Below are 140,619 nucleotides of genomic sequence, written 5' to 3' on the forward strand. Positions count from 1 at the left end.
GGCAGGAGGATTGCCACAAGTTCAAGGCCAACCTGAGTTCCAAAACTGAGTGTACAAACCTCAGCTACAGATTGAGATTCTAAGAATAAATAAAAACAATCAATCTGAGAATACAAGAATCCCCAGAAACCTTGCAGTCCCTTGCCCTTCCTAGGAGGACCAGAGTGAAGACCCTTCTACTTTTGTGAGACAGGGATGGAACAATTGTTTACACAGCCTGGAGAGCCAGCGGGGATGTAGTTTCCAGAGCCTGTGGGTACCGTTCCTCTATCCTGCAAGCTAAAAGAAAAAGGGAAGCAAATCTGAGTGTGGATCCTTAACTCCAGATCTCTCTTTGTTGGGGCGGGGACAATTGGAGTCTCTCTTTAGCTCTGTGTGAATAAAGTGAGGGGCTCTAAGGGGTAACAGGGACGAAAGACAAAGGACTTGAGAAGATTAGCAGCAAGACCAGAGAGCTAGGGCTTGTGGGACTAGCAGCCTACCAAGATGGCTCTCAGGGGATGCTTGACGCTCAGACCTGGAGTAGTGGCAAGAAGGAGGGAATCAGAACGTCTTGGGACAAGCGGTCTTAAGGGATCTAGTTGCAGGAGACGCAGAGGCCCAGAGGCTGCCTGTGTGCAAGCTGCTTAGGGCGCTGGGTCACAAGAGAGATAAGATAAATAAGGAGCATCCCTGATGCCGGCTTTTCTCTCCTCTTCCTGACTCTTCCTTCCACTCTCCTTAAACCCACTGAATCCCTCAGGCAGCTGGGATCAACAGAAGTTGGATACTGATGCGTGTACAAGGGAAATAGGGGAGCCTTGAAACGGTAGAACCTGAGAGAAGTACCCGTGTACAGGGCAAATAAGGGCAGCCTGGAAACAGCTGGATCTGGGGAGATGAAAGTGCCTAGTGAGAGAGCAAGGGGGGTTCTGGAAACTGCCAGATCCAAAGAGGCCAATTTGTGTACCAGGGAAATATAGGGGGACCTGGAAACAGCAGGATCTGGGGAGACAGCTTGTGTACAGGGGGGAGCAGAGAGAGTGTGTTAGAAGCCTGAAAACGGTTGAATCTGGGGAGATTAAATTCATGTGCAGCGGGACCTAGAGCAGACTCGAAACAGCACAATCTGGGGAGAGGCATCAGTGTACAGCAGAAACTGGGGTGGCCTGGAAACGGGTTCTCTGGGGACGGCAGAGAGTGGGGGTGTAGTAGGGAGGTATGAGGGCCTGGGGTCCAGGGAGATAGGCAGGGATTGGAGCGGAGTCGTGGGATGGAGAGTTGGGGGCCTTTATGGAATCCCCCCGGCCTGTTCGGCTTGAGCTAGACCCCTTCACATCTTCTTCCTGCAGACAGACCAGGGTAAGAGAGCAGCTTTCCAGTGAGGAACCATGGTTTTGTATGGCAGGAAGACAAGAGCTTTTGTGGGCCACTGCTGCCCTGGTTCTGAAATAAGTAAAGCCTATAATTCCCTAGGGGAGCCATCTAAGGAGCTGAGGGGGTGCAGTGAAGAGGAGGAGGAGTCTTCTTCTCAAGGCTTCTCTGATGGGGACAGGCCTCTTTCTGCTTGTCCAGTGACCGGCCTGACCTCTCTCTTCAGCAGTTCCCTTCTGACTGACAGACAGACAAAGACAGAGCTGCAGACAATGGACTGAAGGAGGCCCCACAAAAAAGCTCCCTCCCAACTCACCAACCCCTGGGGAGAGGCCCCAGGCCAGATAGGGCCAGAGCTGTCACTCTGGTGGCTGCTGTCTTCAGGTGACAGGCCTTCAGGGGACAGGGGTGACTAGGAGCCTGGAAAGGCCTGAGATTTTTGGGATTCTGCCTGTGCCTCTTGGAAACCAGAACTGCCCAGCCAGCTGCCTCCAAGGAAGAAAGGCGGCTGCCCCAGGAGCAACAGCCCTGCAGATCCTACTGTTTGCTAGCCGTGGGGTCTAAGGCCGGCTAGAATACCTTCCTAGGTCTGTTTCTCGTCCATAACATGAAGAATCATTCTAAATTTGGGAGGAGCCTTACAGCTCTAACATGAAGATTTTTTTTTTAATTTGTTAGATTTAAAAAAAAAATACCAATTCAGGGGCTGGAGAGATGGCTCAGTGGTTAAGAGCATTGCCTGCTCTTCCAAAGGTCATGAGTTCAATTCCCGGCAACCACATGGTGGCTCACAACCATCTGTAAGGAGGTCTGCTGCCCTCTTCTGATCTGCAGACATACACACAGATAGAATATTGTATACATAATAAATAAATAAATATATTAAAAAAATACCAATTCAATACCAATACCCTCACTCCCATTCCCTCCACACACCCTCCCACACCACCCCCATCTAATCCTCAGAGAGGATAAGGCACATTGCCTTGTGGAAGGTCCAAGGCCCTTTCTACTTTATCTTGGCTGAGCAAGGTATCCATCCAAAGAGAATAGGATCCCAAAAAGCCAGTACATGCAGTAGGGATAAATCCTGGTGCCACTACCAGTGGCCCCTCAGTCTGCCCCAGCCATGCAACTGTCAACCACATTCAGAGGGACTAGTTTGGTCCTATACTTGTTCCTTCCCAGTCCGGCTGGGGTTGGTGAACTCCCATTAACGCAGGCAAACTGTTTCAGTGGGTGAACCCATCATGGTCTTGACCTCCTTGCTCATATTCTCATTCCTTCCCCTCTTCAAGTGGACTTTGGGAGCTCAGCCCAGTGCTCCGATGTGGGTCTCTGTCTCTGCCTCCGTCAACTGCTGGATGAAGGCTCTATAACATGAAGATTCTTAACAGACTCCGAGAGACCTGAGAGGTGCATTTCTCCTGCGTAAGGCCACAGGCAAACATTGGGAGGAGGTTGGCTTTCAGGGACACTGTGGGAGTGTTTAAAGGCAAAGGTGTTTCCTGCATCCATAATGCCTCTAGAACGTGTGTTTCTGCTTTAAGTCACTCCCATGAGCCCTTCCCTTTAAGCAAAACTATTTTTTATCTTCAACCACCTTGGGCTTCCTGATTCATGATTTAGGATGGGATGGGGGGTTCTGCTCTGGGAATTTCACCTCCCTGCCTGTTTCACGCTGCTCCCACACCCCCAGCTCCTCGGGACTGTCTTAGCATGACCTCTGTTTTGTACCCCATGTCTCCTGAAGGCTGGGATGTTTGGGAAGGAGATCTTGCAGCTAAACTCCAGAGTCTCAAGGAGGGGACCAGTCTTCCTGATGGAAAGAGCTCTAGGGACCTCAAATCCTTGAGCATTGCTGTCCCTACCTCTACCAAGCCTGGAGCAGCTTTACAGGTTACTGCTTGCAAAGCTACAAGCTGGGAGTCTATCAAAGACATCTGTAAAGAAACCAAGCTCAGCCTGGGGTAGTGACACCATAGTGTGTGGGATTATGGACACATGGTCCCGAGAACCACTGGGCTAGCCCAGTCTGCATGGTTTGAATGTGCTTTTCCCTTCTTCCTCTTAAACTGTTGTTGTTTTATTTGGGGGAGGAGGGGGAAGAACTATCTTACTTTGTAATTCAGGCTGGCCTGGCATTCACAGTGTAGCCCAGGCTGGCCGTGGACTTGCCTTAGTCCCCAATGTTTTCATTTTACATTTAGGCTTGAGCTTCCATGCGTGACCTTCTCCTTAGCCTGAAATACCACAAGGACACAGCTAGGGCTCATTATCTGGCGGACCCAGAAACCTGTATTTTGCCCCCACCTCTCGCCCCCATTTCCAGCATGGGTTCATTATCAAAATGACAGAGGCCTGCCTGTCTCAATCTGGTGGTCAAATGACCCCTTTACAGGCGTCGCCTAAGACCATTGGAAAACACAAATATTTACATTATGATTCATAACAGGACCAAAATTACAGTTATGGAGTAGCGACAAAAATAATTTTATGGTTGGGGTCACAACAAGAGGAACTGTATTAAAGGGTCACAGCATTAGGAAGGTTGAAAACCACTGACCTAGAGGGAAGGGTAACGATGGCTGCCTGTCTTCCTTCTCTAGGGAACTCAGGGAACCTACCTCTACATAACCCAGATAATGGATGTCCTGGGACAGTGTTGGAAGCTTGGCCCTGGAGACCCCATGCTATCAAAAATGGCCAGGGGAGTGGGGGTGCAGAACCATTGACACAGGAGGGTCAGTCATTCCTAAACAGAGGTGAGCGCAGGACACCTCTAGCTCTGTTTGCTTGGACACTTGCTGGGATGCAGCCGCTACTCTTAATGAGTCCCCGCGACGATGATGCGGGGTGGGGGTGGGGGCGAGGACTGAAGGGGTAGTGGGTTGGGCAGAGGAGGGGAGGGGGAGGGGAACTGATTAGAATCCTGGCCGTCTGTCGAATGCTGCAGAGATGGAGGTAATCACTGAGCGGGCGAGACAGCATGCTCAGCGACAGCAGGCGGCCCGGCCGTTGCCATAGCAACCGCGGCCTCCGGGGCGCGCGGCTCAGCGCTGCTCGGCGTCCGCGGCGGAACATCTGCTTTGCGCCCGGCTGCTGGGAGTTGGGGGGGCGCCGGCTCGGTGGCTCCCCCCACCCTGCGAAAAAGAAACAAATTAGGCCAACTGTCCAATGAGGGGCCGCAAATGTATTTATTAATGCGAGGGAAAGGTTGTTCCGGAGCGCAGTTTGATTAATGTTTGAGTCTTCAGCTTGTCAGTCTGGTTTTGTCTCCTGCAAAGGGGGGAGGCGGGGGGAGGGGATGGGCAACCGGGGAGTAGAGGGTAGGCTGGTAGGGGAGTGGGGAGGAGAGAGACAACAAAGCGGGAGGGGATGTTAATAGCCAAATAGGCTCTTTTTCATGTTTCCCTCCGCCTGCCACCCTTGATGGATGGCTCAGACGGACACTGGAGAGCATTAGGAAGACGCGAGCCCCTTCAGAGTGCTGGGAGAATGGAGGAGACAGGGCAGTAGGAGCCTGGCTGGAGTCTTTGGGGAGGGTTGCAAGGGAATGACCCCAGGAAACGGACAACTCCTGGGGAAACCGCAGGAAACCGACGCTGACAGTGTACAAGTGTCCCCTTGGCCCCCTATCGTCCTCCGGTCCTTAGAGACTGGCACCAGAGGGTACGGATGCGTGTCCCTCTCAATCACAGGCGGCTCAAGAAGCATTCGGCCGGCTTAGGGTTGCGTAGGAACGATGGTCAACTGTTCCCTGAAATTCACACCTCTTGCCTCTTCCTCTTTCCACTCAACCCCTCTGTGGAGTTCCCGTCTTGACGCCTCCTGCCCCCTGTCCTCCTGGTCTTTGCTATCGTTTCTTTCCTCCACCTCCTCCACCCCAGCTGGGTGACATCAGCCGCCTGGGCTGCTCGGGCCTGCCTTGCTGAGATGCTGTCTGTGGAGCCTGAACACGCACAATGCTTATTATTTTCTGAAGCCATGGAGACAGAGGTTCCCCGCTGGAACCCCTAACTTGACCCGATTCTTGAGAGAATGCAACTCTATCCCTTTCCTCGCTCTTCCATCAAATGTTTCTCAGCCCTAGCCCGCTAGGTACCTAGAAGCTGAAAATTACAGGTTTCTGGCCAGGCCTGAGACTCAGAAACACAGGAGTCTCTGAAACTCAAGCCGCTCTGAGCCCCTCTGAGCAGAAGCTTCCTCTTAACAATCCCATGTCCCCAAATAAATAGAGTGAAGAGGAAAAACGTAGGGCTCTTTAAAACCCACACCAGTTCTAAGATGGACTTAGTGTCTCGTCTTTCCTGCTCATTTAAGAAAGGAGTGCATCCATGAACGAGAAGAGCTTTGCAAGAGGAAAGCTATTAAATGCTAAACAGCTGCTGAAGCAGGTCAAACGTCACTTCCTGCGGAAGTTTTTACACCAAATATCATCAGCAACATTGTTGTTGCTAAAGTCTTGGGATGAAGGGATGACCCAGTTCAAATGTGGCCACAGTAGTGTGGGTGAGAGCCTAGGGCTTACCTCAAACCAAGTTCAACACTGGTTTCCCTCGTCACCAACTGGATGTCTTCGGGTGAAGTGTGTAGCCTAAGCCTTTGTCTTCTTGTCAGTAAAATGGGCTTTGTGGTTGTTTTTCGTTCCTGGGGTGGCGGAAGGGATGTGTGAGCCATTCCACATGAAACTACCAAACACCCTGAGGTCCTCCTGCTTCAGCTTTAGGAGTCCCTGGATGCCAGAGACGCATGGTCTCACCCAACCATGACCTCTGAAGGGTTTTTAGTCCTTTCTTTTCTCCCTCGCCTCATTCATTTTCATAGGGTTTCACGTGCCGTAGGCTGACCTGAAATTATCTATGTAGTTGAGGGTCACCTGGAGCTCCTGGTTCTATTTGTCTCATTTTCGAGGTCCTAGGGTCACAAATGTTCGCTACCATGGCAACCTTCAAGTCCCACTTAAAAAAGGAAAAGAAAAAAAAAGAGTTAAAAAAAACTACAAATTGGGCCGGTGAGATGGCTCAGTGGGTAAAGGTGCTCGCCACCAAGTCTTAAGACCTGAATTTCAAAGCCAGGCAATGGTGGCATCTGCACCATTTAATCCCAGCACTTGGGAGGCAGACGCAGAGGATCTCTGAGTTTGAAGCCAGCTTGGTCTATAGAGAGAGTTCCAGGACAGCCAGGGCTACACAGAAAAACCTTGTCTCAAAAAGAAAAAAAAAAGAAAAGAAAGAAAAAATTGAGTTTGATCTCTAGATCCCACATGGTGGACAGAGAAAACTATCTTAGATTGTGTTCTGACCTACACACACAGTCCACGGCATGTGTGCCCTCCCCATAAATAAATATTTACAAATATTTTGTTTTTTTTCTTCTTCTTTTTTTCTTTTTTAGTGTTATGAGGCAGGGTTTCTCTGTATAACCACCCTCGCTGTCCTGGAACTCAATTTGTAGACCATACTGGCCTTGAACTCATAGAGATCCACCTGCCTCGGCTTCTCAAGTGCTGGGATTAAAGGTGTGCACTACCACCGCCCGGCATATTACAAATCATTTAAGAAGTCATATATTCATTGCCAGATGGACAGTGTGGGCATCAGATGCCCCCCTAGCACCCAGCTTCAAGGAAGGAGCCTTATGACCGTGAACTGGGTCAACCCCAAAGGAGCGCAGAGCCCAGGTCATCAGAAGTGAGAGATTGGGTGGAGTGGGATGCAGGCTGGCAGAATGTGGGTGCGGATGCCCCTCAGAGACAGGGAGTCCTAGTAGAGAGTGTTTGGCTGCAGGCCTCTGCCTCCCCAGTGCTGGGGTGAAAGGTATTCACCACTATGCCCAACTCATTTTCCTTTTTCCTTTCCTTTCCTTTTCTTATTTTTTAGGGGAAGATTAATTTAGCAGTAGTATGTGGTGGTATATAGAATACACATTATACATTCTACATTTATGAAGGAGAGACTAGAGATCAGGGATGAGCACAGAAAGACATGGGCCTAAGGAGAAAATAAAGACTGACTACGGAAACAGGGAAGGTACGATGGACGGAATGGAAATTAGGGAGGGAGGGAAGCGGCACCGAGCTCGAAAACTTTGAACTTGAGCGATGGGGAGGACAGCTGAAGAAACGGTGTTTAGGCAACCTTCCTCAGCTCCGACTGGAGTCCCAGCAGCCTTAGCTCAGCGATCGCGGCAAAGCCACTGATTATTATGACTTTCTACCTCCTGCTTGTCCATTCAGATAGGAAGTCAACCAACTTCCATCAGCCCGACGCGTGTTTTGAGATGTTGGGAATCGATCACCTTGTGTATCTTCCTTTGTCCACCTGCCTCCCCATGACTGATCTTAGAGGTGAAGGGTTCACCTCGTGGTGAATATAAATAGCCCTTTTGGGGGGCTTAAGGCTGAGCTCCACTGGCCTAACACTTTAACAAATGAGCCAAGAAGAATGTGCCCATCATATAGGTCCTGTCCGCCGGGACTGAAACTCTAAGGTGGTGTGCGGTTTGACTACCAAGTAATGAGGCAAATTTATAAGCAAATACCCTAGGAGCCATTTCTCTCTTTGAGGACATTCCCTTCAAAGCCACTCCCCAGGAGGCTGCCCTTGTTCCAAATGCTTCTCTGGCTGAAGAGGTGTGGTAAGGTTCTGTGGGGACCACTTTGGCTGTGGCATATTTGGTTGGCTCCCCTCAGAGCCTCTAGATCTGCATCTCTGGAAAGTGGGATGGTTTGGTTGCCAACATCCTCCAAAGAAGAAGTTTCCAGATCGCTTTTAACAATGGCGAAATGTTGAAAGGAAATCGTAGCTGGGCACAGCTGGGCCTGGAGGAGGCTGAGGTTAGGTAGGAGAAGTGACTGAGGAATTCAAGGCCAGCCTGAGAAATGAGGCAAGACCTTGTCAAACAAACAAACAAAAAACAGACACACAGTGTTTCTTTTCTCTTTTGTGCCTTTCCCTCCCTTCCTTCCCCTTTTCCCTGCAATCCTGACTTCCTCCTCTCTCCCTCCTCCTCCTTTTTGAGACAGGGTCTCACTGTGTAGTTTTGGCTGTCCTGGAGCTCTCCCTGTAGACTAGGCTGGCCTTGAATTTACAGAAATCCACCTGCCTCTGCCTCCCAAACACTGGAATTAAGGCGTTCACCACTACACCCGACTTGTCTTTTTTTCTTGCGATCAAGTCTCACGCTGTAGCCTAGGCTAGTCCCAAACTTGTGATGGTCCTCCTCGGTCTCCCACCAGCTGGGACTACAGGCTTGTTGAGATTACAGGCATGCGTCATTACCGCAGCTGGCTATAGACTCTATTCAAAAAGATTCTTTCCATAGAGTCCTCTCAGGAGTCACAATGCTCTTGAACCCTTCAGCAGGGTTCGATGAAGACATGGAAAACATGCTCATCACATGTGTGGTTGACACAAAACTGGGAGAGTGAACACATCGAATGACCGGCTCAGGACTAAGGAGACACTCAGAGGATGGGGACGTTGACAGAAGTCAAACAGTTGTTGGCCTCAATGTTCACCTGACTTGAGATACACGAAATGTAAAGGAACTGATGTCGAGGTGTATACTCATGGCGGAGCAGAGGCAGGAGACTCTCTGTGAGCCTGAGGCCAGCCTGGTCTACATGGCAAGTTCTAGGCCAACCAGGAGGTTACAGCGTGAGACCCTTAAAGCCGTGTACTCATCAGCTAAAGGGTTGACCCTGTTTAGATGGGGAAGGAGTTTACTTAGTTCTTCAGCCTCTCTATGTTTCTATGGTATAGCAACTGCATTAATAAACATACAGCCTCCAGGGCTAGCAAAAGGACTCAAGGTGAAGGCACTTGCTGGCAAGCCTGTTGATGACCTGAGTCCAGTCTCCAGAACATGTGGTGGAAGGAAGGAACCAACTTCTGCAAGTTGTCCTCGGGCCTTCACAAGAGTGCTATGGCAGGTGCATGGCACCACCACAATATAAATACATACACACACGCGCATACATACAAACATACATGTATACATATAAACAAACACACATATAAAATACATACAAATATACATACATACAAACAAGCATACATATGTACATATAATGTAAATTTAAAAGAAAAACACTTGGAGCTAGATAAAGTAGTTTGAGGTCACCCCTGGGCTACATATGAATTGGAGGCTAGCCTGGGCTATAGTCTAAATAATGGAAAAGGATTACCTCGTCAGGTGATAAGTTCCCTGTCACTCAGAATATCTGAGAAAGGGCATCGTTAGGGTTACTATAATAAGAACCCTTACAGCAAGAAGCCGCTTGGTTAGCTGGGTCTGCTGAACTCTGAAATTCTAGCTCATTGTGTCTCTGTTTAGAAAAGAGAGCCAGTCACTGCCTCATTACTTCGTGACCTGTATTGTAGCAAGTTTACAGAAACTGCCCACAACCCACTGATTGTGCCCATCTTGGGAGCCCCAGACAGAAGCCTCCTCATTTTGTCTTTCTGGCTTTCTTACCAGTCTCTTCACCAGCCTCTCATCTGTCCATGGCTGATCTTCCAGGGTATAAATTTGGGGGCAGGCCTTGAATTTCATGTGTACTGGAGGATGACCTTTGAACTTCTGATCCACCTGCTTCTGCCACACCCGGGTGCTGAGAGCACAAGCACCCGCTACCGTACCTGGTTCATGTGATACTAGGGATCAAGCCAGATCTTCAAACATGTCAGGTGAGCACTCTATACCACCTGAGATAATCCCCCAGCCCCTTCTAAAACAAAACAAAACAAAACAAAACAAAAACCAAGGTCTTACTATGTAGCTTAGGTTGGCCTGGAACTCACCGCAGAGCCCAAGCTGGCTTCAAACTCATGACAATCCTCCTGCTTCAGCCCTGCAAATGCTGGGATCACAGTCACACGTCCCGGTATCTGGCTAGTCAGCCTAGAACTTTCCATGCCTGTTTCAGGACAGGATTCCCTGTTGGACATGGGAATGCAGTCAATTCTACCGGTCCATCTCCCTCCCTCTCAGCTGAGGCTAAATGTATTTGTCATTTACTATCAGAGCATAGGTGGTGCTGCCTTAAGAAAAGTCAACTGGGGCTTGGGGCTGGAGAGATGATTCAGAACACTGCTTGCTCTTGCAGAGGACTTGGGGTTCAGTTCTCAGCACACACACGGCAGCTAACAACCATCTAGAACTCCAGTTCCAGGGGACTATGCCCTCTTCTGATCCCCTAGAGCACCAGGCACACACGTGGTACATGTACATACACGAAGGCAAAACACTCATAGACACATGAGATTTAAAAATAAATATATCTAAAACAAAGGAGAAGAAGAAAATGTAAACTAGGGTCCCAGACTCTTGCTTAAATGGTAGGAAATGGGGTAGTGGGATGGGGTGGAACCAGGGAGTTCCAGGTCCCCAGGATGGGCTGCACATCTCAAAAACAAGGATGGCAGAGAAAACATGGAAGACCGCAGGCCTCCCTTTCCTCTGCAGCTGTCCCCAGTTCTTTCCTGTTTTAACCACCAGAAGAAAGATGAGGCGGCTGAGGAAGGACGGCGGAGAGAGAGCGGGAGAGAGCAGATGCGTTTTTATCTGGCAGGGGTCTCCCTGAGCTGTAGCCATGTGACTACCTGACTGACCTGGGGTCTCCATCATGTCCCTACCTGTCCACAAGACAGATCAGGCTGCCCTTCTTGCTGGCCCTCCCCCTCCGTGCCAGGGGAAGGTTGCTAGGATAATTATAGCCTGCTTGTTTCTCTCTCTCCCTTCCCGATTCCTTTGGGTACTAGAATTTTTTTCTTCTTTTCCTTTTTAGGGGGACTGAGTCACCTCATCCACAGCAGAGGAGCTGGAATCTGGAAGGCTCCCTTCAGCAGAAATCATAAGTTGAAACTCTCAGATCTCATTCTTCATGTTTGTCCTTCTCTGCTTGTCTTCTTCCCAGGGTTAAGTAGGAACCTATTGCTTTGCCCTTCAATTTAGCAAGCCGGAGCATTTCTCCTAAATGCCTGAGCTCTTTTAGTATGGACACAGCTGCTGTCCACAGAAGAATGACCTCTCTGTCCAGTCTTGGAGCAGCCTGTTGTGTTGTTTTGCTTTGGGTATAAGATACTGAACCTAAGCCGGGCGGTGGTGGCGCACGCCTTTAATCCCAGCACTTGGGAGGCAGAGGCAGGCGGATCTCTGTGAGTTCGAGACCAGCCTGGTCTACAGAGCTAGTTCCAGGACAGGCTCCAAAACCACAGAGAAACCCTGTCTCGAAAAACCAAAAAAAAAAAAAAAAGATACTGAACCTAGGGTTTCACACATTCTAGGCAAGTGCTCCATCCCAGAACTACACCCAGCCTTCTTTTTTACCTTATTTATTTATTATTTATTGTTGTTGTTTATTTTGAGACAAGATCTTACTGAGTAACCCTGGTTGGCCTGGGATTCACTATGTAAACCAGGCTGGCCTCAAACTCACAAAGATCCGCCTGCCTCTGTCTCCCTAGTGCTAGGACTAAAGGCAGGTTCTGCCATACCCACCAGTACCTTTTGTTTTGAGACAGAGTTTTGTTAAGTTGCCCAGGCAGGCAGTGAACTTTCAATCCTCCTGCCTCAGCCTCCAGAGCAGTGGGGATGACAAACTTATACCACCAGGCATGGCCAGCAGACCTGAGTTTCACTCATACCTGGTTCCATTAGCTATAAACTCTATGACCTTTGGCAAGCTGCAAAATATCTCGAGCCTCAGTCATTGTACCTGTGAAGTAGGAACAATTATGCCTCTGGTTCAGATTTAGTTTGTTTATTTATTTATTCATTTATTTATTTATTTTCTGACAGGGTCTCACAGTGTAGACCAGTCTTGCCTCAAACTCAGGGTCTTCTGGCCTCCTCAGTCTCTGAGGCGCTTGTCAGGATGTCAGGCATGACTTCACGGAATTAAAAAAATAAAATGTCCATAAAGTTGTTAGGCGGTGACCAGTAAAGTGAGTGCTCAAAATATGACAGCTGTGACCCCGGAGGTCACCTTTGTCTGTGTGGAACAGGGAGTGAGAGAGAGTGAGGGGGGACAGGCAAGTCAGGAAGGAGAGTGCTGGAAGGGAAGGCCTGGCTGAGCACAAGATGGAGGCAGAGAGGGAGAAAGACTGGCAGGAGACAAGGGAAAGAGACAGACCTAGACCGGGAGAAAGAGAAAATGGGAAAAGACAGGATGAGCCAGAACAAGAAAGAGACGGACAGACAGCAGATGGGGAAGGAAGACGCAACAACAAAGAGTGGGGAGAAGACGCAGCTGGTGCCAAACAGACATGAGGTGTAGGGGGCAGAAGGGAAAAGGAACCCTAAGGGGAGGTGCTGGTGTCAGAATGAGATGAGGAAGCGGGCCCAGGACAGACAGACCGAGAGCGATCTGGGAAAGTGGAAGACAGACAGACAGATGGCAGGGACAAGAGGGTGCCCTGGGTTGCTTGCATTCTGCTGTGTTTACTAGCTAATTGAGTTAAATTGTTGTCAGAGATGTAATTAAAGGGTAGAGAGAGCTCTCTGGCAGGCCCGAAACAGATGGAGGGGGCTTTAATTGGTGATTAAATTCTTCCCTGGCAGCTGAGGAAGGAGCTAGCGCTTCAGCCTCACAAGGCCACGGGTGGCCTTCCCCCACTCCCGACCATTCTCAGGGGCCCTTTGGGGAGGGGGCTGTGCTCTGCTCACCAGCAGCCTGGCAGGCAGGGCAGCTTGGTAACTGCAGGGGGATGGATGCCAAAGCAAGCCTCTTCCCTGACTGTGACTGGCTCGGTTCCCAGGGGTCAAGCCAAGCACACCTGCCTTGTGCCCACCCTTTCTAACCTTTCTGCTGCCACACATCAAGCTAGTCTTGACCAGTGAGTTCCTACGTGATCATTATTGCTTCTGGCACGTGTGTATGTGTATGTGGTGGGGGGGGGGTCTCAGGGAGAATCGTGGGGTACCAACCCTGCTTCCGGGAGAGTTAGTTGGTTCAATTGGGGACCTCCACAGACCCAGCATCCCTTCCAGGAATCATCCGGAAAGATTCCATTCTGCTTGGCTTGTCGTGTCCAGCTGACCCCGATTTCATCCTTTACTTCCACTACACAGGTAGGACAGGAACAGGGTCAGCAGCCTGGATGGACACAGAGTTTGGCGGCCTAGGGTGTGGGTATTTAGACAGGTCCACTCCTGCATAGGAGAGCAGATGACTCAGAAACCCACATCTTCTCAAACATGTCTACTTCAAAGAAAGAAAGAAGCAAAAAGATGGGCTGGCAAGATGGCTCAGGGGGTAAAGATGCTGAGTTTTACCCCCAGGACCCATACAATGGAAGGAGACAATCAGCTCCTGTTGTCCTTCGACCTCAGCAGGTATAGCATTGCATGTGCAGGTACACACACACACACACACACACAACTCTAGAATGGAATAAAGAAAGGAAGGGGGAAAGAGAGAGAGATAACAGAACAAAGAGAAGAGGTTTTCTTCCTTTCTTTCTGTCTCTTTCTTTCTTTCTTTCCCTCTTTCTTTCTTTCAAAACCTAAAGAAAAGTTAGGCATGAAAAAAAAATCCAGGGCCAGCACTGCAGCCTTGCAGAGCTGTGTCTTCGAGGCAGTGCAGAACCACACTTACACAGCCAAGCTCCGTGTACGCAAGGAGCCAAGGGTGTCAGCAAGCTCCGAGCCTCTCAGACCGTTCTTTGTTTCTTCTTGGTGAGGCCTGGAGTCATGAAGGGGTTCCAAGCGGTTTCTGGAGAGCGTCATAGAAATACATGATGGGAAAGTTTATGAGACACAGCACTGGCCTCCAAGGGTTTTACTCGCTTTTGGAACTTGTCCTGTCTTTTACCTTCCTCCCACACAAGCCGGTCTCTTTGCCTGGAATTCTGCTCCTCATCCTGACAGTCTATTTTCTTGAACTAATCTTTGACCTATCCCGAAGCTAAGCCTTTGCTTCATTATTTCTTTTCATAGTTACTATTTATTTGTTTATTACGTGTACGAGTGTTTTACCTGCACGTATGTATGTGCACCGTGTACGTGGAGGCTAGAGAGGACACCAGATACCCTGGACTGGAGTCAGACGCTTGTGAGCCACCATGTGGGTGCTGAGAATGGAACCTGGCTCTTCTGCAAGACCAGCAAGTGCTCTAACCACTGAGCTATCTCTCCAACCCAAGTCTTCATTTTTTTTTAATGCTACCTTTGTCCCATTTGTCTACCAATATCTACCAACCCAACATCCCTTGTTCCACTATCCCTACCTCAGCATCCTCTATCCCAATGTCCTTCCTATCCTCAAGTCCACCCTCATCCCAACCAATACCCCAATTTCAGCACCCCATCCCATTATTTACCCCATGCCAATATCCCCCATCACAACATCTCCCCAGTCTAGCATCCTCTATCCTCAAATGCCCACTATGGGAACACCCCAAATGCCAACACCGTTCTGTCGTCTCCCCATCCAAATCCTACTGTCACCGACTGGGTATTCAAACCCCTCATAGCCTCTGCCAAGGATCCCATTCATCTCACACCCACATGGTGCCTCTCAATCATCTGACTGTAACGCCAGTCCCAGGGACCCAGCACCCTCTTCTCACCTCCCTGAGTACCATGCGCACAAATGGTGTGCAGACAGATTTGTATGTAGGCAAAACACTCACACATAAAATAAATTATAATGCCGGGCGGTGGTGGCGCACGCCTTTAATCCCAGCACTTGGGAGGCAGAGGCAGGTGGATCTCTGTGAGTTCGAGACCAGCCTGGTCTACAAGAGCTAGTTCCAGGACAGGCTCCAAAACCACAGAGAAACCCTGTCTCGAAAAACCAAAAAAAAAAAAAATAAATAAATAAATAAATTATATATATATATGTATATATGTATAATACACACACGTATATATATGTTTTTGAGGCACTTATATATGTTTTTTAGGACATGGCTTCTCTTTGTAATAGCCCTGGTCCTGGAACTTGCTTTGTAGACCAGGTTGACCTCGAACTTACAGAAATCCTCCTACCTCTGCCCCTCTAGTACTGGGATTAAAGATATACAACCACGCCCAGCTTGGACTTAATTTTTTTTTAATATTTATTTATTATGTATACAATATTCTGTCTGTGTGTATGCCTGCAGGCCAGAGAAGGCACCAGACCCCATTACAGATGGTTGTGAGCCACCATGTGGTTGCTGGGAATTGAACTCAGGACCTTTGGAAGAGCAGGCAATGCTCTTAACCTCTGGGCCATCTCTCCAGCCCCCTTAATTTTTTTTTTTTTAAGAGGAGTTTCAACTCTTACATTTTGGCAAAATTTGGTGAATTTGACTATGGGAGAAGCATCCTGTTTCAGTCAAAGCAGGTCTGCTTCTCTGATTTTGAGCAATATATTAGAGTTCTGGTCAGGGTATGCTGGCAAGGGTTTAACGGCTGCTGTTTCCTCGGTTGCCACAGATAAGCCGTGGCGTGGTGTCTGCCCATGTCTGCCGTGTTAAACACGCCCAGCAAAGGCCATTTCCAGCTGGGGGGTCAAATCCTACCCTTTAAAAATAAGGCAGACCTGGTACATAGTTCAATTATAGAGTGAGTGCTTGCTTAGCCAATGCATGCTTGGGTTCCCATCCCCAGTGACACACACACATACACATACACACACACACACACACACACACACACACACAGAGTCTTGCTTATGCTTGGCCATCTGAGGTACATCTCTAGCCCCTTTTTCTTCTTTCTTTCTTTCTTTCTTTCTTTCTTTCTTTCTTTCTCTTTTTTTTTTTTTTCCCAAGACAGGATTTCTTTGTAGCTTTTTGGAGCCTGTCCTGGAACTAGCTCTTGTAGACCAGGCTGGCCTTGAATTCACAGAGATCCACCTGCCTCTGCCTCCCAGTGCTGGGATTAAAGGCGTGCGCCACCACTGCCCAGCACAAATGTCATAATTCTTAGGAATGAATAGAACTCTATTATGTATTCACACCATATTTTCTTTAGCCTGGGTGTCTCGGCCACAACTGGGCTATTGTAGAGGTACAGTCACCACAGATGTGCTGGGGAATCCCTTCTGCTGACTAGATTCCCGCAGGCACCTACGTGGAAATGATCCGTGGTCCAGTGATCATCCTGCAGGCACCTACGTGGAAGTGGTCTACGGTCTACTGATCACTGGGTTCCATGTTGGTTCTATTTAGCGCTTTGGTGGAGCCTCCGTACTGATTTCCACAGTGGCTGTATTAATTTACATCCCACCGGCCGTGAACAAGGCTTTCCATCTAGTCTCACCTGTGTTCCATCTAAGGCTAGGAGGAGCAAGGAAGCATGCTCTTCTCCTCCTAAGTCTGTCTCCCACAGCCAGCTACAGCCTTGGGTGATTTCCCTTTGTGTGTTGAGGGGGCACAGGAGGGACTAGGGCAGATCCAACCCCTTTAGGCTATCCAGGACTAGTGACTTCAGCAGCTGTCATTTCTCTCCCAGAGTAAGAAGCAAGTGGGAGGGTAGAAAGGAGGGAGGGTGGTGAGGAGGGAGGGTGGTGAGGGGGGAGGGTGGTGAGGGGGGAGGGTGGTGAGGAGGGAGGGTGGTGAGGAGGGAGGGTGGTGAGGAGGGTAGTGAGGAGGGAGGGTGGTGAGGAGGGAGGGTGGTGAGGAGGGAGGGTGGTGAGGAGGGAGGGTGGTGAGGAGGGTGGTGAGGAGGGAGGGTGGTGAGGAGGGAGGGTGGTGAAGAGGGAGGGTGGTGAGGAGGGAGGGTGGTGAGGAGGGAGGGTGGTGAGGAGGGAGGGTGGTGAGGAGGGTGGTGAGGAGGGTGGTGAGGAGGGAGGGTGGTGAGGAGGGTGGTGAGGAGGGAGGGTGGTGAGGAGGGTGGTGAGGAGGGAGGGTGGTGAGGAGGGAGGGTGGTGAAGAGGGAGGGTGGTGAGGAGGGAGGGTGGTGAGGAGGGAGGGTGGTGAAGAGGGAGGGTGGTGAGGAGGGAGGGTGGTGAGGAGGGAGGGTGGTGAAGAGGGAGGGTGGTGAGGAGGGAGGGTGGTGAAGAGGGAGGGTGGTAAGGAGGGAGGGTGGTGAGGAGGGAGGGTGGTGCAGTGTTAAGGGGAGGACTGGGTCTGTCAGAGTCCTGGATTTTGGTTCTGATCCAGCTTCTCATTAGGGCATGTCTACCCCTCTCTTCAGCCTCAGTTTCCCCAGATGCACAGTGAAAGTCTAGGACTGGATTGTCTAGCATCCAGTACCCCCACCGCACTTCCTGTCTTTGTGTGTGTGATATATACCTGCATGTATATGCGTGTTGAAGCTGGAGGTTGATGTTTTCCTTAATCACTCTCGCTCATGGAACTCACTCTGTGGACCAGGCTGACCCCAAACTCACAGAGATCCACCTGCCTCTGTCTCCCAAGTGCAGGGCTTAAAAGCGTACACCACCACGCCTGGCCTCGTCTCCCTCTTTTAAGTAAATCTTTTTAGATTTAATTTTATCATTTTTTGCTTATGCATATACAGTATATTTGTATGTAGGTATGTGTTTGTGTCCACAGGGTGCAGAGGAGGGGGTCAGAACCCTCAGAACTAGAGTTAAAAGATAATTGTGAACCACACAACATAGGTGCTGGGCACTAAACTCAGCTCCTCTGCAAGAACAGCATGTGCTTTTATTTATTTATTTTATGTTTTTGTGCACTGGTGTTTTGCCTGTATGTATGTTTGTGTGAGGGCGTCAGATCTTGTAGTTACTGACAGTAACTTGTGAGCTGCCAGTACTGGGAATTGAATCTGGATCTTCTGGAAGAACAGCCAGTGCTCTTAACCACTGAGCCATCTCTCCAGCCTCCAGCAAGCGCTCTTAACCACTGAGCTGTCTCTCCAGCCCCTGCATGTGATTTTATTAAGATTTATTTATTTATTTAATTAATTTTTTTGGTTTTTTTTCGAGACAGGGTTTCTCTGTGGTTTTGGAGCCTGTCCTGGAACTAGCTCTTGTAGACCAGGCTGGTCTCGAACTCACAGAGATCCGTCTAAGATTTATTTTTATTATTTAAATTATGTGTACGTATGTGTCTGTGTGGATACATGCACACGGCACATGGCAGATGTGCAAGTGCCCACAGGGGTCTGAGGTGTCAGATGCCCTGGGGTTGGGATCACAGGCAATTATAAACTGCCTGATGTAGATGCTGAGAATTGAACTCAGATCCTCAGGAGTAGCAGTACGTGCTCTTAACCACTGAGCCATCACTCCAGCCCCTACAGCAGCATGAGATTTAACCAATGAGCCCTTTCTCCAACCCCTGCCTCTCTTTTTTGTTACTCTTTTATGGGCCTGTATGTGTGTGCATGCGTGCATGCGTGCGTGGGTACGTGCGTGTGCGTGTGCGTGTGCGTGTGTGTGTGTGTGTGTGAAGACCAGAGGACAGCCTCCTATGCCATCTTCAGGAACACAGTCCTCCTCTTTTGAGACAGGGTCTCTCATTGGCCTGGAGTTCATCAATTAGGTTAGACTTGGTTGGCCAGCCAGTCTGAGACCCTGTCTCCATCTTCCCAGAGGTGGAGCACAAGTGTACACCACCTCACCCGATGTGAGTTCTGAGGGTCAAATTTAGGTCTTCATGTTTGCAAGGCACGCACTTTAGCAGCTGAGCCATCCCCTCAGGGTCTGTTTGGGTGTCTGTCTGTCTATCTGTCTGTCTCTCTCTCTCTCTCTCTTTCTCTCTCAAGACAGGGTCTTGCTATGTATCTCAAGGGTGGCCTAGAATTCAATACATAGCTAGAGCTGGCATGGATCCTGCTGTCTCAGGCTCCTCGGTGCTAAGATCACAGGCCTGTGTCGCCATGCCTGGCCCCTTCTTCTAAAATCCCAGTTAGGCATAGGGCAGACACTCACAATCCCAGTAGCCGAAAGGCAGAAGTAGAAGGTTTAAGAATCCAGGGACAGTTTTGGCTACATAGTACATTTGAGGACAGCCTGGGCTACATAACACCCCATCTCAAAAAAAAACCAAAAAACAAAAACAAAAAAACACACTAAAAAAGAAAGGAAAAGCCGACATGAGTTGGGCATGGATGGTGATGCACTCCAGAGGCAGAGGCAGGTGGATCTCTGTGAGTTCAAGGCCAGCCTGGTCTACAGAGTGAATTCCAGGCCAGCCAGACCTACTAGGTGAGATCCTATCTCAAGAAAACAAAACAAAACAAAAAGTAGGAAGGACAAAAAGATAGGGAAAGAAATAGAATTCCAGGACCCAGCCTGGGAAATTGTAGGGTACCTGCCAGTGGAGCCAGCCTTTATTTCCTAGCCCTCCTCCTGTGTGCTCCTCCAAGACCCTCTTCCTCGTTCCCCACCTTACAGACAAGGCCTCCCTCACGCTGGCTCCCTCCCTCCAGTGTCTCTGTATGATCAGGAGACATGAAGTCTCCCAGGACACACATGGGGCCGCCTCGGCCAGGCAGCTGCCTCGAGATTCTTCATGCCTGTGAGGCTTCCCCTGGAGCCTGGGTAACCGCACCCAGGAGATGGAATGAGGGGGGTCATCTTTCTCCCAAGCTCCTGCCCATCTCATCCCAGTCTGGTTTTCAGGGACGGAGGAGTGGTGACAAAGGGGTCCTTTGCCTCCCGAGCCTTCGGGGTCTCCTTTGCACATGAGGAAAACGGGTCACACTCAACAAGGGCCCCGTTATTGCCACCCTGGGCCTGCCGCTGCCTGATAGAGCCCAGCCCTCCCCGGCCAGATCTCATTAAGGGGTCGCCGCTTATGCTTCCCAGCCGCCCCCCATCCATCTTTGGCCGCAGATGACAGACTGAGCCCAGGGGCTGATGTCCAGCAGGTGACAGGGTTAATGGCAGAAGAGGGCAGAGGGCAGAGGCCAGCAAACTCACAGTGGTGGGAGGGTAGTCTCGGGAGGCCCCGGGTGTATTCCAGTTGGGCAGCCCCTCAAATTACAGCACCTGGGGGAGGGGTGAGCCCTAGGCGCACCATCCCCAGGGAAGGGAAGGTAGGCAGGACCTACCATCTTGGGAGCAGATGGCAGAAAGACCATGTTAGCCCAGAGGAAGAAGCGTGAAGGAAGGCTGGAAAGAAGGGTTTCTTGGGTTTGTGAGCTCAATGAGACTATTAGGTACACCACATGCTCTTTAGCAAACAACACCTATATTATAGACACGAAGAAAGTTAGTCTTGTGTTTAAAGATATCTACCTATAACAACAGACTATTCTGTCTGCCCCCCTCACTCCCAGCTGGGTACCCAGCATAGTGGCCTAACACTGAGGTTAGACGTTTCTGGAATCCACAATGGGAACTGGAGTCTAGTTCAGCTGTGTGACTCCAGGTAGGTTACTGAACCACTCTGAGCAGATTCTCTCCATCTGTACAGTTTGCTTGGTTCTTCGCTCCTGGGAAGGTAAAATAACAAGGCACATGGACAGCACAGCATCTGGATGTGGGACGAGGCTTTCAGTATCTGCACCCCATCTTGGCTGTATCACCTTTGCTCACTCTGCCCCAGGCCTGAGCCTTTCCTGGGCTTCCTTCCCCTGGCCTCTTCCGTATCCCAGACCTGTCTGGGATCTGCTCTGTTCACTCCCAGGGACTTGCTGAATAGGGAACGTTGGGAATGGCTGCCATGATTCCCAGAAGGGAGGCCCACCATGGCGAGGGTTAGTTCCCTTACAACCTTTGAAGTCAGGGGAGTGGAAGGGAATGAGTTGCCCTGGACTCCTGACCTAGAGGGCTTGGCACACCCAACACTGTGGGAGGAAGGCTTAGAAACAATGGATTTTGGAGGGCTGGCTCCAATGCTGGCCAACTGGCCGACAGGCTGGGAAGCAGGGATGAGAGTCCTCTCTCCTCCCTCCCCCTCTCCCCAGCCCTCACCCCAACCTGAAAGCAGGAGCTGGCCATGGTTAGTTCTTTTTAAAGGTACCCAAGAAGTGTAAAGTTTTCCAGGAGAAGGGATTGTTGCTATGGAGCCTCTGGAGCTGAAGTTGTCTAGAGAGCCCTCCCAGGGTGTGTGTGCGTGTGCGTGTGCGTGTGTGTGTGTGTGTGTGTGTGTGTGTGTACAGGGAACCCCTCCTCGGTTCAGTTTCGGGGATCCCTTCAAGAGTACCCCCACTCCAGGGTGGGCTCAGGAAGCATCTAGCCTTGCTCTGCTTCCTTCTCCGCCTGGATGGAGAGGCTCCCCCAGGGTGCTGATGGCCTCCATTAGGTCCTCAATCTTGCAAGGATAATGCATGGCCTAGTGGGCTGGGGGAGGAGGCCCCGCTGGTAGGGGAGCCAGGAGGCAGGACAGAAAAGCAAGCCTGTGCCTGAGAAGAATACCAAGTAGCCTGCTGGTCACCCTCAAGCTGGACCAAGCAAGACTCGGGGTCGTCGGCCCCTGACCTCGGCTGATCTTGGTCCTTCTGTGTGCTGCTAGCACGCAGCTTCCCGCTCTCTGCTATGGCTGAGCCTTTTCGGTCCCACCTTCCCAAAGCTCTGTGTGGTGGCCAGGGACCCAGGAATCAAGAAATGGCAGCAGTTGTCACCACCACCTCAGAACACACGCTTGACCCAGCAAGATCAGAACCAACCACATCCTTGATAGAGGCGGGAAGATCTAGAATAGCAGGGCACCTTTTAGTGTCTGGTCACAGTTGCCACAGGAAACAGAGGGAACATTTATTTATTTATTTACTTTGGATTTTTTATTTTTGAGACAAGATCTAATCACATAATCCAGACTGGCCTTGAACTCACCAGCCTGCTTCAGCCTCTCCATTTCTGGGATTATAGTTAAAATACACTATGCCTGCTGAATTAATTCTTCAGTTTTTTTTTTTTAAGCTAAAAATTTAGGCTAATATACAAAGCAATGGGCTTCATCCTGGTGTCTCTTTTTTTTTTTAAAGATTTATTTATTTATTATGTATATAATATTCTGCCTCCATGCATGCCCACGTGCCAGAGGAAGGCGCCAGATCTCATTACAGATGGCTGTGAGCTACCATGTGGTTGCTGGGAATTGAACTCGGGACCTCTGGAAGAGCAGTCAGTGCTCTTAACCACTGAGCCATCTCTCCAGCCCCCTCGTGGTGTCTTTATATACATGTAAGTTGCAAGCATTTTTATGCAGTGCTTAAGGGTGGAACCCAGGGCCCAGGGCTTTCTAAGCAGGCATTTTACCACCACCATCCCCTATTCCTGAAGGCATTTTTTCCAAGAGAGGCCCAGGCTGGCCTTGAACTCACTATGTAGCCAGGGCCTTGAACTCCAGATCCTGCTTCTAACTCCGAAATCCTGGGATTAGAGGGGTCTGCCGCCACACTCAGTTTAAGCATGTTTCTTAATTGCTCAGGATCTGATTATCCTAAACAATTAAATAGGCATTCATTAAGTTATTAAATAAATTAACACCCAATTATTAAATTAGTAACGTATCCAACAGGCTGGAGAAAGGGCATAGAAGTTTAGAGCATGCACTGCCCTTGTAGAGGTCCTAGGTTCAGTTCCCAGTGCTCACATCACGTGGCCCACAACTGCCCATAACTCTAGCTCCAAGGTATCCACTGCCCTCTTCTGGCCTCCATGGGCACCCAAACACACATACACACATCCAGATAAAAAGTAAAAATAAATCTTTTTTTAAAATCCTGAAAAGTTGGGGGGAGGGGCTAGAGAGATGGCTCAGAGGGTAAGAGCACTGACCGCTCTTCCAGAGGTTCTGAGTTCAATTTCCAGCAACTACGCGGTGGCTCACAACCATCTGTAATGAGATCTGGTGCCCTCTTCTGGCCTGCAGGCATACATGCAGGCAGAATGCTGTGTGTATATAACAAATAAATAAATCTTTTAAAAAACCCATAAAAGTTGGGCCTGGTGGTTCACATCATAACCTAAGAATTCTGAATCATGAGAACCTCTAGTCCTGTGCTATTTATAGAGTCCTTGTTAAAGAAATCAAACTAACAGAGTCTATGAAATGAGATTAAAGTATTCAGTGCAGACTCTGGCATATTATTATTAAAAATGATCAAAGGAAGGAAGTTTTAAATTTTTTTCTATTTTGTCCAGGCAATGGTGGCGCACACCTTTAATCTCAGCACTTGGAAAGCAGAGGCAGGCAGATCTCTGAATTCGAGACCAGCGTGGTCTACAGAGTGAGTTCCAGGACAGCCAGGGCTACACAGAGAAACCCTGTCTCAAACAAAACAAAACATAATCTATTTAGAGGGCTGGAGAGATGGCTCAGCAGTTAAGATCCCTTCTTGCTCTTCCAGAAGACCCAGGTTTGGTTCCCAATACCAAGCTGAGTGGTGTGTAACTACCTGTGTTGTAAGTCGAGCTCCGGGGATCTGACACTATGTCCTGGCCCGCAAGGGACCCACGTACATCTGATCTGGTATGGCGAGCACACACACACACACACACACACACACACACACTAATAATAGTAATAATAACAATAATAATAACAATAAAATTAAAAAGAGAAACTCAGAGGCTAGATTCTTTTCTAAAAATTCTGTTTTGGGCCAGACTGGTAAGAAGCCAGCATGTAAAGTCATGGTCATTCTAATCCTGACAACCTGGGTTCAACCCTGGGAACCCATGCTGTGGAAGGAAAGAAGCCAATCTCCCTCATTGCCCTCTGACCCACATTCATGTGCTCTCAGGGGCACACACACACAACCAACAAATGAAATGCTCAGAAATGATTGTAGGCATTTTTCTGTTTCAAAGATGGAGTGGACTTTAGGGAAACAAGGAGGCTGGCTGGATTCTAGAACTTAAGATGCTGAGGCTCCCGGATGCACAAGGGTCTCCTTCCCTTTTGCTCCTTGACTCAGCCCTGCCTCCCACATCCCCCGAGCTCCCAGCTGGGGACATGGGTTTCCACCCTGAGCTCTGGACCCTGGCTGCAGAGGAGAGTCCATTCTCCCCGCAGCAGAACAGTGTGGACTTTGTAGTCGTGGGAGCAGCAACTAGAATTCAAGGTCCATAATTCACTGGTGATCAACTGTAAAGGAGGCGCCAGGACGAGGATATTAATAACTATGCACTGGAAACAAGCAAGTGATGTTTGAATAAAACAGGGGTTGGGTACAGTGTTGGTGGTGGTTGTTGTTTTCTCCCTTCAGGAGCAAATGAGGCCACTAGGAGAGCATTAAATTATCTCTTGAAATGATGCCAGTAATAAGTCGGGCATATTAGAAGCACTCTTGGCATCGCCTACCAGACCACCTCTGCTGACCTTTCCAACGTGTCATTTGCCCGGTCCTGTTTTGTACCAGGCCAGTTCCTCCCTCATGGGCTAACCGTGTTCATCGTTTAGAACCTCAGGCTACAAGGACAAACTGGGCATTTCCCCATCAACCAACAAGAGTGATCGTGTATTATTTCTTATCAGAAATCAGAACATGCACACGGTGTGGGAGGGAGAGGGATTCGTAGTGACACAGGTTTGGAATATTTGGAATGAGCTCTGTTCTGGAAAATCAGAGCCACAGAACTTGATGATAAGTAAGTACCACCACTAACACTTCCATGGCACGGCCAGTGGCGGGGTTCTTTTCTGAGAGCTTTTCCAGGTGGAAGCCATCCTGGAGTGCGGTTCGGCCAGGCTAGCTGGCTGCTGGTCTGTTTCCACCCTCTAGATGCTTCTCTAGGGAGGGAACCTTCTCTGTCTGTCATTAAGAGAATGCTCTGGCTTGATTGACAATATGAAGCATCCATGCAATGCACCACGCCGTGCACATCCACATGGACATGGGATATGTAAAAATATAATTTAAAATGCTTTTAATTTATTTTTTAAAATCCTATGTGAATATATGTGTGTCTGTGTAAACACACATGAGTGCTAGCGTTCATGGAGGCCGGAGGTGTGGGATCTCCCTGGAGCTAGAGTGACAGGCAGTTGGCCGTTGCTGGATGTAGGCAATAGGAGTTGAACTCAGGTTTTCTGGGAGAGCACCGAGTGTTCTTTACTATTGACACATCTTTCCAGTCCAAAATGGATTTTTACATGTTATTTATTATTATTATATTTTACAAAGGTCTCCTTTCTAACTGGCAGCTACATCTGAGAAGACACGCGTCTCTCTACAAGGTGATCACCCTGAGGGCCTGGGTTACACGTTAGTATACTAACCATGTGTGGCCGTCAATTCCCACACGCAGAGGAGCATGTCAGGAAGGTGTCTCAAGTCAGGTACTGATAAAGCAAAACTCTAGACCATGGGGAGGCAGGAAGTTAGGGCATCATCTCTGGAAACAAAATTAGCAGTCTAGTTTGTAAGATTCCCAGAGATGGTCTCAACAGGAGACCCTCCCCAAGGTCATGGACAGAAACCTGCTCTATTGCTGTTGTAACCTTTCTTGAGACGGGGTCTGTTGTAGCCCAGGCTGGCCTCAAACTTGTTAAGTAGCCTAGGATGATGCTGAGCTCCCGATCCTCCTGCCACCACCTCCCAAGTGCTGGGATTACAGGCCTGTGCCACTATGCTGAGCTACTTTAATGTTTTTTACCTCAAAATAGTTCTCTGCTTAAAAATATATGCCCTCACATCGGCAGCCTTCACAGAAAATGCTAATCGCGTTGGAATCTGGCTTTCAGCTGGTAGGAGGCTTCACCCAGAGTCTGCACTGAGGGCTCCTTGCCTTCTCCAGGTCCCCAGGTTTTCCTCCATCTTCCTATCATGCCTCAAGAGCAAGCAAAACCAGTTTCAACGGCACGGCTGACAGACCCCACTACCCTTTATAGTTCCTCCACTTCCCTGTCAGGGGTTTATGATTCTCCTAGCTCAGGCTTCAACTTGACCAAACTCCAGGACAGGAATTTAACTATTTCTATGAGGCCTGGACTCCTAGGATTCCAGGCCTTGAGACCCAGCTTGAGACAAGCAGAGACAGGGGAGGCACAAGGAGTCATTTAATTCTACATTAAAAAAGAAGGTCCCCTCCCCCCACATTCCTCCCCCTCCCTCCCTGCCCCAGCTCCCTTCCAATCTCACAGCAGAGACCCCAGAGGGGGCCTGACCTCTGTCCTCCGGGGAGGTCAGCTGGGGTGACCCTGCCTGTGTGTTGGATCCCGTGAGAGAGGCCCAGCTGCAGGCCCTGAAGGCCTAAAGCACACCCGGAAACGGGCTGGGGTCACCGAGGGCGGCCTAGGCAGAGGGAGGGGCTCCCCTGCCCCTTTGTGAGCTGAGGAACAGGGGGAGATTAGTTCCACAGGCAGTGCCTGTGTCCCCAGAGAAAAGGGCTATTATGGACCGGCTAAAAATACAGGGCACAACCCACCCCACCTCCCTTTTTATTGCCATGGAGATGAGGGGTGGGCACTGGGTGGTAGAGAGCCAAAAGAAGGGAAAGAAAAGCAGGTGAAGCAGGGGAGGAGATGAGAGGGAGAAGGGGGAGCGCGACACCCACACTCCTGCCTGCCCTTCCCAAATAGAGTGGCTGGTGGGGGGTCTCCAAGGTTCCCCTCCACATCCTGCCTGCTGGGTCAGACACTGCTCGGAGTGAGGGCAAAGAAGGGTTTGCTCACTCTCCTGGAGCTGGGCCTGTGACCTTTGAGGATGAAGGGTCTGACTCTCTGGGATTGAATTGCGCGGTGGCTACATGGAGGCCAGCCGGGGAACAGCTGCTAGGCTTCACCCAGCTTCTAGAAGCACCGAGTACGCCAAATTATGGACTCTTCAAGGCATTTGACCTATCCACTCATCCTCCAGGTCCCCAGAAAATACAGATCTGATATCAGCCTAAGGTCTGCTTGCTTGCCTGTGCCTTCCTGAGACACCTTGGGTTGTTAGGATGTCCTCCCCCAGGTGGGACTGTGTCTGTCTCTGATGGTCACGTTCCCACGGGGATGAGCTAGGCACCTAACATTACAGAATATGACGAAAGTCTGACGGTTCTTTTGAAATATTTGAAAAGAGTTACCGGGGAAGACAGCTGCTGGGGGTGGGGAATCATAGCTCAGGAAGGATCTAAAGGTCAGTGAAAGTTCTGGAACAGGAAGTGACTGTGGCCACTGAACACTGGGTGGGCCACTGGTTAGCCATCCGAAGATTCCAGGATCCTGGGTGCTGCTTCAGTGTGAACACAGGAGGCCCTGCACAGCGACTGTGTGCATCTAACCAACTAGGTATTAAGGTGAACGTGCAGCCCAACAGACGGAATGAATCCAGTTAGGATTTGCCAGGGGATTGTAGCTGCTCTGCTTCCATGCCTCAGTAGAAGAGAAGCTTCTTCTGTCTCCTCCACTGGGATACAGCCTGGTTAGCATCTGGCTTCTTTCTCTTCTTGAAAGTAGAAGAGGACGGGGTTTATCCTAGGAGACAGTGATGCTCTGGCTGACACTGGGGATGTACTAGCTTGGAGGTGGTCAAGGATTCAGAAGTGACTGGGAAGATGGCAAACTCCTGCCCACTCTCTGGGAAGCCTCAGGGAAGCCTCTGGCTCTCCATAAGACTTTGTGGCAAGATGAGTGAAGATGGAGCACAGAATGCAGAAGAGGAAAAGATGGCCAACTTCAGCTTGGAGGGAAACATTCGCTCCCTTGTTCCCTCTGTCCCTGCCATGAGCCCTACTGTCTGGAGAGGCCTAGGAAGCAGGCTCCTCGGGCAGCACAGGTGTAGGGTGGGTACTGAAGGAGCAAGCGATGAGCCGGCGCCTGTGGTCGCAGGACTGAGGGCTGAGTCTCACGCTCAGGGATAGGGGCTTCAGAGCAGCAGGTGCCAGCAGGTGTCGGGGAGGCGGTTCGTGCATCTAGAAAGTGGTAAGGCCACGGTGCCCAGGCTGTCAAGAAAGACAGGCAGCCTCGCCGTTCGCCTCTTCTCATTGAACACCAAGGCTTCTGCCCAAATGCTAGTGTCCAGGTTGTATTTATGACTGTTTTAAGAAGGACTGATAGAACCTTTTAATATCCCTGACAGCCCAGGATGTTTTAATAGATGGTGGGGCAGGGTTTCGGGAGTTGAAGAGAGAGAGGAGCGGTTGAGGGGGTTGTCAGGCCCGGTGTCTATGACAGAGCCACTGATCAACTCAACGACAAAATAAAATACGGGGCCGTGTCTCTCCTCAGCCCCATCAGGTTGACAGACAGTCTGTCACCACTGTGTGTCATCTTTCACCTCCTAATCATTCAGGCTTAGGGGAAACCTGTGTTTAACAGGGAGTCCCTACAGGAATTCCTCCCCAAACAATCGGCAGGCTTCTCTTTCAAACCACCCCACCCCGCCACACCCCAAGTTCCACTTGGAATTTTTGATTTTTTGGATTTCAAACAGATCACTCTTCTATAGACAGTCTTGACTCGGTGCTGGGGTTAGCTCCAGGGCCTCTGGTCTGCCTGGAAGTACCCTACATAGTCCGGAGCTATAGCCCCAGCCTTCGGTGCAGCCGTCGTGAGAGCGGGTTATGGGCTGGGCAGGACAGCTGGACCACATGAGAAGGCAGAGTGGATCATGGTAACGGCCGTGTGGTAGTGTGGATGCCACTGACCTGAATGTCCACGTAAATGACACGTTACGTTATGTACAACTTACATCAAAACAGAAGTCCACAACAGAATAAACAACAGATATTTGGGGCCTTCAATCTCTCTCAGTGTCTACATTTGACCATGTGTACCCCTGAAGCAAGGCGTTCCCAGGGCCTCTGCTAGAGATAAACTCAAATCCTCTGCCCCACCCCCAGCCCCCTGGTCTCATCCTCAGGTGCCTAATAGGCCTGGACAGTTTCAGAGTTCTGTACTAACTCTGTATGCCTCTTTCCAGAACCAGGTTTGGGGTTGGTCAGGTTAGCAACTAACTGGTTAGCAACTAACTCAGACTTGGTGGCTAAAGCCACTGTCACCCCACTTCCAACATGCTCTTGAAGGTCAGGGTTAGGAATTCTCTTAACTTTTTTTTGGTAATTTTTGGTAGAGGGAAAGGATGCCAGCAAACCCATCGACCAACAGCCATGTTCTTTCTTGAATATCTAAAGCAAACTTCAAAGAACAGCAAACTTCTCCCTTCTGGTGAGTTAAGGTGAGTTGGCAGGGGTCTGTTCTCCTCATGCCTGCCTCTGAGTGCAGGGCCAAGCTCATGCTCCTCACCACAGCCACAAGCAACGAAAGAAGAGACCCAAGCCACTGGCACCGGCGTGGGGGCTCTGCGTTCAAGTCCTCTGCCAGGAGAGAGTTAAGGGCTTGGGTTTAATTTGCCCGTTAATCACAGTTAAAAGAAGTAATGAGCGTCTCCCCAAAGCCTGGGTGTTTCTCTGCAGATTAAGCAGCAATTTGCATAGCCCCTTTATTCATTCCCACCTTCCCCTGCGGGGCGGCTTGTCCTTTCAGACACAGCCAAGCGCAGCCGGCGGCGGGATCAGTTTGACAAATGGCTTTGCTGAGCGCCACGGTTTGGGAGAGAGGAAGGGAGGGGGATGCTGGGAGGAGAGGGCAGCACCAGACAGTAATGGATAGCTGGGGAGTTAAATAGTGCAGAACTTTTTATTAGACACACAGGAGAAGTTTAAATATTCCAACTGGTTTTCTTTGGAGCCTGGGGAAGGAGAGGAGGGTGGCAGGGTGGCTCAGGCAGAGTTTACTCAGGGCTGGCCTATTCAGAGGCTCGACCCTGTCACCAGAGAGGAAGGGCATCTGGAGGACACAGGCAGGATCTGGGTCAGCTGGTACTCCTGGGCGCCACAGGCCTGTTGCAGCCTCGACACTCCCTCCTGCTGCGCTGGGCTCTGCCAGGCAGGATGGCAACGTGAAGACAGCTTGGGGGCCTAGCTCCTGAGAGCGCACTGCAGCCAGTCCAAAGCCCAGTGTGTGGGTGACAGCCTTGCTAGCCCAACTGGGCCTATGTTGCAAAGGTATTGCCAGAATAAAGCAATAGCCCTTTGCTCTCATCAAATAGGGAAAGATATGGAGTCAGGCCCTGAAGGTTCTCATAGGCCATGTTCCCTTCCCTACAGGTGATGAGAGTTGAGTCTAGCTTGTATTTCTTTGCTTTGGTAGTTGTGTATGTGTTGAGGGTTGGGGGGGGGGGATGTTGAGACAGGATTTCACTATATAGTCCAAGCTGGCCGGTGAGGCCATTTTATTTGTTTCTCCTAGTGCTGGGGGTGGAACACGTAAGGCAAGAACTCCATCACTGAGCCCTGACCCACAATCAGCCCTTTTTTCTTTTCGACAAGGTCTCCCTATGTGAGCCTGGCTGGCTTGGGACTCATAGAGATCTGCCTGTCTCTGCCGTTGCAATGTTGGGACTAATGGCAGTACTACTGCACTCCAAACTCTTGGAGACAAGGTCTCCTTATGCAGTCTGGGTTGTCTGCGAACTCACAATCTTTCCGCCCTAGTTAAAATGAACGGACTATAAGTTCAAAGTATGAGGCCATACACCTATAATTCCAGACTGTGGGAAGTTCAAGCAGGAGTATGAATAGGGCAACAGGGACCAAAAAGGCTGTAAGAACAGAAAAGGCACGTTTGAAAGGAAAAGCCAACAGACTGGGAAGAGACAGGGAATACTAGAGATGGGGTATGGGGGGGATAATGGACCTAGGGTGGGACCACGACCAGATACAAGTTGCCGACTTTAGGATCTTCCTACCCTATGCCACTGGCACACACTGACAGCTGACATTGGGTTTTACTGTGCCGGGTCTGTTCTCAGTGGTGTACACATTCACCACGCCCTAAGGTCAGCAGTGCTTTTCTCTTGTTTGACAGGAGGAAATGGGGCACACATGGGCCCAGAAACTGGTCTCAGGTCACACAAGCAGCAAGGGCACAGTCTACAGCCACACTGCATTTTGTTGTTGTTAATTATCACAGCTTTGTTTACTGAGACAGGGTCTTGCATAGTCCAGACTGGTCTCAGACTTCCTCTATAGCAAGGATGCCAACAGTCACCTTGGACTTCTGGTCCTTCTGCCTCTGCCTTCCAAGCGCCACCTAAGTGTTGCTGGCATGTGCCTCCCTGCCCAATTTCATGCTATTTTTGGTGCTTAGCTAGGACCCAGGGTCTTCTGCATACAAGTAACAGCTGAATTGTGCAGCCGTCTCCCAGTCTTTCCATTATTCCAGGATTACATGTGCTTGCACTGGAGTGGGGAGAGAATCACAAACGGTAGTCAGAAGATGAGCCGCTCATTAGTAACAGTGAGGAGTGTATGAAAAGGCAGAGTCACGGCACGCGTGTTTCTGTAAGCACGTCTGGGGATGCTGGCTGAGAGCATGCGAGTGGGCAGGGCCACAGTCCTAGGCTCCTCTCCCCAGGCTGGGTGTGCTTTTCCTTTGTCCTGGGCTCTAGGCCCTGCTGTGGAGCAGGTGATCATCCCTGCCCTGTACTGGCAAAGGGAACAGATGGGTTCTACTTGACCAGGAGTCCACATGGCCCTGATGAGCCCTTGGCGGGAATGGGGGTGGGGGAGCACTGCCCTGGGCTCACAGAGCTGATGGGCAAACCTGAGCATTCCGCTTAGCCCATGCTCACAGCCAGCCAGCAGGCAGAGGCGCAAAGCATTCTGGAAAAGGGAGGCCCTACTTTCTTACGTGAATCAGAGAGGGAGAAGTCAACATCAAATGATGCTACGCCCTTGGCAATAAATCCGCATCGAACTAGGACTGCTGAGGATGTATCTTGACCCGTGGCCTCCCTCTTTCCCCGAATGTCTTCTACAACTCTGACAGCTGACTGCTGGGAACTTGGTCTTTAAGTCTGCAAGGAGCCCTTGCTTCTCTCTTCCAAGAAGACAGGCCAGGCCAAGAAGAGTCCTCTGCAGTGGCCACCATGTAAAGCTAGGAGCTCATGGTGTCAAGCAAGTCCCAAGAGCACTGTACAGCTCAATTCAATAACCCTTAGAACAGCCCTGTGCCATTCATGGGCCTGAACATCACAGAACCAAGTTCAAGAGGTTCAGAAGTTGGTACCCAAACCAATCAGAGCTGCTCCTGTAGCCCGCCAGGTGGGTTTGGTGTCTTTGGCCTGGCTGGGAGGGGTGGCCCAGAAGGTAGTGGAGGCAAAGGCAATCTATGCCAGTACTGCCAGGGTCCTGAGGAAACAGTCCTCCTCAGCCTAGAGCCTACACTTCACCAGGCAGAAAACAGGCCTAATCCCCAAGGGAGGACGGTGTCCAAACCCCTCTGCTCACCACACCGTGTTCCCATCTGCTAAAATGCCGGCCCTCTGACATAAACTGCTTTCCTTCCTGGGGAACTGGAGCCTCAGAAAATACCATTTCCCTGCTGGTGGGAGGTCAGGTGCTCATGTCTGGCAGGAACAGGAGCCTCTAAGGCCAAATCCAGCCTGGCATAGTCACATGCTCCTCTGGGCGCCTTCCCACAGCCCAGGCCTTGTAAACAGTGGAGTCTGTAACAGCTGGTGACTAGGCAGGGACATAAGACTGGGCAGGGGTATCATGCCTCAGTGAGCTGATGGCTGCTGCACAAGGCTAGCCAGACAGCCCTTGGAGCAGAAGACCAGTTGGGCTGGGAGGTGGCAGACATGTGCTCAGATTTCTGGACAGGCCCCAGGACTTGGGCCTCTGTGGTAACTGCAGGCAGAACGCTGTCTACTCACATTTCTCTAGGTCCCTCCATTCTTAGGACAGTTTTCTGACACCAGAATCTTCCCTCTCTCAATTCCTAGGCTTCTTACTTCAGCTTGATTCCTCCAAAAGGAGGTGACCAGGCAAAGATTGGGGGAAGTGGCGGGTTGACAGTAATCGATAGGAGCGTCTCCGAGCAGTTCATGCGGCCTTATCTCTCTCTCCTCTGGATAGCGTGTGTCCGCCCGGAGTCCGCGGGGTCGGTGATTAATAGGGGCCATCACTCACTGTCCTGGACGGCTGAAAGGCAGCAGGGAGGGGCAGCCCTCCCCAGAACTGAGATAACAAGCAGCAGGAATAATGAGCGGTGTCACTCCACTTTTCATTCTGATGGAAAGTCATTACGGGAGTCAACGCCAGCGACAAAGAGCCATGAATCAACTGCTCTGCTATGAAATTAAAATCGAATTGCTGGCCACCCCCAGCCCCTATCCTTCCTGGGAAACAGGGATGGGTAGGTGGCTTGGAAGAAGGGTGCTGTCCTGGGGGAGGGCTCTACCCAATCCCAGAGCAGGCAGTTATAGGCAGGAAGTGGACAGGCAGCTAGGGAAGGTGACAACTCCTGTCTCCACCTTGTTTATCAGACCCTGCCTCCCCAAACCACATCTCCCCTCTGCCTAGAAGGGAAGCTGTGATTAAGAGAAAAATACAACTTTGCTGGTTCCAATAGGGCTGACTGACTGCTCTCCCTGGGCCGCCGGCTGGGGTGGGGGCAGCATGAGCCTGGCTAGAGGATGGGGCAAGGTTGCACTGGCCTCCCCAAAGCCCCTTGCTGAACCATTTGTAAATACTTATGGATTCTGCTACCACAGGAAGCAAAGAAAAGTCTCTAATCTGGGGCTCTACAGTCGCTGAAGACCTTCTGGATCAAGAATCCAGGAAAACCTGTGCCCAGCTTCAACTGAGAGCAGGCCCAGGGAGAAGTGTAAGTGACCGCCAGCACTCAAGTTTCTTCCTTTTTTATTAAGCCTTACTTGAAAACTAAAAGGAGTTGTGGCTTCAGGCTGACAGGCTACAGAGTCACAGGTCACAGAACCACTCAAGACAACTTCTGGCAGAGAGCTTAGTGAACGCCAGTGTCACCTGAATGGTGACACTTTCTGCTTATGGCTGTCCCCGGGTCTGCCTGACTTCTTGCTGACGAGGCCCAGTAACACCAGCCTGGGCTGTCCCACCTCCACCTGGAGGCTGGGAAACAGAAGATACGGAGGGAGCGCATCACAGAGAGGTGCCCATCAGGTTCACAGGACGGCCACCGTACCTCTTGGAGATGTCAGCTTCAATCTGAGAGACAGAGAGCAGAGTGGGCAGGGAGCAGACAGGCAGGTGCAGGGCCTCAGGTTGTGAAAGCTGGGGTGTCCTCCCCCGGAGCGGGGCAGGCTTCTGGCGTGTCTCTCACCAGCTTCTGCAGCTCTCTGCTCTTCTCCAGGAGCAGGTCCAGCTTGGGTTCCAGAGTGGCCTGCTCCTGAAGTGCCTCCTGCTGCTTCTCCACCATCAGCTCTTTCTTCAAAGCCAACAGCTGTGACTGCTTCAGCTTCTGCTGAAGGAGCTCCGTCACTCGGTCCACATACCTGCGCAAGGCACCCTGTGAGGCTGCCTGGCCCGGGTGAGGCTTGGGAAACCAATCCCTGAGCTGGCCTCCTCTCCCCTCACATCCTTCTATCCTTTTTCTGGTAAGGAATACAAACCAGTCCAGAGTCCCACCTACTTGGGAAGCAGATTGTCTGTAGACATTAATCGACCCTATCCTGTCCCAAAGAGACGCCCTATTCCCAGAAGAAAACCAAATACACAGGAAGGGAGAGACAGGAAGAGGACAAGGGCAGAGCTCCGTTCAACATGGAGAAACACAGAATCAGGAAAGCCAACCTTGGCGAGGCCAGAATCATAAACAAATGCTGCATTCGGAGACTAGTGAGCCGGCCAATCAGATCCTGCAGTGTGGAGACCAGGCTGAGCATCTTCTCTTTGGTCTGGCCCTGAAGGATGGCAGGAGCCAGCTGAAACTGGCTCACTGACAGGATGTCGGCCTCCTCACTCATCTCCACTGCTCTCTGGGACAAGAAGATCTCGAGCTGAGGAGGGAAAAGGAATTGGTTCGAAGCAAGAGAAGGATTCAGAAGCTGAGCCCTCCAACAGGAAAAGTCAGACTCTGGAGGAGACAGGCTATCTCCTCTGCACACCAGCATTGCTGGGAACCCACATCAACAGCAGCCCCTACTGTTGCTCCAGCCTCACAGCAACCTGTGTCTGCTTAGCCCTAGCTCTCCATCCTTCTTCCCAGCCTTAGGTCACACAACTGAAACTCCCAGGGGAGGTATCAATTTTCTCTGCATGAGAGGAGAAGAGTGGAGTGGAAATCATGCTTAAGAAACTCTGGATTAGGAAAAGTATAGAAAGAATAAGAGCAGCAGCCGTATCTCTAACATGTAGTCTTTATGAATGAGTTAAGTTAATCTCGGACTGGGCAGATAGCCTGACACCAAGTCTGATAACCTGGGTTTGTCCTCAGGTGAAAGGTGAGATCCCACAAGGATGAAATCCAGTTGTCCACAGACCTCTACCTGCGCTGTGCCTGTGTGCACACAAGTAGATAAATACAAATTTTAAAGATAAAAACCTATCTCACTGTGTTATAAAAACTGGGCATCTTTTGTCCCCTTGTCCCCTTGTGATTAAAAGGAGAAAAAGGGAAAAAAACAGACAGGCACAGAATTTCCAGGAGGCTTGCCATGTAGCTAAGGATGACCCTGGAGTTCCAACCCTCCTGTCTTGACCTCCTAAGTGCTGAACTGCAGCTGGACTGTAGGAGTAACTACGACACATGGTGTGTGTGATGCTGAGAACTGAACCCAGAGCTTCCTAAATGCTAGGCAGACACTGCCAACTGAGCTACATTCCAGCCCCTTGCTTCCTGATGATCTGTGGCACCCAGAACCATCTGATGCAGGACACTCATCTCACTCCTTATCTGCTCTTCCTGCTGGACTATAAGCAACACAGAGGCAAGACCTCTGAATGTCACTGCTCCACTGCTATTGCCCAAGATGTGCAGGTACTTTAGAGATGAATCCTAAATACAAGAATGGTGGTGGTGGTGGTGGTGGTGGTGGGATCCTAACTTGGAAGGATCTGCTCTAGGGTGCTGAAATTAGTCAGTGCCCTCACATAGCAGGAAGAGATTAGAAGTGATGTCACCTGTGTCAGAACCTGGTCACCCCCGCTGCCTTCCCGAAGACAGTACCTCCATCAGCTCATCAATGAACTGATTCCGGGTCTCAGGGTATTCAAGAAGAGTCAGAGCATCTGAGCCCCTAGCAACGCCCTCTGGAGCTGTGAGGGAGAGGCAGAGACGTGAGGATGGATCTGAGGACTAGGGAAAGAAGACTATGTCACTATGGACACAGACTCACTTCACTAAAGCCCCCTCTCGGCCTCATCCAAGGGGAAAAGCTATCCTTTTCCATGGGTCTCTGCAAATCCCATGCAGACCTAGAGGTGGCCAAGAGGAGGTAAAGTGTCGTCCTGCACTGCCCTCTAGTGACACAAGTGGCTGCTACAGCATCTCTGCAGACTCGGGGGGGGGGGGGGGTCATGTCAGACCTGGAGCCCAACAACTCCTAAACAGTTTACCAAAATGACTAGCCTACTACATTTAGTCTCTAAAATAGATCAGAATTGGTGGGAGGGACATGGGGGCGCACGACTTTAATCCTAGCACTGGGAAGGCAGAAGCAGGCAGATCTCTTTGAGTTTGAGGCCAGCCTAGTCTACAGAGAGTTGCAGATAAGCCAGTGCTACATAGTGATACGCTGTCTCAAAAAACCAAACACAAATAGAACAAATCCAAACCAGAGAAAGGAGCTTAGTTTCTAGACTTTCCTTACCACCCCTCTGTACCCACTTCCATTCACATCTTCCTCAAGAATGATTTTATTTTTAGGGACAGGATCTCACATAGCTCAGTGCTCAAGGACGACCCTGAACTCCTGCTTCCGCACTCTTCAGGACAGCAGGGCCAGGGCACTCACCCTCCGTTCCTGTCTCCAGCACAGTGATCTCTGAAGCAGTGGTGTCATCGCCCCAGTCTATCCCGTCAGCCCCAGCATCCTGGATGGACAGCAAACACTCAGCAATGTTGGAACTGGTTCCCTAGCCCAGGGAGCCAGAACAAAGTCCCTGGGAAATGCAGTGACTGGACCCTCGGTGGAGCAAAGGCCACTGCGCTGTGCAGGGGCAAGTGTGGAGATGTGGGCTTTGATGATGCCGCCCTCCTTCCTGTGTGGTGAAGTTATTGTCTGTTTGCAGTCGTACACCCCAAACCCCAGGAGAAAAGAGTTCTAAACTGACACCCCACTTTTGTTAACTGCCCCACTCAGGAAGCACCTGGCCTTAGACCCGTGAACCATCACACACACAGATCTTTTCCATGGCCAAAGCAGGAGCACTCAGAGACAGACCTAACCTTTGACTCCGATCCCAGGGAGATGCCCCAGTCGATTCCAGGGGTCTCGGCAGAGATGCCGGAGTCAGAAACAGCCTCCGCTCCAAAGTCGCCCCAGTCAATCTAAAAAGCAAAAATGACGTCAGTGCAAACAGGAGGTGAAGAAAGGGAGAGCAGTTTCCCTCTCCGTGGGACTCAGAGCCATGCGGAAAGTCACACAGCCAACCGCAAAGCCTCCAAGCTCCCACAAGAAAGGGCTGTTTTGAGCCAGGTGGTGGTGGCGCACGCCTTTAATCCCAGCACTCAGGAGGCAGAGGCAGGCGGATCTCTGTGAGCTAGTTTCAGAATAGGCTCCAAAGCTACAGAGAAATCCTGTCTCGAAAAAACAAAAACAAAACAAAAAAGAAAGGGCTGTTTCACTGAAGAACTCCCCAGGTCAACTTGAGCCAGTGCGCTGAGGCTTTTAGAACTTGTCTGTTCTCTGGTTTCAAGAAAGCCAGGAAAATAAAGGGCCTTTTGGGTCCTCCTACCTAAGTCACACCACACGGCTTCCCTCATGGTTCTCTGTGGGAATTCTGGTCAGGGCTGTGTGTGGATGAGGAGTCCCCACTCAGTGCCTCCCAGGGCCTGTCTTACCTCATCTTCTTGCACCTGCTCAGGAGGTTCCTCCAGTTGTGGCCGCTCCACCACAGAGGGCTCGGTCCCCGTCCTCCATTCATACACCGTTGAGTTCCCATGCTTCTTCACGTAGCGCAGCATAGGCAACACCTGCTCTGCGGGGCTTCAACAGAACATGTTAACTGAGCCCTCCTCCCACGAGCGCTTGGGAAGCAGGCACAGGCTCCATCCTGCACCACATGGTCCAGGGGGCACATTCTGCACCGCTCCAAGGGTGTGGGACACAGCTGACATGTTCTGTGGGAACAATCCGAATGGAGAAGAGAAGAGGGACCAGGGAAAGCAACCCCGGCTCAGGCACTGAGAGTCCTCCTTACCTGTCACACACAAACTCCACACAGGCCTGGTACAGGTCGATGGCCTCCCCCAGGGCCTGAGCTCCTGCTCCTATCTCAGCTAGCTGACTCGGCAGGTCCTTCACCAGGGCCAGGAGCTCTCTCCGGACATTGTCGCCCTAGCGTTGAGAGAGGGAAAGGGTTAGGTCACACACAGTGGGAAGTGGGAATCTTCAGGTCAAAGAAAACATTAAAAGACTACAGGAAGGTGAGCCAGTGACCCGGGACGGGCACAGTCCAGTTGCCCAGGAGCTGCCTGGCCCAGAGACTCTCCCACAGTGATAGCGCACCCGCTCACCGTGATGCCGTACTGCTTGCACGAGTGGTAGAACTGCTCACGCATCTCAGCAGCGCCGGCCTGGCCCTCTTCCTCCTTGCGGCTGTACTCCTGCTGCAGCTGCTGGCACTTGGCAATCTGCTTCTTCAGCGAGGGGATCTCATAGTTTACATTCCGAACCAGGAGGCTAGAAAGTTCCACTGAGGAGGGCCCAGGAAGTTTACTGTAGGACACGCTTGCCCTGAAGTACAGACACCACAGCGTGGTAGAGAAGAGGGGGCTGGCTTCTCTACCTCTCCATGCCTAGCTCTGGGACCTGAGACAAGTTACATACCCTCTCCTCATCCATCCTCAGTTCCCAAACAGGGACCGCAGTGTTTACCATGCGGATCCATATAAAACACCAACCAGAACCCTTTGCACTTGGGTGCTTGGTATAAATCACTTATCACAATTATTTACTACTGGGCTGGAGAGATGCCTGCTCTTCCAAAGGTCCTGAGTTCAATTCCCAGCAACCACATGGTGGCTCACAACCATCTGTAATGAGGTCTAGTGCCCTCTTCTGGCCTGCAGGCATATATGTAGACAGAATATTGTATACATAATAAATAAATTAAAAAAAAATTATTTACTACTCAGAGTCACAGTCCAAACTACTACCAGCCATTAACTGTTCTCTCAGGCTCCCAACATGATCTCCAGGGCGACTTGCAGCTCTTCTGCCTACTGTGGAAGAAGTGCAGAGAGAGCAGGGCAGTACACGCTACCTCCCCAAGGAATACAGACAGGCCAGACACCTGCTCGGCTGAGCGCCCGTGTGTCCCCTTCCTGCCTGATCACACCCAGGCTCTTGAGGAGCTGCTCCTCACACCTACGACAGGCAGCGCCTGTACTGCACTCCATTTCCTTCTAGGTGCCCCGTAAGCTCGGTATTTCAGGATCCCAGGAGTGGGCTTCCCTGCAGATGCTAGGGCCACTTTACCTAAGTAGGTGTTGTCCTTCTCATACAGGCCTATGATCTCCTGCCAATCCTGAGAACAGCAGAGAGGGGATGAGTCAGAGGAGCACTCAGCAGCTCCTCACAGCCAATCCCTGCGGAGGAGGCTGCCCCAGGCTTTGTACCAAGCACAAACTCCTCACCTTCCTCCAGCTTTAATGCTGGCTGGACCACCCACGTGATTCTGGGACTATGAGCCTAACATTGATTCCCAAGCGTCATGTAAGCCCAGGAGACAGGACCACCCACGTGATTCTGGGACTATGATTCCTAACAGTGATTCTGAAAGGCTAAAGGTAAGGACATGTAAGCCCAGGGGACAGTTCTACTTTGGTATACATTTTTTTGTTTGTTTGTTTGTTTGGTTTTTGTTTTTTTGAGACAGGGTTTTCCTGTGTAACAGTCCTAGGTGTCCTGGAACTAGCTCTTGTAGATCAGGCTGGCCTCGAACTCACAGGAATTCGCCTGCCTCTGCCTCCCGAGTGCTAGGAATGAAGGCGTGCGCCACCACCACCTGGCCTACTTTGGTATGAATTATAGGGACAAAGATAGATCAGGAAATATACTATGCAGGCATTTCGACTTGCCTAGCCATTTCGTGAGCCTAGAGGGGCTGTGGACTGGATGTCCGGAGCCGTGCATTACCAGTCCTCAACCACGCTTACCTTCATCCGCTGTGAAGAGTACCGGCCAAAGATATTTTTGGTGGAGGCCTCGGTACCTTTAAGAAGGTCCACTATTCGTAGACAATGGAAGTAATGAATGTCTAGAAAGCAAGAATTGGGACTTTCAGGCTTCTACCATCCTTCCTCTCTTCCGCTGGCTACTACAGGTGGCTGACCCACTTATTTTAGCACGGAAGAAACCAGCATCTACAAGCCAGGAAAAAAACCTCTCTCTCTGGGGTCAGCCCTGGTAGCTCAACAAGGGAATGGCTCGGTAGACACACAGGACTCCTGAAAGGAAGGGGCTCCAGGAACATGGCTGCAGATCACTCACAGGATCCAGAGAGCAGCTGGGCAATCTCTTGGCTCTCTGGCATGTCCTGGATGGCCGTGTTGATCTTCTCCCGGATGGTCAGCACCAGACTTTGCCATTTCAGGTTGCAGTGTCGTCTGTCCACTAGCCAATCTGCGTGAGAATCAGCCAGTCGCCACAGCCCGCCCCACCCCCGACCCCCACCGGGAATCCACTAGTTCAAGCGTCCCACGCTCGATATTGAACAGCAGCTGTCGCCGCATTGGCTAAGGTACCAACCACAGAGAAAAGGGAAGATGAAAAGGCAGACGGACTCACAGAGGTGCTTCGGCTAAACAAGCTCCGGCGCCCTGACTTTATCCCCAGTGTGGGTTTTACAGAGCCACTGCCTCAACACGGGGATAAAGAAAACCTTTAAATTGGTCCTGACATGAAGGTGCCACTTTTGACCATTCTAAATTCTCCATAATATTTTGCTTCTGTGGGTAATTATATCTTTCTTGTTGACAGAGGGCGTAGCTCAACCTCCACTTCCCCGGGGCTGGGATTAACCGTGACAATGGAAAACACAAGGTGGCTATGCTAACTACCGGATGAGCGGAAACTGCAAAGCCCCTCACACCTACAGCGCCCCAAGGACTGGAGGATGCGAGTGGATGAGCTTGTTTTTTTATAGAGCCCCAGCTATCCTAGAACTCACTATGTAGACCACACTGCCCTTGAACTCACAGAAAGCCTGCCTCTGCCTCTCCAGTGCTGTGATTAAGGCTACTGGTCTCTTCTTAATACTGAAGTGCCACTCTGCCACAGGACTGCCAATGTAACTGACCCGGTTTTGAAGCCTAGAAGCCATGCTCGTTTCTTTTTTTTTTTTTTTAATTTTTTTTTTTTTTAAAGATTTATTTACTAAGTATACAGTGGTTTGCCTACCCGAGGGCCAGTTAAGAGAGAACCAGATCTCATTACAGACGGTTGTGAGCCACCATGTGGTTGCTGGGAATTGAACTCAGGACCTTTGAAAGAGCAAGCAGTGCTCTTAACCTCTGAGCCATCTCTCCAGCCCCCGCCATGCTCATTTCTTAAGAAGAGAACTAAGGTGTTACAGTTAGATGGTCCTGGGATCTAATTATCAAGTTTATTTAAAATATAGTTTTTTAAAGACTGTGTATTTGTTATATACACAGTGGTCTGTCTGCATGTATGCTGCAGACTAGGAGAGGGCACCAGACCTCATTACAGAAGGTTGTGAGCCACCATGTGGTTGCTGGGAACTGAACTCAGCACCTCTGGAAGAGCAGTCAATCTGAGCCATCTCTCCAGCCTTTAAAATATTTTTAATTGCCGGGCAGTGGTGACGCACGCCTTTAATCTCAGCACTTGGGAGGCAGAGGCAGGTGGATCTCTGTGAGTCTGAGGCCAGCCTGGGCTACAGAGAAAGTTCCAGGACAGCCAGGGCTATACAAAGAAACCCTGTCTTAAAAATACAAAGAAAATAAGACAAGTATAAATGGCACCTTGTATGGGGCAAGTGCTCAGTGAACGGTGTGCCGCCAGGTTCTTCCATGACTGGAGGACAAGCTCTCACACCAGGGTGGGCACACAGGGTGTTCACACACCATGAATACACGGTGGCTCCTGTCTGTAACCCCAGCACTTAGGAGGTGAAGTAGAAGCCTCACTGGTGCCCATCAAAAGACTGAGTGCCCCCTCTCATAGTGGTAAATTTACAAAGGTGGCCTCGTTGACAAACCTGTCAACTGGTCAAGTATCTCAAGCTTCACAGTGTCACCCTCTTGGGGACATGATTAACATTGGGCTGAGGAATCCGAGGCACACTTAAAGTGTTGGGAGCTGTGCACATGTCCAGAAGTGACAGAACGAGGAAGAAAACAAGGCACAGAGACGGCCTGGCCACTAAAAAGGTCTTTTGTCTTTAGGGTCTCTCCGCGTAGTCCCGGCTGTGCTAGAGTTTGCTATGTAGACAGGCTGGTCTCTGCCCCCTGAGTGGTGAGACTAAAGGCTTTTTTGTCTTTTAGGTGGGGTACTAATATTATTGCTAAGTGTTCCTGACTAGTCTGGTATCTGCTATGTAAACCAGGGTGCCTGAGAACTGCCAGCAATCCTCCTGCCTCAGCCTTCCAAGCATCATGGTTACCAGCATGAGCCACCATGCCTGGCATAAAGGGTCTGTATCCGAATCTTAGGTCCCTTTTCTCCATAAATTCAAAGGGGCATTGAAACGTTGTAAATGAGTTGGGAGGAGCTTTCCCATCCCCAAATAATGCAAAAAGCCATGATGCCAGAAACAAAAAGCCTGCAGTCCAAATGGACAGGTCATCTGGTAACTGGCCATCTTTAACACCAGCCACTTGTGTGCCAGAATAGGACTTGATACTACGTTATCAATGTTAGAAGTAGGAAACAAGGAGCCAGTACAGACTTGCAAATTGAAAGGAAGCAAATGGTTCCCTCAAACAGGCCGGGCCAGAGTAAGGCACCTCGAGCCGGGCTTTCCCAGCTCCTGGTGACAGTGGGCAACTAGCAGGTCTCCCCCGACAAGCGACCGCGCGGGGGCGCCTCTCCTACCGAGCAGCTTGCTGGTCTGGATGTCGATGGGCACGTGTTGATGGTCCTGGTGGGAAATACGACAGGGAGGGGGGCGTGAACGCGGGAAGGCGGTGTGCCTCGCGCGCGCTCGTCTCACGAGCCCAACCGCCACCCTGCAGGGCCAGAGCGCCTGGATGAGGGCAGGAAGGATGGAGGAGGCAGGACAGGGGTCGCAGAGCGGACCCCAGGTTTTCCAGCCCGGGTCCCCACACCTGCATCCTTTCTCCACTTCCGCTTCCGGCCAAGACCCCGGCCCGGCCTAGCACCAATCCTGAGCCGGGGTGCGTGAGCCTCAGTTGAGAAACAAACCGGTCTCCTTCAGCCACGTCGTCGTCTTCCGCCGAGCCAATCCGAGCCCACGCCCCGCCCCCTCTGAAAGCCCCGCCCACAAAGAGGTGCTGAATGGCTGAGTACCGGATGGGCGGGAGAATAGCGGACAGCCAATGGGAGACGAGAGGCGGGCTCGGGCCCCGAGAGCTGCCGGAAGGGCTGTAGCGCTTGCGCGATGGCGGCAGGGGGCGCCCAAGAGCCGGCGTAGGCGGCTTTCTTCCCTGCCGGGCGCAGAGCCCCCTGCTGGAGAACGAACACGTTCGCGGACAGGGTCCTAGCGCCGTCCAGATGGCGTTTTCGAAAGTAATTGAAATTATTTTATTCCCGCTTTTTTTCCCTTTACTGCCTGTAGAAGATCGTTGCGCTTGTCACACTTTGTCCTCCCAGTTCGTTTATCTGATAGACATGTGTTTTAAGCACCCGATTCTTTTTTTTTTTTTTTTTTTTTTTTTTTTTTTTTTGGTTTTTCGAGACAGGGTTTCTCTGTAGCTTTGGTGCCTGTCCTGGAACTAGCTCTTGTAGACCAGGCTGGCCTCGAACTCCCAGAGATCCGCCTGCCTCTGCCTCCCGAGTGCTGGGATTAAAGGCGTGCGCCACCACCGCCCGGCTAAGCACCCGATTCTTGTTGGCAGTTTAGGGTAGGGAGAGGAAGCAACACCTGGGCATTGCGTGTTTGAAGAAAAGCTGCAGAAGGAAGACGTGTGGAAAGGGTGTTCCCCGTGGAAGAGACTAGACAAACTTTACTGGCTGCAAACTGCAAGAGGAGGTCAGAGCAAAGACAGGCAGGGCAGACTGGCAACAGATGCAGGATTCCTTGTTTAAACATTACCACCGACTTCAAGAGACACTCCAGGCCTCCTACCTGTGGCTGACCTTAGGCCCACCTCTGTGCAGTAAAAGGTTTAAGGCATGGAACGATCTGAGAGGAGATTGTAAAATGTAAGGGTCATGTCACGGGGTCCTATCAAATAAAGAACTTGGACTTCACCCCTGAAAGGTTTGGGACAAGAAAGGACATGCACATATTGGCTATAAGGATGTGTTAATATGGGAGATAAGACTGGAGACAGGTTAACTAGAAAGAGGCTGAAACACAGAGCTTAGGGCCTGACCTAGGGCAGGAGGTGTGGGAGGAGATGGGCGAAGCTTGAAAGATGTTTAGGAAGAAAATGGGCAGAACTTGGCAATAGATTGGCAGAATGGGTGAGGAGAGAGACACGGATAATGATACTCAAGCTGGGCGGTGGTGGCACACGCCTTTAATCCCAGCATTTGAGAGGCAGAGACAGGCGAGTCTCCGTGAGTTCAGGACCAGACGGGTCTACAGAGCTAGTCCCAGGACAGCCAGGGCTACACAGAGAAACCCTGTCTCAAAAAACAAAACAAGATGACGGTCAAGTGTTGAGTGGGAGCGCTACCCCCTGGCACCGTGATGCAGGAGGCTGAACGAGTGTTGCAGAGGGGCTTTGAACTCGTGGAGTTGGCACTGATGGGGATCCATCAAGTGGGAAGTGTGCAGAAGGCATTCAGGTCAGCATCAGGCTGGGAAGGCCACAAACTGAGCTTCAGGCAAGGGCATGCTTCAGATTTGGACAGGAAGTGAAGAGAGAGGGCAAGCAGACGGTCCCAGGGACGTCACAGGTCACAGTTCTGGGTATGGCGTTCCTAAGTGCTATCTTCCTTCTTCACCTACCAACACAGCAGCACACCCAGGGCTTAGTAGATTCTGGACTGAACTGCCTGGTCTGGTACAGTAGTGGGTAGACCTAGATTCTGGACTGAACTGCCTGGTCTGTACAGTAGTGGGTAGACCTAGATTCTGGACTGAACTGCCTGGTCTGTACAGTAGTGGGTAGACCTAGATTCTGGACTGAACTGCCTGGTCTGTACAGTAGTGGGTAGACCTAGATTCTGGACTGAACTGCCTGGTCTGGCACAGTAGTGGGTAGACCTAGATTCTGGCCCTGGCAGGTGTTGGGCAGTTTCCACACTTCTCCAATAGCCACAGTTCTCTCAATGGAGAGATAACACTTAGCCTATCTCAGGGTATTTGTGTAGAGGCTTAAATAAATAAACACACTAAAGGCGCAGGACTCAGGGCGAGGGGTGGAGCTTAGCTGGTGGAGTGGTTGCCTGGGACACAGGAACTCCTGGGTTCCATCTCCAGCACAACACAGAACCAGAAATGGTGGCACATATCTGTAATCCCAGCACTTGGAAGGTGGAGGCCGGAGGCTCAGACGTTCAAGGTCATCCTGGACTATATAGCAATTTTGAAGCCACACTGGGATATGCAGATTCAATCTTTAAAAAGGGGAGAAAGGAAAAGAAAAAAGTAAAAAATAGGGGGTTGGGGAGATGATTCAGTAGTTAAGAGCACTGGCTGCTCTTCCGAGGACCTGAGTTCAATACCCAGTACCCACACAGCCACTCACCCCACCTGTAGCCAGTTCCAGGGGTACCTGACACCTCTTCTGCCCTCCGTGAGCATCAGACGCACACATGGTTCCACAGACACACACACAGGCAAACATTCATACACCTAAAATAAAAACAATAAAATATTTTTAGATGTTCATAACTTTTTATGGTTGGCAATATAGTATAGATATGCAATCTCATATCTTGTGAGCTATATATAAATAAAACAATATATATATATATATAATCATTATTATTATGGAATAAATCAGCAGGCATCCCTGGAAGCGGTCCATGGGGGAGAACTAAGGGCCTCTTCAGGCTCTCACCGGAACTTGGCTCCCATCTCAGACTCCTGACTCAGGCATTGCTAGGACTCCCCTATGACTGAATACACACTTACCGAGTTCTAATCATGTGCTGCAAGCTCCCTGGGACATCCCCCAAGAAACCTGGCACTGCCACACCCTCCAAGTATATCTCTCCTCCTTGAACCAACAGGCAGGGCACAGCAGGGCAAGGCCAGTCTGGCAGACCCAGCCCTGGTGAGTTCGTGAAACAGAGCCCACCAGGCCTTCACCCTCACCCACAACTCCCAGGATGACTCATGGGGAGCGCAGGGTGTTGGAGAATAGTTCTGCTTAGTTACTAACCCTGGGGACAACTAGCCCAGAGAACACAGGCAGGCGGTGGGATGTTGGTGCCATTCTGCACTTTTCCAAGATCACAAGGCACTTGTGGCCTTCGAGCAGACTTATTATGACCAGGTTATCCAAGTCAGAGTTAATACTCTGCCAGCTTAGGGGAGGGGGGATTTTGGTTGTTTGGATCCCAGCAAGGAGAGGATATGGGAGGCTTCTGATCATGAATCTCTGAGTCCCTGCTTGGCGGAAGCCGTGCAGTCACCCCTGGGAATGACACATAAATGTTTCGCAATGGGGAAGCACAGAGCCCCACAGTACACCTTGCCACGCATGCAGGCTGCCCTGCCCTCCGTTATTGTCAGCCTGATTATTAAGTGATAACTACCTGCTAGTGGAGAGCTAATGTGTCTTGCAAACTGTGCCTAACTTGACCCTTGTAACAACTCATGGTGTGGATGCTGTTATTAGATCATTACTTATCAACATTGATACAACTGGTGCCGGTGGGGTCGGGATTCAAACCCAGGTCATGTCAGGCTCCTCAGTTTCAATCTTATTCTCTGTGTGACACGCCTGTGCCTACCCTTGCCTGCCCCCCGGCTCTGTCACCACCACCCTCCATCTATCCTTCACTGGTCTGCAGTGATGTCCACTCCCTAGTTGCTGTGTCGGACTCAGTGCTCCTGAAGTCCCTTCTCCTTACAAAGTCCTTTCTTACCACACCAAGTTTTGGACCAGTGCCCATGGCCTATCTTGAAATCCCATAAAATGAGGCCTTGCCTTTGACACCCAAATGACCTTTATATGATCCTATGTATATTACTTTATTGTTTGGACATTGGGGTGTGGATGAGTGGGAGAGAAAGAGGAGAGAGAGAGAGAGAGAGGGAGGGAGGGAGGGAGGGAGGGAGGGAAGGAGGGAGAGAGGGGGGGGGGGGGTTGTAATATGAGCGGCAGGGCTGCGTCCCCAGCACCCAGCCGCCCTGCCGCCCGCATGGCTAGCTTATGCCCCGAAATAATTACACGGAAACTGTATTCTTTTAAACACTGCCTGGCCCATTAGTTCCAGCCTCTTATTGGCTAGCTCTTACATATTGATCTAACCCATTTCTGATATTCTGTGTAGCACCACAAGCTGGCTTACCAGGGAGGATCTTAACCTGCTTCTGTCTGGAGTGAGAGAATCATGGCGACTCACTGAATCTGCTTCTTTCTCCCAGCATTCTGTTCTGTTTACTTCACCCACCTAAGGGTTGGCCTATCAAATGGGCCTAGGCAGTTTCTTTATTAATTAACCAATGAAAGCAACAGATTAGAAAGAAATCACTCCCACATCAGAGAGAGAATGAGAATCTCCTTGGAAGCCCTGACTGGACATCTTACTGGTACCGGTTGGGTGTATCTAGCTCTGTGTTGCTATTGTTTTCAGTTTACCCCTCGAATGATTTGTGAGCACCCTGCAGAAGGTTTACAGACTCGTTCATCTCTATAGCCCAGCACCCGGCAGGATACCTGTCACACAGTGACAGTGAGTTATACAAAAAGGAAGGATGGACAATGTGCTGTTTACAGGGAGGTGTTTAATGGTGCTGGTGGTTGTGATTCATGTTCTAGGGGAAAGGACTTCAAGGTCCCCAGCTCCGTTTCCCCTCCCTTCACAGGTCAGGGTACAGAGCCAACTCCCTGTTGAGGCTATTGGGGATCAGCACAGGGGGAATTGGAAAGAAACTAGGCTGGTCGCTTCCCAGGTTAAGCACAGGTCCAGAAGGTCCATAGGCCACACAGCCCCTGTCATTTGTGTTGTGCTCAGAGCTACTGATTACACCCTTGTCTTGGCTGGCCATGCCCTCCATCCCTTCACTTTTTGTCCCTGGCTGGCCTCATGAACTTGGCCCTGTGTATCATCTCTCAGGTAAAACACTGTGTTTACTTCTGCACCTTTGCTGCGGCAGGGGAATGACTCTAATCTACAAAGAGAAAGAAAACTAAGTCCACGACTGGGGCATCCTCTGTCAGCCTCCGTTCCCATGCAGTCCACATCTGCCGAAGACGGTACTGGGGCCCTTGACTCAAAGACACAGTTCTGGTGTTGGAAAAAATACGGCGTGCGGTGTGACGGATCTGCCACACTCTGCATCCCATGAAACCTGCTTGGAGACCAGGGCCGTGTTCATTCATCAAAAGTGCTTAAATAACCCCATACGAACCAAGTAGGGTGCATTCTCAGAGCACAAGGGGAGTAGACAACTGAACTCTCACCCAGAGGGCACGATTGTTCACATGCAAAGTGGAGAGAAATGAGGTCGGAGAAGTTGGCAAAGATGGATCCTGAGGAGGAACTGCTAGGCCAGTGGTCGGCCTGAAATTGAATCCTGTAGGCAAGCCATCCCACCTAGAGGGCAGTGAGTCCCTGGAAGGCTGTAGATGGTCCAAAAGATCTAAGGGTCTCTAAATGAATTTCCCCTCCACCCCCCAGACACAATGAGGATTTTCCACATCCAAAAGAGATCACTTCCTTGACGGGCGGTGGTGGTGCACGCCTTTAATCCCAGCACTCAGGAGACAGAGGCAGGTGGACCTCTGTGAGTTCGAGGCCAGCCTGGTCTACAGAGTGAGTTCCAGGACAGCTAAGGTTGTTACACAGAGAAAAACCCTGTCTCGAAAACCAAAAAGAAAAAAAAAAAGAAAGAAAGAAAGAAAGGAAAAAAGGAAAAGAGAAAGGAAAAGAAAAAAGAAAAAAGAATCCCTTCCATGAAGATGAAGCCCAAACTAAATGGCCGATAAGTACTCGAGTGAGATATCCAACCTTACTATAACTGAGAGTATAGGTTTTTTTATTTATTTATTTATTTATTTATTTATTTATTTATTTATTTATTTATTGGGGTTTTCGAGACAGGGTTTCTCTGTAGCTTTGGAGCCTGTCCTGGAACTCCCTTTATAGTTTTTTTTAAAGGTGCCATGGCAGATTATCGCAAATCTGAACCCAGGCAGGTTCTTGGGTAACAATCTGTCAGAGCCTCCCCTGTTTCTGGCAGTGGCCAGCGGGCCTTGCTCCTGGCCTTGAAGAACTGTCAATTCAGGCTCTGTCTTCCTTGTTACACGTGGCAGACTTTCTGTGTCCCTCTGGGTCTCATTTCCCCACAAGGAGCCCAGGCCTTGGATTTAGGGCCTATCTAGTATGCTGTGACTACATCTTGACTAAAGACACCTGCAAAACCCCGTTTCCAAACAGACTCGCATTCTGGGGTTAGAGATGAGAGCTCTGGGGACAGTCTTCAATACAGGACCCCAGGGAGATCAAATACGGAAGACACTTCCATCATACTGAGAATCAGGTTGTGGCTGTGACACCAATTGTACTCGTCAGAAACAGGTAGCGCTTTCTCAGGTCATTTTCTGTAAGGGGAGGCAGACAGAAACAGGAGTGGACAGAGGGAGAGGTTTTCTTTCTTCTTTTTCACTAGTTTTTTTTTCTCTTTCAGAATTTCTTTTTTATTTTATTTTATTTTGGTTTTTGAGACAGGGTTTCCCTGAGTAGTTCTGGTTGTCCTGGAACTCACTCTGCAGGCCAAGCTGGCCTCGAACTTAGAGATCTGCTTGCCTCTGCCTCCTGAGTGTTGGGATTAAAGATGTGTGCCACCACTGCCGAGCAATGTTTTGCTATTTTGCTTTTTGAAGCAGGGTCTTGAGACTACCTGGGCTGGTCTCAAACCTTACCTATCTGGAAATGATTTTTTAAAAATTACTTTTAAATTTCATATGTACGATGTATGGGTGTTTTGTCTGCACATGTCTGTGCATCTCATGTATGCCTGTGCCCTCAGAGGCCAGAGAGGGCGTCTGATCCACTGGATGTGGAGTTATAGTTATGCGCTGCTTCTGGGTGCTGGAAACCAAACCTGGGTCCTCCGGGGGAGTTGCCAGTGTTCTTAGCCTCTAAGTCATCTAGCCAGACTCTGAGGGAGACTTTTCTTAAATTATTATTTATTTGTTTATTTATTTTTTTTTTTTTTGAGGCAGGTCTCACTATGTAGCGATCCACCTACCTCTACCTCCTAAATCTGGGGATTAAGGGCGTGTGTCATCACCACTGGCTCTGAGGCTGGTTCTTGGGGTCCTGGTTCTACTCTACCTCCCAAGCACTTGGATTATAGGCATTCACTACCGTGGCTGGCTGGATCTTGCTTTTTGCTTTGTTTTTCCGTTTGTTTATTTGTTTGTTTACTTATTGTTTTTCGAGACAGGGTTTCTCTGTAGCTTTGGAGCCTGTCCTGGAACTCGCTCTGTAAACCAGGATGGCCTCGAACTCACAGAGATCCGCCTGCCTCTGTCTCCTGAGTGCTGGGATTAAAGATGTGTGCCACAACCACCTGGCATGGGTCTTGTTTTGTTTTTTCAGTTGTTATTGTTATTTGTTTGTTTGAGACAGGATCTTGCTATATAGCCCAGGCCAGCCTAACCTAACCATTCAGCAGTTCTTCCTCAGCCTCCTGAATACTAGGATTACAGGTGTGTGCCTCCAGGCCCAGTCATAGGGACTGCCAGTCTGCCAGCGGTGGGCTGCGGGTGGACCTCTGGGGAGAGTATCACCCCTCAAAGTGTCCTTTGTGAGGATGAAGTGAGTGGATTCTTTTTTCTCTAGACAGAAGTGTTTTCAGAAGAGCATGGTCTTTGATTAGGTACTTCCTGTGACTCAGACAGACCCCAAAGAAGTCTTAGCTGGTTGCCAGCTGCTAGCCACCCTCCCAGGCTTATCAGCAAATCCTTCCTCGGTGGAGGGTCTCAAGGCACAGTTTCTGTCAGAGCCTGAAAATGCAGAGTGAGTCTACAGAATGAGAGACAGGGCACACTGAGAAGTGACCCCAGAGATGCCTACCTCAAGGTCCTGAGCATACATACCCATACCGTAGTGATGTTACTTGGAAAGAGGAGTGTTATGCTGTTTTTGCCAACGTGTTACAAAGCAATAACAAAATGAACAACCAAAAGAACAGTACTGGGGTCGCTGCTCAGCCGTAGAGGTCCTAGATTCAATCCCTAACAAGAAAAACAATGTTGCTGAGGGTATAGATACATCTCAGTATATCCAGTAAGAGTATCTACTTAGGAGGTGTTGAAAGGATTCCCATTTGAGGAGTGGAAGTGCAGTCTTCCGGAAGAGTGTACCTGCACCTGGTCCTTACATGTGTTCACTGCTCAGATCCCCACACCTCCTGCAAAAGAGAGAAAGAAACCTCTTGTCCCTACGGCAGCTCCTCTGCCCACCTCAGACCAGAAAGCCTGATGCCACCACTGCCCCGCTTCCCAGCTGCCCCCGGTGTGGCCCATCAGGTATTGATCTTTGTGCTTGTGACAAGGGCTAGCTAAGTGTGGGCCAGGACCTGTGCGCTCTCAGGAGCTCCAGTGTCCCAGAAAGGCAATGCTAGGGATATTCCAGCTCCCCGCGTCTCTCTAGCTTGTAAAATAGCCCTGGAAACAATTTCTGGCCCCTGGGCAGAGCTCAGGACAGTGGGAAAGCCTATGTCTGACTAGGCTAAACTTGCTATCTAATGGGGATCTGTGGCTGTGCCCCAAAAGGATGCTGAGGTCCTCGGTTCTCTCACTGGTGAACCTCAGTCAGCAAGCACACATTTCTAAAAACACACACTGTTGTCTGTGAATGGTACATTGTACTTGAACCTAGTTTTTGAAGATGTGTTTTTAAAGCACCATTTTTTTTTAACAGAGCAATAACAGAGCAGTGATGTTCAGAGCTCCAAGACTGAACCTCCCAGTATAAATTTGCTGAATGCCACAAGTTGGGCCTGACTTTCAGGCCAGACCTTTCCAGAAGGAAGGGCCTGCCCCTGTCCTAATGGCATTCGGTAGCCGGGGGCTAGAGGCAGGCTGACCACTGCGGTTCTCACGAGGGGCTTTGCTGTGGAGCCAAAAGAACAGGGTGCGTACTGTACCTCTGTCATGCCTCAAACACCACAGCAGAGGCAGGGGGTGAAGACCTTCAGGACAAACCCCCTCCTGTGTGGCTCTGGGAACTGTCCACCAGCCAAAGCACACCTCACCATGGCCCCGCTGGCTTCCCGACTGAACTCTTGTCAGGTTTTAGCTTTGGTTGTCTTCCAGCCCACGTGACAGATAGCCTGGGAATTCTGAAAGCGACCCATTTAGGAAGCTGTGGTAAGATAATTGTGTGGGCCTTGCAGTAGAGACAGGGAGACCTTGCAAAATGCCATCCTTAAACTCCCAACACACGCACATGCACACAGAAGGTAAGCCAAGAGCAAGGCAGCTGGAGCAGCAGAGGTTAATACAGGGGCTCTCCTCCGCACATATCCAGATGGTCCAGGGAGAGCAGCGCTGAGTACAGGGCTGCTGGACATAACAGCCATGATGCTTCCTTTCCCCACTACATTACCAGGCCTAGTGGCGCACCTTTAGTCCCAGCACTGGGGAGGCAGAGGCAGGCGGATCTCTGCAAGTTCAAGGCCAGGCTGGTCTGTAGAATGAGTTCCAGGACAGTCAAGGCAACACAAATCCTGTCTTGAAAAACCAATAAATAAATGAATAATAATAATAACAAGAAAGTCCTACTATGTAGCAGCTGTATTGGTGATATTGGTGGTATGTCTTTCTGGGTTTGAGGAGCCAAGATTCTGTAAGAGAGACCAACGCTCGAGCAGCTTGTTATATTCTACTTATTTGTATGTGCATATGCATGTATACAAAAATCAATCACGGCATCTATATCTTACTCAACAAAAATATACGAGCAGCCTCTATGGAGAACAAGAAAACTCGTGCTGTTATGTGGGGTGTGATATTATTAGTTCATGGTTGTTATTTTTTGTTTTTGTTTTTTTTGTTTTTTCGAGACGGGGTTTCTCTGTGGTTTTGGAGCCTGTCCTGGAACTAGCTCTTGTAGACCAGGCTGGTCTCGAACTCACAGAGATCCGCCTGCCTCTGCCTCCCCAGTGCTGGGATTAAAGGTGTGTGCCACCACTGCCTGGCTTAGTTCATGTTTTAAGGGGTGAATAGGAGTTTGGTTTGGAAAACAGAGTGGGTGAAGAAGCTATTCCTAGCTCAGAGCAGAGCCGAAACTCCTGAATCCACCTCCCTAAGCACCCTCTGGACCCACCTAGGCAGGCAAAGAAGTGCCTGGGTTCAGGAGAGTTGGGGGAGGGCAGAAGAGTCTGGAAGGCTCCATAGTCACAACCTCCCTAACACTGCAGCCCTTTAACACAGTTCCTCATGTCGTGGGGACCCCCAACCATAACATTATTTTTGTTGCTACCTCATAACTATAATTTTGCTACTGTTATGAATTGTAATGTAAATATCTGATATGTGACCCCCCCCAAAGGGGTGTGACTCATGGGTTGAGAGTCACTGCTATAGAGGTTCCCTCCTAAGAGAACCAGGGTTGAGGGGCTCCAGTGTGGGCCATGGCATGGGAAGTCTTCGAAGTCCATCTAAGGGCTGTTTAGGAGTGGCATGGGGTGGGGTATTTAGGTTATAAAGGTATAGGATCCAAGGCAGAAGGAAGAAGAGGAGGAGGAGGAGGAGGAGGAGGAGGAGGAGGAGGAGGAGGAGGAAGAAGAAGAAGAAGAAGAAGAAGAAGAAGAAGAAGAAGAAGAAGAAGAAGAAGAAGAAGAAGAAGGGAAGATGAGAGTTGGCTAGTTAGAGTCAAACATACCCCGGGAGAGATTCAGGGAAACGGGAAATTTCATGCCTTTATTTATTTATTTATTTATTTATCCCCAGTACCTTACTCTGTCGAGCACACATACCCAGTCCAGAGAGGAAGAAAGGCAGCTGTGAGTATGTTGGGTAGAGAAGCTTCGAGAACCCTGGACACGCAGCAGGGGTTTCTTACTCTGGAGAGATGCCCATCTGAAGGTCAAGAGCATGCCTCAGGGCAGCTACCCAACAGCATTCCCCAAGGCCAGCAGCCAGGCAGAGGTGGATTTGTGGGAGGTGACTATGTGCCCACACCTTTTGCCTTTCTCCTTGCCTATACCTACCACTTTCTCCTCCTCCTTCCTTCCCTCCCCCCTCCTCCTCCACCTCTACCTTTCTCTTTGGGAGTCTGAGAAAAGTTGAGGCTTGTGCAGAAATCCTCTGCACACAGGGGATTCTTTGTGTAATTTCCCTAAAGGAGTTCTCTATGTAGCCCAGGCTAGCCACTAACTCATGATTTTCCTGCTTGGGCTTCCTGAGTGCTAGGGTTCCACTGCACCTGGCCTTGGCATATTATCTAAAGCCCCTCCCCCATAACCACCTCTGAGCAAGAGGAGGCTATGCGACCAGTCTAAAGAGCCTTGCCCACACACCAGGCTGCCCCTGTTTCCTCTAGTGAGATCTTCGGGAATGGGGGGGTCTTCGGGTCAGGAGGGAATCCCAGTCCCCCTGCCCACAGAGGAGCTCTGGGTAGAGGAGGGCTGACAGCCTGGGAACCGGTCTGCCAACCAGTTTAACCAGAGACTGGTTTCAACTCAGGTAGTTCAAAGGGAGCAGGGATGCCCAGCCCGCTCTGGGAGCAGCGGGCCCTTAACCCTTTCTCTGTGGTGCCCTGGCAACATCCGGGTGGCGGCCCATGCTGGAGAGGGGTTTAAGCTTCTTGGAAGATAAAATGGGTGTGGGTGGCTTTGGCGATGGTTTCAGAGTGCAACCAGACACGGGGGAGTGGGGGCGGGTGGAAAATGAGGAGGGAGGCTCCCGTGCTCCCCATCCCAGATGTCCCTCGAGATTCGGTCCTCTAGCGTGGTGATCCCAAGAGGATCCTGGCTTCTGGGTGGCTGCAGGGGCCCTGGGATTGGATTTCTGGGCTAATGAATATTCATCAGTTTGAGCCAGCCTCTGCTGCTGTTTACTTAGCTGGGAGGGGCTGGGTTTCAGGTTCACCTTGACTCTTGGAGCGGCTGCGAAGCAAGCTGGTACCTGCTTCTGCACCTGTTTCCCTCACACCTGCCCCGCAGCTGCTCCTACCCGCTTCTCCAGGCTGAGTCTGGCCAGCACCCTGGAGACACCCTCGGCTCCTCCAATCTCACCTGCCTGGGCAGCTCCTCCAGTCAGCTCCTCTAGGGAAAGTCTCACCTCCAGCCCAGAGCAGTCCGGATTACAGGTACGGGCAGCAGGGACTGGTGGGTGGGGAACTCTGACGCAGGCCCCGACCAGGGTTCCCACTGCTGCCTCCGTGGTAGACAAGCCCCGCAGACTCTGTCTTCATCTAGTATCACCCCACTGGCCTCTGGGAGAGTGTCCAGGCCTCCAACAGAATTCCCGCTGAGAAAGTTTCACTATTAAACTCTTCTTTTGCTCAAGACGATCCCCTCCGGCCTGCAACCTGGAACGTGTATGTGTCTGGCCGTCTGGTAGAAACATCTCCCGCTAGCTGTCCAGTCTTCTTCAGGGTGGTCAAAGGCCTTCGGGGGCCCTGCAGAAGAAGGGGAGCAGGTTCTACCATGCAGAACCGACACCCTCCTTCCCCTGCCCTTCCACCTCTCACGCAGTCAATGGTTACCTTGTCCGGTTCAGAAGGAGCTTGGCCCACCTGGGCAAAGCCCTTCAGATACTGCTCTAGTTGGGGTGACAGGACTTGTCTTGGGTGTCTATGTGCATGCGATGGGGCTAGCCACCCGAGGCAGGAGGTGGCAAGTTGTCCTAACACGGCCTTTCATGGGCCCTGAAGCTACAGAAACAGCGGAGGTGGAGCTGGCATCCTTCGGGCCTGATTTTCCTCATCCCACGATTGCAAGGCCCAGGGCAAGGGCCCAGCCCTTAATCTGACATCTCAGGGTCCTGGGTAAGCAGACAGCTGGTCTCATCCAGTGTTAGATCTGTGTGTCTACCACCCGGTCCCCTTGACTTTCCGGGATCATGCACAGCATGTGACTGGAAACATTTTAACGTTTTCCTCTTTACAACTCTGGCCACCTTTTTCTTTCTTTTTCTTTTTGTTTGTTTGTTTCTTTCTTTTCTTTTTTTCTTTTTTGCTGTTGTTTGTTTGTTCGTTTTGTTTATTTCTAAGACAGGGTCTCATTCTGGAGACCAGGCTGAAGTAGAAACTTGTTGGGTAGATCAGGCTGGCTTTGGAGTCACTGGGCTGTCTTTCCTGAGTGTGGAGATTGCAAATGTGGATTACCATGCCTGATTCATATCGCCTGCTCTTTGTTGTGCTTTTTTCTTTTGTTTTTAGACAGTTTCTTCTTCTTCTTCTTCTTCTTCTTCTTCTTCTTCTTCTTCTTCTTCTTCTTCTTCTTCTTCTTCTTCTTCTTCTTCTTCTTCTTCTTCTTCTTCTTCTTCGTTTTGTTTTCCAAGACAGGATTTCTCTGTGTAGCCCTGGCTGTGTTGGAACTCACTCTGTAGACCAGAATAGTCTCAAATTCACAGACTCACCTGCCTCTGCCTCCTGAGTGCTGGGATTAAAGGCGCGTGCCACTACTGCCCAGCTAGACAAGAGTATCTTTATTTGTCCTGACTTCTGGAGCTCCTGATGTACAGTGGGTTAACCTTAAACTCACAGAGCTCCTCCTGTCTCTGCCTCCTGATGGCTAGGATTAAAAGAGGGTGGACCAGATTCTATATCATCTTTTATGTGCACTAAAGACTCTCCAGGCTGAGTTATGCAAAACAGAGAATAGTCCGTCACTTTTTCTGCTTTAGAGATTCAGATTTTCATGTGCTAGGCTTGCCTCAAGGGGCAAACACCTTGTTCGGGTGTTTAGGTGTCCTGGGCAGAGAGGACAGGAAGGCCAGCAAAAGTATCCTCAAGAGTCCAGGGTAAGCCGGGCGATGGTGGTGCACGCTTTTAATCCCAGCACTCGGGAGGCAGAGGCAGGCTGATCTCTGTGAGTTTGAGACCAGCCTGGTCTACAGAGCTAGTTCCAGGACAGGCTCCAAAGCCACAGAGAAATCCTGTCCCAAAAAAGAGAGTCCAGGGTACAAGTCCAGGACACGGGGCACCAAGGCAGGCATTAACAGTCTTCCGAGCAGTTCCTCGTGACCTGTGCCTCCTTCAACTTCAAGGTGAAGTAGCCTCCGGAAATGCCGTCCTGATACATAGTACTCGTTGAAATGGGTACATTTTAAATGGCATCAGCAGAAGCCTCTCTCCCGCACAGAGCAAGGAAACCAGGTGCCCACGTCTCTGGCAGCTCCAGATGGGCAGTGGTGGGTCGACAAGGCAGCTACTGAGCGGGCACCCTGTCCCTCCTTCCTTGCCCCCCCACAGCTCCTTCCAGTAACTCGCTCTGGAACGCTAAGTTCTGTGCAAGGCTGTGCTAAGCCCAGGAGGGGCACGCTGCCAAGGCAAACCTCTCAGGCTGTCCCTCCGTGCACTCGACTCTCCAGGTGCCTGGAAGTACCCATCCGGCCCTCATCCCTGTTCCCCCTACACCCCCATGCTCTAAATGGGGCTGTACAAGATCATTACCTTCAGTCACTTGGACCCAGCTGACGGGGTAGAGTCAGCAATACGGGTCTGCTTTGTGGATAAAAGAATGGGAAAAAGTATCCTGGGCTGGGGTGGCGGCGGGGGAGATGTATCTAGAGGAGCAGAAGACACCACACAAGGGACAGCAGCAAGAGGTGTTCAGCTTGTTTCCAGCCTAGGCCAGGATCTTGCTCTTCCTGAATCTGATATGCTCCCCTTACCCCGAATACCCATATTCATTATGGACATTAGAAAGCCAGAAGGGGAGAAAGCAGTACCCTATATTTTTTCTACTTAAAAAAAAAAAAAATCCGCCTGTGCTCAATTTGGATTTTTTTTCTTTCTGGTGATTTTAGAAAATGTAACAAAGTCCATCAAGATTTGGGGGTTTTGGTGCTATGGATTAAACTCAGAATTTTGGGTATATTAGGCAAAGGATCTACCACCTAGCTATGCTCCCAGCCCCCTCTATCATCAGCTTTTTAAAAATTACATTTCTGGCGCCTTTAATTCCAGCACTCGGGAGGCAGAGGCAGGCAGATCTCTGTGAGTTGGAGGCCAGCCTGGTCTACACAGTGGGTTCCAGGACAGCTAGGGCAACACAGAAAAACCCTGTCTTGAAAAACAAAAACAAAAACTATTTTGGGTGTACATAAGGGGGTTATGCCATGGTTCATTTGTGGAAGTCAGCGGACTTCTGAGCATCAATTCTCTTCTTCTGCCATGTAGGCCCTAGAGCTGGAACTCAGGTCATCAGGTTTGGTGGCAGGTGTATTATTGCCTGCAGCCCATCTCACAAATCCCTCCATCGGCTTTAAGGAAGGTGACAAATGCAGGTCTGGGCATCTCGCTTCCTGGCATCTGTTAGCTTCTGCCCCCTGCTTCCCCAGGGTTCTCCCAGTGTATGCCCAGGGTCATAAGACCAGACCTCCAGCCTCTCTGGGCCCAGAGATGCCCCTGACTACGTCGTTCAGCTCCCTCATAGAATTTAATTCCTCCAGGCTTCTGTCCCTTCCATACTGCAAGCATCAGCCATGGCCAGAGAGCTTCATTCCCAGGCCTTCCTCTACCTCACATGCACCTCTGTGGAAATTAAGAAAAGGTCAGGTCTGGGCAGAGGCGGCTCTGTGTCAGGGCACACAGCTTGCGAGCTGTGAAGCTTGGATTTCAACCCAAATCCCACCTGAGACCCTTATAGAAGGGTCCAAACAGAACCACCCAGATCATGGCACCTCCCAGGCTCCAGCTGACTACCTTGCAAATTTTTAATTCTCCTTCAAACACCGTCCTGTGGCAGCTTGCTGGGGAAAAAGAACAGTCCATCTCTTGAGTTTTACTCCACAAAGCTGATGTAACCATATAGACAGGCCGTCATGGTGGGGCTGAGTGTTAGGCCTGGATGGGATGGATAAGGATCCCGAGGCCCAGAGAAGTAACTTGGCCGAAGTCAGGAGGCTTAGGCAGACCTTCCCAAGACTGCGGCTCCCAGGCCTCTTCTCAGGAAAGGCCTATGCTCATCACAGTTGGGAATGACAAATGGCTAGAACTATCACAAATTCTATTTAATTTTGTCCTGAGTTCCAAGCAAAACACAGGGTGTTTCTGCAAGCATGGTCTGTCAGTGGTCTGCCAACACTGGGTAGAGTGGGAAGGACTTGGTCATGGTGCCACAGACCAAGATATGTGTGACTAGGTAAGGGGTTTCCCTAGCCTGTAGCCTGAAGGCTTGGAAGGAAGGACTTCAGCGCTCTCTCCACAGCTTTGTGAGGCGGTGGGGTAGGGTTGTCCCTCTGTCCCATCGCCTGGCTCAGTGTCTTTCCCATTAATGGCCGCCCTGGAGTCTCTCTTCCCAACCCTTCAGTCCTGCTTTCAACCCTTCAATTCTTTCTTTTCTTTTTTTTTTTTTTTTTTTTTTTTTTTGAGACAGGGCCTTACTATGTAGCCCAGGCTGGCCTCCAATTTCCAGCCCTTCCAGCTCAGCCTCTGTGCTGCAGTTCTAGGCGTTAACCAGCACAGCCGACTGTTCTTGAAACAGCCAATAACTGTGAATGAACCCTAGTCCAAGTGCCCATCCCCTCCACCCAGTGACCTTTGTCTCTCCCGCTTGGTCCTGCAGAAAACCCTGCCTGGGCCTCGGGACCGCCATGACTGAAGTCGGTTGGTGGAAGCTCACTTTCCTCCGGAAGAAGAAGTCCACCCCCAAAGTGCTCTATGAAATCCCTGACTCCTACGCCCAAACGGAGGGAGGTGCGGAGCCCCCGAGCCCTGACGCCGGAAGTCCTCACAGCGACTTTAACACCCGCCTGGAGAAGATTGTGGACAAGAACACCAAAGGCAAGCACGTCAAAGTCTCCAACTCAGGCCGCTTTAAGGAAAAGAAAAAAGTCCGGGCCATGTTGGCAGAGAACCCCAACCTCTTTGACGACAGGGAGGACAAAGGACAATGAAGACAGCCGAGGAGGACACTAGCGCCTCCCTGCCCCCTGCCACTGGTGGGGTCTGAGGCAGGAGCTTGCCACGCTGGCCTCTTTGGTCATAGCTGATGTCATGGTGGCAGGTGATGCCTGCTGGCAGGAGCACCTGGTTCTTAGGTTTGTATTTATGTGCCCCAGATTTACGAAGGGTCTGGGAGATCCCAGGGCCCTCCTCCCCGTGATCACTAACAAAGGCACTCCGGTCTAGGATGAAAAATGGCCCGCCTACAAGTACAGCTGTCCTTGGCAAAGCAGCTTGGCTCACAGGGAGGCGGCACGGCAGAGAGTAGACAGGGAACCTGGCAGACTCCACCCCCTCCCTGGGCACAGGGTCAAGGGTGAGTTTGGATCGCCGCTCCCTCTACTTTCTTTACCTGTGACTTGTTCCCCCGGACCAATCCTAGAAGAGCAGTTTCCAGAAGTCACGTGATAAGCGGTTTCCTTGGTGCCAGAGGCGGAGCTGTTGAACTTGAGATCACCTCTGAATGAATTCAAGGAGTAAACCTCCTGGAACTTCGCTCCTCAGAGCAAAAGATATGAGCACTCCCTGGGGTGCTACAGAAGGCCAAATCAGAAATCCCCGAGTTATTGCCTTGACCAGCACGTGTGTGGATGCTGAATTAACTACCCCGAAAGAGAAGCCTCACTGGTCCAAGGGTCCAAACTAGAGGAATGGATGGGTTTCCTCTACTCCTTCCCCGATAGTATTTAAGATGGATCCGCCCCAGAACTCAATCCTGGAGCCTTGAATTTTGTTGGAAAAGTCGTGGTAGGCTTTACCTAGTAATAAACAGTACTGAGAACCCAGAGGTATCTATGCTCTTATCTCAGATGTCTGGGGATGGCCACGTCCCTACTTTCATGTGGGCTCTTCAAACTTCAGGAAGGGACCCCAAGTGTAACAGTGTAGAAGCTGTGTCAGTAATTCCACCATCAAGCTAGGCTTCATATGCCAGGGGAGAAAGGAAGGAGACAGACACCCCCTGGACAACCGAGAAGTTGTGGGGGCTCTAAGAGAGTGGGTTCGAACTTTAGCAACCGGCCCCAAAACTCTGTAGTTCTCAGTGGTTCAGCTTAGGACCAAGGTTTAAATTCTGGTGCCACCGAGTAGCCTGCTGAGTCTGGGGACATTTTATAGAGAGACTTATCTGTAAAGCCAGGTGTGAGAGCAAATCTCAACTCTTGCTGAGGCAGGGGAATTGCAGTTCAAAGGTCAGCCTGGGGTATACTGGAAGGCCCTATCTCAGGAAACACGACAAAACCTCAGAGTCTCAGGTGGTTCCCTTCCTCTTCCTTCTCTTACAGAATGCCACCATCCCCACTGCTTTATTTTTTTGGTTTTTTGGTTTTTCGAGGCAGGGTTTCTCTGTAGCTTTGGTGCCTGTCCTCTTGTAGACCAGGCTGGCCTTGAACTCTCAGAGATCCGCCTGCCTCTGCTTCCCAAGTGCTGGGATTAAAGGCGTGCGCCACTACCGCCCGGCCATCCCCACTGCTTTAAAGAAACAGGGGAGAATTCTCACCCTGTCATGTCAAGTCTGGTTCTTACCCAAGCCACAGGACCTGAGAACTGAAGAACAAAAAAAAAAAAAAAAGCAGTCAAATCCCTGGAGCTCATGGTGGGAAAGACCAAGGTGGCCACTCAGCTATGTGGTTCAACAGCTTCGAGGTCAGTGCCTCAAAGTCTGCAGGGCCACCCCACCCTAGGGAGCTGTTGCTGAGGAAGTCTATTGCCAAAACAAACAGACCTATACAAGGAGACCTTTGTCAGGTGCCTCGCCCAGGCCAGGGGAACTCAGGGGATAAGGGAGGCAGAGCAGGAGCTGCACAGAAAATAGACTGAGGGGCCCTGCCTTTACCTCAGCCTTTTGCACCCCCCTTCTTCCCAGAACTTTCTAGGTCTGTTACTCAATTCATAAAGTCTCCCACAAAGAGCTGAGATGCCCCCCAATCTTGCAACCTTGCTGTTAGCTTACCACACACACTGCTCACAACAGGCTGTCTCCCTAGTCCTCCCTGCCCCCATCATGAAGACAGGTGCAGCTGTCAACTCCATTTTCTGGTGTAGTTATTGGAGGGTGAGAGAGGTTAGTTAAACTACCAGCCCTTGGTCAGGCACTTGGTTAAAGGGAGAGCTGGTCTGTCTGTGTGACCCATGATGCCCCACACCCCAGCACCTTCCATTCTTGAACCTCTTCTATTGTGTGCTGGGGTGGCAGGGGCAGGAACAGTTGCCCTCTGCAGAATGCCATGGGAGATGAGACAGGACAGCGTTTAGGTCTTAGGCCAATGGGTCTTAGGCCACTGGGAGGTGACAGCTCTGGAACCCATGGGAGAGCCAACCCATGATCCTAGAGTCTGGGTAGACTCTAAGAGCCATCCTGAGGGGAGTACCTAATTCCAGACAGGAAATGAAGATGGGTACTAGGTATAGACTTGTGTTTGGTTTTGCTTTTTAGAGACAGGCGCTCACAGTGCAGCCCAAGTTGGCTTGGAGCTCACTATGCAGCCCAGGCTGACCTCTAACTCATTACAATCCTCCTGTCCTAGCCTCCCAAGAGCTGGGATTAGAGGCATGAACCATACCACTTGGTTTATGCCCCCCCCCCACCAGACACAATGCTGAGGACTGAATTTACACATGCTAGACAAACATGCTACTGCTGAACTTCCTTCCATGGGGTCCCTGTCTTTCACATGCCCTAGAATGGTCTCTGCAGGAATCCTCCAGGGAGACAGTACATGTCACCCTAAGCTGGAGGCCTAGTTGGCTAGAGAGACCCAGCTGCCCCAGGGAGTCCCAAGCAAGGCAGCTGCAAGCTTGCAGGAGCTGCTAGGAGGAGGAAGAAGAGGAGGAGGAGGAGGAACCGAGAGTGCAAACACGTGCAGGACCCGGGAGAGGCCATGGTTATCAACCACAGTTTCACTGGGAAGCCACCCAAGCGGAGGAAGGGGGAGGCAGAAGAGGCCGCCTGGAACTGGCCTCCACTGCCCAGTAAGGGTCAACTCTAGCCAGTGGGCTCCCCCTGCTGGACCCAATCTGTCAGGCCAGAAGCTAGGAGGGAGAAAAGTCTTGTACCTCCATTTGCTCCCCAGCTTTCCTGTCTGCTGAGGTCCCTCCTCCTGGGACCGACAAAACAAAGTCAGGTCAAGCATTAATGTCACACACGGCCGACAAGTTTTTATTACACACTTGCATGTTGGAAATGACAGCTGAGATCACTAAAAACTGGGGACATACACAACCCCCTAAAAGAGGTGGGGTACAGCAAGGTGTTCTCCTCAACAACTCATGTGCACGTACTAACAAAGTCACAGTCCATGTCACAACAGCAAAAGGGGTGAGGGAGGGGAGGGTACCTGGTGGCAGCCACAGGGTCAATGTCCTTCAGGACCCAGGTTTAAGTAGGGGGATCAATGCAGAAGAGGAACCCTTGTCAGTGACAGAGGCTGACGCACACACCCACGACGTCAAAAGAAGTACAGCATCCACAGTAACAAGTTCATGGCCAACCAGAACAAACAGTGGTTCTCTGACCCCGGCTGAACCACAAAACACACGGATTGGCCCAGTCTCCTTTCTGTGGCCGGTGAGCCATGCACGTCGGCAGCCTGATGATTCTGTTGCTGGAAATGGAGTCATACCAACTGCTGCCCCCTCGATGAGCTTTTCCAAAACCCACAAGCAAGGGAGATAATTATGAGATTCTTTGCCATTCGTGACTCTCTATGACACGATCACTCTCTGCTCCAGCTGAGTTCGAAGGACTCGGAGGGTGAGTCCCGGACATAAAGGATGGATAGGAAGGGAAATGGACTTAGTTTAAAAATAAGGACTAGAGCTGGGCCTGGTCACACCGGCCTGTAATCACTGCTCCTCAAAGGACTGCGGCAAGAAGAACTTAAGGCCAAGACTTGACTGGGGTACACACACAGTGAGTTCAAGGCCAGCCGAGGCGACTTAGTCTCCAAATAAAAGGTTAAGAAAAAAAAATATTGGGACTATAGCTCAGTGGTAGTGTTACCCAGAATGAGCAAGGTCCTAGGTTTAAGCCCAAGGGCCCCCCAACACAGAGAGAAAGATAGACCTGGCTCCCAGTCCTTCGCCCTCTTAGCAGCTCTCCCCCACTCTCTTTCAGCTGATTTCAGACAATTCCCCAACATTCTGAGTCCAGAGTCACGGTGCAAGTCTCTCATACACCCAGTCTTCTTCCCCGTGGTGGGTCATGGGTCCCAAGGGGGCGTCTCCTGCTGTCAGACCTCGCCGGAAGACAATGCGGTCATGCAGGCGGTTGGTTTGGCCTTGCCAGAACTCTATCACCTGGGGGTACAGGATGTAGCCACCCCTACGGGAAGAAGCAGAGCTTTATTGTGCCCTCCTCCCCTCTGATCCCAAGCTCTCTTGCAGGAAGCTCCTGGGATGAGCTGGCGAGGGTTTCCCAGAGAAGTATAAGTCCACAGACAGGGCCCCCGTGTCCCTTTTGGATGTCCATCAGGCACAGGTATCACTTACCAGTATCCCGGCTTAGGCACCTCTTGTTCCTGATAGAGCTGCCCCAATTCCTCATTTTTCTTTCTCAGGTACTGTTCAGGGAAGACAGAACAGGAGCCAGGCATGGGCGATGATCCACTTAAGGACTTATGAACATAGGTTCTGGGGCAGGACCCCGGCCAGGTGTGGGGGACAGAGGGGAGCGAGGGGTTGTGGGGCAGTGGTCAACAGGAGAGCCAGACAGAGGAGGTCTATTTTCGATCTTCCCATCTTCTCCCCAGGGACAGCATCGTCTTTTCTCTCTGGTAGATTGACAGGGCCCTGGCATCTCCTGGAGACAAGTCCCTGGGGTTGTGCCCAGAGGCTCAGGAATCAAGAGGACCATGCTGAAGCCCCACTTACCTCCCGATCGGGGATCACAGAACTTTGCCGACTGACCACAGCCCCAATCTGGCTGCTCTTGGGGCGGGAATGGAAGTAGTTCTCGGCGTCCTTCTCAGGCAGCTTCTTCACAGGGCCCTCCACACGTACCTGCACGTGGATGACCCTGGCTAGGCGATGCTGGGTCCTAACAATCCCTCTCTCTGGCTCACGCCCTGTTTCTTGCTGTTTTCTCTATCTGCTGCCCCACCACTCATCTCCAACCAGACCGTCTGAGAGTGCGTGAGAGGCAGAATAATGTGCCCGGTCTGGGGACCCTCCCTGCAATCGTTTATAAATTGACCCCTGCCCACACAGTCCACAGGGAGTTGTCTTGGAGATGCTCACTCACCTGCCGGTTCAGGGGCTCCCAGTAGAAGACAAGAGAGGCAAAGGGATTCGAGTCCTGAAACAAGAGGGAAGTCATAGATACCATGAAACAGGAAAGCGATACTCCCTGCGCGGAGGAGGAAGGCAGGAGATGGAGGAGACTTTCGACAGATGCATTCACTGTTCCATCTCATTTAAACTCTCAAAGGCAAGCCTCTTGTTTCAGGTCTGAAGACAGGCTCTCGGGGCAGAGTGACGTGAAGTTCACACAGCTGGTGCTAGAGCTGGGTTTAAGCCGCTTAACTGCGGGGTGAGGCCACCAGAGTTGTGGCGTTAGATATGTTTGTTATTGTTTGTTTTGTTCCCATTGTTGTTTTTGAGACAGGGTCCTACTCTGTGGCCTATGGCAATCCTCCTGCCTCAGCCTCCACACCCAGCTCAGCCATAGAGCTTTGGGGGGTGCTGTGGAATGTACCCCAGGGTGGCATGACTAAATACAAATGAAACACTGACTCCTGCGCCCCTTAGAACAGGTGTTGGGGACAAAACCGATTAAATAAAAAGCGGCAACCTCTACTCCACAGAGATTACTGGGGAGCAAATATCAATCGTGTAACCACATAAACAAATGCACAGTCAGAGGCTGAAAAGAAATGACAAAGTAAAGCTGTAAGGTGCCCTGTGGGCAAACAGTGCCATGTGCCAGGGGCTGACTCAGTGTTAGGTAAGGAAGGCTTCCCTAATGAGGGACCATGTGGCTGAGACCCACAGGAATGGCAGCTGATTGGGTAGCGATGATGGAGGGGGGCGTGGGTCATTCATTCAGAGTACAAAGGTCCTGAAGCAGGAGGGAGCCTGAGCAGAGACAGGATGGAGCAGGGGAGTGGCAAGAAGACCATGTAAACAGGGTGGAGGCTGGCTCTGCCAGCCCTGACCCTTACCAGCTCTTTTCCCTTTCGGCTCTCGTAGTTAGTGAAGAAGCGGAAGCCATCCTTGCCAAAGCCTTTCAGCAGCAGCATGCGGGCAGAGGGTTTTCCGTCTCTAGGGCACACAGCAGAGCATCAGGTCAGAAACCAGTCCAGCGTTCTCACCCCTGAGCAACCCCTTCAGCCACGCCCCTTAGGGAGGCAAATATCAATCGTGTAATACATAGCCACAAACTGGGGGGTAAAGAGGGGTCAGAAAGCCAAGCTATGGGGTCCAGTGCCATCAAACAATGCCCTTGGGAATTTTTCTGAAGGTACAAGTGTGATACCACTGTCTGGGGCTCCTTGTGGATGTATGGCATACAGCATCCCCGACAGCCACTTGCTCTTGAATTTTTAGCCTCCAGAAGTGTAAAAAGTAAACTTTTATTGTCTAAGCAACCCAGTCCATGGCACCTTACTGTGACAATGTTGAAAAGCACGTGAGACTGGAAGAGAAAGGATCAACACCAAAGCATGGAGCCAACTGAGCACTCAAAAAGAGGCAGTGATAGACGGACCTCTGCTCAGAGCTCTGGGTGATAACCCAGAGAGTGGTGTCAAAGCCCTGTCTCCAAGCCTGGTGCTTTAGTGAGAAGGGATAAGAGCAACTGAGTAGGAGGCTAACAGAGATCTCTTGTCTGGTGGTGGTGGTGCATGCCTTTGATCCCAGCCCTTGGGAGGCAAAGGCAGGAAATAATCTCTGAGTCTGAGGCCAGCCTGGTCTACACAGAGAAACTCTGTCTCAAAAAACCAGAGACAGACAGAGACAGACAGATTTCTCAAAGGGTAGGACTGATTGGCAAGTCCAATGCTGGGTTTCAGGAGAGGGAAAGGGCCTCAGGAGCAGCCCCAGGAGATGAAGGGCAATAGGGCTTGGGCAGATACGAGCATGAGGGAAGTCAAGGGTCATGAGCATGAGTAGACACATCAAGGATCAAGACGTATAAGGAGCTGCATTTTATCGCTGAAGAGCATTTAGTGAGCTGGCTTTTTGGTTTACCAGCTAAGGACTGGTTTCCTGGGGCTCAGAGAAGATCGGTAACTCAGCTGGGGCTCTTTTAGTAGAACTGCAGACATACAGTTGAGTGCCCTTAGTTTAGGCCTTCCTAAGTCTCAACCATCTGGACCCACCCACACAAGGGCCCACGGCTGTGCCTACCTGGTGCAGGTAGCCAGACACATAGCATTGGCTTCCCCTATGTCCGGACACTGAACGGCCTCCTCAAACCAGGAAGCGAACTGCTTCATGGGGTCCAGAGAGGTCAGATGAGACTCCTCAAATGCCTAGAAAGAGAGACTGACTCATTTAGTGAACACTTAAGTGCTTATTTTGTGCCTGGTATGGATTGAAGTACTTTTCAAGTGTAAATACATTTAGTTTTCTAAACAACCTTGAAACAAACCGGGCATTGGTGGGCGCATGCCTTTTATCCCAGAACTGAGGAGGCAGAGAAAGGGGGATCACTGTGAGTTCGAGGCCAGCCTGGTCTACAGAGCGAGTTCCATCCAGGACAGGCTTCAAAGCTACTGAGAAACGCTGTCTTGAAAAAACACACCAAACAAACAAAAACACCTAGAAATAAAAGTACTACCAGGAAGTAGATTCTGTACCCATTTATAGGAGATGAAACAGGTATAAAATGACCCAGTAAGTTTCTAAGTCTCCTAACCAGGAAAGGACGAACCAGGGTTCGAGAGTGCCGAAGTTCCCGCAGGCCACCTCATCATTTCTCATGGGTTAGTTCTAAGCTTCACGAAGACCTATGCTTTAGACAAGCACTTCTGGAAATGTTTACATGTAATCACGCTTAGCAGATGTAGCTCTAGATCTCACTTCCAAAATAGACTTCTTGGTCCCTGACCTGAGGAGGGAAAAGGAAACCCAGGAGGTACTGAGGGAGGTAAAAACTCAGCTACCAGGTTAGCCTTGAACTCATTGAGTGGCAGATGGATGACCCTGAACTTTGGAGCCACCACGCCTAGTTTATTTGGCACTAAGGACAAAATCCAGAACCTTTGTGCACGCACACTGGGCGAGAACTCCACCAACTGAGCTACAGACCCACCCTCCACCCCTTTATTGTTTTATACCGTGTTTTGTGACTTGTTTTGTTTTGTCTTTGTTTTTCGAGACAGGGCTTTTCTGTGTTACTGTCCCAGCTGTCCTGGAACCAGCTCTTGTAGACCAGGCTGGCCTCAGACTCACAGAGATCCACCTGCGTCTGCCTCCTGCCTGCTGGGATTAAAGGCGTGCACCACCATGGGCAAGGGTTTGGGGACTGTATAGGTACTTTGCAAATGCCTGAATACAGGTTGGTGAGATGGCTCAGCCAGTAAAGGAATTTGCCACCAAGCCTGACGACTTGAGCTCAATCCTGGGTGACCTACATGATGGAAGAAAAAACCAATTCTTGAAAAACTGTCCTCTGGCCTATACACCACACACACACTAAATGAATAAAAACGTAAAAATTAGAAAAACCCTAGACCCACATACCCTTGTAAAGTCAGCATTATCACTTTATAGATTAGTAAACTGAGGCCCAGAGAGGAAAAATTGCCCAAGGTGATATGGGGGTGGGGAGAAGCTGGGTTTCAACCCAGGTGGGTTCTGAAGTCAGTACCCTTCACGACGGCCTATGACACATCTTTATCCCACGTTTTCCTCCCCCGTTGTCTCCCTTCTCCCAACAGAGTGATCCCTAAATCCTGTTGTCCCATGAGTGGCCTCTGAAAGCCCCAAGGTGCTGGTTCAACCCCTTGGTAGATGAATCAGGAACACCCCTTTTTTGTGCCCCGGCGTCAGCGGCTGCACCTCTCGGTCCCCGCGGTAACTCTTGCGCATCGGTCCCAGGTCCATGACAGCACCCCGACAGCACAGGTGACGGAGGTAACCTGGCCACTTCGAAGGTCGCCTGAACGTCACGCTGACGCTCAGCAGCCTGTACGTCATGTAGGCAGCCGGCCACGTGACCCGGCGTCGCCTGATCCTGGGTTCCTCTGGGTTCGGAACCAATTGCTTAGCCTGGGTGTCTAGCCTGGGAAGAATTAGCTAGCAGCCCAGACAATCTAACAAGTTCTAAATTCGCGGAGCCAAGGTGCCAGGACAGCCAATAGCTGTCCAGGATGAGAGCTTGGAGACGCACGCGGAGAACTCATTGGTTTGAGTTTCCTGAAGCGAGACCAATTAGAACGAGAACAGAGGAAGTCAGCAGCCAATGGAATGCTCCTCCAGGGACGGGAGCAGAGAGACAAGGAAATGCTGTCCCTGCCGTTAACACGCACGTGGAGGGTTGTTAAAGGTATAGGAACCGCTGCAGCCGGGACGGGGGCGGGGCGGAGTCTCGGGAGCTGGAGAGGAGTGGTCTGCATTAAGTGGCTGAGCTACTGAAAAAAAGAGCCTAGGGCAGGAATCACCTCCTGGAAGCGGAGGTTGGTAGACTGGGGAAGGAAACAAGGCTTTAGGGGCGGACTCTGAAGCAAGGTGATGGGACGTGGAGAAAAAGGGGGTAGTCTGGTTGAGGGAAAAGACTGTGGCTTTAGAGTAGCAAAGGTAGAAACGGATTGTGGACCATATAGGACAAGTGTTGAGGGCCTTGAGGGTGGGGTGGTACTCTGGGGACTGGGAAGATGCTCTGGTGTCATGGGGAAGACTGCGAGGTGAGAAGGGAGGCAGCTGAATAGAAAGAAGAGGGAAAATTGCGATCCGGCTACCCCTGTCCGGAGTGATATTCCCCTATGCCTTGGAATCCACTCCTGCCTCATTTCCCTTTGGGGTGGGCTGGGCTCAGCGCATCCTATCCCTGGGCAGTGGATAAAACATACTAGATGGAAGGGCTGCCCCTCTCCCAGGCCTCTTGCATCTTGGTTATTTCCCCTTTTTCACATTTTTTTTCCTTCCTAGGTAGTGGGGAGGCATAGTTCATGGTCAATGCCAGCAATAGCCAGCTGAGGATACAGGGGATGGGAGCAAAATGATTTCAGGCTGTAGATGTAGGACTGAGAAGCAGGTGTGGTGGAGATGACTGTAGCCCTGGTGTCTGCGAGCCTCTGGAATGGGAACCACAGGAGCAAGCCATCTAGACAGGCACCTAGACCTGTGTCAGGTAAGGAACTTCTTGGCAGGCTTATGTCTGCGGCGGGAACCTGTCATCCTATGTTCAGAGCTTGAATCAACGGAATCTGCACAGAAACAAGACGAAGCTTGCTGGGCATAGTGGTGCGTGTCTATACATAATCTCCGCACTCAGTTGAAAGCCAGCCTTGGCTACATAGCAAGTGTGAGGCTAGCCTGGGCCGCATAAGATCCCATCTCGGGCCGGGCGGTGGTGGCGCACACCTTTAAACCCAGCACTCGGGAGGCAGAGGCAGGTGGATCTCTGTGAGTTCAAGGCCAGCCTGGTCTACAAGAGCTAGTTCCAGGACAGGAACCAAAAGCTATGGAGAAACCCTGTCTCGAAAAATCAAAAAAAAAAAAAAAAAAAGAATCCCGTCTCGAGAAAGACAAAGCTCAGTTGTATGAGTCTGTGGGTTCTCCACCGGTTGACATTTTGGGGGCCATCATTGTTTCTCCCATGAACATGATGGAGACAGTTGACCTAAGTAGTCGTTAGTGTTCTTTGGACAGCTCCACTCTGGGCTACACGTCCATTGGAGCTAGAGTTTTATAGGCTAAGACTGTAAAGTCGAGAGTGTGAGCTGTGTGTGGTGCCACACACCTGTGACTCCAGCCCTTAGGAGACTGAGGTGAAAGGATCATGAAATCCAGTTTGGCTACATAGTGACGCCTGCCTTAAAAAAAAAAATTTCATGAAGCCTATGGTGGTGGCGCACGCCTTTAATCCCAGCACTTGAAAGGCAGAGGCAGGCGTGTCTCTGTGAGTTTGAGGCCAACCTGGTCTACTAGGCATCTCAAAAACCAAAAAGTCCCATGAGATGTATATTTTTGTATCTTATCCATCTGATAACCATTTGCTATAGACTATCTTTGTGCCAGGCGTTGAGTGAGGTCTTTCTGTTACCAAAGTGAAGGCAACAGTATGGTTCCTGTCCACAGTGGGGCAGACCTATGAGCCAGAAAGAATCGCAGGTAGTAACATATTTCTGTTAGGCAAAGGGAAACAGAATCAATGGGGACAGCAGTCCAGACAGGCTTCAGCAGAGGAACTGACAATAGATTTGTCTCAAAGAGTATTTGTCAGATGGGCCTTGGGACAGGTGTCAGGAAGAGGAAAGGTGGCTGGTAGTAGAAGATGCACCTGGGGAGGCAGAGGCAGGCGGATCTCTGTGAGTGTAAGGCCAGCCTGGTCTACAGAACTACAGAAAAGCCAGAAAAAAGGGAGAAAGACTTCATTCAGGGCTGGATATGTAGCTCAATGGCAAATGCTTTGGTTTACCAGCCTCTCCCTTCCTTGGCATTTATCTAGGAAGTTTGCTGTGGGCTCCTCTCTTTTCTCTTTGTCTCGAGTTAACAAACAGGCCTGTGTTGTGCATTTCTGTTTGGTGGGATTTGGGGTCTGAACCACAAAGCTGCCCTGCGGTTGTGTAACCAGCGGCAGAACAGCCGTGGCTGGCGCTTCCTTTAGTCTTTTTTTGGAACGGGCACTGCATTTTCGTATTGGTACTGCATGCAAACTTTCAGTGTTCTTCTTTTCTTGAGAGAGGCCTAACTCAAGCCAAGCAATGATTGCAAAATTGCGTTGCTGCTCTCTCAGGATGAAGTTGAGAAGTTTGGGGTTCAGGGGCTGTTTCCTGACTGTTTGCTTCCAAAGTCCTCCCCTGCTTTTTTTTTAAAGACAAGACAGTTTATCACTATGTAACTCTGACTATTCTGGAACTTGCTGTCTTGCTGTGAAAATGAGGCTGACTACAAACTCCTGCCTCTTGTCTCTTTAGTACTGGATTAAAGTCATGCATCACTTTTATTTATTTTTTAAACTACTTTTTCATTCAATTGTCTGATGAGATTATTGGTTCTTTCTTTCATTTTCTTTTTTCCTTCAAGACTGAGTCTCACTATTTTACTCTTGTTTGTTGTTGTCCTGGGACTCATTCTGTAAATCAGGCTGGTCTTGAACTCACAAAGATCCTCTTGCCTCTGCCTTCCAAATGCTGAGATTAAAGGTATGCACCACTATACCTGCTGGGGGCTTTTTTGTTTTTTTTTGTTTTTTTTTTTTTTTTGTTTTTGTTTGTTTGTTTTTGCTTTTTGAGAGTACATTTCTCTTTGTAACCCTGGCTGTCCTGAAACTGCCCCTGTAGACTAGGCTGGCCTCAAACTCAGAGATTCTCTCCTGCCTCTGTCTCCCTTAAATCCTGAGTGCTGGGTTAAAGGTGTGCACCACCACTGCACGATGCTGGTTTTTCTTTGTAATTTTAGAGATCGGATTTGTATTTTGGAGCCCGGCTCTGGTGACCAAGTGGACGACAAGGAAGGGAGGATGAGACCAGTGGCAAACAGCTATAGTGTTATTCAAATGGAAGCTGGAGTTGAGGGGTCGGGGAGCGAAGTGGCTAATGCATAAGTATTGAGAGGGAGTGTGGAAAGGGGATCAGCTCACCAGGACTGACTCTAGGCTGTATGTGGGTGCTGCTGCTACTTATCAGTGGGAGAAGTTTGGGGGGGGGGGGCAGATGAATCCATCAGCAGAGCTGTCGAGGGTTTATGGGACACTTGTGTTTGGCCCAGATGGAAAATGGAAGCTGGAGCCTAGAAGGTCATGAGCCTCCAAAATGGCACTTAAAGCCGCAGGAACGCTGAAGCTGTATGAGAAGAGTGGCTTGGAATTTGGGATGATAGTGAAATGATGCTGGCATGGTACCACCTCTAGCGCTCCAGGAGGGAGCAGGGCAGGGTCTGTTCCCGAACAGTGGGGTGGGCTGGGGACCGAGCTCAGGAATTCTCAGCCTAAGTGAATTCAGCCTAGAGCCACAAGGCACACGGAAAGGTGAAGGCTGGCTTCCCGCCAGAGCAGTTTATCAGGATCCCCAGCTGTGGCTGAGCTCTTAGGGGCTTGCTGTGGGTGGGACTTGGGGAGGACCAACCTTATCAGTGCCCTGCCTGTGGGGCTGTGGGGCTAAGCCCTTCCTCCTTCCCCGAGATGGCTTCCCTACCTGGTCTGTGGTCTTCATCCAGTGTGGCTGGTGTTGTCCATGAGCCTGGGAGCTTCTCTGAGGTGTGGTGAGGGAGATCACATGGCTTCTGTGGCTCCATCTAAAAAAATCTTAGCCCACAGACATGCTCAGTGAAAAAGGGCGCATCCAGGTTCAGTGAGAGACCCTGTCTCAAGGGAAGAGGACACCCGGTGTCCTCCTCTGACCTCTGTGTGCAGTGGTCACCTGTCCTGTGATTGCTGCAGTTCCTTTAATTTCACCTTGACCCCAAAGATTTCCCTCAAGGGCTAGAGAGGTAGCCCAGCCCTGAGGGCTCCTTGGGCTGGTGAAGGAAACCATCCTGTCTGTGGAGGACATTGTATAAGATGCGCAGCCTGAGAGGAACTAGAGTGGGCACTGCAGTGAGTACCTCCAAGACCTGTTGCTTGAGGGAGGACCCTGCAGCCTTCGAGACTAGGAATGAAGTACAATGAGACAGGGAACAGAATGGTGCCCAATGTGTGGACAAGCGCATCCACAGAAAGCCCGAGAGAGCCTGGGAGCAGAGTTAAGCATGTCTTCTTGGTAGCAGCGATTTCTCAAGATTTGCTCTGCTTGCTAGAGGCAAGCACATCTCATTTTAGAGAGGCTTCCTGACTCAGCTTCAGCTGCAAAACCTTGAAGCTACCACAAAACACTTAAATGGTGTTGATGAAAAGCTGACTACATGCTTTTTGGTGGTGGCAGGGACCTTGAAACACTATAGAGTTGTGGCAATAAACATGACTCTGGCAGTACCTCCGCCATGAGGCTGGAATCTCAGAAAGCTAAAGAACGGACTGGATTCAGCCATCAAACCCAGGGCTTTAATCCTAGCCATATTACTTGGCAAATTAAAGATTTGTGTGGTCAGAAAAAAGAGAGATATACAGTAAAGATAGATTCAGATGAAGAAAACCTCTAAATGGTTTCAGTGTGTTTAAAAAAATATATAAGCTTGGGAGAAAAAAGAAAAAAAGGATAAAGTCTTTAAAGAAAGAGAGTAGTTGGGTGTGGTGGCACACACTTTTAGTCCCAGCACTCTGGAGGCAGAGGCAGGCAGATCTCTATGAGTTTGAGGCCAGCCTGATCTACAGAGTGAGCTCCAGGGCAGCCAGGGCTACACAGAAACCCTGGCTCAAAATAAATAAATATATATATAACCAACCAACCCCCCACCCCCCACACACACAAAAAAAGATATTTGGCAGAGGAAATTTTAAGATAAACATAACATACTTACTACTCTTGGTCAGAAATATATGAAAAAAATGTTCAGTTTGTTGAAAAAAAAAGATGTTTAAAATTGTGAATGGGGTAGATGCAGAGAAAGGAGAAAGCAGTTGTTCCATGAACTAGATAAACTGATGATTTGAATGAGAATGGTCTCTATAAGCTTATATATTTGAATGTTTGGGCCCCAGTTAGTGGAAGGATTGTGGGTGTGGCCTTGTTGGGGGAGGTGTGCCACTAGGGTGGGATTCAAAAGCCCACATCAGGCCCAGTGTCTCTCTCTGCCTTGCAGATCAGGCAGATGAGGATGGCAAGCTCTTTGCTACTACTCCAAAGACATGCTCGTCTGCTTCCTGCTGTGATGGACTAATTCCTCTCCAAGCATAAACCAGCCCCCAGCTAAATGCTTTCTGTTCTGGCTTTTGTGGGCACTGCATGCATGTGGTGCAGATACATAAATGCAGACAGAACGCTCATGCACATAAAAATAAAAAGTCTGTTTTTTAAAAAAGAGGAGGCTGAGCAGTGGTAGCATATGCCCTTAATCCCAGCACTCGGGGTGTAGAGGCAGGAAGATCTCTGTGAGTTCAAGGCCAATGTGGTCTACAGAGCGAGTTCCAGGACAACCAGGGACTGTTACACAGAGAAACCCTGTCTAGAAAAACCAAAAAGAAAGAAAAAAAGGGGGGAAGCAAAATAAACCCCCTATGTGTAGTGGTACATGCCTAGAGACCCCACACTCAGGAGGCTGAGGTTGGAGAATCTTGAGTTCAGGGCTCCCTTGAGTGCTTTGTAGTAAGATTGTCTCAAAAAGTCAAAAGAAACATTGCTTGGGTTTGCCTTCAAGAAGTGGGTCTTTCCTGCCCTTCTCCAGGAAGTAAGCCTGGAGTTTGGGCTAAAGAGCTGTGGTGTTGCCAGTGAGGGGAGCAGAGAGGCAACGACACGAGGGGGGGCTCCGGTACAGATGACCTAAGAAAGGAACTCGCAAAGGAGCAACCACGCTCGGGTTGTAGGGGCCCCTAAACCTCTGAGCGTGGCTGTACCTAGTTGTCAAGAGCCCCTTCAAGTATCTGGTGGAGGTTCCTTGCTCAGAGGAGAATGAGCACAACAGCCTTGGTCACTGTAGCTCTCAGATACAGGATGGCTTAAAGCCAGACAAGGGCTCTTTGCCACTGAACCCTTGGTTTGTGTGTGTGCTCATGTGCTTGCACAAGTGCAAACATACTCAGGTCATGTTGGATGTTTATACTTAGGAGACATCCACCTTGTTTTTTTTTATATTTATTTATTATGTATACAATGTTCTGTCTGTGTGTATGCCTGCAGGCCAGAAGAGGGCACTAGACCTCATTACAGATGGTTGTGAGCCACCATGTGGTTGCTGGGAATTGAACTCAGGACCTTTGGAAGAGCAGGCAATGCTCTTAACCACTGAGCCATCTCTCCAGCCCCCACCTTCGTTTTTGAGACAGGTTCTCTTTCTTGGACCAATTAGGCTAGACTGAGTTGGCTGATTAGCCAGTCCCAGAGACCTGCCTATCTCTGAATCTCCCAGGACTGAGATGATAAACATACCACCAGGATTGGCTTTTTTAAATGATTTATTTTTAATTTATGTGCACTGATGTATTGCCTATGTGTATGTCTGTGTGAGGGTATGTCTGAACTGGAGTTATAGACAGCTGTGAGCTGCCATGTGGGTGCTGGGAATTGAACCTGGGTCCTCTGGAAGAGCAACCAATACAAGTTAACCACAGCCCTCCTGGGCTGGCTTTTTATGTAGGCTCGAACTCAGGTCCTTATGCTAGCATAGCAAACACTTTACCTACTGAGCCATCTTCCCAGGTAGGAGCCTTTCTACTCCTTGATCTCGTGCTAGGTAGGACATGTTCTCTTCCTTTTAAAACTCAGGCATCCAGGGGCTGGAGAGATGGCCCAATGGTTTAGAGCTCTCCCAGAGGACATGGGTTCAGTTCACGCATGGACTCAACTTGTCTGTGCCTCAAGCTCCAGGGGATGCTAGGCCTCTGAGGACACCTACCCGCATGGGTGCATGCTCCCATGCACACACACCCCTACGGATAATTTAAGTAATAAATTTTTAACAGACAAAACATTCCAGGCATCCCACAAGAGACGGGTAGAATGCCACAGCCTGTGTATCTGTGTTGTCTCCCCAGAAGGGAACTCCCATATACCAGCCTGCTCCTTCCAGCTGTGCGGTGACATCATTTGTTTGGTTTTTGGTTTTTGTTTGTTTTTTCGAGGCAGGGTTTCTCAGTGTAGCCTTGGCTACACTCGGTAGACCAGGCTGGCCTCTCAAACTCACAGAGAACCACCCGCCTCTGTCTCCTGAATGCTGGGATTAAAGGCGTGCGCCACCATGCCCTGCTAACACCATCCTGTTCACAAAGGAGGCCAAGGGGTCAGCTGGAGATAAAGCAGACCTTGAAGTCCCCAGGTAATCCTGTGCCTGAAGCAGTGTGTGGCAGAAAGTGGTCAGCTGGTTTTTTTTTTTTTTTTTTTTTTTTGCACTACCCAGGATTCAGAGCACAGCAAGACCCTTCCCCAGCCGCCAGGGCTACGCTGAGATGCAAGCTGTTGGTCTAATAATGCCCAAAGGGCTTGAGAATAGACAGCACAGGACACCTTCTGCTGACAGAGGAGCCATTAAGGGCAGAGAGCCCAGATCCAACTGTGATCCTTGTCCTTTTTACTTTTCAGCTATGTGGGGGTTGACTGGCCCTGGGGAAAGGCTGTTGGCTACTGCAGGTGGCTGGCGACAAGGCTGGAGTGCAAGGGAAAGGCCAGCACAGAAGTCTCGGCACACAGAGCTGCGATCCTGGCTGGTCTGAGGGTAAGTACAAAGTGTCCAGTTTGTCTAAGTGTCTGAGGCAGACTAGCTTCCTCCTTCAGGCTTACACACGAATGCATTTCAGATCTGACTAAATCACAACCCATGACTTCTGTGTAGTCCAGTCAAGATGAAAAAGTCCTGAACACAATAGGCATGGCCAACCGGTTGTCCTCTCTGAGGGGCTGGGCCTGGGGACAGAAGAGAAGCAGAACTCAAAGCTAGTCAGGGTCTTCTCAGAAAAAAGCTGGGCCTCTAGCTGCTGACCCTGAAAAGCCTGCTTGGTCCTCCATGGTGGAAAGAGCTCTCACTCGATGACTGTGTGTGGTGTAAACCCAAGCTTGTAAGCCAAGTTTTTTTTTTTTTCCTCCAAAGATTTATTATATATACAGTGTTCTGCCTGCAGGCCAGAAGAGGGCACCAGATCTCATTACAGGGTGTTGTGAGCTACTATGTGGTTGCTGGGAATTTAACTCAGGACCTTTGGAAGACCAGGTAGTGCTCTTAACCTCTGAGCCATCTCTCCAGCCCCAAGCCAAGGTTCTTAACTCCTCTGCTAGCTTTTTATGGACTAGGAGGCAACCGCCTTCCTCCAGGGCTGGAGCAGGATAGAGGAGTTAGTCCACCAGCTCAGGAAGTCCCTTCTGTGGACTCTGGAGGAACAAAGGGAGCCCAACCGCCAAGAGCAGACTTTGCCGCGGGCAACTAAATTTATTAGTGAGAGAAATTTTTGTTAGCCCAGCACTGACCAACAAAATACATCATTAATAAAGGATAACAAATCTGTCACTTAATAAAACATCCTCAAGCAGTTACAACGAAAAATAAAGTTGGATTTTTGTTTAATTTAAAAGCCTCAAAAATAACAAGCAATATGTTTTTTTTTAAAACATGTCGTAGACACAATCGTCTATTATACAATATACACTGTACACAATAGAGCTCAGGCAGGTAGGGTGACGAGATGAAAGGGTGGGGAGGGAGTCAGAATGGAAGGTGTTTCCATGTGAGTCCAGATCTGAGTTGAAATGTGTCATTGAGAAAAGAATTGTTAGTGAGAAAAAAAACTCCTATGCTCAGCATTGCCCCCGAAACCCTAAACTGAACGCAGGTGAGGGGCGGCGGCTAGTAAAGAAAGGAAGAAGGGAGCAATTAAATAAAATGTCTTTAAAGCACACACATACACAGTGTTCATCATCTGAAGTCCAAGAATAAGGCAACGTTCTCCATAGAAAAAGGAGTGGGAGGAGTCCGCCGGCATCTGACCTTTCAAATAGGAAGTTGGAATGTCTGGAGGACAGCCATGGCAGGGGCTGGGCAGTGGAGTGGAGGCAGCCTCCCAGCCCTCTGCAGAGGTGGGAGCCAGTGGGAGGCTGGGTACAGGGCTCTGGGGTGTCCCTAGTGGCCAGGGGAGGTAATTGAGGGGGACAAGAAGGCAGAGGATTGGGGGGCATGGCACAATGGGACTCCGGCAGTGTTGGGGCAGGGCATGGGTTAGGATAGGGGGCTCACTTTGCTCCGCGACGGAGTGAAATGCATGTTTTTCCTTTGGAAATAAGGGTCCCCACGCGTCCTGGTTTAGAACGTCTCATTGGGCATGGCCAGTGTGCGTAGCCTGGGCAGGCCAGGAGCTCCTGATGAGAAGGGAAGGGCCTTTGGAAGGAGGAGAGCCCCTCCCTGTGGGGACACAGCCACAGAACAGGAGTGGGGTGAGGGCCGCCCAGGGCAGTTGTGGGCACCTGTCCACCACAGACCCAGGCCAATTAGACGGGGATTCCATCTTCAGGGCCTCCTGCTTCAGCTGGCCTTACAAGTTCTTCGTGACTAGGTGGGTCTTGTAATGTTTGGTGAGGTGGTCACTCCTCATGAAGCGCTTCTGACACTGGGCGCACTCGAAGCGCTTGTCCCCTGGAAGAGGAAATAACTGTTACCAAAGAGCCCATGTACAGACACTGCCACAGTCCCAGAAAGGAGAAGCACGTGTGAGAGCCCCGGGAAAAGCCGACCTGGTCTCATCTCCATATGCCACTAACAGGGTCCTTCCTGTCATCTTCTGATCTCATCTCTCTGCCCCAGCTATCCCTTCTAATCCACCTCCTTCCAATGAGTTCCTTGTTCCCTGCCCAGACTGTTCCCTTGAGCCTCTGTAAACCTGCTTTATTCTGGACTGTGTGCCTTAGAGTTTAAACTTTGATCAACATCCTCCTTGCAGGAAGACATGCTCACCCACCAAGTCTGGACCACACTGTCAGGGTATTTATACTTCTGCCTCTGAGGGGGTCTGATCCAGCTAGAAGCTGTAACTTTGGGTCACATGTCCCCTGACTCCAGTCTCTGCTCAGCAGGGCACCATTCACTACAGCAGTATCTGCCAGTGTACCTTGTGGACACTGGGCACCCTTCTACAGTGTGCTCTGTATTTGTGAGGCATTAAAGCACAGGACTGTGATAGCAACCCTGACCCTTGACACCAGCCCTAGCAGGGCTGAAATACCAGCATTCAGGACACAGGAGGACTGCCAGAGTTTAAGGTAGACCTAGGATACACAACAAAACCTTGTCTTAAAAAAAAAAAAAGCTGGGTATGTTGATTTACACCTGTAATCCCAACGCTTGGAAAGCTAAGACAAGACAAAAGAGAGGACTGGCTTAGTTCACCAAGATTCGTGCCTGCCTGTATACCAAGCGCAGAGGGCTGAGTCAGAAGGAGTCAAGTCCCAAGACAAACTGGTACATCACAAGAACCTATCTAAAAAAAAAGGGGGGGTGGGCTTGAGAGCCCAAGGGCTTGAACTGGACCCCAGCTTGCCCACCACAAGCCACTCCTCCAAGCGTCTCCAAGGCCTTCCTGGGATTAACTGAAGTTAGCTGAAAATGCAAACCACAGTGCCTGGCAAACCTCTTCAGTGCTTGGTGGGATTTTCTGATTTATTTTTACTTGTGACACAGTCTCTCATGGTACCCAGGCTGGCTGTGAATTCATGATCCTCCTGCCTCAGTCTCTCTGACAGGATGATAGCTGCCCAGCTCAGAGCTTGTTAAGCAGCTCTGCAGAAATGACAAAAGGTGACCACGCTGTGGAGTGCAGTCACCCGACTCTGGGCAACAGCTCAGTGCCTTGGAAGATCTCCATGGCGGTCTGCATGGCTGGGGACGCTCCTGAGCAGCCGGGGTGGCGGTGCACAAATGGCAGCGGAAAGGCACGGGGAGACTGACCTGTGTGGGTTCGAGCATGTCGCTGGAGCTCATCGCTCCGTGTGAACCTCTTCCCACAAAAGAACCAGTTGCAGACAAAGGGTCGCTCGCCGGTGTGCAGGCGGACATGGGCCCGAAGCAAGGATGTCTTCCGGAAAGTCTTTCCGCAGTCTGGGATGTGGCATACGTGCTTCTTCTTGCCCTGCTCCCCAGACCTGAGGGGGTTGGGTTGACAGTGGGGAGGAAATGGGAATAGGGAGGGGAGAGAACGAAGAGAAGCATAGGAGGAGTCAGGTCAGAGAGCTCAGGAGAGGTGGGAGGCAAGAGTTGGGAGTTGCCACCTGCCACAGAGCAAATGTAGAGCAGGGCGCGTGTCAGGCTGTGGGTTTGGCCCCGGGTCTCTGTTACCTCTTCTCCCCATCCTTGCAGTTGGGACACGTGCAGGCCATACGCCGCCTCTTCTCCCCTGGCTGGGCCTCTCCAGCTAGGGCCTGCTCCATCTGCAGCTGAATCTGGGTGGGGCTCAGCCCACTGATGGTCAAGTTGTTTCCAGAAACATTCTGCACTGTCAGCTGCTGCTGCCCTATGGAAGAGAGAAGGACACGGTTCAGGAAAGGAAGCCCAGGCCAGACCTCCTTCCTCTGCCTCCTGCACAGGTTAAGGATGAGTCATGGGAGCTAAGACTCTGGAGAGCAGTGAGAGCCAGGACCTCTCTGAGATTCTAATGCTTCTTGGCAGGTAACACTCCTAAGAACTTTTTATTAATGAGCTTTGGGAAAATCACTCTAGGCTACCTCGTCCTCCCTCTTTAGTGTCCCCTAAAAGTGGACAAACCAAATGCATAAAATGCAAGATAGAAATTCAGTAGGGAGGAAGAAAGTCATGACCTCAACCTGGACAGCTGCCCTACTCCCATGCAGAATGAAGACCACCCCTGCTAGGCAGCTCAGCTCTCCCTCTTCCCTAGGTTTCTTAAAGATCTACTTATGTATTTTATGCATATGGGTGTTTTGCATGCATGTTTATCTATATACCAGAAGAGGGCATCAGATGCTATGGGACTAGTTACAGACTGTTGTGAGCCAGCATGTAGGTGCTAGGATTTAAACCCAGGCTCTGGAAGAACAGCCAGTGCTCTTAACCACAGAGCCATCTGTCCCTGTCCCTCTTATTTTCAAGACTGCATTCACAGCATTTATCCTCACTGAACTCGTGTGCAGCACAAGCTGGTCCTACTGTCCAGGACACTCTTCTCTGACACTAAACCTCAGCACCAGCCTTTCTCTTTAAGAAGCCTTCCTTAGCAGAGAAGTGGTGGCACACGACTTTGAGCTCAGCACTTGGGAGCAGAGGCATGAGTTCAAGTCCAGCCTGGTCTACAGTGTGAGTTTCACGACAGCCAAAGCTACACAGAGAAACCCTGTCTCGAAATGGCTTAGGATTCCCACATGCTGAATACAAAGCCAACACCCTGGCTGCAGGACTTTCGCTCACCGCCAGTGTTGGTGATGGTGACAGGCACACCCTGGACTTGGACTCCATTGATGTTGATGGTCTGCATGGCCTGAGCAGCTGCCGCCAACTGTGCAGCATTCAGACTGATGATGCTCCCAGCAGGTGCAATCTTTGGCAGGGGTCGCTCTTTTCGGAGAATTGCAGCTGAATGCTTTTTGCTGGTGCCACTCAGTTGGGGAGCTCGGGGTGCAGGGCTGTTACAAGTGGTGGTTGAGGTGGTTGCAGCTGTTGTTGAGGGGCTGTCCTGGACGAGGACTGTCTGTACCTCACCAGAAGGTGTACGAATATAAACCTGAAGGACCAGAGAGGAGAGAGTACTAAGAGACATGGCATGGCACCGGCACCTTCACACAGCCTTCCTTGTCCAGGGGAAAACTGGACACCTCCGTCATCCCGTCCTTCAGTACAAACATGTATCCAGACAATACTGATGTTCAAATGGACACTGAACTGGCATAAACAGTGACTGACCTGCGACCAAACCTTTAATTTCCTTAGTATGGAAAAATGTAACTACTAAATCTCAAAATTGGAAAAATTTAAAAATTTTAAAAAAGCACAACACCCAGGCCAGCCTAACCTACATAGCAAAATCACTTTGGGGGCGGGGGGCGGGCTCCGTGTTTAGGAGTATCGGCTGTTCTTCCAGAGGACGCAGCTCGCAATCATCCGTAACTCCAGTTCCAGAGGATCTGATGCCCTCTTCTGACCTGGGGCACCAGACATGCACAGAGTACACATACAAACACACAGGCAAAACACTCATACACAGAAAAGATAATACATCTAAAAATTTTCAAAGAGAAACAGAATATTTGTCTTATCTGAAAATGTTAACACTCTTCAAAATACTAATGAAATACAAAGAAAATTTTTATCTCGTGTGTGTGTGTGGTATATGTGTGTTTATGTGTGCACGTGTGCTAAAGCACACTTGTGGAAGTCACAGGACAACCTTGGGTGTGAATCCTTGCCTTCCACCTGTGTGAGGCAGGGTCTCATTCATGCCTGGATGCCCGCCTGGCTGGCTCACAGAGCTTCTGGTAGCTCTGTCTCCTCCCATGTGTGAGCACTGCAAGGGCAGGTGCAAGCTACTGCGTCCGCTTTATGCGGCTTCTGAGGATACCCACTCTGGTCCACACACTTGTATAGCATGCGTTTCACCCTCTGAGTGGTGGGAGAAGTCTCCAGACACACAGAAAAGTAACTATTAAAGTGCACAGGTCTGTTAGGCATTGACACTGTAACCACCCCAGCAATGGGACAGCAGAATCTGGCACACATCCACTCTGTGACGCTGCGCCGAAAGCATGCATAGCCTGCACCCGCTCATGCGGGAAACATCATGCGAACACACAGTAGCCCACCTGTGGCCTTCGAGGCAGCAGGGTCATGCCAGTCAAGTTAAAAAGGAAGCAGGTCTGGGGATAGCTCTGGAGCAGAGCATTTGCCTAGGATCCACAGAGTCCTGAGTTTAATTCCCAGCCCCATGGAGTGGGGGTGTGAGGAAGTGTCTCTGATAAGAGACGTGACAACCACATGTAAGGTGGACAAAGTCCTTAGGTCAAGTCCTTAAGAATTATTAACTGGAGCACGCAGTGAAGCCTAAATGGAGCCTCCCAATTACACCAGCATTTCACTACTGATTTCACGAGTTTTTTTTTTTAAGCTTTATTTATTTATTATGTACACTGTGTTCTGCCTGCATGTTATGCTTACAAGCCAGAAGAGGGCACCATATCTCTTTATAGATGGCCGTGAGCCACCATGTGATGCTGGGAACTGAACTCAGGACCTCTGGAAAAGCAGCCAGTGCTCTTACTTGCTGAGCCATCTCCCCAGCCCCTTGTCATCTAAAGAAAAGACAGAGTTGAACAACTGGCACAACTACCAGCTGACTTAACAGCTGCAAAAGAGGGGAAGTAGAAGACGCGACAGCAGCAGATGCAGAAACAGCTGTGAAAGCGGCCTTCTGGATGCTGGCCTGACCAAGAGGCAAGGGCACAGTGTGATGAGAACAGGCAGAATGAGACGTCATCATGTGAAGTGAAATACAGCAGGCTCGGAGAAACCTCACGTGGGATCTAGACTAGAAGGCACACACAAATGAAGCACAAGAGAAGCCATGTCGGGGTGAGGGGAGAAGAGGGCGAGCACAGGTGGAAAGCAGCAAGTATGGCGGCTCACACCTGTGAGCCCAGCATTGACGCTGAAAAAGGACTTCAAGTTTGAGGCCAGCCTGGGCCACGCAGGGAGGTGAAGACCAATCTGAGATATACAGTGGGGCCCTGCCTCAGAAAAGGAAAAAGCCTAACTGTCCTACCTGTGATCTTTCTTGTCATTAACAGTAGGCAGCAGTTTGTCCTCATGAACTTTCCTACTTTACTGTGGTTCTGACCTGAATTCTCATTCTTGCTGCTGTTGCATGTAATTTTATGATAGAAATATTTTATTACAAAAGTATTCATATCTACCCCATAATGGAAGAATACAGCAGACTAGGTATCCCTGTCCATCTGACTTCTACAGATCAGGACTACTTGGCCTAAGACCAGAAGAGACCCCAGGGCAGAAGTCATTTCCTGCCCACCCAAATGATGGTGACTCCAACTTCCCATCAGATCTGGCAATGATCTGCCTCAGTTTCAAAAGCAAGCCAAAGGGTGAGCAGAGGAGAGGGAGGCGGGGCAGAGGGACTGTGGTACCTGGGTTGGCGCAGACTCCGTTGTCTGGATCTGAAAGTTCTGGGAGGGCTTCTGGGGAACGGTGGGGAGGGTTGCAGAGGCAGCCTGCACCACCCGCAGTGCCTGCTGGGGGATCTGCACCACCTGCTGTTGCTCAGCCTTGGGGGGCACCACTTGGACTTGCTGGACCACAGCTGGCTGGCCCCCACCAGGGCTCTGGACAATCAGCAGGTTATTTCCTGCCTGGATGATGTTGTCTGCTGTGGTCTCAATCAGCACTGTCTCCACCTGCTCAGCCACAGCCACTGATGGCTGCGAGACAGGAAGGCTCTTCTTCCTGGCTTTTTTGTTAGTCTTAGACAATGGGGTGGGGGGGCTCTCAGTGAGGAGCTGAGCGGGGGCTCCAGCATCACTGGTGTTCACCAGGTTGTTGACCGGCAGGGTAAGTGTTACGTTGCCGCCCCCACCTGTCAGCTTCACCACGCTGGCCCCACTCTGCACAGGGGTGGTAGTTGTGTTGGACTTCTGGACAGGAGCTGGCTTGATGGGGACAGGCTTGTGGCCAGATGATGAGGGGGCGATGATGGCTTGGTTGGTGCCTGGGATGATCTGGATCTGGTTGGTGAGATTGGGCTGCATCTGGATGGTCTGGGAACTGTTCCCTTGAATCTGTGGGACTGCTTGGTACTGTATGCTTGCATTTGATCGGCTCCCTTTGTTGATCACAGTGGGGTTCTGGATGGCAAACACCAACTGCCCTCCAGGATAGGAGGCACTCAGCTGAGAGCCCTGAATCTGAAGTATATTTCCTTTAGATGACAAGATGCCAAAGCTATTCTTGCTGGGACTGAGCGGGAGAGGGGCTGGTTTAATAGGGACCAGTTTCCGTGGGGCGGGCTGTGGGGGAGCAGGAGGTGTCACTGCAGCTTCAACAGCTGGTGGGCCAATTTTGCTACATGTCGCAGCAAGCAGGGCCAAGGGAGACGGCTGGGAGTCCTGCAAGAACCAGCAGGGGACAGGAGTGAGATGGGAAGACTGGCTAGATCACTTCTGCCACAGTGATCCCAGCAACTCTGAGAGCTCCTCCCCACCAATTCCAGGCCATCACCATATCCCCACCGCCCCTTGCTGTGGTTCCCATTCCATGAAGTGAAGGAAAAAGACAGGGAAGGTCTCTCAGGGTGAAACCCCTCCCCTCCCCACCAGAAGTAGCCCTGGCCATGGCAGACCAACAGCATGAGATGCTTTCCTACTGGTCTCGCTGGCCTAGTGTTAAGGACAATGACACATCCCGTATCTCAGATGGGGTTGATTTTTGGTCTTTTGAGACAAGGTTTCTCTGAGCTTTGGAGCCTGTCCTGGCCTCAAACTCACAGAGATCCACCTGCCTCTGCCTGCTCCCAAGTGCTGGGATTAAAGGTGTGCCCGGCTCTCAGATGGTATTCTATGAACTAGCACAAAGCAGGCCAAGAAGAGGCGACGGGAGGGAAGATGGCACTGGGTAAGCGCTTCCTGGATTTTAGCAGCTGTTGCTTCATGACTAGTGAGGGGTAGATAACAGGGCCTGTTCTCTCAAGGGTGGTAGGCTCAGACAGAATCCTGAGTTTCTGGTTTTGTTCTGGTGTTTGTTTGGTGTGTGTTCTATACATGTATGTGTGTTTATGTAAAGGGGTGTGTAGCTATATTTGAGTCTGTACATGTGGAGACCAGAGGTTAATGTTAAATTCTTTTCCTTTCTTTCTTTCTTTTTTTTTTTTTTTTTGGTTTTTCAAGACAAGATTTACTCTGTAGCTTTGGAGCCAGTCCTGGAAACTAGCTCCTGTAGACCAGGCTGGCCTCAAACTCACAGAGATCCGCCTGCCTCTGCCCCCAAGTGCTGGGATTAAAGGAGTGTGCCACCACCGCCCGGCTTTTCCCCCCTTTTTTTCTTTAAAGATTTATTTGTTTATTATGTATACAGTGTTCTATCTGCAAACCAGAAGAGGGCACAGATGGTTGTGATTGCTGGGAATTGAACTCAGGTCCTCTGGAAGAGCAGTCAGTGCTCTTAACCTCTGAGCCATCTCTCCAGCCCCCTAATGTTAAATTCTTACTCCACTACTCTCGGCCTTGTCCTTATTATTTACTTTATGAATCTGAGTGTTTTGCCTACAAGTATGTCTGTGTATCACTCAAGTGCCTGATGGTCTAGAGGCCAGAAAGTTGTCAGATCCTCTTTGACTGGAACATGAAGAGTTGTGAACTGCCATGAGTTCAAGGAAATCAAACCTGGGTCCTCTGGGAGAGCAGCCAGTGCTCTTAACCACTGAGCATCTCTCCAGCTCTTCCACCGTATTCACTTTTTAAATTCTAAATGATTTATTTTTATTTTACATACAATGGTGTTTTGTCTGCATATATGTCTGTGTGAGGATGTTGGCTCCCTTGAACTGGAGTTGCTGACAGTTGTGAGCTGTGGGTGCTGGGAATTGAACCCAGGTCCTCTGAAAAAACAGTGCTTTTAATCGCTGAGCCATCTCTCCACCTCGCCGTATTTTTTGAGACAAGGTCTCCCACCAAATCTGAAGCTCACTGAGCAAGACCAGGTGGCCAGTGGACTATAGGCATGAAGTACCATGCCCAGCTTTTTACATGGGAACCTGGAATGGAACTCAGGTACCCATGCATGTGCAGCAGGGACTTACTAACAGCCTAGCCTCAGGAACGCCAAGTTTAATACGGCTCTTTCTGCACAGTTTTGACACCTTAGCCAAGTGGTTATGTCTCAGTTCAGAAGTAAGGATAAGTGGATCTTCCTGGGTGTTTGCAGGCAGAGTAAGGTAGAAGATCCACCTCACTGCTCCGCCAGCCTCTGGCCCCCGCCCTCAGAGCCCACTGTGCACTTGCCTGGGTAGCAGCGGCAGCAGGCTGCAAGTAGTCACTAGGACTGACGGCAGCGGTGGCAGCCATGCTCATCTGTGGATCTGCTGGGAGAAAGATGGAGCAATAGGTAAGACACCTGAAGAGAACCCTGGGCTCCTTGCCTCAGCTTCTCATTTTGCCTCTCTCGCTGCTTCTCTGAGAGGTTAACAGCTTTTCCTACATGGGCCCAGTTCGAGCATCACAGCCCATCTTGTCAGGAGTGACCATCTCCTTTGCTCACACTCATCTGTCCGGGCCAGGCCCTGCCTTCATCATATTGGGAAACAGGATGGCTGTCTCAGACTGGCTATGGTGGGTCTGGAGCACCCCCTGCTGGACACTGCTGACTCTAAATCTCTCCATTAGGGGCAAAGTCTTGTACTAACTGAAGCTACCAGCTCAATCCAGCTGAAGCTAGATGCAAACCAGGTTGGGAGTTGAAAGGCTAGGCCAGCACTCCTGAGTAGGACACCCCTGTCCTTTTCTAAAAGCTGTAAGCTCAGCCTTCACACAAAGACACAAGGGCCCCACGAATCAGTAGATTCCTTTACGTGAATTTACACCTTTACACTGGACAACTGCTATAACCCATAGAGAAGAAGAATGAACACTGAGTAAATTCTATTGTGCATAGATAACTATATATAGCTATATAGTATAACTATATATTATAGACATATAATATATATTCTAGATATAGTTATATCTCTGACAGAGTTTTTTCTCAATTCACTGTATTTTCTCATTTTCCCACAATGATGAGCCTCCATAGCCACAGGTTCTATATTCACATATTCAACCAACTATGCACCAAAAAACGCTGACTCTAATCCGCAGATGATTTAAAGTATATAGGTGTGTAGCTTATATGTAAATTCTACAAATTATATATATATAAAAAAAAACCTCTTAAACATTTATGGATTCTGGTATCTCCAGGGCTCCTGGAACCAATCCCATGTGGGTGCTGGGGGACCACTGTATCCTCTTGTAATTTTTAAATTTTTTTTTTACTTTATTTGAGACAGGGTCTTATACCATACCCCAGGTTGACCTAGAACTCCGCGCACAGCCTCTCACGGCCTGGGATTGCAGGTATGTGCCCCAGGCCCAGCCACTTATTTTCAATAGGGGAGGAACTAATAAATGAAGTATCTACCTGGTACTGAAGTTTCAATAGGGAGGAACTAGTAAATGAAGTATCTACCTGGCACTGAAGTTTTATTTAAAAGGTAAACAAGCCAGGGGAGGTTGCACATGCCTTTAATCAGGGAGGTGGATGGGGGTGTCTCTACGAGTTCAAGGCTAGCCTGGCTTCCAGGACAGGCTCCAAAGCTTCAGAGAAACTGTCTGGGGGAGGCGGGAAGAAGGTAAACAAGACTGGAGGCTGGAGAGATGGCTCAGTGGTTAAGAGCACTGGCTATTCCTCCAGAAGACCCAGAGTTGCCAGAAACCATGTGGAGATATGATGACATCTTCTGGCCTCCAGCGCGTATTGTACACGCTCATACGTGCAGGAAAAACAGACACACATAAAATTGTAAGTAAATAAAAGGTAAAACAAGAGGCTAGGTGTGGTGGTGCACACCTTTAATCTTAGCACATGGGAGGAAGAGGCAAGTGGATCTCTAAGTTTAAAGCCAACCTGGTCTACATGGTGAGTTCCAGGCCAGCCAAGGGCTACACACTGAGACCATCTCCAAGAGCATGTGGTAAAAGACTGCCACCCCAGAGTTCATAAACCACTAAGGCAAAGCACTGGGGCAGAGTCAGGCGGATTCCAGACATTTGGAAAGCAAATTCCAGGAAACAGAGAGGCTGGGTGGAGGAGTGGGGGAGACACGGACACGGACAGACTGGCAGAAGACTCAAGGGACAAAGGCTCAGTAACTGAGCCCATGTCAGGAATCTAGTGAGGACAGAGGTCAGGGAGAAAACACAACCATGCATGTTTCTTCAGGCATCTAAGGGAACATGATGCTGGCTGGTCAGAAGGCAACACAGGCTATCAGTGGTCACGTCCGTGAGAATGCTGCAGATGCTGCCAACTGTGAAGAGCCAGAGTACAGCTCTGGGCAGAGGACGCGTAGATCCCAGGACAGGACAAACACAGCTGACTGCAAAATCCGTGCACAGATAAAAGCAAGCAGTTGCAAAAAGCAGTCCTGTGAGCCCAGCCCAGCTGCTTGAGAAGGTTCTAGATGGAGATGTCAATAAAGTGCACACCACTGACACTGAACGAGCAGGATGGCGACCGGGGCTCAGGGCCTTTTCACGGTCCTGTTCTCCTCATGGTGACTGTCCTTTTCGTTTGGTTATGTGCTTACTCACAGAGTCTTACACTAGTCTAGCCTTTGCCTCCTAAGGGCTAAGATTTAGACATGGGTCACCATACCCAGATAACAAAAACTTTTTTTTCTTTTGTTTTTTTTTGAGAGGGGGTTCTATGTGTAGTCCTGGCTGTCCTGGAACTCCCTCTGGAGATCTGCCTGCCTCTGCCTCCCTAATGCTGGGATTAAAGGTGTGCTCCTCCACCACTGCCCAGCACAAAAAACTATTTTTTTCCTGTTTTTGGTTTTTCGAGACAAAAGCTTTTATTTAAAAATATCTAAAAAACTCAATCGTAGGACAAGAAAAATAGTATTTCCTATGTATTATTATACATGCTGGGTTCTATCTGGAGCGTTGGCCCCATTCTAAGGGGCATTCCAACAAGGTTCTGACCAGAGTACTTACTCTGTATATAAGTTTAAACCAAGTCACTTGTGTGAATGTTCAAAAAGCCAGATTTCCATTTAATTCAATGAGGCCTTTAAAAGACAGAATCAAGGGATGGAGAGATGGCTCAGAGGTTAAGAGCACTGACTGCTCTTCCAGAGGTCCAGAGTTCAATTCCCAGTAACCACATCACTACCATCTGTAATGAGATCTGGTGCCCTCTTCTGGCCTGCAGCATACATGCAGACAGAATACTGTATACATAATTAATAAATAAATCTTAACTAATAAATCTTACCAAAAAAAAAAAAGACAGAACCAATTGCCTCTGGGGGTGATAGTCCCCTTTCTTTGAAACTGTTTAACCAGAGGCAAGATGTTTATTCTGTTGAAGATGGGATGGAAAATTAAGCTAAATTTTCTTTCCAGTGTTTATCCTTTTGAGGTACAAGGGTGTGATCAGTGGGAGACCTTGCCTAGCATGTACAAGGCCCAAATCAGTAAAACAACGTTTTTCAGATCGTGTTGTGTTGATAAAAACACAAGATGAAGCCAGGTGATGGTGGCACACGCCTTTAATCCCAGCATTTGGGAGGCAGAGGCAGGCAGATTTCTATGAGTTTAAGGCCAGCCTGGTCTATAGAGTGATTTCCAGGATAGCCAGAGGTACACAGAGAAACCTTATCTTTGGGGGGGCGGGGGGTGAGACCACAAGATGAGTCAGTTAGGAGGCTCTCAAGGGTTCATGTTCTTATCTTAACCCTTGGCGAATGGAAAGCCTTCCTGTTAGAAAACGCAGGGACACTGCAGCAGGGCAGAGTGCAAAGTGAAATGAAGATGGTCCAGCATGTCCTAGCCACTTCTCTCTCCCTCTGTAGTCATTGACCCTGGACTCAAACTGATTGGGCTCCCAGTGCTTATTCAGTTAAAACAATGGTTCTCAACTTGGGGGTCAAATGACCCTTTCACAGGGGCCGCATATCAGGTAGCCCAGAAATCAGATGTTTACATTATTATTATTATTTACAGTAGCAAAATTAGTTATGAAGTAGCAATGAAAATAATGTTGTCACTGAGGTCACCACAATAAGAGGAACTGTATTAAAGGTCATAGGGTTAGGAAGTGGAGACCCACAGAGTGAGAGGTTAAAACAGAGCCTATGACATAGGCTGCAGGCTACCAGTGCTCTCGGTTGCACCATTTAGTTTGGTTTCATTTTCCTTTCCAGCTGGCACTTGAAATACTTCTTTGGTCTAAAACCACCATAAGTGTGTCTCCTATTATCACCAAGAGCTTCATGTGGCCCCTGGGCTGCAGACCTGGGCGATCAAAACAGAGAGCCATTTCTCTGCCACTCCAGAAGTGGAAAGAGAGAGCTACAGAAAAGAGAAGCACTTCCAGTTGGTGTGTGGGAAGGAAAGCGGTTAGGAGAGGCGCGCACAAACGTCACCATAGCTCTGAGCAGGCTCATTTAATTTGCAGCCGTGTGTCTAAATGTGTAATGTGGGTGGAGTCATGCTTAACTCCCTCCATCCTATTCAGAGAACCGCTAAGTGGGGTGTGAAGCCACAGGACTCTTAGAATTCTACACCACTTCCAGAATTTCACACCACTTCCACCATGCTACAGTTTTGTTTTTGTGCTAGGGGTTGGACCAGGGCCTCACACGTGATGGGCAAATGCTCTGCCCCGAGCTATCTCCAGGACATCCAGCACTGTAACAGTACCACTGGCCTGTAACAGCAGTTTATAGTTGGTCCCATGGAAACCTACATTTATTTAGCAATACGGGCAATAGGGATTGCTGCATAATCCTTTTTTACATTTATTTTGTATGTGTTTGTTCACATGCTGGCACGCACAGTGGCATGTGAAGTTAGAGAACAATGTGGGAGTTAGTTGCCTTGATCATCAGGCACGGCAGCTATCACCTTATCCACATCATAGCCCTTACCAAATATTCCTCAAAGAAAAAAGTGCATGACTCTCAATGGCATCATTGGTCTTATCATTAATTCACTTCAGCTAGAACTTCTGACACGATCAATGACGCAAGCACAGCGACCGAACACCTCAGTCCTGAGGAAAAGCCCTGAGGGGGTTGAACAAGGCAGCAAGGAGGAAGGAGCATAGGGTGCAGAAGGACCATAGCAAAACCCCAAGACTGACAGAAAAGCACCAAGCTTCTAGACTCCCACCATCGGTCTCCACCCTCCTTAGCCAAACTCGGGCCCCACCAGGCCACCATCCACCCACAGGTCACCACAGACCTCTTTGCGCAGACCGCCTCCCCCTGCAGATTCCCTCAGGCTCCTCTTCCTGGCCACTACTGAAATACTGGCATTCTTCAACAAGCGTCCTTCTCACCCAAGACCCCTTCCGTGGGGGGCTGTGCCCATTCACAGGGCTTCAGACACCTTTGCAGAGGCCCACAGTTCCAGGTCTGGGCCGGCCCCGCCCCCTGTGGGCCTTCACCGGGCCAGCCAGACACTCCCAACCAGAGCATTCCCTCGGGGCTTTCTCCTCCCTAGCTTCCACAGGCCTGCTTTCCATGCTTATCTTCACTGCCCTTCCCTCACTTCGGGGCTTTTCTGTGTTTTAACCGAATGCTTGCACCTTTAGACCAGCTTTCATTTTCCTCCCTAGCAAAATTTATGGCCAGCCATTTTGTAACAGGTAATATCATGTTCTTGGGGTCCTTCCTCTGCTAGCATTCGGCGTCCACTGCCGTGATCATGGGTCTCAGGTATGGGATGGGTGTAAGGACTGGCTCTTCAGTGAGCTATGTCTGCACTGAATTGCTGACCCCAGACCTGCTTCCCAGTACAGGGACAGCTGTGGTTCCCGGGGAGACGGGTGAACATACAGGAATCTTTGGAATGTAGCTTCTTTCTGGTAGTTCTAACCACAGCGGGTCTGTGAGCAGCACCCTCCTGATAGATAACCAGCTCCTCATGACTCCCCTCATAGACGTGTCCTTCCTACTTACTAGTCCCATGGCTCTGGTCCTTGCTTAAATCACCCTCACTCAGCCTGAACTCCCACCCACAGCCTCCAGAGCAGCTTCCAGCCTCCAGCCCCTGTGCTCGCGGAAGACTACCTTTGTAAACCTAGAATCCTAACCAGCCACTCCCCGGGCTACACCCTTCCATAGTTTCCAAAAGCTCTTTTGATAAGTTTAGAGAAAGCACTGAGCCACCTCCCTATCCCTCCCTCCTCTCCCATTCTTTCTCTTCCGGGAGCCTAAAGTCTGAGCTCTCCCTCTGGCCATTTATGATCTCTGGGCGTCTCTCACTTACTCTCTAGAAGCAGCTAGAAGCAGATGACCTTGCTGGGTGCCAGTGAACACTCCCTGGAGCACCCTTGGCAACGCTGGCCTCACCACAGGGTAGGGAGCAGAGCTCTGTCCTGGGGGCGGGGATGTCTTTCTCTGGTAGACTGGTTTGAGACTGCATGGTTTAACAGGAAGGACCCTAGAGCCTGGTTATCAAGCTGTCCTAGGCTAGAAGGGCTCAAAGTTCACAACCAGACCCTAGGCTATTGTTTTTTTTTTTTTTTTTTTTTTTTTTTTTTTTTTTTTTTTAACTTTGTAGCTATGGCTTCCTTGGCCCTCCAATATGGCATTTCCCCAGCAGGAATTTTACTCTGTGCAAGCAGCCCTTCTGGTGGCTATTTTGGTCAGTATGACTGGGCCAGAAGCCAGTAAAGCAGTTTCTAAGGCCAGGCTTTCCCAGTTGCCTAGCCTGGAAGAATTCAGAGCTGGTGAGGGAAAAGCAAACCATGGCTGGTTTTAAAGAACAAAACTGGCCCTCCGGGGAAACTGGTGAATCAGTGTGGATGAAGAACGGTGGAGCGAGCAAGCTGGGCTGTGACAGACTCCAAACTGCCTGGACAACTGAACACCCAGCAACCACAATACAGGAAGATGACGCTCACACGCCTTTCAGCTGCTAAGGCCACAGGCCCAGGGAGAACATAGAGATCTTCTCCATGCTCAGCTCTGACCCCAAGGGAGCCATGACCCTGAGACATACACTTCCTCAGTGAGCTGTGATTCCCAGCCTCTCCTCTCAAACAGAGCTCCTCGGTCACCTCTTCAGATAGTTCCTTCTATGGTTCAACTTCATTTTTTTGTTGTTTTGTTTTGTTTTTTTGAGACAGGGTTTCTCTGTAGCTTTGGAGCCTGTCCTGGAACTAGCTCTTGTAGACCAGGCTGGTCTCGAACTCACAGAGATCCGCCTGCCTCTGCCTCCCGAGTGCTAGGATTAGAGGCATGCACCACCACCGCCCAGCCAACTTCATTTTTTTCACATTTCAATCATATTTTATTTGTATATGCATGTGTGCTTATTTGTACATGGCTACATACATGCCATGACTAACATGTGAAGGTTCTTTCTTCCATCATGGGAGTCCTGGGGATTGAACTCGGGTTGTCAGACTAATCCTGACATGACAGGCACTGGGCAAACAGCTCCAAGCACTGAGGTAACCTGCAGGCCTCCAACTTAGCTTTTCAGTGCTACAGAGTATACGAAAGAATACTCATAGTTATGTTTTCTACTTTTAGTACAGTATTCAGTAAGTTACATGATAGTCAACATTTTATTTAAAAAATACTTTTGTGCCAGGCAGTGGTGGCGCACGCCTTTAATCCCAGCACTCGGGAGGCAGAGGCAGGCGGATCTCTGGGAGTTCGAGGCCAGCCTGGTCTACAAGAGCTAGTTCCGGGACGGGCACCAAAGCTACAGAGAAACCCTGTCTCGAAAAAAAAAAATAATAATACTTTTGTGAGCTGGGCAGAAGTGGCACATGCCTTTAGTCCCAGCACTCAGGAGGCAGAGGCAGGTGGATCTCCATGTGTTTGAGGCCAGCCTGGTCTACAGAGAGCATTCCAGGACAGGCTCCACAGACACAGAGAAACCCTGTCTCAAAAAATATAGATAGATAGATAGATAGATAGATAGATAGATAGATAGATAGATAGATGATAGATAGATGATAGTAGATAGATAGATAGATGATAGATAGATAAATGATAGATAGATAGATAGATAGATAGATAGATAGATAGATAAAGCAAAACTCTGTGGTAAGTGATTTTGTCCAACTCTCAGCAAACCTAAGAGGTCTCTGTTTGTGAGTCCACGTTGGCCTCACAGTCACTTCAGAACCAAGGATGACCTTGAACTCCTGATCCTCCTGTCTCCACCTCTGGAACGCTTTGAAAACAGATATGTATCACTATGCCCAGTTTTCTTTTATTTCTTTCTTTCTGTTTGGGTGAAAGCTTCACCTCAGTCCCGGGCACCCCTATATCTAAAGAGTCTGTAATATTTGGGTGGAAAGTTCCATCCCAAGCCCCCTCCTCTGGGAGTTGCCTCAGCCCAGACTCCACCTCCAAGAAAGCCCACCAAACGGTGACCCCTCCCCAGAGAGGCTCAAGACTACTCCCACAGGATATTTAAATTGTCTCCCAGAGAACAAACATGTGGTTTCCTAGTTTTCCTTCCCCATCTCCTCTCTGAGGGCCTAAAAGCCAGAAGCGCTAGTATCCATTAAACCTAGGCTTTTTCTAATTTGGTTTGATTTATTCTGATCTGGATTATTGCATCGGTGGAGAAGTTTATTGGGGCGCAAAAACTTTTCACTTTTTTGTTTGTTTGTTTTCAAGACAGTTTCTCTGTGTAGCCTTGGCTGTCCTGGAACTCGTAGTGAGAGATCGACCTGCTTCTGTCTCCCAAATGCTGGGATTAAAGGCATGCGCCACCACTACCCAGCACGCCTGGATTTCAAACCCAGGGCTTCATTCATGCTAGACAAGCATTCTTCCAATGAAACTACAGCCACCCCCCCAATCAGGCAGTAGCAGCGCATGCCTTTAATCCCAGCACTTGAGAGGCAGATCTCTGTGAGTTCGAGGTCAGCCTGGTCTACTAGAGTCAGTTCCAGGACAGGCTCCAAAGCTACAGAGAAACCCTGTCTCAAAACGAAAGGAAGGAAGGGAGGGAGGAGCCGGGCAGTGGTGGCGCACGCCTTTAATCCCAGCACTCGGGAGGCAGAGGCAGGCGGATCTCTGTGAGTTCGAGGCCAGCCTGGTCTACAAGAGCTAGTACCAGGACAGGAACCAAAAGCTACAGAGAAACCTTGTCTCGAAAATCAAAAAAAAAAAAAGAAAAAAAAAAAGGGAGGGAGGTAGGGAGGGAGGAAGGAAGGAGGGACATTAGGAGGGAGGGAGGAAGGAAGGAAAGAAAAACACCCCCCCACACACTATAACATTTAGAAGGTTGGGTATATTAAAATGCATGTTTGACTTCCAATCTTTACAACTCACTACAAATTTATCCAACATAAACAGCCCAAGTCGAGGAGGGTCTGTTCTTGCTGATCCTAATTACTCCCAATAGTCATTCTTGAACTTGGCTCAACCACACTGTACCACCCTCATGCTACTCAAATTGCTAATGCTACCAGACTTCATGTTACTGAATCTAATTGCCAACTCCTAGACCTGAGCCCTCATCTTTTGATCTAACAGCTAACTGTTCTTGCTCCTGGAAACACTCTTTGGTTGATTCCCAAGACAGCTACTTCTAAGTCTCTGATGGTCCTCCCCTTTCAAATTTTCAGCAGCTAGGCCATCCAGATTTCAGGACTTGTATTCTTCCTGTCTATACCTATTTTCTGGGCAATTTCATTTACTCTCATGGCTTTCAAAACCAATGCCACATAAATACTATATAATGATGGTGGCCTGAGTTTGTCTGCAGACTTTGCCCCGTGAGCTGCTCCCTTCACCTGGACGTATTAGAGGGTGTCTTGACTCCAGCCACACTATCCTGTGTGTCTGACAGCTTCCATTTCCATGCTTCCTGCAAACATCCCCGCTGCAGCAAGTGCTAACTCCGTCCTTCCAGCTGCTCAGCCTTAAAGCCTTGAATTATCCTTTTTTCTCACATGTGAGAGCAAACACTTGTAGCTCTAACTTCTGAACACATTCCAAATACCACTACTCTGCCATCACCTTGACCCATGTGTGTACCTAGTCAACCTGGAAGGCCACCGAGCTGTCCTTCCAACCTGTCAGTCTGTTTTCAACACGAGACATAAACATAACCACATCACTCTTCTATTCAGAGGCCCTCACCAGTATCCCGTCAGAGTCAAAGCGCCAACCATCACACACGGGCGTGTGGTGTGGCCTGTCTGCCTACCCTTCCTCCCTCACTGCTTTCCTCGTGCTGTCTTCCCCTAGGGTCCTGGTGCTTGCTCCCACATCGGCTTGAGTTTACACTCCCCTCACTCTAGACAGAACTGGTTCAACCCCTTCCACTCTTTGAGGGCTTCATGAAGTCACTTTCTCACCAAGACGTCCCTGAACATCCTACGTAAACTGCCTCTCCCACACATTTCCCTACCTCCCTCTCTTCTATTTTTATCCTTGGACTTATCACTTTCCAACAAGTACTTATTAGTTACTTAATTACTGTCTCATTAAGAATGCAAATTTGCTGGATGGTGGTGGCGCATGCCTTTAATCTCAGCACTTGGGGAGCAGATCTCTGTGAGTTTGAGGTCAGCCTGGTCTACAGAGCTAGTTCTAGGACAGTTAGGACTACACAGAGAAACCCTGTCTCAGAAAACAAACAAAACCAAAAAAGAACCAAAGGGGGAGCCAGCTGTGGCGGTGCACGCCTTTAATCCCAGCACTCTGGAGGCAGAGGCAGGCGGATATCTGAGTTCGAGGCTAGCCTGGTATACAAAACAAGTTCCAGAACAGCCAAGGCTACACAGAGAAACCACATCTCGAAAGCAAAACAAACAAACAAACAACAACAAAAAACCAGTAGAAGAACCAAAGGAGGGCTGGGATGTGGTTCAGTTTCACCAAGCTGGGGTTCCATCCCCAGTACCCAATAAAACAAATGTGGTGGTGCCTGTGTGAGCTGGAGCAGGTCAAACACTTCAGTGCAAGCAACTCAACCGCACAGCCGGTACTACAGCTCCAGGCTACACTTCCATACCCTTTCCCGTTAGCACATACATGGGGGACATTAGCTAGGACCGTGAGAACATCTGAATGTGAACACTCCCAGTTTGTCCCGTGCTCAATTCTTTTCCACCACACCTGACTGTTGCCACTCCAAGTTTGCTTGCGGCCTGGGCATCAATGTGGGGGCAGTAGAGAATGATGGGAACATTTCGGCATGATGGAAGCGTCCCAGGAAACCATGTAAAGCTTTTCTGCTTAAGAATACTAAGACTCGGGCTGGAGAGATGGCTCAGCCGTTAAGAGCATTGCCTGCTCTTCCAAAGGTCATGAGTTCAATTCCCGGCAACCACATGGTGGCTCACAACCATCTGTAACGAGGTCTGCTGCCCTCTTCTGGTCTGCAGACATACATACAGACAGAATATTGTATACATAATAAATAAATAAATAAATAAATAAATAAATAAATAAATAAATAAATAAATATCATTTCAGCGGCTGGATGTTGAAAATAAATAAATAAATAAATATTTTTTTAAAAAAAAGAATACTAGGACTCTGGGCTGGAGAGATGGCTCAGACGTTAAGAGCACTGGCTGCTCTTCCAGAGGTCCTGAGTTCAGTTCCAGCAACCACATGGTAGATCACAACCATCTACAATGAAATCTGGTTCCTTCTTATGGCATGCAGGCATACATACAGGCAAAACACTGTATAGATAATAAGTAAATCTTAAGAAAAAATACTGGGACTCAGAATTCTGTTGTACAAAGAGGAGAAATAAAAGCAAGCATTGCCCCCACACACCAAGAATCTCCTTATGCATGAGCATGTTGCCCTCTCTGCTTTGGCACTGTGTGTGAGTCACACTCTGCGCTCTCCCGGCTTCTGAAATGAGTAGTGACTTCATTTCCCGGGAGAAGGGAGGGAGGCTGCTTGCTGCTTGCTCTTCTGAAGCCTGGGAAATGTCTTCATCTGATTTTGGTTTTTCATTCTCTAATTTCCAAATTAAATATAAACCAGAGGCAGAAATATTTCACTTCCAATCACATGATCCTGCTAGCTGTCTCAGAAGCCACTAAGGGATTTTACAAACTCCCACGAGAGGTGACGAGGTGACAACCCCAGTGAGGAAGTTTGGAGAGACATTTGGAAACGTGCAGTGCCTGCTGACTCTTCCCGGGCCACTGTCGCCCTGTGGCTGAAGACGAATGACACCTGAAGGGCCTAAGTCACCACACAGAGGCAAAGTGGCACCTCAGAGGACTTAGCCTTGGCCACCCAAGTTAAACCTCTGCACTACATGCAGCAGCTGCTGGCTGGACACAGCAAGCAGTCCTGATGCTGGAACAAAAGGCTGCTAAGGCGAAGAGACGTCCATCAGCTGACTCCAATGGCTGTCTAACAGGCACACTTGTGTTGAAGGGACAGCCTTGACATCTCAACACTACTCGTAGCTCTCTCCGGCCACAGTGAGAATCACCAAGATGGAGGCTCTGCTCATTCATAGTCCCTGTGCTGAGCAAGGGGTCATCTCACGAGAGCATGCTGCCGGAGCAGTGACTGGTGACAGTGCACTCCCAGTGCGAGGTCTGGCTGCCCCGAGACTCTGGGGCCAACTCAGAGCTTACTCCGATGCTGGCTTTGTGCTTTCCTTCAGGATCCCATGAAGCAGCAGAAACATTTTCTATTTCATTTGTCAACTAGAACAAATTCACCATGACATGGAGAGGCATCTCCTCAAGAATGACCCCAACCCCATTCCTCTTGAGCCCGTCATACTTTCACCCTCTTTTTCCTTCCCACCAGGCTCCCCAGGAAAGCTGCTCCTGAAGATACTGCTGGTTACGGAGATCACACCTTAAGAGACAGACCTGCAACTACAGCTGAGAAACTGGCTGTGGAGGGGAAGGGAGAAAGACCCACAGGAGGTAGATGAGCCATGAGCCATATCCACGGGAAAAGCCACCAACAGCCTGTGTGACACCACCTTTCTCAACCTGGAAACACTTATTTGCCCACCCTCTGGGTAAAATTTCCTTGTTTTCATTTTTACTTTTTTAAGACAAGGTCTTGCTTGCTATGTAGACCAGGCTAGCCTGCAACTCACTAAGTAGCCTCGGGTGAACTCAAACTCTCAATCTTCTGGTCTCAGCCTATGTGGTAGGATTAGGTGCATCACCACACCTAGCCTAGGTTCTGGGTTTAGAAAAGCTGGGAAGCAGCTCACAAATTCTTCAAGTCACCCAAAAAGACAGTTCAGACATGCCACCCAATAAATGTACAAGGAAGTGGATGACCTCCAAACAGATGACCCCAAGTTCACAGCCCACAATACTGCAAATGAGGCGCCCTAATCCTATCAACGCTGACGTGCTTACTTCGGAATACTCCATACAACCTTCACCGTCCCTGCCTCTTTCCCTCTGGTCATCATCTACTTGACCCAAAATAATTACTACTATTTTCAGTGTCTGGAAGCAGAGTTTCTGAGTGTAGAATAAAGGTAACTTATTTAGGGCTGGAGAGATGGCTCAATGGTTAAGAGAATTGCCTGCTCTTCCAAAGGTCCTGAGTTCAATTCCCAGCAACCACATGGTGGCTCACAACCATCTGTAATGAGGTCTGGTGCCCTCTTCTGGCCTGCAGGCATTCACACTGACAGAATACTGTATAAATAATAAATAAATATTTTTTAAAAAAAGTAACTTATTTAAAAATGGCCCATTTCTAGCACAGAAACGGAGAAGTCAGGGTCTAGAAAACTGCTGAGCCCACATCAATGCCAGCAGAGTCTACTGGTTGGCTGCAAGAAGCTTTAAAAGTCATTAGAAGGGCCATAGTTGGGCAATACTTGCTTAGAGTAAGCTTGCCACATACCTATGGTCAAGGACTCGTCATTGCTTAGTCCAAGCGACTATAACTTCTCCAAAACACTTAACTACCACAACAACTAAGATGCTCAAGACCCAAATACTAACTTCCCTACCTGCTGGGAAGGCTTGGGCTTTTCTACCCAGACATCTGCCATAATCTTTTTACTGCCTATCTCCTCTTTGACAGGCTTCCGCAGGCCCAAACTTCTTTATATTTATTTGGTTGGCTCGCTCGTGCTTGCGCTCTCTCTCTCTCTCTCTCTCTCTCTCTCTCTCTCAGGGTGGGGACAGACAAGGCAATGTGGAAGTTGTTTCTCTCCTTCCTCTAGGTGGGACCCAAGGACTGAACTCAGATAACCAGACTTGGCAGCAAGTGTCTTTACCCACTGAACCATCTCTGATCCAGGCCAAAACTTTAAATCAAATCTAGGGCGAGCCAGCCTATGTGGTGTTCACAGGGATGCCAAACTCTTCCTCTCAGAGCCAGCTGGGTGCCCAGGGAAAGATCCGGTTATGAGCAAACCCTAGATAGTTAGTTGTCTTTGGCAACAATCTTTGTCTTTAGCATCTAGCTCAGGGCTCATAATGGTGTCAGAGCAGTTTATTTTCCCTGTTGCTGTTGCTTTTAACCAAAGAGGGAAGTCTCTGTAGAATCAAGTAGAAGAACTAGAATTAGAAAACCCAGAAACCACCTCAGCCAAAGATAATTCATACTAACGGGGCTTGATGTTTGTTTGGTCACTGGCCTATAATTCCAGAACTTGGGAGGCTGAAGCATGAGGATCTCAAATTCAAGGCTTACACAGATTACAATACAAATACAAGCCAGCCAGGTTATAGTGAGGTCATGTTTCAACACCCTCCCCCCCAAAAAGAAGCCACTGGAACACTGACGTCAGCCCCACTGACTGGTTTTGACTGCTCCTTTCACTGTCATCAAGAATTTAAATGAAAACAAGACACTGATGACCCCGTCACTTCAGACAATGGATTCCTTTTGGTCGGTAATGGTAGTTGCTACTGCTAACTCACTGTGTGCTGGTTAACACCCTAACCGTTCTAGCCTTAAAAAATCCTATCCAAAGCAGCTCTGGGCTGATATGATCCAGTAACCTCCTAAAAAGGGAAAAGTTCAGGAGAAAAGCCAAACGGCGTCAAGTTAATTACGAAACAATTAAACAGCCTATTGGAATCAAAACCAAGGAATGTAGTGAGGACAGGTTTCTCAATTGCCCAAGGCAGAAGAAACACTTCCTTTTGTACTAAAATTAGAAAGGCACTGGGAAAGAAACCTAAGAAGGACTGGAGGAAGCTAAGCACCATTAAGTCAGCAACGAGGATGGAGGAAGAAAGCGAGTATCTATTTTATTTCTTAGGTCATCTCTTAAGGACGATTGCGCCTACGCTTTTCCTTGGCATTTCAGTGCATTTTTGCCCCCGCGCGGGGCATCGGGCAATAGTCTGCGAGCTCGGTCAACAAGTTCTCAAACTTCTCAGAATTCCAAGAGTTTGCAGCTACCTAGTCGCAGGCTCAAGGGCCAAGGTACAAACAGTAAGATTCGGTTTTCACTCGGCAGTCATCTGCCTAGGGAGTGCCTGACACCGTCTGGGACTGCGGGGCAGCAGGCTGCAGCCTAGGTTAGTCTGATGGACACCACCGGGCTCTCAAGCATTGCCTGCCCGGAGGGAGAGCCGGAGCGGGCATCGGCCGCCTGCGTGGAGCAGACTCGGACACAGTCTGACGGTCCCGCGCCACCTAGCTAAGGGGGCGAAGGGGGGGCTCCAAAATCGCCTAGCTGCCCGCACCGCCAGCCAGGCCCGGAAGCGCCTCCCGCCCGCCCGGGGCTCCGAGGGGCGGGGAGTCTAACGCCCCCTTCCGGGTGCCTCCGCCCGGCCGGCCAGCCGCGCTCCTCCTCCGGGCGGGAATCCTTCCTCCCCCGCCCCTCCCGTAGCCGGGCCCCGGCGCCAGGCCCAGTCCCAGGGGGGCGCCCCCGATTCCGGCTCCCCCTCCCCGAGGCCTCTGCCCATCTTCCCAACCCTTGAGGGCCGGGAAGACCCCACCGGCAAAGGCCAGGACCCACCGCTCATTACGACATCTTCCTCCCTGGCCTCCGCCGCCTCCGCCGCCACCGAGAGCCTGACACCGCCCGCCTAGCACCCGCCAATCCCGGAGCCCGCCACCGCCCGAGCGACGGCAGCGCTCACCAATAGGCGCCCGATACATTGGGGACCGACAGCATTTTTAACCAATCACTGGGAAGCATCTAGAGTGACGTTGGTCTGGCCAATAGAGCTGCGAAACGACACTGATCGACGGAGGTAGTCACCAACCGGAAGTCAACTGAGGAATGAACGACGTGTCCGCTAGCCAACTGGCAGGAGGCAAAGTCCCGCCTGCTAGGAGGTTGATGGACAGCAACAGGAAGCGGGATGGGGAGGGGCTTAGCTGAGAAGTGCTTCTGCATTGGTCGTGGTTGACCTTCCACCCACCTCTAACCCAGAAGATGAGTGATAGATCTGCCCTGAAGCCAATCAGAAGTGCTTAGTGTGAGGCCGAGAAATGCCCCATAAAGAGCTTATACATCGTTGTAGGTACAGTCAGGCGTGGAGAGGGCCAGGGTAACTCTTGGTGCATAGCCTTCCCCTCAGCCCTCGGCCCCTCGCCTGCTGTCGCCCTGGCGGGGGTTGGTTCCCTGATCATGAGATTATCAAATCATTTCAAGGCCCTCTTCATCTTCACCAATGTGTCACAGAGCCGCCCTGATCCTCGCGGCTCTAGACGGGCGCATCGGAATCGCCTAAGCCGATTCCAAAAGCAGATTCCCAGGGTCGTCCCTAGTCACATTTGCTCCTTCTCGGGCATGCCTAGAATCTGCATTTTAACCTGCGTCTCTGGTGGGCAGAATTGCACACTGGAATCTTAGCGACCCTGGTTGGTCGCTGCCTCATTTCCTCCCGAAGGAGGTACTGCTCTTGGTAGGCATCGCAGGTAGGTTTATCTTTCTCTTCCCAAGCCCTCCTCTGCGTGCGACTTAGGCAGGCAGGCGGCATGGCATCGAGAGGTAATTTCATGCGTGGGCCGGAAACTACACACCCACCTACACCGGAACCTTAAACTCCTGTTAAAGCCAGACTGCTCACATCTACTTGGGAGGCTGATCTCTGAGTTTGAGGCCAGCCTGGTCTACAAAGTAAGTTCCAGGACTGTTTCACAGAGAAACTCTGAACAGAAAAAAAAAAAAAACAAAAAACTAGCATACGAGAGTATATATATAATAAAGCTCACAAAATCAACACTTGAACGACTGATTATAGGTAGATACAACATACATTGCTGGGGTCTCATCTGGACCTTTTGTGATGCTGAGGATGAATCCCAAAGACTTAGAATAAACTTTATTATTGAACTATACCCCCAGGTCTCAATACATTTTCTCTTAACTTCTATTTTCCTTTTCTCTCCTTCTTCCTATCACTGGGAAGGAGAGGTTTGCTGAGATAAAATGATACAAAATTGCTTAGAACGTGGTACTTTTGAATTACCTCTGTGGTTAGCTTTTGAAAAACAAAACATTAGATGCTGTCACTCCTGTAGCTAAAATCCTTCACTGGGGGTTGGGAAGATGTCATTTGCTGCTCAAACATGAGAGACCTGAATTCAAATCCCCAGAACCCATGTAAAAGGAGTCCAGCATCTGAAACTCTATCATTCGCTGTGAGGGCGGGAGTTGGCTGGTGCCATCCTAGTTCCAGGCTTTCAGAGACACAGCAGCTGAGCAAGACATCAGTGTCCTGCTCTGGCCTCCGTGTGCACATGTATGCCCATGTATGTTCCTTCACTGGGACTCTATGCCACTTACAAGGTCAAAGCTTTGGATTTAAACCAGGTCCTTCACACTTGCACCACCACGCCTCACACCTTCCACACCTTTGCTTCTCAAGGAAAGGAGTCACAGTCCCTAAACACATCGGTCTCTTCCTGACTAGTTCCCTTTCCTCTTAGGTAGTAAGCCTTTCCTTTGTAAGGGCCCTGATCAAAATCTGTTCTCTTCATCTCTGCCCAGCCGAGCTTTGTCTTGTTCGTGCTGCCCTGGCTGGATTGTGGCTGGGACAAAAAAAGGGCTTCCCTCTCAGACTCTTCTACTTCGGTTTGTTTGTCTCCGGGCTAGGGATCGAGGCCAGAGGCCATCTTCCACAGGCTCCATCCTCCCTCCTGACAGCCCTAAGAGGCTGAGCATCAGCGGAAGGACTAAGCTCCTATACCAGCCGATCAGGAAATGGATTCAGAGTTCTAGAATGACTGCATATACTTGATCTGCGTAAGACTTGTTTAGCCCATACATTCTGTTCCCAGGCCAGTTTCCAGTTTGGCTTGCTTCATTGTGTCGCCAGGGACTCCACCTGGGCTCAGTGACTCAGCCCCACTAGGGTGCAGGGGTTTTGGTGGGGAGGTGGGGTTGACTATCCTGCTGGGTGGCTGTCAGATCTCTTCTATGACAGAAAGAGGCCCTGTCAGGAAGAGGAAGTAAAGAATGTGGGTGGGGGACATGAGAAAACCTAGAATTCACCAGTGACTGGTGGGTTGTTTTCTTTTTTTGAGACAGGGTTTCTCTGTGTAGCTTTTAGAGCCTATCCTGGAACTTGTGTTGTAGACCAGGCTGGCCTCGAACTCACAGAGATTCTCCTTCCTCTGTCTCCCGATCACTGGGATTAAAGGCGTGTGCTACCATTGCCCGGTTTGGTTGGTGTTTTCTTTTTGAGACAGGGTCTCAAGTAGCCCAGCCTTGCCTGAAATTCATGATCCTCCTGCCTCCACCTCCCAGGTGCTGGGATTCTAGTCATGGACACCCCAGACCCAGCCTGCACAGGTTGTTTTGAACTGAGTGATTGCCCATCAGTTTTTGGTTTGGTTCGGTTTGGTTTGTCTCACGTGATTACTGGAGATTGAATCCAGGGCCTCCTGCATGCTAAACCAGCTCTCCACTGAACCATACCAATGGAGTCTTTGAAATTCATTCATGAGCCCCCTCAGACTACCACACAAATTCTTTTCTCACAGACCTCTTTTTCCAAGTTGTCCCCTCTCTTCCACACGAGGGAAGAAGAGGCTAGGCTCCAAAGTGCCTGATTTCTTCCTGACCACATTGATTTTTTGCCATGCCGGGGATCGAACACAGAGCCTTGCACTTGAGACTCAGCAGAAGCCTTTCGCCAGTTCCGAAGTTGGGCTCCTGTCCTGTCCCAGGAAGTCAGTCCCTAGGATGGAAGCGAGCATCTGTATGGAGAAGATCCTCAGGTAATTCATGTGTAAGCTAGGCACAAAGGCACTCCTTCACCAAAGACCCTCGGCCCACCCACTCCTGCCCTTCCATCCCTGACTATCTCTTGTCCCGCCCTACCTGCTGTGGTATTTTAAGAGCAAAGATGGCTAGGTAGCTCCAGCTGGGTCTTCTCGCATCACCCAGGGCTCCATCTTGTCCCTGGTGGGTCTGGAGGCAAGTTCTGTCATTGCTGGTCTCCTTCGTGCTGCCAGCTGCTTACAGTCTCTTCCTAGTCCAAGTTGTCACTGTCCCCATTTCTAGTGTGCAAAGTTACTTGCTCCCCACCACTCACAGTCCTGTGTTCATCTCGTTCCCCCCCTGCACACCCTCCACGCCCAGCCCAATGCCTGATGGCAAGGTGCACAGCTGTTGGCTCTCCTTGACACTTCTCACAGCCTTACCCACTGCCCCCACTGCCCGTTCAGGTTCGGCTTCCTCTGCGTCCACTTCACTCCTTTCCTGGCTGTAGCTTCCTGTTAAGCCCCCTCCATACTTTGCTGCTTGCCAACCCTCCTCGTCTGTTTCTGTTTGTGGCTGCCCTTGTCTCTCCAGAGTCCCCGAGGATGCTGAGCACACTGAAGGAGACACATGGAGTCATGGTCTCTGTCCCCAGGAAGCTGCAGATAGCTTCAGGAGCATCTTACAGAAAGAGCCACAAGGCTCAACAATGGTCCTGGCCTATAGTCTAGAAGCATAGGGCAGCCTTGGGCGCCATACCGGCTTACACTCCCTTCTATGACCCCCAACTTGACAGGATAATTCTTCAAACAGTTACAGCCGCCTCAGCCTTCTAAAGATGCTGACATTTGCCGTAAGGACCTCCCCATGGCCTCTCCCATTTCCTCCTCTGGTTTTTCTTTCCTCATCCTCTCTCTACCTATGGGTAAGACTTTCCCAGCCTGCCTTGCTTCCCTGATACACAAACCCTGACAGAGGCTTGATGGGAAAACTCTTGGTTTGAGTGAACCATGGTTCTTTTTTTTCCCCCTCTAGGTTCCTCCATGATTTCTGGGTCTCAGCCACTCCAATCTTCCAGTGACGTCAAAAGTAGACTCCCTGTTACGTTCTAGCTGTCCTCACTCTGCATCTCGGTGCATACACACAGCCATCACCTGCCCGTGTCACAAACCCAGGGATGCCACTCCAGTCCGGTGGCCGGACTCGCCAGCTCCTCTACTCTTTGGCCTTCCTGCCCAGGTTGATGGCTGCTGGCCAACTGTCACAGAATCTCCCAGCAAAGACATTCCAGCCATCCCTCCCATAGGGTTCTTCTTTCTTGCCTGGTTCTTCCTCTTTGCTAGCCCTCCTGGGTGGGATCTGCATGGCTTCCAGAGGAAAGGGCAGAGAGAAGCTGCCCTTCGGATAGGGGTTGGTCCGCTGCAGCCTTCCTGTTGTCGCCAGCAGAGGGCACCCAAGGCATTTCCAGAAGCCCGTGACCATGGAGGCCTAAGTAACCTGGTGGATATTCTGGATCTGCTATTGGCCAGCCTAGGCCCTGCTACATCCCCGGGCGGGGAGAGTATTAGGGTCCCTACAAAAGGACTCCACAAGAAGAGCCATTTGTCTCCTCAAGAAAGCACAGTCCCACCGACAGCCTCTCAGTGTCCCTGAGAACAGCTTCCTGTGTGTCTCAGGCTCCTCCTGGCCCTCTCTCAACCCTGACCGTACCTCCAGAGAGCTACTGATCTGTTTCCCAGATTTCCCACAGCAGCTTGGAGACGGTTCCAGCATAGAGAGGACTTTGGCATTCACTGAGCAAGCATGGCATCTTTCTCAACCCCTCTCACCTTGGAGGTCTTGACTCTGTAACACCACACTGGAAAAGCCTCCCGAGGGGTCCCCTGAGACTCTTGAGTAAAGAGAGTGGAGGGTCACAGAGGCCATTGGCAGAGCTCCTTCACCTGGAAGCAGGACCCAGCTGGCAGGGACTCGGGAAGTGGGCGATGGTGGTGATAACAATAACAATAATCATATTAATAATACCATCGGGGCCGCAAAGCGCCTGTGAAATACCCTCTAATGATCCCTTGGATTTATAGATCTCCTTCTCTTCAGAGCCATTGCCCAATTAACCCTCCCAGCTTCCCTAAAAGGGACAATTAACCCCATATTTTATGACCAGGGGAAACCGAGGCCCTGAGAAGGTGCTGGAGTTGGCTGAGGTCACAGTGGATTGGTGACAGAAGGCCATAGAGCAGCCCCCGCGTCCTTTTCTCTGTACCCACTCCTACATGTGCACATACATGTGCTCACTGCCCATCCCCGCTCTGCCTCGCCAGCATCTCAGTGCCTGGGAGAACTCAGGCCGTGGGCAAAGGACAGTTGCCTGCAGTGATGAAAACGGAGGCCTTGGTTAAAGAGGGCTTAGCCAGGGGCAGTGGCGGCTCCCAAGATGTGCTCATTTTAGTCTGTCACGGTCCTAGTCACCACTGTTGAGAAAAGGAAGGTGGGGTCTTGGAATGCCCCACACAGTATCTTCCTACCGGAAAAGAAAAAAGACACAAGGCTATGCTTTGTCTGTGTGCATATGTGTATGACGGGTGAGTACTGGTACACACGCGTGCGTTTGCGTGTGGGGATGAGAAGCTGACAGTTGTCTTCTTCAGTCACTCCACCTCAGTGCTGACACAAAGTCTCTCACTGAACCTGGAACCTGGAGATTCAGCTAGACTGGGGCGAGCAAACCCGGGGATCCTTCCATCTCCAGCTCCCAGCACCTGGATGGATGCACGCCAGTGCACCCAGTTCTTGACGTGGGTGCTGGGGATCTGAACCCAGGTTCAGCAAGCACTTTATTCAACCAAGTCATTGCGCCATTCCCCAGTGATCCATCCTTAAGAGCAGCTGTCCACCCTGGCAGTTCCATTAATCTCTTCCATGCCACAATACTGGAAGACATCAAGGTCATTCCTAGAAAGGGGAGAGACAGGGCAGGCCTTCCTTCGAGGGAAGGAGAAGGTGGGGAAAGGAAGAGAAGCGCTGGAGAGAAGGCTTAGCAGTTAGCAGGAGAGTGACTGCTCTCCCAGAGAAACCAGATTTGATTTCCAGCACCCACGAGGCAGCTCACAGCTCTCTGTAACTCACATGTGTGGTGTACAGACACATATGCAGCAAGATACCAATGCACGTAAAGTAAATAAAGTAAAAAAATTTAAAAATTGACCTTTTGTGCCAGGCAGTGGTGGCACACACCTTTAATTCCAGCACTCGGGAGGCAGAGGCAGACAGATCTCCATGAGTTCGAGGCCAGCCCAGGCTATGGAGTGAGTTCCAAGAAACCCTGTTTCAAAACACAAAGCAAAATTGGGCTTTTGAAGGACAAGAGCAATCATGTGGCCTACCTGGGACTGCTCCAAGAACAAGGAAGGGTGAGTGAGCAGGGTGGGGACACAGGCCCGGAGGTCAGCTTTAAGTTTTCATCTGAAAAGTGGAGAAGAAATAGGAAAGTCTCCGTGGTGGTTGGTGCACTTCTAGCATCCCAGGTGACTGAGGCAGAAGGAGCATGGGCTTCAGGCTAGCCTGTACTACATAAGGAGTCTGCTATCAAAAATCAGAAAAGATGCTAGGTATGGTGGTGCACACCTTCAATTCCAGCACTCGAGAGGCAGAGGCTGTGAGTTCGAGGCCAGCCTGGTGTACAACGTGAGTTCCAGCATAGCCAGGGCTCTATACAGGGAAACCCTATCTCTAAAAACAAAACAAAAACATACAAATTTAGAAAAGATAGAAAGGCGCACGCCTTTAATCCCAGCACTCGGGAGGCAGAGGCAGGCGGATCTCTGTGAGTTCGAGACCAGCCTGGTCTACAAAGGGAGTTCCAGGACAGGCTCCAAAGCTACAGAGAAACCCTGTCTCGAAAAAACCAAAAAAAAAAAAAAAAAAAAAAAAAAAAAAAAAGAAAAGATAGAAAGGGTTGGGCCTGTTGCTCAGAGGCAGAGTGTTTCCTTCACATTCAAGGGTTTAATCCATAATAACAAGAAATCAGAAAGCTTTTTGGTCTGACCCCAGGCCTGGGAAACAGGGCCCTGCTGCTGTTGGCAGCAGAGAGAAGCAAGGTTGAGTAAGCTAAGAATCTGCTGTTATGAAAAGTAGTTCTGTCAACCAGGGGCAGCGGCCTAAGAGTGCGGTGTCATTTGTCTGTGTCAAACTCTGGAGAGAGTTTGGTTTGGCCACTAGGTTGTTGGGGTCTCTGTATTGAGAACGGAAGCAGCCGCAAAGTGGCCACTTTGCTTGGAGCCTTTAAACGGATGCTCCTGCCCTAGCCCCCCCCACCGGCCCACTCCTGGCCCAGGTTTCCACTCTCTCTCTGGCCTCTGACCCCTGCAGCGCAGCCTGGGATGGGCCCTCCTCTGGTCGCTGGTTTCGCCTCTGAAACTCCAGGGCTCCGCATTGCTGAGATTTTACTAGGGCTCCCAGCTGGGTCCCACCTTTGATCTGGCTTCAAAAAAATCAAGAGCACGAAGAGGAGAGTAATTTTCCTCCGAGCTGCTGGGGAGGAAGGCAGGCTGGAGGCAGGTCCTGACCAGCCCGGCCCACTCTAGGGAGAAGCTGGTGGCAGGGGGAGGGGGCCATGGGAGCAAAGCCACCCTGCCTCCCTTAGCAGGAGGAAAGCTGAGGCCTCCCTCTTTCTGCACCTTCTCCCTACCCTTGGCTTTTCCCCATTGCACCCTGCTGGGCTGGGTTACTACTGAACCCCTGTCTTTTGCCTACCATTCCCCTGACCTGTCCCTGGTGAGTGGCCACTGACCACACAGAGTAGAGCCTGGCAATGGGCAAGTCCACCCAACCGGATGGACACTTGAGACATGACTCAGGTTGCTATCCCCACAGCAGCGGGACTCTCTTAGAAGCCTGGACTCAGATAGGAAGAAAAGTCCGGCTGAGAAAAGGAGGGACCAGCCTCATGGTGCTCCCCCCACCTCACCCCCCCATACCCAGTGATACAGGCTGCAAGCCCTGGCTCATGGTTTCCATCATCCTCAGACAGAGGCCCCACCCTCTTCTGTTCAAAGGCTCCTGTGTCCTCACCTGTTGGAGAGATGCTCACCTGCCCTTTTAAGTGGCTGGCAGTGTATATCCCCCAATCCCAGCTGAGATCCTGGGCTTCTTCGTGCAGGCGGGGATGGAGCCTGGGAGATGGCAAACTCTCTCTCGGTTCAGTTGCCCCCGTACAGACAAGGCTCCACTATAGCCTCCTTAGGTGGGGAAAGAGTACGGTCCATCCTAGGAGAATCCTGGTAGCCAAGTTTGACCACATAAGAGCTAAAGATAAGGATACCTGGGCTTTGCACTTTTCATGTGGGAGAATCCCTTTTCAGCATTTTGACTCTGGCACCCAGCACCAGGAATTTTGTACATTTTCATGTCCCTATTTTGCCATCTTCAACTTTCTTCCTTCTAGAGAGGTGCCTACATGCATACTCTGAAAGTGTTGCCTAGCTGGGCAGTGGTGGCGCAAGCCTTTAATCCCAGCACTCAGGAGGCAGATTCAGGCAAATCTTTCCTGAGTTCGAGGCCAGCCTGGTCTATAAGAGCTAGTTCCAGGACAGGCTCCAAAGTTACACAGAGAAACCCTGTAAGGAAAAAACAAACAGAAGAAAGTATTGCCTAAATACTGGGACTTTTCTTCTAGGATTGTCTAGATGTGCCCTGCCTCACACACCATCCGGGCATGTGGGGGCCAGGGCCACGACTGCCATTTTAACATGAGCCCAGAAGCTTGGTTTACCTGCCTGGCTACAGCGAAGACCCCTTTGAAAGCGGCCTCTCTTTGCTCTCCTCCTCCATCTTGCCCTAAGTGCCTCTCCCTGACCCTGGGGCAGAGAAGAGAGTCCAGGGAATGGAGGAAGTTGGGAGCCACCTAGTCTCCAGGGGGCGGGATCCCAAATAGAGTGATAGCCATCATTCTGGCAGCTCCAACCTGTTCTATCAGGTGAGTAAGTTTTTTTTTTCCTAGAGGAGAAAGGTGAAGGCCTTGGTGGGGAGCTGTTCTGACTCTTGAAGTGGCCTTGCAGCTCCTGGCCCCTTCAGGCCTTGTGCAAGATCTGTAAATCTCTCACCACCCACAGGCTGGGGGGTGGCACTGAGCCTCTGCTATAGACTTTCATGTCAGGGAGGTTTTATGCATGTGTTGCTGCTGGCAGGCTCCATGGCTCCTGCCTGGGGCCTCTCCCCAGCCAGTAAAAATCCAGCCCCATAAATCTTCGCTGCCCCTCTGGGGGCCAAGCTGAATCCCTCCCACTTCATACTCCTCCAGCAAGCCTCCCCCCCACCAGATCCTGCAGAACAGTGGTTGGGAACAGAGGCCCGAGGCCTTTCGGAAGTTATCCTCTCTGCCCAGCTCCTTTGGCATCTGCCACGGCTACACTGGCCTTAGAACCTGTGGCTCAATGGTCGATTTCCAACTACCAGCGTGGGAAGGGCTTCTGGGGGTCTCTAGTGGCGAGGTGCCAGCATCCACCTGAGCCTCCTGAGACAGGTGGCGGTCTGCCTGCCAAGCCCCCAGGTGCAGTTGAGGGTGGCAGACAGCCCAGAGACTATGCTGCTTTACCGGATCCAAGTAGGGAACCCGAAAGAGTGGGAAAGACAGTAACGGTGGCTGGGGATGGAGGCTCCGGTTGATGTTTGCTCTGACAGTCTCAGTGATGAAGCAGCTTGTGTTTTGTTTTGAGACCATCTTTTTATGTAGCCCAGGCTGGCTTCTTGCAGCAATCCAGCCTCAACCTCCCAAGTGCCAGGTTACAGGTGTGTGTGTACCACCGTTCTTAACTTCCCAGTCTGCTGGGGAACACTGGATACTCACCCCAGATGGGGCAGGTGGCAAGTGCTGGGTTGATGGCAGGCATGAGAGGAATGGGTTGTGCCCCAGAGTCCTGCTGGGGGAGGCTGAGGCAGTGAGGGGAACAGAGGGAGCAGGGCGTCCCGGAGTTGGGAACACTGTGTTTAAAGGTTCCTGGGAAGAAGATGCATGCTGAACAGGAGAGGTGAAAAGGTGGTCCAGAAGGTAAGAGGCTGGTGTCTGGCTCCGCCCTTCCTGGAACTAGCAATGGAAAGGCAGGCAAGAGTGGTTTTCATGCTGAAGGCTAGGAGAGAGTCTGTGAAAGAGAGGGCTCCATGGTGAAGGGACAGGAAGGAGATATGGCCCTAAGGGCTCCCAAACCACCTGCCTGATAGGGCTCTCCTATCAGAGAATGCCGGGAAACCCCAGCCTCTGAGGTGGAAGTCATCCCACACCGCACTGCACCACTCCTGCTGCGTCCTGATCAGCTGACCTACATCCTGTTGCCTCACACTCCCGCTGTAGCTCAAGTCAGTGCAGATGGGGGTTGCGGCGGCGGTAGCTCGGTGCAGCCAATGTCTGCCTTCTATTAGCCAGCACCTGCTGCAGGTGAGACACTGCTCCAGACTCCAGTCCCATTCGCCCCCAGGTCACAGGGGAGGCTGGGGCACAGGAAGATGAAGTAGGGAACACATCCCACCGCGGGACGGGACACAGAAGTCGGGCCGCCCAGCAGTCACATGGCTCCAGAGCCCGTTCAGGGCTTCTGCCCTTCACAAGTTCTCCTAGCAAGGCTCTTGGGAAAGGGGGTTCCACTCCACCTCTTCTCACCTCCTTCAGAAGCCAACACGGGTGGCCCTGGGCAATGGAGAAGCATGCCAAGCTGTCCTCTCTGAGCATCTAGGGTGCTTCCCACCGCTTCTGCGCTTCCGCTAGTGCCCAGCAACCACCAGGGACTGGGCAAGAGCAAAAGTGAAGCTGACTCAGCCGGTTTCCACCCCCGCCCAGGGAAACGGGGAGCAGCCTCGGCTGGACAACAACCAATTAGGCACTTTTTATTGCCCACGCTGTCATAATCCTCTGAGCTTGGCTGGGAGGAACAAGAGGAAATGGGATAGGATGGAATTCCAAGGTATCTTCCAGTGTGTCCCAGCCACTCGCCTGCTTCCGGGCCTGGCAGCCCAGATTTCATTCACAAGAAGGTCTCTGGAGAGCTGCGTTCTGGAGGTCCACAGGCCTTTGCATGCACTGTATGTAAGAGCCCCTCAGTGTCCAGGCTTCCTCTTGTCCTTTGTAATTCCAGGAAGAGAAGTCATCTCAATTTATTTCCAGGATAGGGCTGGGATGGCTAGGATCATACAGTTAAAGAAGCCTCTAAACCAGGCAGTGGTGGTGCACACCTTTAATCCTAGCACTGGGAGGCAGAGGTGGATCTCTGTGAGTTCGAGGCCAGCCTGGTGTACAGAGCAAGTTCCAAGGCAGCCAGGGCTGTTATATGGAGAAATCCTGTTTTGGGGTGGGGGGAAAGGCCTCTGATATTAGATATCCTGGATACATACGGCATGTTGGCCTCGGGAGTCAGAGGAGTACTGATTTTTCCCAAAAAGCAAGTGATGTTACACATTTGTGATCCCAACACTTTGGACGTAGAGCCAGGAGATTAGAAGTTCAAGGTCATCCTTGACTGCAAAGTGAGTTCTATGAAAGTTGGGCTTCACGAGATCCTAACACACACACGTGCATGCACACACACACACACAGAGAGAAAGAGAGAGAGAGAAAGAGAGAGAGAGAGAGGGGGGGGGGGGAGAGAGAGAGAGAATACTGATTTTCAAAGGCTGTTCTCTCATACCAACAGCTCCCAAGCGGTGGTGACACACACCCAGTCACCCAGTGTGCTGGGAATCAAACCCAAGGCCTTGCACATACTAAGCAAATGCTTTTCCTCTGAGCCACATCTTTAGACCTTAGTTTTTGGTTTCACTGTAAACCCATAGTAGCCCATAGACTAGCTTAGAACTTGTGATCCTTGGCCTCCCAAGTCCAGTCAACCTTGCAAGTTTGCAATGCCAGGGGTCTTGAGTTAGACACAGGTCTGGAAGCAGAGCAGAGCAGGGCAAGTGGCTCTGAGGTTCTCTGCTTCAGAAGACCTGGGTGAGTGTGGGAGTGGGGTTCTTCTAGGGTGAGGTGACCTTCTCAGACCAACAGAAGTGCTACTTTGTTATAGTTTATCCTCGGGGTTGGGCACAGGTAAACCTATGGAGGCAATGATCCGTCCCAGACTGTGGATTCCAAACTCATCTGATGGAGGGGAGGGGACAAGGAGGTAAAAATGCACTTGGAGAGATGGCTCAGTGGTTAAGAGCACTGGTTGCTCTTCCAGAGGACTCGGGTTCAGTTCCTACACCCACATGACAGCACATAACTGTCTGTAACTCCAGTTCCAGGGGACCCAACACCCTCACACAGACATACATGAGGGCAAAACACCAATGCACATAAAAAAAAAAAATAAGTCATGGGCTGGAAAGATGGCTCAGAGGTTAAGAGCACTGATTGCTCTTCCCGAGGTCCTGAGTTCAGTTCCCAGTAACCATATGGTGGCTCACAACCATCTGTAATGAGATCTGGTGCCCTCTTCTGGCTTGCAGGCATACATGGAGGCTGAACACTGTGTACATAATAAATAAATAAATCTTAAAAAAAAAAAGTCATTAAAAAAAATACACCTGGGCTAAGCACAGGTCCACTTTTCCTATTACAGGTAGTCATGGCTCTGATGAATTCAGAGTGGTCCACAAACTGGTTGATACATTGTCTCCCCTAGATAGTGGGGAGGTGGGCATGGCTGAAGGCTGCTGTAAGGAAGGAGAGGTGCTGCCTCTCCTGCCAGCTCAGCCCTCAGTAAGGACAGGGTAGGGTAGGGCTGACCAGTCTGGCACTTGGCATGGAGCCAGGGTCCTCAGGCAGCCTGGCAAGCTGGTGAGAGGAGAAGGCAACACCAGGGCTTTTTTTTTTTTTTTTCTTCTTTTCTTTCCCAAGACAGGGTTTCTCTGTGTATCCCTGGCTGTCCTGGAACTCACTCACTTTATAGACCAGACTGGCCTCGAACTCAGAGATCCACGTGCCTCTGCCTCCCAAGTGTTGTGTGCAAAGTGCACCTCCACTGCCCAGTAAGGGGTATTTTTTTTTTTTTTAATTTTTAAGATTGGGCCGTACCCTCTCCTATTCCTAAGTTTTAGGCCTTCAAAGAAAAAAATAAATAAGACTTTTTTTTTTGAGATACTGTTTCTCTGTAGCTTTGGAGCCTGTCCCAGAACTAGCTCTTGTAGACCAGGCTGGCCTCTAACTCACAGAGATCCACCTGCCTCTGCTGGGATTACAGGCCTGTGACAGCACCACCCTGCGAAAAAGTAACAGCTAGGGCTGTTACACAGAGAAACCCTGTCTCGAAAAACAAATAAACAAACAAAAAGATTAGGAAAGTGGAACAGGAAGCTTATTTTTTTTATTTTTAGTTTTTTTTTTTGAGACAGGGTCTCTCTATGTAGTCTTGACTGTCTTGGAACTTGCTATGTAGATGAGGCCAGCCTCAAAGTCATGGAAAGACTCCTACCCCTTCCTCCTGAGTGCTGGGATTAAAGATGTGCACCACCATGCCGAGCTTTATTTTTATTTTTGAGCCAGGGGTTCATATATAGTCCAGGCTAGCCTTAGACTTGATACATGGCCAAGGATAACATTGGTGCACAGGCTGATCCAAGCTGATCCCATAGTGGAAGGAGGTAACCATCTCTTCCCAAATGTTTTAAATTTTCCATTTTATTTCTTAGCCTCTGTGTGCATGTGTATATGCATGTATTGCATGTATTGTGTTGTATGCCACTGTGTGTGTTGTATATGTGTATGCATATGTTTGTTGTATGTATGTTGCACCTCTGTGTGTGTTGTATGTGTTGAGTGTAGTGTGTGTGTTGTGTGTGTATGTAAATGTGTATGTTGTGTGTATGAGCACCTCTGTATGTGTGTTGTGTGTATGCATGTGTGTGTAGCGTGTGTATGTATGTGTATGTGCATGTGTGTGTTGTATGTGCGCCTCTGTGTGTGCTGTGTGCCTCTGTGTGTAGTGTGTGTATGTATGTGTGTGCATGTGTGTGTTGTATGTGCGCCTCTGTGTGTGGTGTGTGCCTCTGTGTGTGGTGTGTGCCTGTGTGTGGTGTGTGGTGTGTGCCTCTGTGTGTGGTGTGTGCCTGTGTGTGGTGTGTGGTGTATGCCTTTGTGTGTGGTGTGTGCCTGTGTGTGGTGTGTGCCTCTGTGTGTGGTGTGTGCCTGTGTGTGGTGTGTGTGTGCCTCTGTGTGTGTTTGGGCACCTGAATGCCACCACACCCATGTGGAGGTCAGAAGACAGCTTGGAAGAGTCAGTTCTCTCCTTCAGTTTTGGGATCCAGGGGTCAAACCCAGGGCATTAGGCTCACGCACTGGGTGTTTTTGCCAGCTAAGCCACCATGAGGGCCTGTCTTTTAAAGTTCATTTTATTATTTTTTTTTTTTTTTGTGTGTGTGTGTGTGGTCCTGAGAACCGAACCCAAGATCTCCTCCATGTTATGCAAACATCCTAACTACACTGAACTACAGTCACGGCTTTCTCATGCTACTCTCTGTGCATGGGTGCACGGACTCTTGGCTTACATGGGTTCCTAGAATCCAGACTCAGGGCTTCCTGCTCCCAAAGGAAGCTCTCTTACCTGCTGAGACACTGGCCATGCGCGTGGGGGTCAGAGCTCAATGATGGCATCTCCCGCAATCACTTTCTACCTTGTTTCTTCTGAGACAAGATCTCTCATTGAACCTGGAGCCCATCAGTTCGGCGAGTGGGCTGCACAGGGAACTCCAGGGATCCTCCTGCCTCCCCTGCGCTGGCTTTTCAGGATGGAGCTGTAGGTCTCCATGCTTGCACGGCCAACACTTGCCAGTGCTAGCTCTCAGCCTGACTTTTCCATTGCAAGCTCACTGAGTTGCCCAGGCCCGCCTTCCCTTGCATACTTTTGGAGTGCTATTTCTATCACCGAGTGAAGAAGTGAACATGTTTCCTTCCCTTGGGCTTCCCGTTGGCTTCCTGGCCAGTAGGCAAGGGTCCTGGCTCAGGCTCTAGGATGGTCTGTGGAGACCCTTGCAGGATCAGGTCAGATACAGGGGTGTGGTTCCTGACCACAGAGATCCCTCAGTCTGAGGTGAGGACTGCAGCACATCCCTGATTCATCGGCCGAGAAACCAGAACAGGGCAGACAGTGGCTGAGCAGAATGTTTGAGGGGAAAAAATACAGGGAAGAAACAAAGACGCTTCTTCAGGAGAGCTCCCCAGAGGAAACTATGGAAGGATTTAGAGAGAAGAAGCTTGTGAATGCCCCTTACCCCCAAATGATGGCAGAATCCAGAAAAGAACTGCTTGAGACTTCTGATCTAGATTCCAAATCATCCCTCTTCCTAGACATGGGCTTCTGTGTTGGACAAGGGACATTAGGGGAGGGAGAATGAAAGAGGAGGAGGAAGGGAGGTTCCTGTCATATTGGTGAAGATCCTCCCTGGCCCAGAGATGACCCAAAGTCACTAGGAAGGAGAGAGAGGCAAGTTGAGCAGGTCCTAGTCTGGGTCTGGCCACAGTAAGTCAGGGAGCCTGCAGTCTGATCCCATGAGTCAAATCCCTGAATCTCTGGGAATCTCTTAAAGACTCCAAGTGTCCAGCCTCAAAGCCACTGACAGGTACAGATCTGCCCTTCTCTGACCTCTTCTTTTCCTGCCCTTTGGATGCCCTCTGACCTCTGACCTTGGAGCCGGAGGGACCCATTCTTTCCATAAGACAGAGTGGAATCTCCTCCCCCACTCTAGAGATTTGGGTAGGCCCAAGTAAGAGACAGCATGAAGCACCTATATGAATGGGTGCAGGGCAGAGGGAGCAAGAAGAAACCAGAGGTCTGGGAAACTCCCCTGCCGGGGATAGAAGGCATGGCTTCCCCTGGAGCTTCTCCCCCAGCCATGCAGAGAGTCACCTTTCACCAGAAAGTCAGGAGCAGGTTTGTGAGATTCAGGGAGAAAGTGAAGGTAGAGAAAAGGGAAGTGAACACAGGTCCCCAGAGATCCCTTCACTTGTTGCTAAGTGGGGTATAAGTTAGAAGGAAGGACCCAAGGGTGGGGTCTTTCAAATCCAGGTCATCATCACCACCTTGCCCCTTCCTTTGAGTAGACCCAAACCAGGACAGCCCAGAGGGGTTCCTCAGGGACTTTTCAAGTGAAGGTAGTTGAACTGTGCAACTTCTAGAAGGATCTTCTGAGCCAGGACCGGAGGCATCTAGTCTCCAGATGCACGATTAAGGGGTGAGCCTCCCCTGCAGTACTGAGAGTCCATGACGAACAGTGTAGACCTGGTTGTCTCTTCTGCAGGGGAGAGGAGAAGGGGGGACCTCCTGAGCTCCAAGACAGGCAGGCCAAAAGAACTGGCTCTGAAGGCCCACACTAAGAAGGCCTGGAGCCTGTCTGAGCCCAGTCTCTGGCAGGAGGGAAAGAGGGTGGCAAGGGGGAAGAATGTCTCTTCCGCTTGGTAGATTAGTGACTCTGAGACAGGAGAGGGCCTGTCACCAGCCCATAAATAAAGCAGCCAGCGTCTCTCCTTCCATCTGTGTTTATCTGTCTGGCCTCGAGTTCCGGTAGAGGAGATGTCTAGCAGCCCCAGCATCAAACGCCAGGCGCTGGAAGGAGGGCTGGCCTCCCTCCCTCCCTCCCCTCCTTCTGCACCTTCGGTTTTGTTTCTGTATAGCCCTTCCTTGAGGAAGCGTCTCTCAGCTTAAACACTGGCTCCGGGAGGTTTCTGGACCCTGGGGGTGAAGGGGTGCCACCAGGAATGGGTGACCTAGAATCTCTGCATCTCTTCCCACTGGTGCTCAGCCTCCCTGAACTCAGGAGAAGGTTCTCTGCTGTGTGCCCCTGCGGGGAAATGCCAGACAGGAATCAACTGGGTGCCAGCAGGCCTGAGTACAAGCAAATCTATGAAGACCGTGTGTGTCATGTCCCACCCCAAATGACTCTTTCTATAACCCCACCTTGACTCTCTGCCTCCCTGGGTTCTCAGACCCCAGGACATGTCCCAGGTTCTGATGAACACCCCAGTGCATCCTGGCATCATTTTTTTTTTTTTTTTTTTTTTTTTTTTGGTTTATCGAGACAGGGTTTCTCTGTGTTTTTTTTTGGAGCCTGTCCTGGAACTAGCTCTTGTAGACCAGGCTGGTCTCGAACTCACAGAGATCCGCCTGCCTCTGCCTCCCAAGTGCTGGGATTAAAGGCGTGCGCCACCACCGCCCGACTGCATCCTGGCATCATTTAAGCTCAGAAGGGCCAGTTGCCCTACGAGGGCAGCCACACTTCCCACCACCTAGTGCACTGCAAGGTGTACAGGACAAGGTAGGTGTCTACTAAACATCCCTTTAAAAAGATTTAGCTAGCTTTATTTATGTGTGTGTGTGCCTGTATGTGCATGCATGAGGGCGCCCGAGGAGGCCAGAAGAGGACATTGGATGGAGCTGGACGATGTGGGTCCTGGGAACTCATCTTGGGTCCTCTGGCAAGAGCAACCTCTTTCAACTGCTGAGTCAATCTCTGGTCCCTAGTTTAGCTTTTAGAAATAAGGTCTCACAATATAATCCAAGGCTTCAAAGCCATGGTCCTTTTGCCTCAGTCTCCCTAATGCAAGTAAATGTATTTTTAGGTTAAGTCAAGTCTCTTCACTCACAGGCCAGGCCAGCTTTTCTAAAAACAAAAAAACAAAACAAAAAAACTACCAAAGATTTCCAAGTTCTTCCTTTCTGATCTGTGCTAGAGTCAGAATGTGCCAGTCACCCAGGTCACGTGTCTGTCTATCAACAGAAGATGGAGTTCATAGAAACACTCTGGTGGTAGAGATTTGGGGTGCTAAGGCAAGCTAATGGGGGAGCACTCAGTGAAACAGGCAGGACTCCTCAGCCCCTTTCGGAGTCCACAAAGGACTACCTCCTTTACTCTCTCCGGGAATGGTGAGGTACAGGGGCCCTATGCTGGAAGCGGAGACCAGAGTGAAAATCTTCAAGGAAGGCACTGAAACTTTGTGAAAGAGGAGTCAGAGTTGAACGAGATCAAAGGTCAAGAGAGCATGGTTGTTGCCCAACTCAGGCCTGTGGCTTTGAAATTTCCCAAAGGACCAGCATCCCAGCCAAGACCTCATAGGCAAGTGGCTTTTCCCTCTAAAGCCAGGTTCCCTTGAGTGTTTGGATGGCTATTCTCGCCAAGGAGGAAAAGAGCTTTTCCTGTGAGCAGTCCTCTTCTTGGGTCGGAGCCACTTAGGGTTATGCATTTTGTTTGCACTGCATCTACATTAATTTGCTTGGGCTGGATCAACAAATGTAAATGAATATAAAGTGACGAGTTTAGGTAGGGAGCCTCCCTGAGGCGAGAAAGAGAAGCTGCGGAGGCGGGGAACCCTGGGAGATGCCTGCAGCTGGAACAGATCCTCAGTCTCCAGGGCAGAAAGGACAGTGTGCAGACAGCACCAGGAGTCCTGGCAACACAGGCCCCAGGAGGTCTGGGATGGGGGCTGGGAAGCAAAGGACCTAAGCACTCTGGGGGTGGTGGAGGAGGACGAACAGGATTCTCAGGTCCCATGGGACAGCAGGGAGCCTGGGAGCCAAGCCCAGGAATGCACCTACATGGCAGATGGTAAATACTTGCCTTGAGGCCCTAGAGAGGGAGATGAGGGAGGCTAGAGACTAGGAGAAGAGGAGGAGGAGGAGGAAAAGGAGGAGGAGGAGGAGGAGGAGGAGGAGGAGGAGGAGGAGGAGGAGGAGGAGGAGGAAACAGGAACAGATTCCAGGACAGAATTTCCTGAAGAAGGAAGGGACAGCTTTACTCCTGGACGGGAGAAAAATATGGCAAAATGCTGCCCCCTTAGCAGTGGCAGAGGCCGGCAAAGGGGAGTAGGGAGGGAAGCTGTTAGGGTCAGTGAAGGACCTGGGAAAGGCAGAAAGGCACGCCTTCAGGCTCCTGTGGAGGAGCTCCCATGAACCTGCTTGGGACATGTTGGGGAGGGAAAAGTTCTGATCTGATGATGGAGACATAGTCCTATCCTGGTGAGAAAGAACTCCAGCATTTGGAAAAGGCATAGCCTGCATCTTTGGGAGGACCAGAGCGGAATGAGACAGACAGGTCTGCCTCCAGCTGGGTTGCAGGTGGGGTGTAATGGGTGCTGCCAACATGATAGGTGCTCCAAGGCTCCTCCCTGAAAACTAGGGAGTGCTTTATCCAGAGGGGCCTTGACATACAGGAGTAACCAGAACCCACAGGCGCAGTGAGAGAATGCTTCAAGCGGACACTGAACACCTAACCAAGCAAACAAGTCTTGTTTCTGTGTTATGAGTGTTTTGCCTCCATATATGCTTGCACACCATGTGTGTGCCTGGTCCCCAAAGATGCCGGAAGAAGTTGTTGGATCCCCTGGAACTGTAGTTATAGACAGTCATGAGCTATCAATCATGTAGGGGGCTGGGGCTTGGCCCTTCAGCCCCTGGAAAGAGCTGCAGGTGTTCTTATCCACCAAGCCATCCGTAGGCCAGGCCGGCCAAAACTGTGATGCTCCTGTCTCAGTCTCCAGAGCACTGCAATTACGGGTTTGAGTCACCACAGACAGCTTGAGCATGGTTCTGACGATAAAGACAGGACTTGGGAGGCAAGGGGGTTCATCCTCTGTAGGGTGGGGGGAGCAGAAGCTCAAGGAGCCTCTTGGCATCAATGCTGAAAGGTGGTGGTACCGGAGAGGACACCACATCAGAAGAGCCGCCCCCCCCGCCCCCCCTCCCCCCATCCCAGAGATGTCCACTTGGCATTTAGAGAAACAGCCTCGGAGAAGAAAAGCAATGTGCTCAAGATCACCTAGCAGCTAACCACAAAGCGGAAGCCGGAAGCCAGACTTCAAGACGTCCGCGCTTTCCCCCTGCAGCTGGCATGGCTCTGATAACCCTGGGCTGTTGTCAGAAGGTTCCAGGCGCGGGAAAGTACCTTAAGCTCTTAAGGCCTCTTTTTCCCCATCTGTACTTTGGGCTTTCATCTAAAGAGGGGAAAATCCTTTTCAGGAAGCTATGATGCTGGCAGGATTTGCTTAGGGCTGGATGGAAGAATGGATGGATGAATGGATGGACGGACAGACGGACGGACAATGGGAAAGCCAGCAGGGCCCAGAGAGGAAGGAGGATTTCTCCCAAAAGATCTAGATCTGAGGATTAGGGTGAGGAGAAAAAAAAAAAAAAGAAGGTAAATTTGCATGTGATTTACATGTCAATTGTGTGCATTCCAGGCCACGTGCTCTGGAATCTCCCTGGCTCCAGCTTCCTCTGCTGTGGTTTCCCCACCTGCTTGAGAGCCTCCAAGTTGCCAGTTGTGTGGCCATAGTTGGAGAAAGTGGGTTCATAAATTGGCCACTGGCTTCCCCAAGACCAAACAAATTTCCTTAGGCCCCTCCTGGGCCTGGGTCCACGGCCTTCCTCACTTCCCAGCCAGGCGACCAGAAGGCCTCCCTAGGCCTGATGGGAAGCTCTGGGCTGGTTCTCGGACTGGCCTGGTGCTCCGCAGGCCGAGGCCTCCTAGGAGGCCTCCTACTGCCCTGCCTTTCCCTAGCCGAGACTCCTTGGAAGAAGAACCCAAGGGAGGGAGTCCCGCGAGGCCCTGCCCTGGCCGCCCCCAGGGCCGATGAGGTGAGAGTGGACCCTGCACCCCAACCCGCCGCGCCCTCTGCAAGGCCGGGGTGTTCGGCTGCAGTGGGCCGGCGAAGAGCTGTCCCCTCCCACTGGAGCCAAATAATTGCCTCCTGCTTTGTTGTGTGGTGTCTGGGGCCCGGGGCCTCTCATTTGTGGGGACGTGCTGTGGCGAGAGCCTCCCTGCGTAATTACCCTCCTCCCCATCGCCGCCGCCGCCGCCACTGAGCCTCCTGTGTCCGCTGGGCCTTACTCACCCCCGCCTGGCCGGCCTGCAGCTCCCCCGCGGCCCAGACGCAGGGAACTCCCTCCCTGTCCAAGCTGTCCTTTCCCGACAGAGAACGTCTCTGCACCCCCAACGCCCGCCACACCACACACACACACACACACACACACACACCCCACAGAGTCTGGGGAGACTAATCTAATAAGGGTATTTCTAATACTAATACTAATAAAAGTATTTCTAATCTGAATATAGTCCCCACTCCGACCTCCATCCACCAGGGCTGACATAGAAATTGGGTCCAGGGCACGCGCCTCGCCTTGCGCAACATCTGAGCAGCAGTTCCACCTGTCGGGACCTGTTCCCAGTTAAGGCTGGAGATCCCTGCGACCCTGAGACCTAGGCGAACACACCCCAACCAAACTCCCGCCAGCCTCCCTTTGTTCCAGCCACCTGTTTGCTCTAAAGGAAAGAGAGGGAAAGAGGAGAAATAGTGCCTGTTGGTGAGCTCACTCATACACACACACGCACACACGCACACACGCACACACACACGCACGCACCCGCCCAGGAGTGGGGGAAACTGAGGGGCTCTCAAAAAACAAAAAGACAGCTCCAACAAAGAAAGGGCCATGCAAAGGAGCCGAAGGGGATACAGTTTAGGCGGAGAGCCCCAAAAAACACGGGGACAAATGCACCGAGAAATGGAGATTTAAGGGAAGAAATAGACCAACAAAGTAACTCTTCTTCTTGCCGTGTTTTATTAAATATTGAATCTCCTTGGCGAATGAACCACTGAAATTGAATGAAGGGGGAAGGGACAGCAAGAAGCATCAGTCTGAGCAAAGCCAAACTTGTTTGTTTGTTTCCTAGAGGGTCTCACTCTGTAGCCTAGCCGTGACTGGCCTAGAACTCACAGAGATCCACCTGCCTCTGCTTCCCGAGTGCTGGGATTCAAGGTGTGCGCCTCCACATCCAGCTGGCTAGGACTCTTAGATTATGAAGAGACTGTCGCAAATCACAATAGTTTGCACACAGTATGTCTGCTCAATAAACGAGGACTGGAGGGGGACTGGACCTCTCTTATGGGACCAGAACGGCCATCAGACATCAGTGATGGAGATATAGGATGGGCGACTGGAGGCACTGTCCCAGCACAGGGACCATTCCTTCATCCACGGAGTATTTGTGAGACCACGTGCCCCACTCACTTGGTGCTTATGATACAGCTTGGGACCAAAGGTCCTAGGAATACTGAAGAGGGCTGTAGACTCCTGGGGAGGAGGCTCACATGAGGGCAAATCCTTCCAGTGTGTTCTAGGGATGATTTAATATGTTCAGGGAGTTGGAATTTGTCAGGAAATGAGGGGAGGCCCCATCCATCCAGCGAAGATAAACTTGCCATGGAGGCATTCAGGGTTCAGAGTCTGAAGAGGATGATCCTTCCTAAGGTCACACGGAACAGGCAGGGTGTCCGTGTCTGGATAGCTGTGAGTTCTGGGGTGCCGGGTAAGAAAAACAGGTTTTTGAATATTTGATATTTGGAGCAGCTGCCTGCAGTATGTTCCTGCATGGGCAATAGGGTTTTCTGCCCTGGAAACTCAGCAAGCACGTGTTATCCCCACTCCTTTATCTCTAGGCTGGTTAGTTTTTATAGCATCCTGAATTTTTTTTTCCTTCAGCCCCTCCACGGACTTTTCTATGCCCTGGTTATCAGGAAGTCAAGCTCAGAGCAATCTCCCTCTGTTCAGGGGAAGAAAGCCATGCTCTAGTCCTTTTCCTGGGTGGAGGGAAGACAAGCAGGGATGTCATTAGATGAGGTGGGGACCTGTGGCTCCTTCACAAACACCCTGCACCTCTCCCTACCACCTCTTCTAGGCCCTGGAGCAGAAGTGAGAGATGAAAGGGACAGAGCTGACAATGGAGGAGGGAGAAGAGGGTGACACCCAGACTGGACTGATTGAGGATTTGGGGAGCAGATAGAGGAGGTGGGGCAGAGGATAGCAGGGTGGCTGTTTGATCTCATTGGTCATTTTAACATCAAGGCATCTGTTGGCTTCCAGCAAAGTAGGAGAGATAGTGTGTCTATGCTGAGTACTGGGGGGAAAGTGTAGAGTGTAATACAGGGTCCTATAAAACCTATACAGCAATGACAACCTCATCGGGCAGTGGTGGAACACGCCTTTAATCCCAGCACTCGGGAGGCAGAGGCAGGCAGATCTCTGTCTGCCAGCCTGGTCTACAGAGCCAAGTTCCAGGACAGCCAAGGCTCTTATGCAGAGAAGCCCTGTCTAGAAAAACAAAAACAAAACAAATGAACAACTTCACTTTCCCTCTTCATAAAACACACACGCACACAGAGTCCTCTGGGGCTAGAGATAGAACAAGACCCTGGGTTTGATCCCCAGCAATACTTAAATTAGGCATGGCAGGCAGTGCAAGCCTATAATAAACCCAGCACTAAAGAAGAAGATAGAGGCAGGAGGACCAGAAATGCAAGGTCATCCTCAGCTGTAGAGGTTGAGGCCAGCCAGATACATGAGCTGCACGTCTCAGCTTGAGAGATGTCGCAGTGGTTAAAAAGCCCTCAGCTGTTGTCACAGAGGACTCCAGTTCGGTTCCCAGCATCCACACAGCCCTCACAACCATTTCTAACTTATAACTCTAGTTCCAGGGGATCGAACACTATCTTCTGGACTTGGTGGGCATCAAACAGGCACATGGTACATACTCACACATTTAGGCAAACACACACATACTTTTTTTTTTAAATCAAGTTTTTATTCTTTTCTTTTTAATTTTTTTTAAAAATTGTATCTTATGTCCATCAGTGTTCTGCCTGCATGAGTATCTGTGTAAGGGGTCAGATTCCCTGGAACTGGAGCTACAGACAGTTGTGAGCTGCCATGTGGATGCTCGGAAGTGAACCCGGGTCCTCAGGAAGAGCAGTCAATGCTCCTAACCGCACAGCCATCTCTCTAGCCAACCCCCAAGCTTTTTTTTTTTTTTTTTTTTTAATTAAAAGAAATAAAGAGAGCCGGGCGATGGTGGCGCACGCCTTTAATCCCAGCACTCGGGAGGCAGAGGTAGGTGGATCTCTGTGAGTTTGAGACCAGCCTGGTCTACAGAGCTAGTTCCAGGACAGGCTCCAAAGCCACAGAGAAACCCTGTCTCGAAAAACCAAAAAAAAAAAAAAAAAAAAAAGAAAGAAATAAAGAGAAAAGAGGGAGACGGAGAACGGGGATGGGGAGGAAGGAGGAAGAAGAAATTGATGTTCTTGACTGGCAATACAGCTCAAAAGGAAAAGTTCATACTTGGGCCTTGAGTTTGATCCTGACACCTGCCCCTCCCCTTGGCCTCATGGGATTCCCTCTGAGGAATCCTAACCCCATCTTGGCTGGACCCGTGAAAATCTTTTGATGTAAATGTCCGTGGATCCACGGCACGTGAAAAGTGTCATACCTGTGTGACTAGTAAGCTGTAAGTGTCAAACTGAGGGGCTGGAGGTGTAACTTGGCGGTAGGACGTATGTCGTGCTTAGAACCTTGGCTTCCATGCCTTTACCAAACACACGCACAGAACAGGAGAGGTTTTTGCCAAATGGACACACCCAGTTAGTAACCACCACGCCACTCAAGGAGCATTCCCAAGGCCTCAGAGCACCATGGTGGCCCTTCAGGTTACCTAAGCCCCCAAGAAGGAGCCTGTCTTCCAACTTCAAAGAGTAGGTTAGGATTTGCTTCTTTACGACTTTTGATCTTTACGTAACTGGAATCCAGCACATGCTCACCTGGCATCCTGCACTCTGTACGGTTGTGGGGTACACCTTGTGCTTGACTTTCACCCATCTGTGACGCGCAAGGCCTAGGAGCTCCAGATTACCACTCCCACCTACGTCCTCCCACGCACACATAAACACATACACACACACACACACACACACACACACACACACACACACATATACACTCCGGAGTCTCTAACTAAGGTTCCTCTGAGGTTCTGTTTCTCAGAGCTTGTAGTTAGCACTTTGCTGGTCCTAGACTCCCAGATCCCAAACAGGGTGAACACAGGATATCTGGTATTCCTGGGGCTACTATCCAAGATGAGATCTGGGAACTGCTGGTCCCAGACCACACCCCTCCAAAAGGGACTCCAGAGGAAGTCCCCGACCTAGGCGGGGTTAATTAGACGGCGCTTTGAGATCTCAGGATGAAAGGACTGCCTAGGGCCATTGTCCTTGGCCTCCTGTCCGGCTTTGCGGGGGAGGGGAAGGAGCAGCCTGTCCCTTCAGGCCCCAGGCATGGGGCATCAGCCTATCGCGAGTGGCATTGCCAAGCTCAGGGGAGGACTTCTGCTTCTGAGATGCGTCTACCCACAGAGGCAGGGAGTCCAGGACTGAAATATTGAGGACTGGGGAGTCAGGGGGCACACTCCCCTTGGGGTCTGCCTCTTTGCCTCCTGGGCAGCGCCCAGACAGCCCGGCTCTGGTGCCGTTGTGTGGTTTCAGGATAAGCTGCCGATGCCACCCAGAGCGCCCTGCTGACAGACAAGGATCTCAACCGCTTTCAAAGACGCCCTTTCATCTGCCAGGGCTAATTACACCTGCAGAGCGGAGGAGAGGGCACTGGAGCCAGCCCCCCCCTCTTCCCCCGGCCCAGCTCCCAAGCCCCCTGCCTCAGGAACCCTTCCCCGCCCTCCACTCTGCCTGTTCCAAAACCCTGGCGATACCTGACAATTAAGAGACGCCTCTAGTGACAAGTGACCCTGAATTCTAGGAAGGAGCATCTATATAATGGGCGTGTGTGTGTGTGTGTGTGTGTGTGTGTGTGTGTGTGTGTGTAAGCATGTGAGTTACTGAGATGGTCTGACAAGCAGAGGTCTGGGGTCCTCCGGAGTGTGGACAGTCAAATCCATGATGGAGGCAGGTTAACGAGAGCTGGAGCTGGCAACTTGTGGATGGATGTGGGAAATTTTCAGGATACCGACTTTGGGCCAGTCCCCAGAGTAATTCATGCTACACTTTTCCTTCCTCCTGATATGCCAACAATCCATTCATGACCGAAACACTCAGGGCCCCAGGTTGGCCTGTCTTTCAGCCCAATGCCCAGGGCTGTGGCGTGAGACCTGAAAAGGTGTGAATGTAGGCACAGGAAGGAGGGGGAAACCTCAGAATTGCGTGTGTCTCTGGGATGGCAAGGCCCAGTGCTACCATGAGATTATGAATTTAAGTGACACAGTAAAGAAAGTATGCTGTGTCTACCCAGGGCATGCAAGGGACCACTCACATCCAGAGTATGTGTCTGTGTTGGAATCTGGATGGGCCTCTCGATGTGTGATGATCCGTGGAGTCAGTGGCCGAGTGAACGGGTAATGTGCCTGTGGGTGATGGCTGAGGATGTACGTGTGCAATGGCACACGATGCTCCGCTCTGTCTGTGTGTTTGTGTATGTGAGGAACTGAACCGTCAGTGGGGATGCACTTCCATGGGTATGGTTACGCTAGAGGGTCTACAGAAGGACATATATAGTTCCCAATCAGGGAATTCTTTCCCAGATCCATCGCATCAAAGTGGAGAGAGAAAATATCAGATGAGGCCATCACTTTTCCAGGCAGGGCAAGTGGTAGGCAGTGGGTACCAAAAGCATCCTCCATTCGCCCCCTGGTTCAAGAGAACTGGGTTGCCATAGAGATGACAGGATCAGATGAATGTATTGATAAGTGGCCATTTATCTGTAAATGGGAAGCATGATTCTGAATGTTTGGTGTTCGTTTTGCATGAAGGCCTTCATTCAGCCCATCCGAGATCCTACTTCCCCCAAACTAAGAAGTTCTCTGGGTATCTCCCTTAGGTCAAGGCTGATCCTGTGTGCTTTATATCTCCAACCTGGGTGTTGCTGATATCGTGACTTCTCCCTAACCCTTCCCTTCACTCTCTCAGTGTCTTCTCCTGTAGCTCTATCTCTAGGAAAGGCCATTGCCCTGGCTCTGGGCACCTAGGTACCTTCTCAAATGTTTTCAGGTCTTCTTTGGAGGCTGGGGACTGGGCGATTCACTTGCAGCACAATGAGATGGGGTCTGACGGCTCAGCTGAGGTCACTGGCCACTGAAGTACGTCAGTGGTGGGTGTGTGTGTTCCAGGCGGTCACAACCTCCCTTTCATCCTTTGTTCCTGCCAGCCCGGCCCATTCCCACCGCAGATTCTGATTTCCAGCGTGGCGTGTCCGATGAGCAGGCATCTTCGCCCGCCCGGACAGATCCCTCTCCCGGCCCTGCCCTCTGCTCATCTCCTCCCTGCCTCCCGCCCAGCCACTTTCATTGGGACAACTGCTTTCAGCTTTGCTCTTGATTTTTTTTTTTCTTTGCCAGGCCTCTGATGGCCACCCAAACAACTGCGCTTAAATACAAGAAAGAAATACAAGTTGCCATGGGCCCCACTTTCCAAAGTGCTGGTCAGTGGGTGGGGAAGGAGAGGAGGCACAGTGCTGGGGTGTCCACAGAGGTGGACAAGATGACTTTTGTGTCCCCTCTGCCCCAGATGTCATCCTTCAGCCTTTGTTCACAATAATGGCTGGCCTCTCAGGACCTGTAGCCTGGGCCCAAACATTTCTCCCCCTTGCCCTGGCTGGGTGTTGGGTTTCTTTATGACTAGAGAGGTAGTTTGTTTTAAACTCCCAGCTGTCAGCCTCATACCTGGCAGGAATGTGTATCCTGTATCCTGGCTACCAGCCTCTCCCAGATACTCTCACGTCTCTTCAACCTGGGTTCATCCTCATGCCAATCTCCAAGAATTCTGCGGCTTGAGGTTTCTCCTCCACACATCTCCTGGCCTGCTCCTAGTCCTGATGAAGTGGGCCCTTGTGACCATTGCTGGCCCCTTTCCAGTCAGAGTCTGCCAGTTCTCTCCCGAGGGAATGCCAGAGTCCAGTCTTGCTTGGGTGAGCCAGGTGTTCTCTAGGAATCAGCCTGCATCTTTCCCCAACCAAGTCAGGACATTCCAAGGATGGAAATTTTGACAGTTCCCTCCAATGCTCAGGGACCAGCACAGCGCTGGGGTCTGTGAGCCGAGACAGGAGGTACTCAGAGAGGGTGAGAAATGTATCTCCTGAGCTCTGCCCCTGGGGATCAGAGTAGAGAAAAGAAGGAGTTCTGGAAGTGTCCTGAGATGGGGAGGAAAATAACAAGGGGCCGGTGGGAGGTTCACTGGAAAAGCAGAGCCAAGCCTATGAGAGGTGACATTCCCCATTGCAAGGGCAGATGATCAGAGATGGGGGAGCCTGGAGCACCTGACTTCGTTTTCTGGATCCCTGCTTGCCGAGCAATAGGGTTTGGATCCATTGACACACAAACCACACAGAGTCTTAACCATGCCAGCAGAAGTCCCCAGGCATCCTTCGGTCTTGGCCTGGAAGAGAACCCACTGGGCTCTAATCCTGCCATTAATTACTTGGCTGAGTGATAACTGGCAGACTGTCCTCCATTTCTCCCGCTCCTGACCCCACTTCTCCACACCGTGAACAGGTGCCTGGGGATGAGATAACCACCTGAAATCCCATCTGGTCAGAGCCAGAGGTGTCCGCTTGGACCTTTTCCTTGGTGGAGGGAGACACTGTGCAGTATCTCATACCCTTCGGCTTAGCTCTGTGCAGGGGGTTCCCAGAATCCCCTCTCATACCCTGCCTACTTCCCAGATTTCTCCACATCCGCCCGCACATCTCAGCCCTGTACAGTAGCAAGGGAAACTCTCAGAGGGAAAGAGGAGCCCAGCGCTCCTGATGAGCAATAATTTGTTTTATGACAGAAAAGGAAATTGTCTTCAGTTTCACAAGAGCAAAACGAATTCGTTTGAAGTAGTTTGCCCTGAGGCAAGCAGGAGAAGGTTTCTCTCTGGAGGAGCTTGTCTCCCTTCTCCTTCTCTCCCCCTCGCTCCCCTTCTAATTACTGCAGCTTCCAAGCTGTTGGCATGAATTGATGCCAGGCTGTCAGATGCCAACTGCCTTGGGATCTCACCCCTTGGGTGTGGATGAGGGGATGGAGCCACGGGAACAAGGTGGGGTGGCTCTCGGTTCAGCCTCTGCCATGCCTGAAGCCCTACCTGGTACCATCGGGGAGGGAGAGAGAGGCTGCGTGCCAGGGCCCAGAAGAGCAGCTGGTCCCAGAACCTTGGGGGACCCCAATGTTTTAGTACCTTGAAGGAGGCTGCTGAAGCCTGAACTTTCCTGTGTGGACTGTCCATACCAAATGATTGGTCTTCCTTCTTCATCCTCTGGGGCAGTAGCCTGGAAGCTTAAGTCCCTGGGAGTCTCTGGGCAAGAGACTGGGTCATGGCTACTGACTGGTGTGAGGAGTCAAGGATGGGACTTGGGTGAAGTTCAGTTGGCAGAGTGGCTGTTCAGCAGGCACGAAGTCATAGGTTGGACCACCAATACTGCATAAAACTGAACACCGTGATGCATGCTTATAATCCCAGCCACTGGGAAGTAGAGGATGGAGGATCAGGAATTCAAGGCTAACCTTAGCCAATTTCAAATTTTAAATTCAAGGCAGTCTGGGCTGCATGAGATCGTCTCTCAGGTGAAAGAAAAAAAAAGAGCCGGGCGATGGTGGCGCACGCCTTTAATCCCAGCACTCGGGAGGCAGAAGCAGGAGGATCTCTGTGAGTTCGAGACCAGCCTGGTCTACAGAGCTAGTTCCAGGATAGGCTCCAAAGCCACAGAGAAACCCTGTCTCGAAAAACCAAAAAAAAAAAAAAAAAAAAAAAAAAAAGAAAGAAAAAAAAGAGCCAGGTTTGATGGTGTGTGCACTCAACATAACAATAATCCTAGCCGAAAAACCAAAACCAAATAAACAAAAAAACTACCACCACCATCAACAAAAAAAACCCAACAATCCTAGCATTTAGGAGGCAGAGACAGGTGGATCTCCGAGCTCTCTGGTCTATGTAATAAGATCCAGGACAGCCAAGCACATAAAGAGATTGTCTCAAAACACCATATACCAAAAGAAGGAGGAAGAGGAGGGGAAGGAAAGAAGGGAGGGAGGGAGGGAGGGAGGGAGGGAGGGAGGGAGGGAGGGAGGGAGGAAGGAAGGGAACGAACGAACAAACAAACTCAAAGATGCATTGGAAGGACTGAAGAAATAGCTCAATGTTTGGTGGTAGCACACTTGCCTATAATGTGCAAGGCCCTGGGTTCAATCCCTAGTACTAAAAAAAAAATCATTTGGAGGTAGGTAGGATGGAGAGGCCCCTTTCATGGAATGAACATCTGTGAACTAATTAAGAAGTCCAGAACTGCTGGGAATGGTGGTGCACACCTTTGATCCCAGCACTTGGGAGGCAGAGGCAAGCAGATCTCTGAGTTCAAGGCCAACCTGGTCTACAGAGCAAGTTCCAGAATAGCCAGGGAAACACTGAGAAACCCTGTCTCAAACAAAAAAATAAATAAATATGTAAAAAAAAATAAGTAAGTAAGTAAATAAATAAATAAATGAAGTCCAGGGCTGTCTGAGCATGGTAGCACATGCCTTTAATTCAGTACTCAAGAGGCAGAGGGAGACTGGTCTATGAGTTCAAGGTCAGCCTGTTCTACATAAAGAGGTTCAGGCCTGCCAGGGTTTAGTAAGAAATAAGAAGGGGCCTGGAGAGATGGCTCAGCAGTTAAGAGCACTGGCTGCTCTTCCAGAGGACCTGGGTTCAATTCCCAGCCTCCACACGTGCTCATAACTGTCTGTTCCAGGGGATCTGATACCTTCATAGACATGCCCATAAAATAAAGTTAAATAAATTATTAAAAAGAAAAAAAAAGACGTCCAAAGGCTGAAGAAATGACGAAATGACTCAGTAGTTAAGAGCACTGGCTGCTCTTCCAAAAGACCTGGGTTCCATTCCCAGCATCCACACGATGGCTTCTAACCCTCTGTAACTCCGGTCCTCTCCTAGCCTCTTTGGTCATTGTGCAGACAAACATGTGGGTAAAACACTGGTACACATGAAAATAAAAAACAAAAAATAAAGACGTTCAGGGCTGGGCACATAGCTCAGTGGTAGAGCATTCATCCAGCAGGTACATTATGTACCAAGTCTGAGTATCGCATGCACGCGCGCGCACACACACACACACACACACACACACACACAGAGAGAGAGAGAGAGAGAGAGAGCATGGTGGTTCACACATCTATAATCTCAACCAAGGTCTAGGCAGCCTGGGATGCTTAGGTAGAACCTGTCTCAAAAATAAAAAATAAAATAAAAGTTCAATGACGCAGAAAATCAAGAGGACTCTCCAGCTACTCCTCTTTCTTTCCTGCCTCCCATCCATCCTTTAGCCATCCATTCAATCCTCCCATCCATCCTTTAGCCATCCATTCAATCCTCCCATCCATCCTTTAGCCATCCATTCAATCCTCCCATCCATCCTTTAGCCATCCATTCAATCCTCCCATCCATCCTTTAGCCATCCATTCAATCCTCCCATCCATCCTTTAGCCATCCATTCAATCCTCCCATCCATCCTTTAGCCATCCATTCAATCCTCCCATCCATCCTTTAGCCATCCATTCAATCCTCCCATCCATCCTTTAGCCATCCATTCAATCCTCCCATCCATCCTTTAGCCATCCATTCAATCCTCCCATCCATCCTTTAGCCATCCATTCAATCCTCCCATCCATCCTTTAGCCATCCATTCAATCCTCTCAGAGAGTGGAGGCCCTGTTCAGAGCCCTGTGAGCAGAACTGTGAGCAAACGCTGCCTGCACACAGCTCATCTCCTCGGGAACTCAGTGCCGGGCACGGGGACGGAGAAGGCATTTAATAAGATTTGCGGCAGGAGTGACTAAACGCCCTTTTGAATCAGAGATGATACCACAACCTTTGGGCTGATGGGAGAAAAGAATCACTTGCTCAACCCCTTCCTGGCATTTTCCCCATCTTCTCGCGACTTTGACTGGCTCTCCAGCCAGAGTCTGGCTAGAGGGTGTGGAGGGCAGGTGAATTGGCAGAGTGGACAGGAACCAGGCTCTATGACTGCCAACCTGGCACCACTGCTTGGCGAAGGGCATCCTCTTAAGACAACAAACCGGTCTAATTCAGCACTTCCTGTCTGTTTTGATAGCATCACCTGTCTGTCGTTGGAGCCCACAGGTAGGTCCAGGGGTTGAGCAGACCTCTATAGCTCTGGAGCCCAAGTAGCCAGATAAGGATGCTCTCTCTCCACAGTAAGTTTCTAGTTGTTCCCAAAGGCAGAGGCAAGACCTGATGCTCCAATGAAAACGAGGAACCTAAGTTCCTTTGACACTGCCCCACAGGGAACACCTAGCTGGGTTCTAGTCGTCCCAGGTCCTTAGATCCACAGTTCCTTCTCTCTGTGACTCGGTTTTCCCGAGACTGAAGAATAGGCCTGACTCCGGCTAGGAACCACCAAACTTCATTTCCCAGTGTGGCTGGGAAGTTCTTTGGTATGTCTAACTTCAGTATGTTTTACTAGCTTTTGAGAAATGGCTTGGACTTTGGGGGTACTTTCTTACCCAGGTCTCATCTGGCTCCAATTCCTGACTCAGTTCTGTAGGTTAAGCTTCTTCTATACTTTAAAGCTACTGGGGACCCATCAAATCAACTCTCCACAACAGTGTGAATGTGTCCATCATGGTAGACATTAAGATGGCTGCCCCGTGGGTGGTAGGACCCGGGCAGATTCCAGACAGGCCCCCACCCCGGCCAGAGGGGCAGCCTGTGCCACCCCCAGAGCTCCAGGTAATAACCTAGGGGCCACGCCAGGCTCGCCAGCACCTGAGCCACCGGCAGCAGATAATGACTGGGGAGCTGGGCAGGCAGAGCCAACCCCTCAATCAGGAAGCAAATTAAAAAGGGGAGGAATCTCCCAGACAGACCACAACAATGAGGCCGGCCCCCTTTGCAGGGCATTGCCCGCTCTCTCCTCCCTGGCCCATTCTGCCTGCCATCTCTTGATACCCAACTCCTCTTTAATTGATCTAGCACTGGACCCGGCGCGGGGGGGGGGGGGGGGGGCTGTGAGTGGATTCAGGTCAGCGGCTCTGCCTTACTGGTGAGGATGGTGGCCTCTTACAAAGCCTTGTGCGTCAGACTGGCTTGAGACTGGGCACCACACGGGATGGAAGAGACTGTGCTGCAGCAACTGGAAGCAAGCCCCTGTGGGTGGCTGTAACCAAAAGATTTAGAGAGACCACCCATCTCTGGCTTGGCCCTCCCTTACGCTATAGAAAGGACGTCACTAAATCCTAAGCAGCTCACAGCCATTACTTACGTACTTAATATTAGTCACTGAGACACCAGGGAGATCCCATGGCTAGCAGAAAACACTCCAGTCCCTCAGTGAGCTCATCTTCTGTCAGATCAGCCATCAGACAGCTCTGGACTTTAGGCTTGGAGACTAGGAGAAGGCTTCACAGAAGCAAGGGGTGGGGGTGGGAGGGATAGAAGAGGGGTTGGATAGGAGGTTGTGGGGGATGGGCATGAGTTGGGTTTCAAAGCTTCCATGTAGGCTCATCCAACAGAACTCTAGAGAAAATGAGGAAAAGCATTTCATACATGGGGCAATGCAGAGTGTAGAAGCATCTCCAGGGACTGGAGAGATGGCTCAGTGGTTAAGAGTACTGACTGCTCAAGCCGGGGCGGTGGTGGCGCATGCCTTTAATCCCAGCACTCGGGAGGCAGAGGCAGGTGGATCTCTGTGAGTTCGAGGCCAGCCTGGTCTACAAGAGCTAGTTCCAGGACAGGCTCTAAAACTACAGCGAAACCCTGTCTCGAAAAACAAAAACAAAAAGAGAGTACTGATTGCCCTTCCAGAGGACCAGGGTTCAATTCCTAGCACCCACATGGCAACTCACAGCTGTCTATGACTCCAGTTCCAGGGGACCCAATACCCTCACACAAACATACACACAGGCAAAACATCAATGCACATAAAATAAAAATAAATTTAAAAAGAAGAAGCATGGGGCTGGAGAGATGGCCCAGTGGTTAAGAGCATTCCATTGCCTACTCTTCCAAAGGTCATGAGTTCAATTCCCAGCAACCACATGGTGGCTCACAACCATCTGTAACAAGGTCTGCTGCCCTCTTCTGGTCTGCAAACACAGACAGAATATTGTATACACAATAAATAAATAAATATTAAAAAAAAAAAAGAAGAAGCATATAGTCAATAAACATGGAACATGTGTTCCCTGTGGCTGGGCACTGGCGAGTCAGAGGGAACAGGGCTGGAAAAATAGCCTGGGGGCAGATGGGGAAAATGGCACTTAAATCTAGGCCAGAGAGCATGGGTTTCCTCTTGTAGGTAATGGGGAGATGTTGAAGGTTTTGAAGCTGCAGCATGACATGATCAGGGTTTAGGCCCCTCTAGGAGAAGAGTTTTAACTTATCCAGAGGGGGAAATGATTTTTATCTCTGCCCCTGTCTTTTTCCATGACTGCTACTCAGCCAGCCTTGATTCTAAGGCCCCGTCCGCTTCGCTGTTGGCTGTAATGAGACTGAAATCATGGAAGGTTTCAGCCTCCTTCAATTCTCAGCCAACCCGTTCTGTCCCTGCCTGCCGCTGGCTCCTTCCACCTCCATCCTGCGGTATTAGCCCGCTAAAGGAGACCAGGGAAGCTATTTTTCCACGCTCATGATAGATCTTTGAGGTTTAGAACCCATGCTGTGTCCCCACACCTGTTCCAGACATCTGGCTTAACTGCCACCCTCTCTAACTGGAGGGCTTTTAGAAGCTTGGGTGACCAGGAGACCTTTCTCTTTCTTTTGGCCATGGCTTCTCCACTGCCTTCACTAAGAAAGGCCCTGGGAGGAGGCCTGTGTGGTATGAGGAGATAGTTCTTGCCCCCAAGGAGCTGCAACCAGCAGGGGAGATAAGACAGCAGCCCCGTGGAAACAGAGCATGAGGCAATTCAGCTAGGGAAATTCCAGGAGCCGGCCACTGATGTTCGGATAAGAGCAGATTCCTAGAGAAGCAGACTCAGAGCCTGGAGCTCAGAGGGAGGATGGTCGACTCTCCCCAGGCAGGGATGGGTGGCTGCGGCAGACACAGCCTGAGCCACAGAGCAGGACCAGGTGTGCTGAGGAGCAGCCGTGGATCCAGCCAGCTGGGGCCATGGGTTTTCCTAGGAACCAGAGGAAGTTTTAAGGCCAAACAGTAGAGACCGTGGTATCACAATAGCACAGGAGGGCCCTGGTTGAGTTAGTGAGCAGGAAGGGAGAGGCATTTTAGGATGATGAATCTGGTTTTGGTCTGCAGGACAGATTAGGTGAAAGGCAAAGAGGTGGGAGAAAACCCATAGGAGGGGTTAGCCCAGTGGGTGAGCGCTTGATCAGACCTGATGCTCTGTCCTCAGCATGCATGGGGGGGGGGGGGGGAGAGAGAGAGAGAGAGAGAGAGATCCCATAGGCAACCTAGAACTAAACTAAAGTTCAGGTAACTAAAGTTCCTCTGGCAGCAAGTTGGTACTTCCCGAAAATTTCTCAGGACCCTGCCCTGCCCAGTTCCTCTTCATTTATTCATTTAACAAATAATAATTAAATACAAAATGCCAGGCACTGTTAGCTTTCTTCACCACGTCTTAGCCATCTGAGACCAGGTGAGAGGGCAAGGACTTTCACCCCCACACACCTGGGGGACTTCAGCACATACTCCATTACCCCCCAGCTAATCCAGTAGCTCCTCCTTTGAGGCAGACATGCAAAGGACTTCAGAGACATGCAGGCAGGCACTAGGGAGGTTTGGGAGCAGGAGACTGTCAGAGGGTGGGAAAGAAGAAGGGATCCCTGAATGCAGGGAGAAGCTGGGCTTGTAGGTCTTGGGGACTGGAGAATAAGAAGAGAGGGGAGATGAGTTAGAGAGAGGCCTCTGGGGCTGATGATGGGGATGAAAGGAGGGAGGGAGAGAGGGAGGGACAAATTAGAGAGCTGGAGAAGGAAGCAGGGTCTTAGCAGGTGGGGTGGAGGGAGGGGAACAGGAGGCAAGCTCAGAGGAAATGGGCCCCGGCTCTGGAGACAAGAGTCTGGGTGTCTGAGCTGCCTAGGAGCCACCTGGAAGGTGTAGGCAGCGGCAACATCAAACTTGAGGTGGAGGTTTGGCTTCAGCAGCGAGCTGGGGCTGGCTCCAATGGGAACTGAAAGCAGGTTCCAAGGACCTGAATCTACCATTAACCCTGCTGGTCTTCAGCTTCCTCTAGCTCCTTCCCTGTTCTTCCCTGAAGACCAGAATGGGACGGAGGGTCAGGACTGACTCCAGGGGATTATCAGTGCCTCACTCAGTAGCTCTAAGCCCCGTGGAGCCCATCCTACCTCATCCCATTCGTGCTGGGAAAACAGAGGTGGAAAGGCAGAGGGCCCCTGACAATAAGGATCTTGGCAGGCTGGCTTCACACCTCTACTCCTGGTCCACTGGCCCTGGGGGAAGATCTACAGGCCCTGCAGGTCCAGGTCCAGAACTGTGTCCTTTGCCTTTCTCAAATTTCCCCAGCCCCAGATTCTCCTGTCTTCTGGACTGGACCTGCTACCTAAGCATATGGAACCGATTGAAAGAATTTGTATGCTCACCTTATAATTTATGCAAATCAACTCTGTAATTAACTATAATTTGGAGGCATCCTTTGGTATTTCAGAGATTTATCCATGAGGAAATGCCCTGGTGATAATACTCCTGTATTAACATTATTTACTCCACCTGTG

General features: G+C 50.4%; 4 protein-coding genes and 1 long non-coding RNA gene across 6 annotated transcripts; 2 read left to right on the plus strand and 3 right to left on the minus strand.

Annotated features, from left to right (window-relative positions):
* Nucleotides 1-33,833: 33,833 nt before the first annotated feature.
* Nucleotides 33,834-43,548, minus strand: Cdk5rap3 (CDK5 regulatory subunit associated protein 3). Its single transcript, XM_057776326.1, has 14 exons — nt 43,422-43,548; nt 43,189-43,234; nt 40,624-40,755; nt 40,290-40,390; nt 39,610-39,658; nt 38,646-38,824; nt 38,330-38,466; nt 37,971-38,115; nt 37,356-37,457; nt 36,922-37,000; nt 36,135-36,223; nt 34,760-34,965; nt 34,290-34,461; nt 33,834-34,174 (listed from the first exon to the last, which is right to left on the minus strand). Exons 1-14 carry the CDS (start codon nt 43,425-43,427, stop codon nt 34,109-34,111), a joined length of 1,509 nt encoding a protein of 502 aa, XP_057632309.1. The 5' UTR covers nt 43,428-43,548; the 3' UTR covers nt 33,834-34,108.
* An 11,957-nt stretch (nt 43,549-55,505) lies between these two features.
* Nucleotides 55,506-61,031, plus strand: Prr15l (proline rich 15 like). Its single transcript, XM_057776139.1, has 2 exons — nt 55,506-55,725; nt 60,152-61,031. The coding sequence occupies exon 2, from the start codon at nt 60,180-60,182 to the stop codon at nt 60,480-60,482; it is 303 nt and encodes a 100-aa protein (XP_057632122.1). The 5' UTR covers nt 55,506-55,725; nt 60,152-60,179; the 3' UTR covers nt 60,483-61,031.
* Nucleotides 61,032-63,680: 2,649 nt separating this feature from the next.
* On the minus strand, nt 63,681-69,766 carry Pnpo (pyridoxamine 5'-phosphate oxidase). The gene is made up of 7 exons (XM_057775178.1): nt 69,532-69,766; nt 67,876-68,000; nt 66,690-66,789; nt 65,771-65,824; nt 65,401-65,529; nt 65,020-65,090; nt 63,681-64,852 (listed from the first exon to the last, which is right to left on the minus strand). The coding sequence occupies exons 1-7, from the start codon at nt 69,667-69,669 to the stop codon at nt 64,684-64,686; spliced, it is 786 nt and encodes a 261-aa protein (XP_057631161.1). The 5' UTR covers nt 69,670-69,766; the 3' UTR covers nt 63,681-64,683.
* A 743-nt stretch (nt 69,767-70,509) lies between these two features.
* On the plus strand, nt 70,510-82,682 carry LOC130878213 (uncharacterized). Its single transcript, XR_009057436.1, has 3 exons — nt 70,510-70,822; nt 77,805-77,937; nt 81,559-82,682. It is a non-coding gene; the product is annotated as an uncharacterized LOC130878213 (long non-coding RNA).
* On the minus strand, nt 78,619-103,979 carry Sp2 (Sp2 transcription factor). 2 transcript variants are annotated; one of them, XM_057776055.1, is made up of 7 exons: nt 103,899-103,979; nt 88,215-88,291; nt 85,350-86,324; nt 82,624-82,936; nt 81,538-81,712; nt 81,151-81,344; nt 78,619-79,842 (listed from the first exon to the last, which is right to left on the minus strand). In XM_057776055.1, the coding sequence occupies exons 1-7, from the start codon at nt 103,903-103,905 to the stop codon at nt 79,742-79,744; spliced, it is 1,842 nt and encodes a 613-aa protein (XP_057632038.1). In that variant the 5' UTR covers nt 103,906-103,979; the 3' UTR covers nt 78,619-79,741. The 2 variants fall into 2 exon arrangements, with proteins under 2 accessions (XP_057632038.1, XP_057632037.1); XM_057776054.1 differs by having other exon boundaries at nt 88,215-88,294; nt 103,899-103,947.
* Between the last annotated feature and the right edge of the window lie 36,640 nt (nt 103,980-140,619).

This window comes from Chionomys nivalis, chromosome 7 (assembly GCF_950005125.1).
Source record: "Chionomys nivalis chromosome 7, mChiNiv1.1, whole genome shotgun sequence".
In the NCBI taxonomy this organism is placed as follows: Eukaryota; Metazoa; Chordata; class Mammalia; order Rodentia; family Cricetidae; genus Chionomys; species Chionomys nivalis.

Bases quoted from the DNA above. Each gene is read 5' to 3' on its own strand.
- Cdk5rap3 (XM_057776326.1), bottom strand. The intron at 37,458-37,970 runs GTAAGACAGGCC...TTTGCTTTTTAG, and splicing joins AGCAGGTGCAAGAAGATGAG to ATTGACTGGGGCGACTTTGG. The intron at 37,001-37,355 runs GTTAGGTCTGTC...CTGTCCATCCAG, and splicing joins CCCTGGGATCGGAGTCAAAG to GATGCTGGGGCTGACGGGAT.
- Pnpo (XM_057775178.1), bottom strand. From the start codon at position 69,669: ATGACGTACAGGCTGCTGAGCGTCAGCGTGACGTTCAGGCGACCTTCG. The intron at 65,825-66,689 runs GTAAGGGTCAGG...CTCTTGTTTCAG, and splicing joins GCCGAAAGGGAAAAGAGCTG to GACTCGAATCCCTTTGCCTC. The intron at 65,091-65,400 runs GTAAGTGGGGCT...TTCCCTGAACAG, and splicing joins CTGTGATCCCCGATCGGGAG to TACCTGAGAAAGAAAAATGA.
- Prr15l (XM_057776139.1), top strand. From the start codon at position 60,180: ATGACTGAAGTCGGTTGGTGGAAGCTCACTTTCCTCCGGAAGAAGAAG.
- Sp2 (XM_057776054.1), bottom strand. The intron at 81,713-82,623 runs GTGAGCGAAAGT...TCTCTTCCATAG, and splicing joins CACCATCACCAACACTGGCG to GGCAGCAGCAGCTGACAGTG. The intron at 81,345-81,537 runs GTAACAGAGACC...CAACCCCCTCAG, and splicing joins TGCAAGGATGGGGAGAAGAG to GTCTGGGGAGCAGGGCAAGA.